Source organism: Malus sylvestris, chromosome 15 (genome assembly GCF_916048215.2).
Source record: "Malus sylvestris chromosome 15, drMalSylv7.2, whole genome shotgun sequence".
NCBI classification, from domain to species: domain Eukaryota; kingdom Viridiplantae; phylum Streptophyta; class Magnoliopsida; order Rosales; family Rosaceae; genus Malus; species Malus sylvestris.
In genome coordinates, this window is record NC_062274.1 from 26537566 (window position 1) to 26681744 (window position 144179).

Sequence of the window (144179 nt, forward strand, 5' to 3'; positions counted from 1 at the left end):
ATCAAACCTGGTTGCAAGCCTTTTCGACAACCTCCTCGACGATTTTTTACCGAACTACAGCTCGGCATAAAAGATGAAATTGTTTGACTTTTAAATGTCGGGTTTATCCGAACTGCTCGATAAGTCAAATGGTTGGCCAATATCGTACCAGTGCTAAAGAAAAATGGGGCCTTACGCATTTGCTTTGATTTTTGAAATTTGAATCTGGCAACACCCAAGGATGCATATCCCATGCCAATTTCAGATTTGCTAATCGACGCCGTGGCTAATCATGACATGCTATCATTCATGGATGGACATGCCGGTTATAACCAGATATTTATTACCGAGGCCGATGTTTATAAAACTGGTTTCCGCTGCCTGGGGGCACTTGGAACCTACGAGTGGGTAGTCATGCCATTCGGTCTAAAAAACGCTAGTGCCACATATCAACGCGCGATGAACACTATTTTTCATGACTTGATCGACACAACCATAGAAGTGTATATTGATGACGTCATGGTCAAATCGAAAAGTCGCCGAATGCATATTGATGATCTTCGACAAGTTTTCCTTCGCATGCGTTGACATAACCTTAAGATGAACCCAGCCAAATGTGCATTTGGTGAGTCGGCCGGTAATTTCTTAGGTTTTCTTGTCCACCATCGCGGCATCAGGGTAGACGCGAACAAAGCTCATGCGATTATTGATGCACCACCCCCAACGACCAAAAAACAACTCTAGTCCTTGCTCGGGAAAATAAATTTTCTTCGCTGCTTCATAGCAAATTCTACTGGTAAAATGACGGCATTCTCTACGCTTTTGAAACTTAAGGACTCAGATAAGTTTGAGTTGCGTGAAGAACATCGAGCGACTTTCACGTAAATCAAGGTTGCTCTTATAACTCCGCTCGTCCTCGTACCACCTCGACATGATAAACCCCTTATGCTTTACATTTCAGCGGTCGAAGAATCCATCGGTTGCCTCATTGCACAAGATACTGATGGTGAGCGAAAACAAGTTATTTTCTATCTCAGCCGAAACCTCAATACTCCAGAGATCAATTATTCACCTATCGAGAAGCTTTGCTTGGCTTTGTTTTTCTTCGCATAAAAAATTTGGCACTATATGCTCCCATCCGTTACTTAGGTCATCGCCCAGACGGATGTCATTTGATGTATGCTTACTCGGCCAATAGTCAAAGGCCGAATCGGGAAATGGACACTGGCGCTATCTGAGTTTAGTCTGCAGTACGTCCCACCAAAAGCCATCAAAGGACAAGCACTTGCTGATTTCTTAGCCCAACACCCCTCTCCACATGGGTTCGGGGGCAACGACGATGAAATCAGAATGGTGGGAACACGTGACAATTATTGGACGATGTATTTTAATGGTTCTAGTACGTCGACATCGGTCGGCGTGAGGGTCATAATTCAGTCTCCACACCAACACTGTTGGTTCTTTTCCCTCAATTTGGATTTCGATTGTACCAACAATTAGGCCGAATACGAAGCCCTTGTTATCGGCCTTAGCGTGCTTTATGATTTGTGCGTCGCTCGTGCCTTCGTCTTCGGTGATTCAGAGCTTGTGATTAACCAACTCAATGGAACTTTTCGGTGCATGAGTTGCACTCTGGCACCCTATCACATGGTTGCCAGTTACTTAGTCGAGTCATTCGACGGTATCATGTTCAATCATATTTCCCGTGTTCGGAACACCATCGCAGACGATCTCGCTTAAATAGCCTCCGAAGCACAACTCCTGAGGGGCGAGTTTGGCCGAATGATACCCATTTTATGGCAATCGTATCCGACTTTGGTTAATCAACAAGTCCTCTAACGCGACCAAGTCATCCGTACACGAGTAATGTCCTTACCTTCGTTGTTGACGGGAGGATCCTATAGATGTTTACATTGTCGAGCCACTACTAAACGAATGGAGAAGGCCAATTATGCAATACCTTGATAATCCCAGAGACAAACACGACCGAAAGACAAGGGTCCATGCCACAAACTACGTCTCGTACCAGAATGAGTTGTATTGAAAGGGCGAGGAAGGTTTATTGCTGTTATGCCTCGGCCCGTAAGAAGCCGCCTAAGCAATCACAGAGGTACACGAAGGAATTTACGGAGCCTATCAATCAGGACGCAAGATGCGTTGGCTACTTCGCCGGCACGGTTACTTCTGGCCAAGCATATTGAAATATTGTATTGAGTATGTGCGAGGGTACGTCCAATGTCAAGTTCATGGACTTATCCAAAGAGCTCCGGCCGAATTACTTCATTCGGTGACCAAACCTTGGCCGTTCAAAGGATGGGCAATAGACGTAATCGGTAAAATTACGCCATCTTCTGGAGCAACGAAACGTGCATGGATACTTGTGGCAACTGATTATTTCACTAAAATGGGTGGAAGCAAAATTATACGCCGAATTAACATCCAAGGAGGTTTGCGATTTTATGGAGGAACATATTGTGACCAGATTTGGCGTACCAGAAACGATCATAACTGATAATGGCACAATCTTCAAAGCTAAAAGGTTCAAAAAGCATACGGCAAGCTTAAAAATTCAGCTTGAGCGGTCCACACCATACTATCCACAAGCGAATGGACAAGCTGAAGCAAGTAATAAGGTTTTGATCGACATTCTCGAAAAAATGATAAAAGAAAGACCTAGCATGTGGCATTTAAAATTGAATGAAGCCTTATGGACATACCGGACATCATCCCGGTCAGCAACGGGGATTACCCCATATGCGTTAACTTATGGACATGACGCGATGTTACCGGTTGAGCTAAGTGTAAATTCTTTACGCGTGATCGAGCAGAGTAGTTTGTCCAATGCCGAATACAACTAGGCCATGTTACAAGAGTTAGAAGATTTGGAAGAAGATCGGCTTGACGCTTACAATCTTCTAGTGGCACAAAAGAAAATTACCGAGCGAGCTTATAATCAAAGAGTCAAATAAAAAACGTTCGGCGAGGGGGAGTTAGTTTGGCAAACTGTGCTACCCGTGGGAATTAAAGACCCCAGGTTCAGCAAATGGTCGCCGAATTGGGAAGGACCGTTTGTTGTCCATAAGGTCCTTGGCAAGGGGGCATATCATCTTAGAGATCGAACCGATATTATTCACAAGTTGCCAATCAATGGAAAGTTCTTAAAAAAATACTACCCAGTCACATAGGAGATGCAAGAATAAAAGCTTGTTTCATTTCATTGATAAGTCGGTTTACAATCAAATAATTCTAGGGTGATGAAGGAAGAAGAGTTCCAAGAAGGGCCTTCAGCTCCTACCACCTCACCTCACCCATTATGACCTCGGCTTGCCGGTTCTTCTTGTCCATCTTTAGCTGCTCGACTCTCTTCGTGTTCGCCGCGTATTTGGTTAAACAAGATTTTCTGCCTGGCTCAAAGTCCCTCGTAAGATCAAAAGTAATGGCCGACCTTCGTTTTGCCAGTTCGGCCATTTAACAGTCAAGGTAGGCCAGGGCCTCCTTTTTCATCTTTAAAGTGTCAATCTCAAAGAGCGTTCTCGAAAATACTGAAGGATTCCCAAACTCGCACCAAGGCGAATGACGCCTAAACGATAGCTTCGGCGCTCAATTGACCATCACTTCCGAGGTTGTTTAGGCATGCACCCAACAAATCAAGACCTATATGCTCAAGGACTTGTGAAGCTGAGAGAGACAAAACTTCTTGCAACCGAACAAGAATAGCTGATTCGGCAGGTTTAGTCGTAACTGCCGAAGGACTAGCCGCTCCAGAAGTGCTTGAAAGAAGAGCATCGAACTCGACTTCCCATGAAGGCTGCACATGAAAACAGTTTAAGCGCAAGGAAAATCACAAAAAGAATATAGCAAGAAGGTTTCTGTTTTAAACCTGCCGATAGGAGACTTCGGCCATGTCTTCGGGTTCATTGCTTGAACTTAAAGAACTTAATGGCCAAGCCCAATGTTTCAGACTGCTTCTTAATTCACGTGGCCGATGAAGGTTATCTACGTTCGATGGCCACTAAGGTGGCCAGGAAATATAGATAACACCTTTCGGCGTATAAAATTTTTGGTGAAATGAATAACTGGGCACCTGACCATTTAATATTTTCTTGGTTCAGACATGTTATAACAAATTGACAATAAAAAGTAATCGAGTCTTACAAAAGTCGAGGTCACTTCTTGAGGAGGGATGCCGAGGTCTTGGTCCTGAGGGTGAATTGGAGTTTCTGAAGTCGCTTCAGGCTCGACCATAGGGGTTTTTTTCGCGATCGGCTGCCGGAGGATCAACCTGATCGGCTGCCTCAACCACGAGGGAAGGATCAACGGAAGGAGATTGGGTTGGTTGAGAACGACTCGCCAGCGGAGTCTCGTCACTATCATCATCCTAAAACAAAAGTGTTAATAATTGTTTGTTACTTAATAAGCAAAGGGATTTGACAGCATAATCATACCTCTTCTAAGATGACGACTGAATGTTTTGGATTCTTGGAGAGATCCTTCCCAATCGAAGGAGTCGTATCCCCTAGAACGGGTACTCCTGTTGACCCTGGAGCTGCAGGAAAGTCAACTAAGGGTGCAGCAACCGGCTCAACCACTACCCCGGGGACCTCAAGTGTTGGTTGAGCTTAGGTTGTCGGGTCGGCCGGAGAAGGCCAATTATCCGTCGAAGTCTGAGCAACGGGAGTGGGAGGAGAGGCACTCAGGGCGGTCGTCCTAGTGGTGTGGCTGGAGATAACATGAATCTCCCGAGCTCCATTCTTCACCAATTTCTTGATGTGTTTCGGGGGACGGGGAGTTTCACATGTCCTCCTGGTGACCGGTTGAAGTCGTTTGCTCTGTAGGTTTTATGCGGTGGTTTTGGTCTTCTTGGAGGAATAGGCCAAATTTTTCTTGACCACAGCCAGGGCGACCACGTCTGCTTGTTTTAGTACCCGACCACCTAAGAAAGTGATGTCCCGTTAGTAGAATTACTCAAATGTCTAAAAGAAAAAATATAGGTGGAGACAAGGGTATACCTTGAGGTGCTTCTTTAGATTAAGGGGCGGAGGGTTGCTTGGGTTGGTCACCAAAAATTTTGTTGACTATTTCTTCAACCGAAGTGCCAAAAAATTCATGCGTATATTCTTCCCACCAGTCGCTGAAGATATCAGTGCCGAGAGATTCATGAGAATTTGGTCGAAGATGAAATTTCCTACATCGTTCCTGAAGTTCTTTCTCGGCGTCTCTATACTCATTTTCTGAAGAACCAGAGACGCGCCCTCGGGTCAGAAGGGAGCGAGAAGAAAGTAAAGGCAATGGGCAACCTTGGAGGTAACCGAGCTGCCGGGCAACAAAGTGGGGGTGATAAACTTCCCAACTCGCCCGATGAGCATCACAACCGAGGGGAAGGTGGCGAGTTAACACGAACGACCCCTAGTTTTGATGAAAAACGACATCCTCGTTGTCACTCCAAGTTGATGTGGGAAGCCTGGTGGAGCAAGGATATTCTTGACGACGACATATCAAAAATTCATCATCAGAAACGACATCCAGGGCGAAGAGGTGTTTGAAGACTTCTTCAACTTGGTGAGGGGGCACTGGTCGGGAGGCCAATTGAAGGCTGAGTGCTATAGTAGACTGGAAGTCGGAGACTTATGGCCGAAGGGTGGATAAATAAACCTGCAGCCAGAGTTGGAACACCCAGAGGGGTCCATTCTGGTGCGGGTCGATCTTGTTGAGGGTTGTCTCTGCCAAGCAACGAAGAAGGTTGGCGAGGATGGCGGGGCTGAGCGCTAGAAAATGGCCACTAGCCAGGGCTTCCGCTACCGGCATGTTCTTAACCAAGCATTTATTTGACTTGGTACAACAAATGAATTTGTTATACCAGTAAAACAGGAAGGCCTCGTGTTCCCCCTTCCGAAGACTCGCATTTCCTCGACCAGCAAAATGGAGGATAAGGGTGTTATAGTTCAGAAAATTCTTATGCAATTTCTGAACATCAACTTTGAAAGGCTCTTGACCTTCTTGGCTCAACGTCTCGACGACCCAATCGTCAAATAACACCTTGAGGTCAAGGTTAGAGGGGCATCCAATAAGGGTAACGTCGACCGGGATGCCGGAAAGAGAACTCTCAATGATAGCCGAGATGTCAAGGATGGTAGGAGTTATAGGATCGAATGGATGGACCATGGTGTTGGTGGCTGAGCACCAGAGGCTAAGAGCTACCATGAGGAGCTCTTTATCCATTGTAATCTCCATAGCCTAGAACTTGATAGCGTCGTAAATACTAAGAGTTTTCCACTCTTTACTGAAGAACTTTTCCATTCGAATAACCCATGCCACCCAGTTCGCATTAGGCGAAGGCCAGGATCCTTGGGGTTTTGTTTGGCACCACTTCAACCAATCAAACCTTGCAACAAACCTGTCAAACAGTATTTTTTGAACAGGTTGGTGATGGATAACAGCACCGTATCCTTGAAAAGTGGGCCCAGAACTTGGTGAGTAGTGTTTGACTTACCCTCGAAACGCAGAATCTTGATAGCATGCTGATCGATGAAATCCTTGCACTTGTTACAATCAGAAGAGAGTTGTGAGACAAAAGAGGCCATTGAGGAAATGTTAGAAATTTCTGAGATGAAAGTGTCAGAATCCCTGGTTTTATGAAGGTTTAAAAAAAAAACAGAACGGCAAGAAAATTTCAAAGGTTTGAGAGAGCGTAAGGTACGAATGGAAAAGATCCAAGTATTTATAAGCATTTGGGAACGGAAGGCTAAACGGTTGATTTTCAAAATCAAGGGTAAAATCAAGCGGGAGGGATACTAATCATTATATAGGTTCAGAAAACCAAGGCGAGAGGATCGAGGTCTTCATGGATTAAGGACGCACGATGACGTGTTACGGCGGTTTTAATGCAAGAGAGACGTTTTGGCGGTCGCATGTTTTCGAGGATCATGATTAAAGGCTGCTAGGGTAACCAGGGGTTTGACACGTGGCAGGATGATTTGGAGATCGAAATCGTGGGATTACATTTCATAAGTGTGCATAGGGGCAGTTCCTGAGAGTCGGTTTCACTTCTTCAAGGTCGAGGCTCGAACCAAGAAGTATAGGTCATCGACCTCAGAAGCGAGGGGGCAATGTTTGGGCCCAAAAATATTGTTTTGGGCCGAGTTAGATCTTTGTTGGCCCAGTGTTGGATAGGCCGGGTTTAGATTCCCTCTCGGCCCAGAAGTCGTGTACAAATGTCACTGGGAGATATTTAGCCCATGGGCTGTGCGGTCGAAGTTGGCCATATCCTATCAGAAATTGGGAATGTGGACGAATCCTGTTATGAGAAGGAATTTCGACAGGGTGATGATGCTGAGATTAAATACAGTCTGATAACGTGTTATGTTCAAAGTCCTAGTAGGAATAGGATTGGCCGAGATAAGGTTGGATCATGAGAAAGAGTTCTAATCTGAGAGTGATTGGGATTCAATACAGGTTGGCTACTATAAATAGTAGTGGTTGTGCAACAACAAAGCTGTTCCAATTCAACACACAACTGCCCTGCGCAAATTCTCTTAACAACCTTGAGATTTTTTCTTTTCTCTTTTCGCCGACACACCTTCAGTTTGGATAAATAGCACTGTGAAGGCAACCAGTGATATCTTCAGTTGGCATAAACAACATTGTCGCCGTAGAATCAGCCGATCTTGCAGCATCTTCAGTTGGCATAAACAGCACTGCGTCGAGGGCAACTGGTTATCTATCCAAGTCTCGGTCGAGAAGGATTTCTGAATCTTTATTGGTCGAGGTCATCTCATCAGCCTTTTCGACGAAGTGAGGTGTTACAGTTTACTGGGCTCGGCACATTGCACGTTGAGTTATTTTATGATTGGATACTCTCAAGTGGGATTTAGAGTTCGGCATTTCGACAGTCGAACCACGTTTACTGTTAAGACTTATATGCGCTTTGAGTATTTGTGCCCTTACACTTTGGTGTCGATTCGGCGTGAGTTTACTCTGATGAATACCATCACCGTGACCAAATCCGACGACGATGATTTGTGAACTTTGTAAGAATAGTAGCCTTGTTTTCAGGTTCGAGAACCCAAGAGGCCGAAATGTGTTCCTTCCTCGGTCGCAATTGCAAGACGAAGTCAGGCGAGTGCTCAACGTAACGTCAACACATTTTACTTATCAGCCGAGCTCGGCCATCGAGTTGGCACGCCCCGCATTCAACCGAATGACGTAGTTAGCTCATAGATTACTCGGTCTGCATGCCACGTAGGCTTGGTAGTTTTTAGGGTCAACATAAACTTATGCTAATTTACAGCTAACTCTTTAGGCTTCCATCATGTTGTCGATGTTATGCAGCTCTTCTTCTGTCAAATTATTCCAATACTGTTCATCGCCTTCTACTAGCTCCACATCTCTTTCTCTATCTTCTTTCACCTTGTAATATATTTCTGCTGTTTCTTCTTTGAAAATTTGGGGCTTCCAATAAGGCTGAGGACTAATTCTTGTCTTGCTGTAAATATACATCTCTTCTTCTTCTGCTACTAGTACCATGTCATACCTAAAATCTTCAAACTCATCTAAAGCAAACATTTGGATACCTCTAAATTTTAAACTTTCTTTGTATGAAGGAGTCCACCTATGTGAGGAGATAGGGGATAGTCTAAAGGACTCTTCATTAATCATGGCTATATGCCTAGCTTTCTCCTTATGCATATGTACATACCAGTACTAATAATAAAGCTTATGCAAATTTCTTTCTACCTTTCCAGATAATCTTCTGCTACTTTTATAAGTTTTTCAGGAAATGATTCTAGTTGGGAAATACGGTTAATGAATATTTTATCAAGATAACCAAACTCAAATAGTAAGGCAGGGGTAACTTCTACCACATTATGCTTTTTCTGATGCTCATAACTAAAATGCCATGATTTAAAGTCTCTCATGTTAATCCTGGTCACAGCTATGCTAACCTCTGGTTTACAAATACAATTTTCTGTACTATCACAAAGACATGGTGGATACATCTTTGTAATAATATTCATCCCTGGTTTTGGATCAAAGATGGACTCATACAAAGCACATTGTAATTGTAATTGCAATTCCTTCATGGACTGTGATGCTCTGTTCATGATCTCATTTTGCATATCTGGTGGCATTATTCTTAATTTTGCTCTTGAAATTTCTTCTAATAAAACATCATCTAATATTAAGTCTGAAGATATATTCCTAAGAAAACTTTCATATTTTTCTTGTTCTTCTTTGTCACTCAGAACCTGATGCTGCTCATTATTTTGATGTTGCTCCATTTCAACGTCTTCTTCTAAGAGCTCAATCTTAATTTCTTCTATGAGCTCAATAACCTTTTTTCCTTTATTCTTATGTTGATTAATTTCTAAACCTATTTTCAATTCTCTTTTCAAGGTGTCACTTGCCTTTTGTTGCATTCTAAGAGATTGGAGTTCTTGGTTCATTTTGGTAAACTTACCAAGTAATGACTTTTAGTACCTAGAGATGACTTGAAGGTTGTGCTTAAAAGAATGAATATGCTGCTGGTTTTGGTGGAAATTAAAATTAAAGCTATGAAACTCTTGTTCCAAGGCTCTAATTAATTTTTCATGACCTAACCTCATGCTTAGCTGGTTGATTTGGATATTCCAAAAATTATCTAAGAGAACTTGCTGCCTATCAGAAAGCCCTGGTACCCTTGACCTATATCTCAGAGTTGGATTTCTGATTCCTTTAACAATATTGCCATTAAAGTTGAACGTAGGTACTGGTGGTGATGCTGGTCTGCTCATGCTATTTTGAAATCCACTTAATGGTGGAGGTTGATGGTGCATCATCATGCCATTGAAAGAAACTCTTCTGCCTTACAGCCTTGTGTTATTTGCTGATGATGGTGATATTCCATACCTATTCAACAAATTAATCTTGATAAAATATCAACTAATGTATTGTCATTACCTTTTATATGTTCAAAAATTGGTTTAAAACCATTTCCTGTAATTGAATCAATAAAATTAACCCATCTTCGGGTTGCCTGTTTATTAGCATGTATCTTGTTATAATGAGAAACTATATTTTGACAATCTGTTCTAATTGTAAATACTTCATTATGTAAAAATAAAGAAAATGCTGCAAGTGAATTAATTATCCCTAAAATTTCTAAACTGTTGATGGTAATCTTGATTGTACATCACTAAACTTTCCTGAAGAATATCTACAAACTTGTTTGTTAGACTTTGGAGACTCCCTATGCTTTTTCTGGTATAATATACTTGCCCATCCTAATAATGAAGCATCTGTTTCAACTATCTTGTAACTACCATCTAATGGTAATGTTAATGGCTTAAGTTTAGTAATTTCTTCTTCTATTTTTTGAGCTAATTTAATATCTTCACTATTAAAATATTTTTGTCCTGTTTTGCTAGTTTTACTATTTAATATTGCTATTTTTCTTCCTAAATTAGGGATAAAATTTCTTGCATAATTTAGCAATTCTAAAAATGCTTGTAACTGTTTCTTATCTTCTAATTCGTCTGGAAATTCTAACACCTTTTTAGCTATATGATCTTGTAATTGTATTGTACCTGACTTGATATACATTCCTAAAAATTCTATATCTTGCTTTTCTAATGCTATTTTATTTTTGCTAATCACAATTCCATTATTGATAAATTCTTGTAATACTATCTCTAAATGCTTCCTATGTTCATTTTTATTTTTACTATGTACTAAAATATCATCTACATAAACACTACAAAAATTATCATATTTCTTGAAAATTTGGTCCATCTTTCTTTGAAAGATCGATGGAGCATTTTTAAGTCCAAATGGCATAACGAACCACTCAAAATGTCCTTCTGGACAAGTAAAAGTTGTCCACTCAATTGATTCTTCTGCTAATCTTATTTGCCAAAAACCTGGTTTACAATCAAATTTGCTAAAATATTTACTCTCTTGGATTTTATTTATAAGCTCATTCTTATTTGGTAATTTATAACTATCTTCATATGTATTATCATTTAATCTCTTGTAATTATAAACTATTCTAGTCTTACCTCTCTTTAGTTCTGAATATTTTCTTACAATAAATGATGCTGATCTATATCTAGACTTAGAGGGTATTACTTTTAAATTTAACAACTCTTTTATTTGCTGCTCAAACTCTTGTTTATCTATTATACTACAACGCATATCAACCGTCTTAATGGTTGAATCTAAGTTAATTATATCTAATTTTGCTAGTATTTTATTTTTACTCCAATGTAACTGTGGGTCTTCTCCTATAATCATAGTTTGTTCTGCTAATTGTAACAACTCTTCTAAACTCTTTGGTCTATCTAACTGTAATATTTCAATACAGGTTCCTTCTTCTAAAATCAGGTATTCATGTTCAAATATCTCTTCATCAAACTCTTCTATGTTATTATGCTCATAATTTTCTTTTTAGTTTTCTAAATGATAACTATCTTGGCCACTAGGTTTTTCTATACTTGTGTTTTTTTATGCTTCTACAGTATAACTTTGGTCAGTTATTGTAATGCCTCTTTTGAAAAATGTTATGTTAGGGTTCATAAATAAAAAACCTTGCAAACTTTTCAAAAAGTTTAAACCTAAAATAAATGGATACGATCCTAATGGTGAAACAAATGTTAATGGTAAATTAAATTGTTGTTTTTCTACTTTAATAAACTCATTATTTATACAGTGTGTTAAGTAAACTGGTCTCTCATCAAATTGTGTTATTCTTACTGGTTTTGCTAATTTTTGTCTATATTTTTCTCGTACTAGCTCTTCTCTTATGACACTCTTTGTACTCTCTATATCTATCATACCTATCGTTTGTATCTTATGTTCTTTTGCTAATTCTAATTCGCAATTTATGGTAATTAAAGAACTATTTTTTGGTTTTTCTACACTATGAACAATATTTCTTAATATTTTAGTATTTTCTTGTGATTCTACTAAATTAACTTCTAATAACCTATTATTATAACATTTTTCACATAATATTGAATATGTATTATAGTATTTATTTGCAACTAATTTACTACACTTATGACATTTTTCTGGCCAACCTAAATTGATGTATTTGTATTCTTCTTCATGCTGTTCTTCTATGAATGCACACATATACTCTTCTAGATCACTATTTGTGTTACTTGAATCTTCTGAGTCTGAATCTATCATGTTAATACTCTCTATACTATAAATACTCTCATTATCACTTAAATTATCTAAACTGTATATTGATTGAATATCTTTATCTTCTTCTAACTTAAACAACTCCATCAAATGTATTTTTTTCTTTCGACTGTTTACCTAATTTTGGACATTTAGGTCTAATATGTCTAGCTTCTCCACATAAATAACATTTACAATTACTCTTATCTTTTGGTGCTTTATATTTTCTAATCCAAGGTCTGCCACTTCTTTTTCTAAATTGTTTTGGAATATATTTTCTTTTCTTATATGTTCTTGAAGGTCTTATGCTGAAATTCTTATGCTGTTTGTAGGGTTTATATGACTTATATATATATATTTTTTGTATATTTTCTTATGCTTTTTTCTTATGGCAACCATACTGTTGTGGTAAATCTATATTTTTACAACACATGTAAAATTGTTTCCTAATTTGTCTCTTTGCTTTTATTTGACTACACTCTTGTTTGAGTATATCATATACATGTTGAACTCTAGGTCCTATAGCAATATCATTTTTCTTCAGATGCTTTTGCCATTCATTCCAAGTCTTTTCACCTATTGGTCCTTTTATTTTTGTCATCTAAGTATCTAATAAAGTAATATCACTAATTCTACCTGTTCTTCCTAAATACTTAAAGAAATATGTGATATACTCAGCTATATACTGTAAATCGCAAATTTGTAATTGTTCTAAATTTCTAATTGCTCTTATTTGTTCTTGTTTGCTTCCGTCATCTAGCCTATTATGATCTAAAAACTCTTGTTTAATCAAAGTAACAAAATCATCAATATTAAAATGTGGTTTAGCTGCCTGATGCTGTTCTGGATTTTGAACTTTCCATGACTGGAAATAATAAAAAACTAAACCATCCAAAGTATGCTTAAAGCAATCTAACATATTTTGTGAATTACTAAAATTTAACATTAATGCTGCATGTACGCATCTTTTTTCCCATCTCTCAATCGTTCTTTCCCAATCTTGTAGATCTACATTATCTAAATGTAATATATTACCAGCTATATTAATTTATTCTAACCCTCTCAAATATGGAATCCTATTTTTTCTAGGTTTTATCATACTTTCTTCCATATAGTCTACTTTTGCTTTTTCATTATATTGTTCATTTGTTGGTCTCAAAAATTGTTGATCAGTTCTACTTGCGTGTCCTGGATTTTCTACTCCTGATGTACTACTTTCTTCTGTTGGATTACATTCTGCTTTCAATTCTAATAAATTATTATATTCTTTTGATCCTAAAATGTGCTCTACTCCTATTTCTAAGATTAAAATTTTCATTTCTTTGTCTGAAATTTTATGTAGTCCTAAATCATATGTCTTATATTTTTCCAAATATTGTTCTTCATCTAAATGATCAATATCTTCTATAAGTTTATCTACAATATGATTAAAATTTTGTTCAACTAAATTAATATCTAAATTATCAAAAGCCATATGCATACTCTCATTTTCGATTTCACTCTCATCCTCTTCTATTTTTTTCTAGTTGCTTATAATTACTAAACCTAATTGTTGCTTGACATGTATTAGTATCATATATTTGTACTTTATCTGGTTGTCTATTTGGTGCTACTTGTAAATTAGGCAATGTCCACCGAGTTCCTTCTAAAAAGCTATTATCTACGGGTTTTGCTTCTATCATATTTACATGTTTACTGGCAAATGTTTGAACTAAATTTTGAAACTCTAAATTAAACTTATGATTATATCTATCAGACACTTTACCTATATACATTAAGCTAATACACAAATTTTTATACTCTCCTTTCATATTATATTTTTTTGTTCTTATGCTCACTTTAATATATTTACTAAATTCATTAATCGTCATAACATAATTTGGAATACAACCTATGACTGCTAAGTTTGAACTTAAGTTTACTTCAGTTATTGCTATTGTTGCTTGTTGGTGATTATCTCATCTATTATCATATATGTATACTAAAGCTTTTGTACCTACTTGTGCTCTGGTTAATCCTGTTATTCCAATTAATATTGTTCCTATATGAATCTGACTAAAATGTGATTTTCTCAAATGAGTAACTGCTTCTTTACTAATTAGATTAAGTGTGACTTCTTTATCAATACAGTTAACTTCATGTTGACTGATGCTGCTTATAATTCTACTTCTGTTTTCAAATAAACCTAATTGATACAAGTTATATTTATTTCTCTGTGTTCTCTCAAAACCTCTTCGAATAAATTCTTGTGCTTCTTCTTCATTTGGATAAATATCTATTGCTCTAACTACTTCTTTTCCTTTTTTCCTAAAGAGTTCCATTTTCTATTATCAAAAGGATTTAGCTTAGGTCTTCTATTATTATTTGCACTCAATAATGTTTCCCTGTTTTGGACCAGAAGTCTAATTAAACAAACACACTAAAGAAGGAAAAGAAAACTTACTTAAGACTTGGAGATTACTTGAATATGTACACTTGAACTTTTATTGATATATGGAATGTTTACAGAGATAGTTGTTTACAAGAAAGTGATTACAAAGAAGTGTTTACAATGATGCTATGAAGACTACGCATGCTTGAGTGTATGAAGTGAGTATGGTGTTTTCAGATGTTGAGAGAGGTGTGTTCTGTATGGGAGGAAAGGCTCCCTTATATACAAAATCTAATTCTTCAAAGACAAAATAACATTTCATCTATTTACAATTTTTTGAATAGTGACAGTACACTGTTTCTGAAAACTGTCAACACTGTTTCTGAAAGCTGGCTATCTTGTCTTTGCTTGAATGTCATGTGAATTTATGTTATCTTGGTTGCTGCAGTGTTTGCCACATTTTCTTTTGCATGTGAATCTGTATTGTCTTGGTTGTTTCAATGTTTGCCACATATTCTTTTGCATGCAAATGTTTTCTGAAAATGTCAATCTCTTTTTTCTTCTTTTGGATGTATCCACATGAACTTTGCAGAAAGCTGATCCAATCTTGTACATATGTGTGAAGGGTAGGATCGGCATTTTTGAAAAAAATATGTCCTGATGATTAAAAGTAAAGTTTTGAGGGTGTTTTGGTTAGTTTTTCAAAAAATAAATGGTATTATGACATTGATTTGGAGAGTTGGATTAAGAGAGATGTTGTGAGTGGTTGACAGTCTGGACAGTAGACACTACTAGAATTATGCTTATAGGACACCATTTTTTGCACACCATTTGAAATCGGTGGCCATAGATATAAAGCACTCACTCTTAGCATTTTTTGGTGTCTTTACAATGGGATGCCACTGATATGGGTGGCTTTCAACATTGAGACACCAATGATTGGTGTCTGTTAAATAGTTTTATTTCTTAAAATTACTTTTCTTCTACTTGTTTATTTTATTATTTATTTTGTAGGCACCGATCGAAATGGTGTTGGTTAATTTTTTTGTTTTCAAAGCTGGGATATATATTGCAATTTTTTTTTTGTTTTGAACGTTGCGATATATATTGCAATGGGAGAACACTCATCCTAAGAAGAAAACCTACGGATGCAAGTGAAATACAAAAGGGAGACAGAGGCCAAAACCTATAGAAGAACAGAGCCTATGACCTTAATCGCATCTCTCAGCCATTATTGCATCAGTGATAAAGTCGGGTGGTTCCGCGAACCAGTCGCACTCGCAGAATGCGGACAGGGCGTAGTGGCCAAGGGAAGGTGAGCGGCCTCGTTTAGTTGGCGACGGGTGTGATCAGCGGAAGCTCCACTCCTGGTGGAAGGCTGGTTATCTGCTTCTCAAACTTTGCCCTTTCAATTTCTCAACATATTAAGCTCCTCGGTTCGCCATTTATTTTTAGTTGGGTTTCATACAATCAATTTGGGGCTGCAAGACATTGAATTGATTTTGGGGAGTAAAAACAGGTAATTTTGTGTTTCTTATATTTAATATTCAAAATTTTTTGGATCAAACTTTTCAATTTGTTTATTAAGTATTCGATTCTTGGGAGTTTTTAGAAGTTAGGTTTGAAGTGCTTCTTCTATCTGTTCAAGTTGGATCAAACTGCAAACCATACAAGGTTTAAGCTTATAATTGTTCTTGCAAATACAAGCTAGGTGTTCATTTCTTGTTATATAAATATGTAAATTCCTTTACTGTCTCCACGAAAGCACGAGTTAGGCAAATCGCAACTACGTTTTGGAATTTGATAATTTAGGTGTTTTTTCCTTCTTGTTTTTTGAATGACTAATAATGTCGCAAGAAGGTAGGTGGAATTTGAAATTTTAGGTGTTCTTGGATGTTTTTTTTTTCTTTTTCAAACTACTATCCTTTAAGCTTGTAGAAACTAAGGGATATAAGTAGAAATATATATATGTAAAGTTCCACTCTTGGTTAAGCTTATGCTATAAGGATATCACATTTTGTTCTTATGTTCTATAAACACTGTAAACAAAATAAGGGACTTGGGTAGAGAAAGTCTGGCTTATATTAACAAGGCTGTGAACGAACTTGCATATGATATTTTGTGTGTTTTTAAGTTTTGGTATGATTTTTAGCTGATACCTACTACTACTGCATGAAAACTAACAGTTAAGCTAGATTCCATGATTTGTTATGTGGTCTAAAGCTTCAAAACAATGTTATTATTAGTGGATGAGGAAGTGACATGACCTCTGTTGGACAACTCCATGTTGTTTACCTACGTGCATTCATTTTGTCTCATCAATATATATAAATAGGAGATTTCCCCTCATTACAACATTTGCACCGCTATCCAAGAGTGATGGATTAACATTCAATAATCATAGGGGGTTTTTGACACGTCTTTGCTAAAGAGCTCTGTCTTTCTTCATTCAAGTAATATGCTAAACTCGCTCACCTTCTATACATTACATTAGTAGGGTAGGAGTTGATCATTTTGTCGTCAACCATTTTGGAAGCTTGAGATTGAATTCAAATGGGTAGATATATCTTTCTTGAAGTCGTGCCTCTTAATCAAATGGTGCAAATAAAAAAAATTGAGGTTTTGAATGGTTGTTTAACCATTCTAGAATGAAACACTTAAACCTCTATAGATAGAGACAAATTTGGAAGGACACACGATTAACATTCCTACAAATACTATACAAATGCTGTATACGAAACAAACTTATTACCTCTACCTTTTTTATTGAGAAACCAAAGTAGTAAAGAACAATTTTCTATAAATTCTCTTCTTGGTATAAACTTGAGTGTTTCTTGTTATTTTTTGTGTGTTCGGGATTTGCTTTAGGAGTGTGCAAAAGTTGGACCTCTGATGAATTATATGAACTTGTTACTATCCCTTGTACCCTGTGTTCTATGTACAAGCCTCATACATACAATGTCACTTATAAAATCGATTGAATTTTTGTTTTCCTATTACAAATTATTTGTCCGTACAATATCTACTCTCCCTTGCAGTTGGAAATTGTAAATTTTTGCCTCTTTATTCGCATACTATATTTACTTAATTTGTTTCAGTTACATATTTTACTTGACTTCTTAATCATTAGGCACCTTATTGTTCAAATTCAGGAAACTATTTATTATATTCAATCACAATGGACAAAAGTTGGGCCACTTTGAATCCGTTTACAGAGGATTATAGAACAGGGCTAGCAAAATTTATCTCAAACTCATTCCAAGTTTCTTCTCATGATGACAACATCAAATGTTCATGTGCTAAATATTTGAATAGGTTATGGTTGAGTAACAATGAAGTTGAAGCACATCTAACTGTTGAAGGTATGGACCGTTCATACTTGGAAGGCTCATGGGTATTGCATGGGGAGACATTTGGTAACCCTCTTCCAAATAGCCAAGATGCACAACAAATTGCTATTGTTAATATTCCTCATTGTGAACTAGGCCCCTCGCTTGAAGATATTTTCTCGGGTCCCAGTGTAATGGGTGGCAGGCCTATTAGTAATCACAGTGGTCAAGAAGCTCTAATACCTACATATGCATGTAAGTTTGAAGTGATGGTGCAAGACGCCAACACGAAATTATATCCGGGTTGTGGTATGAAGAAAATGGATTTCCTAATACGAGTATTTCAAAACAAGTGCTTATATGGGTGCAGTGAAAGTGCAGTGCAAGCTAATCTTCAGCTTTTGAAACATATACTCCCAAATGGTCATTCTTTACCGAAGGTGAAAAGTAAAAAGGGATTGCTGAAAAATTTCATGTTGCCTCACCAAAAGATCCATGCATGTGAAAATGATTGCATGCTGTATTGGAAACATAACAGTGGTTTAAATGTTTGTCATACGTGTGGTGTGTCCAAATATACAACCGAGGTAGATGACACAGTGCGAAACAGTAAAAAGAGAATACCTCGGAAGGTGTTAACATATTTTCCTATTACACCTCGCTTGCAAAGGCTTTACATGTCTCGTCACACTAGTAAAGACATGTGTCGGCTTGGTTTTTCTCGCCCCGAGGATGGCTTCTTAAGACATCCAGCTGATTCCTTTGCATGGAAGCAATTAGATATGAAATTTCCAACATTTGGTGGCAAAATACGCAATGTACGTCTTGGGTTGGCAAGTGATGGATTCAACCCTTTTGGAAAATGTAGCACCGACTATAGCACCTGGCCAATATTGTTGACTATATACAATTTACCACCTTGGTGGTGTATGAAATCACCGTTCATATTGATGGCTTTGTTAATACCGGGAAAAGAATCTCCAGGAAATGATAATGATATATACCTTGAACCATTAATAGACGAGCTGAAGGTATTGTGGACCTCAGGGGTTCCCACTTATGATACGTTTAGGCAATAGACCTTCACCTTACGAGCAGTTATTTTATGGACTATTAGCGACTTCCCCGGCTATGGGAACTTGTCCGGTTGGAGCACACATGGGAAATTAGCATGTCCTCCTTGTAACTACAAGACTGAGTTGACATATCTAAAAAATAGTAGGAGTATTGTTATATGGTTCACCGTCGTTTCTTGCCCATGTCATATGTTTTTGTTGACAAAGGAAAACCTTTAACCTCTCTGATGAAAGAGAGCAAGCACCTTCATCATGATCGGATGGGAATGCCTTCGGCAGTTGTTCATTTTATGGTTCAAATATGGTAAGACCCCATGACAAGAGGTTAGAGATAAAAGACCACCGCCTATACCAACAATTGGGCCATGGAAGAAACATATTATTTTCTTCAAATTGTCGTATTCAGAACATCTTGTCCTTCGACACTGCCTTGATGTCATGCATATTGAAAAAAATGTCACTAAAAGTTTGGTTGCAACTATGCTGGGTATTGTTGGGAAAAGCAAGGATAACTTGAATGCAAGGTTGGACCTAGAATTGATGGGCATGAAATCGGAGTTGCAGAGAAAATTTGTGAATGGAAAGCCAAAGATGCTTCCTGGTGCATATACTATGAAACCATTGGAGAATGAATTGTTTTGCAAGGTTTTAGCCTAAACAAAAGTGCCTGACAATTACTCGTCAAATATTTCACGGCTTGTGCATGTAAAGGAAAAGATTGTAAGGGGACTTAAAAGGATTAGCATGTTTTAATGCAGCAATTCCTTCCAATTGCCATACGCAAAAGCCTCCCAGCTGGGACAGCACATATATTATTGGAACTAAGTGCATTCTTTAGACATTTGTGTACGAAAAAAGGGTCTGTGGAAGGATTTCACAAACTTACACCCAAAATAGTTATGATCATGTGCCAATTGGAAAGGATATTACCCTTTGCATTCTTTGTCGTCAGTCTTCACCTCACAATACATCTTGCCGAGGAAGCTGCACATGCAGGTCCAGTACACTACAGATGGATGTACCTAATTGAGAGGTATTCTTTAACTTTTAATATGTTTCCATTGGTATTACATTTGTGCATCATACAATTTATAACCGAGTTTGTAGTATTTAAATTAGGTACATGCTAACCTTGAAGAAGTATGTTCGAAATAAAAATCGACCTGAGGGAAGCATGACCCAAGGATATTTGGCTGAAGAGTGCTTGTCTTTTTGTGCGATGTACTTGGAAGGCGTGGAGACACGTTTGAACCATCCAAGCCAAAATGTAGATAGAATACGTCCTGATTATGAGGTTGACATTGACATATTTTATGCCACAGGGCATTCACTTGGTATGCGGGAAAATTATCATCTTGACAACCACAATTGGGAGATTGCACTATCGTATGTTTTAGCCAATTGTGATAAGTCAATGGCATATAGGAGATAATTAAACTTAAATGCTATAAACTGTAGTTGAATGGCCTTAAATTCTGAAACTCAACTTGTGGTTATACAGAGTGACATTGGCATTATTTTCACATACAGAAGTTATGTGGAGAATGCTCAAAGAACTCGAGGGAGGCGTGCAACCATGCTACAAGCAGAGAAAGAAGCTATTAAATCCTTCCCATATTGGTTTGAAAAACATTTTAGTACAGAATAAGTTGATTATGCATATAATGGTTTCCTATTTATCTTCCTATTATGAACTATGCATATGAACCTATGTGTAAATTGTGTAGGTTAATCAATTGCAACAATTAGGTGATCCAAGGGCAACTGACGACCTGGTGGCGCTTGCTAATGGACCTAGTAAGTGGTGTCAGAGATATAAGATTTTTGTATGTAATGGGTTCAGGTTCAAAGTAAGAGGCATATAATCTAATGGGAAATACCAAAACTATAGTGTTTTCTTACAGTCTGATGTTCCAAGTTATGCTAGCCCATGTGACTGGAACCTTGTTATTGGTTTGGTAGACTACTATGGGGTTCTGACTGATGTATTTGAAATCAAGTACCATATGGAACGCACAGTGGTATATTCAAGTGCAACTAGTTTGATGACACTTCCAGAAATACTAGTCAGGGAGTAAAAACAGATAGATATGGCTTTAGATTGGTTAACTTCAATAAGATTTCGTCTCTGAGTGACCCTTTCATTCTCACATCACAAGCACTACAAGTAAATGTATAAGACCCAATAGATATTGAATGGCACGTTGCAATCAAAACGAGACCACGTGATTTCTTTGATATGTCCTCAACACATGATCATGATCCGTGCGATAAATAAGATATGGAACATGCAACTGGTGATAATGATGAGGTTTGAGTTAGAAGCGATGTAGATGCCCAAGACTTCGAAGAATGCCTATAAAAGCATCTCACTTTTGATTAAGGTAATAGTTATAAGAAGTATGACTGGAGGTGCACTAGAGCATGGGTTGATCCTAATTCAGATCACTATAGTATGTTGAAGCCTTCTGGATATAGCATTGCTGCTTGTTCTTTTTTATCTCGCACTCAATAATTCAATAGTAAGAATATAATTGAGGTATGAAATGAATTGTGAATTAACCAGTTATATTGTCATGATATTTAATTAGCGCAACTATAGCTGAATATATATAAATTAAACCAGTACACATTTTTATAATTGCAAAATACACAGAGTAGTCTTACAAGATTTTGATTCCATAAACCATCCATCCAAAAACAAAAATAACAGAGTAGTCTATATAGTTACCAACTGCTTAGGTTCAAAATATAAACATCCATATCTTTTATGGTGGTATAAACTGAGAAGCAATGTTTACATAGAGCAAAAAAGAAGAGATTTTTTTTTCTTTTGTAAAGGTTGATATCTTGCCTGCACTGGACATATGTGAATACTAATACCATAATAAAACATCCATTCCCACCTAGGTTCAACTATTCTTACCATAAACGTCATTAGATGGTGATTTTGCACTTTGAACTCAAATAGGGATGGCTTCCTGTTTTGCTTTACATGTAGCACGATTCATCCAATCACAATGTTCTTGACCACCCACATATTCGCATGCAGCACACTCCTTAAGAGCCTTGTAACTTTTTTGAGGATGATGAGTTCTCGCAGTACTGGTACAATCAGAATCAGAATCGAAGTGTATAACATTGCAAATCTTAATAGGATCAAAGTGGTATGAATCATCCGGGAAAAAAGATGATATTATTTTCACTGTGTCACCACTAATGGAAGGTTGCTTTCCACTAGTCATTAATTTCTCAGTATCACCACTGATGCAAGGTTGCTTTCCACTGCTACCATGCTTCACGTAGTTGATTTCGTTGGACCAGGGCAGAATCACGTTCACACCGAAACCTGGAAGATCAGATGGAAAGTGCTCATCTTTCAACATCACATTTTTCACTGCCTCATCATAATGAGGACAATAAATATTGATCAAGGGATTGGGTGATTGAGGAGGGTAAACGGGCATGTTTAAGGCATGCGAAAAATCGTTCCATTCACCCCAAGCAGCAGTTATCTTTGCAGGGGATTCGAACTGCTGATTGGCACCTGACTGCAGTGTAGGATTTTACTCGCACTCGACTTCGACATGAAAGTTAGCCTTTAGGTAACTCCAAAAATCAAGATCTTCATGATTGGCAGTGAGTATAGGGACAAGGTTTTCCCAGGTGGGAACCAGGGTTGCAGTGTTATTGGTTGAGGTAGGCATCATGGGATCAATTACTTCATGATCAACCGCAGGAACATGAGGTTCACTTATGTTACAGAACAACTATTTGTGAGCGTTGGGGAATAAAGGGGACATTGGTGATTACGCGTGATTTTGAAGTTTTTGAAACTGCTGGAAGTCCAAAAAACTCTTCATGGTTGATATTTATAATTGAGATTAGAATGGAGGGCATGGCACTTGTAAGTTCACACCCACTTAGTGTAAAAAAAAATATTAATTAGGGTGTCAACAAGTAATAGTCTTGGGATTCTCCTTACAACAAGTAAAGTTCACACCCACAATGCATATGCCAATCACATCAACCATGATTTCCAAATCTGCCAACTCACCGATTGCCAAATTATTTAATAGGTTGCCAATTTTTTTATTTGGTAATAGCAACACCTGGCCAATTTGTGTGGCTAGGGGCTTACCTCCATAAGGGTATATCAATTAACTTATGGTTTTACTAGGGATTTCTTGGCGGGAGGACTTCCTGCTCACCTTGACTATCTGCTGGAATTTGAATGTTGGATTTCAAAAAGGAAACGTGTATGGTGTAATAGATATCACTTTATTCACTTTGCTTGTTTAATTGCATCAAGCTATCAACATAAACAAGAAAATATCTTGAGGGCACAGAGGTTTCATTGAAGCCATTTCAGGAGGTATCTACTACTCTTCTCTTCTTACCAGAAAATTAACTGAGGTACTAAATAGAAATGCTTTTGTTTACAAATGTTAATTTAACACACTTGTCTTGTGTTTACATGAAAGGTAATTACTTCGGTACTGTGGGTCAACAACAATAACTCACTTGCATCAATGTCGACGATGGCTTCAAAACTCAACCACCGGCATTCAACCTAATGGAACATGACCACATAGATCATTTCATGGTTCCAAATAATGTCGAAGGCGTCGTGGATGAACGTCAACGTATGACCCGTAGAACATAGGCTCCTAGGGGAATAAATAGGTCACGATGGGCACCAAATGGTACTAAGGAACTGATGAAATTTAATGAGAAAGGGCAACTGGTAGAGCCTCCTCATACTGTTGCTAGATTTTCTAGGTTCCTAGGAATGCTATCTCAAGAACCATTATATTTTCCAATTAACATAGTTGATTGGAGGCATTTCTACAAGGCTTCAAACATGGATCGTGCTTGGTAGAGGATTAATGTAAATCAATAGAAGAGGCATTAATGGTTGGTTGGTATTCCTATATATATAGCTCGCTATGTCATTGTCTTTTAGTTTTAACCCTCGAATAAAAAAACCCACAAAATGCCATCAGTGGAAGGCTTTTATTTACTTTGTCAACAAGCAAGTTGAAACCATAAGTTTTTAATTATGGTTAATTCATTCCAAACCCACTTTGACCTCAACTGCTGTTATCCATACACAAGTTTAACTCTTCATTGGTTGTGTCAATTATTTTTCAGTTGGTCACTCAGAAAGGAGCACTAGAATAAATTACGGTTCATTGTGATATATTTGAAATAAGACGCACCAATTGCTTAAAAAGAGGCTCCATATACAATTAGAATAGGGTCCCCAACACATTATGCACCACTAAAAGGCAGCATCCATGCAGATTGGTGATGTGCAAGATGGCTTCTTTTAACTTTGTCTTCTTTAATTTTAATTTGTTATACTAGAAAAATATTTGAAACCTACTAGAGGGGTATTACAAAGTAACTGTACAAATTCATATTTCATATATTAAATGATGGTGCATAATAACAACATCATATATGTGTATATGGGCAGGGGACTCTTGATTGGACATATGCTTTAACAATAGAATTGGAGCAAAACATTCGGCGCGTTTATGAGATGAAGTTGAATGATAGATGGAAGAAGTACAAGGCAAACCTCGAGAAGGTATACTATACTCCATGCCTGCACTCACTATTAGCGGAGAGGTTCCATTGTCATGATGGACGTGTCAACCAAGGCCAATGGAAATTGTTAGTGCAACTATAGGATACCTTAGATGCTTATGTACCACACACAATCAACAAATGTTCTTCCTTTTTTATACACCATATATGCTTCATTTAGTTATGACATAATATGGATGATAAATGTATGGATTGTATGTATTAGAAATTAGTATGAATTTCCTTTCACGTAGCCCTACTAATGCATGCTAAACTTGACATATGCAGAGGTGTGCTACATCATGTAGAAAGAATAGAAAGATCCTACAAATAGATCACACGACTAGAACCAAGACTTTTGTGCATATCAGACACAAACATGTAAGGCTCTTCAAGGTGTTTTGTGTTATGGTAAATTAAGTACATGTTAGTGCAAATGGAATAAAGGTGCCAGTTGATGTCAAGATATGAAATAATGTGGAAATTAGTTGTTTGACAGTTTATGTTAACAGAAACGAGTAAATGAAAGCAAACCGGACTGCATTACATTCTTTACGCTGACATATACACGGAAGAATGGGGAACCTGTGGATGCTCGGTTAGCTGCAATAATTGTAAGTATGCCATCAATTACCAGTTGTTACTATTTATATGTAGGTATTAGACGATATGGGGTGACTGATGCTGCATATGACTGATGCTGCATATGGTTTTAGGGTTATTAAACGATATGGAGTGACTGATGTTGTATTAGACGATATGGGGTGACTGATGCTACATATATCGTCTAATAGTTGGCAAGATATATAAAAGGTTTGTGGATTATGAACAATCAGGTGTTTTAGATTAATTGCTATTTAATGTTGGTGAAACAAAGAGCATAAGCTAACGATAGCTTGCATTAGTGAATACAGTGAAGTAATGAAATAGATTCCCATGCATATGAGTTTATTGGTATACACTATAGCCTGAAGAACAGAACAGAACAATCACTCATAGTACACGTATTATTGAGAAATATGGTTGGAATATCTTTGATTTAGAAGGCTTGCAAATGTATATAAAGTGCATATACATTAGTAATTGGCAAGTACTTATAGGATGATTTCAATACAAAGCTGAAACTGTATGAGGATAGGAATGAGATCATAATTGATGAGGTTCGCCATATTATGTATGCTGATGTATTAGGGCCTGAGAGAAACAACTGTGTAAAAGGGTTTGGGATAGGGGTTATGTGGTTTGATAACTGAGAAAAATGGAATTTGTAGAGAGGTTGAAGCAATTAGAGCATCATATGAGGAGCAAATAAAAGCTGCTAATATTGAAATTGAGAGACTTAGGATGGAGGCAGGTAAGAGAGAGGAAAGGCAAAGGTTTAAGTAAGCAAATATGGTTGCACAATTAAGGAAAGAGTATACCGATTCAATGATGGCACACAACAAACGGGTGGACTTGGAAGTGGAGAACATGAAGCGTGAAATGAGGGCTGAAATTATGTCTGCACTGAGGATGACTACTGATAGAGGCATGGTGGAACCAAATGGAGTTGATGTGACTCAAGTTTGTGTCAATAGAATTGAACAAGGAACTGGTTTGAAGATCCAAGCAAGTGGAGAAGTTGAAGATGACGGTTTTGTTGTGCTACAAAATATTGGCACAGATGATAAGATTGGGTATCTTCCATGCACAGTGAATGTCACTGGTATTAGTAAGTGAAAAGTTAACTGTGATCCTTTTTGTGAATTTTGCTTGATGTATATAGTACAAATGCCATAGGGAAGACATAAAACCAATTGGGCAGATTTTGTTAGTTATCAGTTTGCTATTGGTGGATGTGCATAGGTACATAGGTGTTATAAAATGTAACGTCATCACCCTTGGGTACTTGGTTGTGTTGGACAACATCGTTAAATGTAATATGCTTTCTTATGTAGCGCAAACCTTGTTATTGATAAATCTATTGGATATAAAGTGTGGTTGGTTGGAAATGTGAATCTTTTTGCAAATTTAAATTTCATGTGACTTTTATATTAAGAAGCTGAGTTTTAATATAGTACAGAGCTATTACTAAAATGCATGTAATACAATTCGAACCTACTGGCCATTTGGAATGTTATAGATTCACACCATTGTTGGTGCCTATACTTTAAAAGCCACTGATCCTAATAGAGACATATAGGATTGGTGTGTGTATGAGTATGAAAGGCACCAATGTTAGTCTCAAATCTAGCCACTAATAAGAGGGACAATGAGATATTTTGAATTTTAGAAATAATTATAAAACCATAAAAAAGTTGTACTATTCACATACACACCAATGCAATATTGGTAGCCATTGCTACAATAAAGTCCTCTACATAAGACAAGTTCCCTAGTTTAGTGGCTGCTTAGTGCCCATTGAGGTTTGCTACCAATGAGAGTGTCCACAAATGACAAAAGACACCAATGAAAAGAGTGGCTTTTAGCCAAATTTCTAGTAGTGAGAAGAAGAAAGGAGAGTCAGACCATGCATTATTGAATTTGGAGACGTTTTTAGGAGGATGTGATTGATTTACCAATTACATTCAAAATCTAATGACATGTTTGTTTACGTAAGAGTGTGATTGTTGTACTCTTTTGTGTTCATCAATTAATCATTGGGTATCAGAGCTACAAAAAAAAAAAGACCTAGTCGCTCCTCCTCTTTTTTCTCACGCGGAAGCCCCTTTTTCCTTGATTTTCGTTGCCGACTCCTACCTTTGGTTGGGGTCGGCCAACAACCCCTTATCCCCTCTTTTTTCTTCTTTTCTTTTGTTTGTGTCCTACCTTTCACAACTTTTGGTTGTCAGTTTTTAGGGTCACAATCTCGGCTGTCCTTGCCATTTTCCCGGTGTTTCTTACTAATTTTTTTTCTATGGCTTCCCTGTTTTGTTGCCTCCCCTCTCTTCTCCTTCTCCTTGTTCCCCTTGCTTCTCTTTCTATTTCCATTTCTACAGCTTTTTTCCCTCCACTACTACAAAATTAGCTTAATGTGTCGGATATTGGTGGCGGTTTTATATTATTACTATCGGATAAAATATTTCCAACAACATCTTTAAAAGTGTCAGATAAAAAAGTACTACTGTCACTTATATCCGACATTAGTGCACTACTTTCTGACAAGAATAATGAAGTGGGCCGTTAACTTCACTAGATTTATTTTTAAAATATTTTTAACCAATTATGGCAGATATATCTGACATGAGTAAGTAATGTGTCAGATTATATTATCTGACACAAATATTTTCAATTTTTTTATACTAACGTTGGCAGTTATATCCCACTCAATTATTATTTTATTTTATAAATCTTGCCAAATTTGGAGATCGAATTTTGGGCTGGATATTTCCCACCATTCTTTACATTGAAAAGTGTGTTGTCGGTTCTATCAATTCTAACCGACAGTACTACCAATTCTACATAATAAAACCCATCTCTTTTCCTTGCACCGCTACCTTCTCCCTTGCCCAATTTCTTCTCCTTCCCACTGCATTCCTTCTCCTCTCATCCGTCTTTCCTTCTTCTTCTCTTCTCCCATTCTTCTCTCTCCTTTTCCCTTTCTTCTTTTCTCCTATTCTCGTTCATTTCCCCCTTCTTTTTTCCGGCTTCTCTTTCTTCTTTTCTCCTATTTCTTCTTTTCATTTCATCTTCGTACCATGCTCTTTTTATCCACTTCATCCAGTTCCTCCATCACTCTCTCCATGACAGTCGTCGATCTCATCTCCCCATCTTCTCTCACTAGTACGACAAGACATGATTTATGCCAAACACCAGAAATGTCTCGCTTTCCTGCTCCTGTTTTCTATTGTGTGTAAGGGATTTTGCTTATCCGAGGTAATTAGTCAGGGATTTTGTTTCAACTTTTTCAAGTTAACTAAAAATTTGTAGTTCCCTGATTTTATTATGGTTTTGTAGTTTTTGTTCAATTCAATCTATTTTTATGACTAATTTGCTAATTATCAAATTTCTCATACATTGTTCTACTTAAACCACATTTATTTTATCTAATTTGTTAATATTTAGTGATGTTTTTGGCATCAATTGTTGTTGAAATTTTGTTAATTCTTGTTTTCTCATGTGATGGACTGTTGTTCTGCAGTGAAGAGCACAGAAAGAAGAAGAGGAAAAGAGAAGCGGGGAAAGGGGAAAAGAGAAAGGTAGCACCGACAGAAAAAGGGGAAGAAAAGAAGATGGGAAAAAGGAAAAATCATCATTATGTTTTCTTTATTTTGTTGTATAAACACTTTGTATAATGAGATATATTGTTGAAGAACATTACCAATGGAAGCATTTATGTCACATATGAATTTTAATATATTTTTTAAATGAGCATGGGTGTCGGATAAAAGAGCATTTTTGTTTATTTTTTATTTTTAGTCAAAACATAAATTTGGTTTATATACATTTTTTTTTTTTTATTATGTCGGTTATATGTGACAGCATTGTCTTTATATCCGACGAGATTTCTCAACAATTAATGTCGCCTACAATCGATAGGAGTATGAAGGAAATATTTGTGAAAACTAGTTTATTTGAGCAACATCTATGCATGCTATTAACAATTAAAAGGCGGAATCATGCTTGTATGCACTCAAAAACAAAACTTAACCCATGAAATTCAAAGCCTAGTAGTTATGGTGAACCAAGACTCAACTCAAGAACAAAGTGAGTTAAGAAATATTACCTTTGTTGATTCATCTTTGCATAAGCAAGGGCTAATCACCCAAGAGATAGGGCCTTCATTTCTTACTTCTTAGCTCCATGAATTTCTTGGATGAGGATGGTAGAATGAATTCTCCAAGTTCCCAAAATAGAGAACCTCTAAGTCTCCACACCAAGGAGAGACTAGAATAAGAGATGAGTAACCTTGGAGGAGGTAAGATTGCTAGCTAATCTCCTCCAAGGGGTTGGCCTCCTAGAGAGAAAGGGAGAGACTTGTTCTATCCAATTTCCTCTAAAAGAACCCTAAATAAATTTTGGCTATAAAGTTCTTTATATAGTCACTTCACTTAAGTGACAAAAAGAACCAAAACCCTATTTCATCAATATGTCCGACCTTCTATGGTCTTTGGGCTGTTTGGACCCTCTTGAATCTTTATTCATTAAGTTGTCATAAAACTTAAGTCAATGGCCTTGACATTCGAAGCCCATTGGGCCTTGAGGCCCAAAACTAACCCGAGGTCTAAAACGAACTTATTTGTTTGATTAATTAACATATTAATTAATCCTAGTCATAAACAATTAAACCATTTAATTGTTCTTACTCAACTCCGTTGTTTCTTCAATCTCTACATTACACGGTGTACAATCCATTAGGTTCCTTTTAGCGAGGCAGTGGGCGATTATTACTCTTAACGATCGATTGTCAATTGAAACAACATTTCGATTCTCCCTTTGATAAAGATTACCAGGGCTTCTACAGACCATGAGTGACACCTAGCAGTATGTCATGGCTACCCAAGCTAATCAGAAGAGGTGGAGAACCTATTCAATTTAGGATTACAATGCAATACAGTCTTTCTCTAATACAATACTCTTGACCATATTGTTTGGTTTGATAGTTTATTCATGTCTACTATCCAATGTGATTCTTTTACTTATATGATTACCTTAAATGTGATTTGGAATGACTTCCTAAATCTCACTCATACTCTGGCCAGAGATTCTTAATCATATCATAGAGTATTCTCCCTCAAACGGTTTGAAGGTTAGAGATCCCTTGTTGTGCATTCACTTGCCTCCATGGCTGAGTGGCTTAACCCCAACTATGTCATAGACACCATCTGATGAAGCGACTTTGATATAGTCAAAGATCAAGGACCTAACTACAAGACAACTATAATGCCTCAAGTCAAATGACTACTTTGCATTATGCTAACCATGAGTTCTCACGTGACATGAGTATGATAACTCCTTGTTGATCGTGTTCAATGGACACATTCTCTATTGAGCACCTACATGCTTGTCTTGGTGTTAGTCGCACCAATAACTCGAGACCAGTCACTCTCCCTAAGATAAGACATAGCACGTTTTGTCAATGCCCAATTAGCAATCCTATGATCAGGAACGTTTAGGATATGTATACGAAATAAAATGGTCTCATGAATCTAACTTCTTTAGATCACATTCTCCCAATTGCATATTCCTTGGACTTATTGTTTAAGCATGTAACATTTATATAAGACGGCTTAAAATAATAATCTTTGCCCGTTAATTAAACTAGATTAGTTTAACATGTGAAATGTTCGTAAAGTATCATCATATGATTGGTTTTAGGGCACATTTCCAACAGAGTATTAATGTCACTTGTATCCGACATTATTTTCTTGGTGAATGAGTCTTGTCCGACAACAAAAGCCTTTTCGTGACGTAAGTAATGTTGCCGGTTCTTTTATCCACCACTACATGAATTTATGTCGGATTTTTTGCTAACATCTGACAAAAATAGGCTTTTCTTGTCTTTTTTTATAAAGACACTACTGAGGACTTTTGTAGTAGTGCTCACTTTCTTCTCCACCTTTTTCCCTTGCGTACACCTCCATCTCCGACCCCTTTTTCACCTCTCCTTAACCCTTACCAAAAATTAAATCTTTGAGTTGTGGACTTGATTTCGGATGTAGATCTCTACCCCTACTGCCTCCTGCTTTACTGGCATGTCAGAAATTTTGGGCAAAGTGTTCTACGGCCTTCGGTGTTTTACACATTCCCTTGGCCCTCTCCACCCCCATGTTATGTCAACTCCGTTCATTTCCTGCAGGCTTGGTGGGTGGTGGTACAAATTTAGATAGCTTGGTAAATTGCACAACTTTGAGATCTGATTTTTGTTGTCGATTTTCTCTATTTTTTGGGTTTTTTTAGTTGTGCTTGACTCTTCGTGGATCCTCCTTCATTCCGGTTCCTACATGGCTGTCTTTCCAATGATTGCTGGCAAGAGTTCGGTGGTGGCAAGCTAGGTTTCTAGGATGGTTTTAGGTTTTATTTGTTATTGTCGTGTGTTTTCAGTTTCAAGCTTCTGTTGTTGTGTTATTGGGCCTCCCACTGTTTGTCTTGGGCCTTTAGTTGGCTTTGTAATTTGTTTTAAGTTAATGAAGTTAAGCTCTTGTCCAAAAAATAATAATAATCATTGGGTATTTATAATTTATCACAGTAGAAAAAATTCATTACTATCTTGTTGGTGTTGTCAAAAGAAAGAAGGTTCATGTGGGAATGTCAAATTCAGAAATTTTATGTACTGGACAGATATATACTGACACATGTGTTACGATTCTCACTCGTCAAATTCATGTCGAGTAATACTTAGTTATGGAAACTACTACTCAATCTTTATAGTCGATTTTATAAAGGTACATACTTATAATCACAATCGATTATATTATATTATTTTGTAAAAGAAAAATTAAAACTGTTTGTACCATACTTGATCAATCCCGAAACTACTGAGCACCGGTCAACGTTATACCGTCAAGGACCCAGAAGAGTTTCCCTCCAACCAGGAGGCCAATCACAGCGCAACACGTGTCGACATCAGAAGCCAATCACAGCGCGACATGTGTCAACATCGGAAACCAATCACAAAACGACACGTGTCAATGTCAGAATGAAACTAGAAACTCTCTTCTATAAATAGAGATCATTCTCTCACAATATTGCCTAATGTCATTTGTACTAAATCATTCACTTGTACTCACTAAATGAGAGCTTGAATCTATGTACTTATGTAAACCCTTCACAATTAATGAGAACTCCTCTACTCCGTGGACGTAGCCAATCTAGGTGAACCACGTACATCTTGTGTTTGCTTTCTTGTCTCTATCCATTTACATACTTATCCATACTAATGACCGGAGCAATCTAGCGAAGGTCACAAACTTAACATTTTCTGTTGTACCAAAGTCCTCACTGATTTTGTGCATCAACAAAAACTAAACTCGTTTAGCGAATCAACTATAGCAAATAGATCAAAGATTTGTTTAGTAAATCAACTGCAGTATTTTGTATGAGAAAAATGAACTTGAAATTTAAAAAAAAAATTCAGAATTTATAAATTGACATGTACCAATTCCCTTGTTTGGATTCATAAAACATAAAGATTTAGAATTTTTGCAAGGAAAAAATTTGGAATTTGTAACCTCCAATTCCCAAGTGAATAGTTTTATTTTCAAATTTTTATGAGTAAGAGTAAAAAAAATAATAAAAAAAAAATTCAACATTTGGTGACCACCACACGACATGTCACAACTGCTGCCACCACCCAACATCATCATGACCATCACAACTATTGCCACCATTGCCCACCATCGTCACCACCACCACCCACCATCATCACCACCATCTCCTCCACCACTACTATCACATTTCCTAACTACTATCTCTCATATATTAATGATTCTATACACTCATCAAATTTCGTACTTAAATTATATTGTTTTTTTAAGTTAAACAAAAAAGAAATTCACAAATTCTAACAAAATTTCGTTGTTTCAATTTTTATTATTGTGGAATTCCTTATAATTTTAAATTATGTTTTTAATGTGATTTACAAATTTCGATTATAAGAAATGAACTTCGGTGCATTGACATCAAGAATTTTTATTGCAAATTTTTCCATTTGTAATCCATGCTAGGGGTGGGTTCAAAAAACCGAAAACCCAAAAAAAAAAAGGATCGAAACCAAAAAACTGAAAACCGAAAATAAACTGACCACAAAAAGGAAAATTGAGCCAAACCAAATTCCTTTACACTTAAAATGATGTTGTTTTAAACCTAAGTCCAAGTATTTAAAGTGAACTTAGGAGGGAACTTAACTAATGATCAAACAAAAAACAAATGGAAAATGGATTTACCTCAACTTCGTTGGGCTTTGAATAAACAAATAGGAAAAAACACCATCAAGAGTCCAATAGGAATTCCAATCCTAAAACCAAGAATTCTCAATAATTTGCTCACAAATCCCATATTCTAAAACCTCCCAAAAGCTTAAAGAACCCACATGCAGTAATGGCAACAACAACTAAACCACTGGAAACTTTCCCAGCAAAAAAGACATGGCTACAACGATGGATTCTAAGAAGAGAATGTGCTGATTAGAAGCGTTTCAAATATTCTCCACAACTCAAACCACCAAAAGAAAAAAAATGTATATGGACTAGTTCAAAACATCCAATGTTTTAACAAAGCTACAAGTCTAAACATAGACTATGAAATGACCTAATTGCCCATTGTCATTGTTGTTATATCTTGTATATGTTATATCTAGTGGCGGAGCCAGGAATTTAAGACAATGGAGTCAAAAAATAGCTTTCAAAAATTGATCATACTTTCATTTATAATTGTCCACAACATGTTCTCATATTTTGGAAACATCGTATTACAACATCATTATCAATAGAATCAAATACCTCTTTCTTAATGTACACAACCAAACTATCATACAACTGTTGATCAGTCATCCTATTATGATGTGGATTCTTCACAATTTTCATCATCGAAAAAACTCTTTCAACTAAAGCAGTCGCAACAAGTAAAATCAATGCTAATTTCACTAGCAAGTACACCAAGGGATACTGTCTATCCCTCTTTATCTACACCAACTTTTGTGCAATGCTACTAATTCCTTTGAACGCAGAAATTTCATTATTTGCATATCAAAAATATAATTCTTTAGTTCATCTTCAAGAAGTGTGAGCTCCAAATCAAAAAAATCTTTTGGATAAAATTGAGTAAGATGAACTAACTTTTCAATGTCAAAAGCTGAGAATAAGTTATTTGGGCTTAAGCATGCAACACAAAGAAACAATTAAGTACTTGCCTCATTAAAACGATTGCTCAACTCTTGAAGCTGCTTATCAATAACATCAATAAAGAGATCAACATGGTAGTGATGAAGGTTTGTCAAATTTTCAACTCTATGCCATGACCTCCCTCTAGCTATAAAGATATCAGGAATATCAATATCATGCTTGCTACAAAAAGAAGAAACTTTATCAAGCCAAGCATCCCATCCATTATCCCTAATTGCTTGTAGTTGTTGCTTACAAGCTTTGACTAAAGCCATAACACTCGTTATATCAAGATCTATCTTTTGCAATGTTTGTGACAACACATTTGTGATTCCCAATATTTCTTTCATCAAAAAGAGACTAGAGACAAAATCAAAAGATTGCAAAAGATTCAACAAAATATCCCCTTCACCTCTTTGATCAAGACTTACTCCATCATCTACAATCATCTTAAGCACTTCAATTACAGAAGAGAACATTTTAATCAAGCTTACCAAGGTACCATAGTGTGAGCCCCGACTTGTATCACTTGCACGTTTAAGACTAGTTTCTTGGTTCAAACCTTGCCCACTTGGAAGCTCATAATTTTGAATAGCTTCCATTTGGCTTGTTGTCTTTCTCTAACCAAGCAGAAAAAAAAGAGCCAATTTGAATATGATTTTTTGCCACGACTACAAGAGTAAGTTGAAGTTGATGTGCAAAGCAATGAATATAAAATGCACTTTCATTTTCTTTCAAATAAGTGTCTTTAAGACCATTAAACTCACCTTGCGTATTGCTAGCCCCATCATAACCTTGTCCACGCAATCTAGATATGCTTAATCCGTTTATAGAGAATAATTGATCAATTGCATCTTTAAGTGAAAAAACAGTGGTATTAGGAACATGCTTTATGCTCACAAATCTTTCAACTACTTGTCCATTGGTATTCACATAGCAAAGTACAACTATCATTTGCTCCTTGACTAATATATCATGCAATTCATCAACCAAAACAGAAAAGAAAGTATCATCACCAATATCAAACATGATAGCATTGGTGGTTTCACATGCTGCTACATACACAATATCTGTTTGAATATCATGTGATGTTAACTTGAGATTTTGAGGAGCATTTTTAAACATCACATCTTTAATACCCACATTATGATCTGCAAGAAACTTCAAAAGCTCAAGAAAATTACCCTTATTGCTTGAATCTTCACTTTTATCATGACCACGAAAAGCAAGACCTTGTCATAATAAAAAGCGAATGCAATCAAGTGATGCATTCAAACGAGTGCGATAACCAATACATGCTTGATCCGACTACTTATGGACAATTGTTTGACTATGTTGATTCTGATTCATTAAAGCTTCACAATGAAGTAAAGCTTGGTTGTGAGCACTATTAGGGCCTCCAACATGAACTCGAAGTTGACATTTTTTCTTCAAATTATGAAAACCTTTGCTAGTAAAATTGTCATTACCTGCTTGGTCTGGAATCTCTAGCTTAAAGAGATAACAACGTCGACAGAAAACAATATTTTTGATATGTTATACTCCAACCAAGTAGGAAAGTCATCGAACCATTTCAGATTGAAACGGCATTGTACTTCTGCAAATGACGTATATGGAAATTGATGGGTTCGAGGTTGAACCAATTCCCTTTGTAAAAAAAGCTCTTCAGACTTGATCTCTAATAGTTGGATCATATTCTAATATCCAAAGTTGAAGCCCAGGATCTCCTGGAAGATGTGCCAGTATACTTTCTATGTTATTTTCATTTGAGCTTTTAGGAATATCCGTTGTAAAGGGTGAAAGGTTATCTTTGGTTGATTTTCTCTTAAAATACCTCTCCATAATTGTTTTAAATAATACCAAAAAGAGTCAACAACATAATATAAATTTGATCAAATTAACAATAATTGACTCAATCAAACTATTTGCAATAAAACACACTATTCGACAATTTTTGTCTTCAGTGGTTGAGGCTTGGTGTAACATCCCACATCGTCTAGAGGAGTGGATCCTCTAAGCCTTATATGTATATTCTCATCTCTATCTAGCACGAGGCATTTTGGGAGCTCACTGGCTTCGGGTTCCATCGGAACTCCGAAGTTAAGCGAGTAGTGCGTGAGATCAGTCCCATGATGGGTGATCCACTGGGAAATTCTCGTGTGAGTTCCCAGAAACAAAACCGTGAGGGCGTAGTCGGAACCCAAAACGGACAATATCGTGCTACGGTGGTGGAGCGGGCCCGGAAGTGATCCGCCCCGGACCAGAATGTGACACTTGGCTAATGGAATTAACTAATGGAAAATTATGTCCAATGCCCAATGAAATTTGGAATTAACTAATGAAAAATTAGGGATTATATAATTAACTAATGAAATTTGGAATAAACAAATCATGAGCATATTTGCATATGCACTAAAACAATATACAATTCGACTAAATTATACTACGTTCAACAACTTTTTTCATGCCCAATGTTATAAATGGATACGAGGATGATACTCTGCCCTTCTCAGACCTAATTCTAAACTGGAATTGAATGAAAAACTGGAATAACTCTCAAACCTAATCCTTATTTTATTCATAACTGAAATTGAATGAAACCCTAAAAACCACAATAAATCTAAGATAACAAAATTGTCAATGATTGGAAATTTGGAGTGGAGGGTACCTGATTAAACTTGACGAATAGAGCAACTTAAAGTTTGAATGGATATGGCGCCAGTGGTATGGTGGAGTCGCGCACGTAGAGAGAAGGCCTCAAATGTGTTATGGTGGAGCAGTTGTTCAATGTTAAAATAGAAAAATTATTAATTAAATTTTTTTTTTAATTTTCTTATGTTTTGTTGCTACTTGGCTGAAGAGGTTACATGCGGGATAACTTGTTCCATGTTGGGTGACCCAACTTGGGTCAATATTTGTTGGCCATTGTGGCCTACGCAACCATTGGCTCCGCTAGTGGCTACATCTTCAAGGCCCCATAAACCCTCAAAGCGTATATATGGATTGACCAACTAAAGTTCAAAGAAAAGGATCAGTACCACTTCTAAAAAGGGTTTTATTTTCCATCACGGGCTGACATCCTATGCTTTCATAACTCCAATATGGTGTTCTCAATTACAAAGGAGATAAGATCAAAGTTGGTTTGCTTTATTATTACAGAGGAGATAAGATAAAAGCTAGTTTGCTTTTATGACTATCAGGACTCATGAGGAATGTTATGATCAATTGTTTAGGTGTGTGACATTGATAAAATAAAAGAACTGAAACCCAACCGAAAAAAACAAAAAACCAAACAAAAACCAAACCGAACCGAATGAAACCGTATCCATTTATAATATTCAACTTTCTGGCCACGTGTCAAGACCTAAATTCAACTCCCCTAAGAATGAGCAAGAAACGACACGCACCAACTTCCGTAGACTGCCTCCGGACTCCGAAACCGCACCTTCACTGTTCCCCGCCTTCCAGCTCCACCATTTCCAAAGTTCCCCCACTATTAATCCAAAATTAAATTAAAAAATATACTAGAAAATGGCTTCTCATAGCGCCAAAGACGACGTTCTGCTTCGCCGTCGTCCAATTCTTCTGCTATTACTTCAACAGAACCCAAGGCGCAATCGGAGTGGTGGAGCTCAGTGGTTCAGTAGCAGAACCGAGTCAGCTCGGACCGAGTTCGGCTCAGAAAACGCGTACGATGTCCTAGGTGTCTCCGAAACCAGCTCATTTGCCGAAATCAAAGCGTCTTTCCACAAATTGGCCAAGCAAACGCATCCGGACCTCGCCGAGTCGAAGACCGATTCCGATGCTTCTCGCCGATTCGTGCAAATCCTCGCCGCCTATGAGGTTTGTATCTTCGCTGCTCCAATTATCTGAGCTTAATTATACATATAATCGCATTGTTATTGCAATTAAACTTTGGATTAATTATCATATATAATCGCATTGTTTTGCATTCAAAAGAAAGAAGTCGGTCTTAAATTTTGAAATTGGATTACTGAAAAATGGGTGGATTATTGCAAGTAAATCAAATTAAACTTGCTATATTCTTCTCTCCCCCAAGAGCAAATGTGCAGGAACGCGTAAAGATTAAAGTATCCAAATTAAACTTGCTTTCATAAACAGCTTGTGCCGTAGTCTTAAAGCAAGGGAATACTGAAGGAAAATATAGCGAATACTCTTAGCTTGCCCCGTACAAGCATTACGTGTTCTTCTTTGAATTAGATTCTATGAGCAATAGTCCAGAAAGGAATTTATAAATTACCAGGAAAACACAGGTATTCTAATCTGACTGTATAACTGGTAATGGATTGCAGATTCTTTCGGATTGCGAAAAGAGGGCCCATTACGACATGGACCTGTTATCTCAGAGAAAGCTTGTGCAGAAACATTCTGAGCATGTCATGACATTCAGCATGTATAAGGGTCATCTAAGTACATATAAGAAGATGGAAGTTGTTGAATGGTTGAAGTGGTATAGACTAGCTATAAATGATGTTTTGTCGGAGAGGAGGGTGGTGGTTGGTACAGGTTATTTTGATGTTCTTGAGAGAGATTTCTATTCAGCCATACATGCGGCTTACTATGGCCCTCTGATAGAGTCTATGGAGCTTCTTCCGGACTGCTTCGAAGCTGAAGAGAGGTCTGTGTATGAAACTCCAGAGGTGCTGCATTTGGTATCGGGGCGTGACCTTTTTGGGATGGTCCGGCTGGGCAATAAAATTCCAGAACTGTCATATTACAACAATATGAAATTGAATTATTCCACATCTGCGGGTTTGGGAATTTGTCGTTCTGTTGAGGACTTTAGCCTCAGCGAGAACTCTGGTGGCATTGATGATGTTGGAAACGCAAATACAGAAACCTGGGATATCAAAAATGACCCACCAGATGCATATAAGGATTTAGAATTGCATCTATGTGGAAGGGTGGTTGCTACAGCCACCAGAGTCCCTCCAAAAAACAACCGTGATGGGAAACAGAATGAAGAGTCTGATCGCATTCATGTTTTTCTCAGCTGTAATGAAAATCCTGTGCATACCAACAAAGGGTTTTCTCAAGATTCATTTTTAGGTGGTGCCGTTGGATCAAGGATTCTGTTGGGTACAATAACAGGATTAGGGACTAGCTCTGAAGAAGGGTCCTGCTTTGTCTACAATAGCAGTGGTTCCAAAACCCATGTGATTATGAAGCATAGAACATTGCTGGTTCGTAAACCTGGTTTCTTCAAGTTATTTTGCTTGTCTTTCATCCTTATTGATAAAATTTCTTGCTTAAAGTTGATGTATATATTTTTCAATATTACACTTTCTAATTTTCCATACTTGATTAGAGGGTGATTCTGCAGATTTCAGATCCTGCATGATTTAAGAAGTTTCTAATATATTCTAGTGGTGCATAATCTAAGATGTACATGCACCAAGTCATTAACATATGGTTGCCAATGGTTCTTTAAACTAAAATGGGTTTCGTTGTACTGATGATTAACCTTTTTGTACTGGGTAAGGCATACTGGGAATCTTTTCTTTCAAGACATTTCATTTTGCCTGCATGCATATTATATTCCAACATGAACAGATTTTGATTCAACAGGGCTTCTTTTTGTACATACGTATACCATTGCATGAAGCATCTTGTTAAGAACCATTATTGCTCACCATATATGCCTGCCTGGTATTAGTTATTGTTATATATCTATTTATGATTGTAAATATATCTGGATAAGAGGTGCTTATAATATATATTATATATAGACTATATTGTTGGATTAGTATTATTCATGTATTTATTTTTGTAATTTTTACAGGTGAAACACTTGTATTGGTATGAATTGGGAGAAAAGGTTTCTGTTTGTGAGTGCAGATGCAGTAGAGCTCGGTTGCCACCAAGCAAGTAAGCTGTGACATCTGTATGAAAGAACATTCTGATACTTTATTTTCAAGTCAATGTGCCTCCATATTTTTTCTTTCTTGCAAGAATTTGATATGGTTTTGTCATGCGCAATTTTATTGTTTGTTCATTGTCATAGTCAAGGACTTGAACAAAGTTATAAATCTACTTCTGTGTTCTCCAGTGAGTCTGTTTTACATATCAACCCAACAATTTATTGGTAAAATTATCATTTTTGTCCTATTTATGTCATGTGAGATGAGTCCAGCATATCAATAAATTGTTTTCTTAACTTGTATGAACAGATTTTGGCTGTTTGAGCCTCGCTGTGGCATGCATGACATAGGCGGTTGGTATATTGAAACATTTGGTAGAGATAAGAAAGGCCGCATGTTGCCATCTCAACGGTATTGGGATGGCTTTGATGCTGGAAAACAATTTGAAAAGTAAGTAATGTCATATGCGATCTTGAGCTCTATTTCATAATTCACAATTTTTCTTAAATCTAGTGTATAACTAATTTACTAAACAGAATAGGGATTGATGCTCAACTTGTATTGAAGCAGGTCAACTTATACTTTAAATTTAGTGCAAAGTGAAATTTAAACATTTATTTTCTAATTTGTGAATGGTTTTTTTTTTTTTTTTAAATTTTATGTTGGCGTGTGTCTAGTAAAAAAGCCACCATTCTGAACAATGCTGTTGTCTTTCATTTTTATAATTGAATTTGTTCAGGGGGATCGTTAGGATATTATCCCTCCATTAGTTCATTATGACTTTACTTGGTCTTCTCATACATTTAGAAATGCACTTACCATCCTCTTGTGGTGTGTGTAGGAGACTCCATCCTGCGATGTATCTTCTTTCTCTTGCATATAGAACTTTAGATCTTGAAGATGCACAAAGAAGGAAAAATACATTCAAGGATGTCGTGGACAGACGACTTTTTAAAATTCTCAATTGGTGCAAAAGACTTATTTAGGAGGTATACTAGTCGGGGAATTACGCATTGGGTGTTCCTCCAAGTATTCAACAGTGCTTTGCTCTAATCTGGCGTCAGAAAGCTTAGACAGCAGCAATAAGTACAAAACCGATGGTTCTATATCCTGCTATCAGTTTTTACCATGAACATATATTGAAGGGCATTTGTCTTGACTTTGCAGAGCTTGTCTGGGAGGGATACCATTCGAGCCTAACTTATACTATGATATGGCATAGCTATTTGTATCCATGATCACAAATGGCTCTTGGCATATTGTTGAAGGCTACAGCTCATAACCAGTGCTAGAAAGTTGTTTGCAGGGGATACTGTTTATGGACTTACACAGTTACACTAACTTGGTTGATCTATCTTTGGGGGTAGAATGCTTGAGTTCTGACATCAGAGGCTCTGCTTCTTATTTCTCAAAAATGCCACTGGTCAAGGTTGTTTGGACGCCAAGTATGACTGGCACTTATTTTCCAGATATCATTTCTCTGCCCTGTTTTTTGGTGTTGATGGAGACGAGTTCACATACTGCTATCAAGTTTTGCAAGATTATCATTTAGATATTTGTGGAAGCGTGTCTGTCTAGTTGTTTCCGCAGCTGTTGTTCTGATTCCTGAAGCCGTTCTCAAGAATTCCTGTTTTAGGCGAGAAGAGCATGCATTACATACATCTCAACTTCATGAGTCCAGTGACTGAAGAGTTATGGTATTTAATGTGCCTCACATAGCAAATGATATATATATATATGTATGTATGTATGTATATAGTACATTTTTCTTTTTTTCGTTCCCTGTTCTTTGGTTTATCATGGATATTTACCATGACAACTGCCGCTTCTTTGGAAAGTTGATCATCTTTTCCTCTCCATTAATGGCAGTACAGTACAGAGAAGTAGTAAAGGAAACTTAATTGCTCAATTTTTGTCACATCACCTATTGTAAATATGTTCCACATTGTTTCATTCTCTCGTGCTTTCTTTATGTCTGTTTTCTGATCATTTTTCTCCTAAAATAAAGTAATACCTGTAGATTCTGTTGTTATATGTTACAAATTACAAAGCATAGTTTATCAGCATTTGTTCAATGACATTCACAAAATCTGTTTTATAAAATGAAGTAGTGACTAAGAGGCATTCCACCGTCTCCACCGTCTCATGCTAACCTTCCCCCCACCCCCCATCTATTTGCTGGTGCTATTGGATTTTCCTTGGATGGACATGGCATTTCCATGCAGACCACTACTTTGTTTGTAAAACAATTTTGTAGAATATTGAATTGCATATGAATTATGATTTTATCTTTTGCCTTCAACCCATCACTTAAGCAGATCCTCCCATTTGCAGTATTGTCCACCTGCTAATGCACGATAAAACCGATCTCTGCAGTAGACTGGTCTTCCGTCAGCAGCCTCAGCAGCGGCTGCTGCTAGATCATCATTGGCCTTCACATCCGTAGGCAGTTTAAGTAACTCCTCTTTACTGCATGATCAAGCAACATTTAGCGAACAAAGTATCAAAAGCAATCTGTATATAATAGATCAGAGTGAAACCTTATATTGAACTTTGAGCTGATTTTTGAGGCGGAAACATCTGACGAGTTTTGTTTCGTGCCAAATGTGGTGCGAACAAAGTCTTCCACTGGTGTAGCAAAGATAAACAGCAGCACTCCTGTAACAAGTAATGCCCCTGTTCCAACTAGAGTCTGTTTCAGCAATTTGATAACTGGTTTGACCTGCACCATAAATTTTCAAATACAAATTTCATTATCATCCTTTTCTAGGTTATGTTTTGATAGTTTGCACTTATTTCAAGTTCTTGTTGCTAGTACCTTGTAAGATCCCAAGAGTCTGTCACGAGCCAAGACCTGCAAGGAAAATAGTGAGCTGTTAGTTTTAAGTAACCATATCTTGCGCAAGGATGGTTCCTGTATTATTCTGTATGAGTAGCAGAGTGAGGGTGAAGGATGATCGTATGCCCTTCTTCCTTACCATATTCATTTTGCTTGTTAACTCAACCTGGACAATTCGTAGAATAAACTGATCTTGATTGATGGTTTCTGAAAGTTCTTAACTATGGGTGACTCTTTACTTATTCGTTTTTCTGGATCACAAATTAAGATCAGATGCTTTACTTAGGTCTGCTCGCTATCATTTATTCAGCGGTTGGCACTTGGCAGTGAGGTGAAATGGCCACCATAGCAACGCAGTACCTGAATTACGGCAGAAGAGGTATTGTGGAAGTGCTTACCCTGTATTTCCAGTTCAGCATACTCTTACAAGGTGCTCTCTGTTACATGATGTTTATTTCTCAGTAATCAAATGATGAAATTGATTGGGATGATGCTCCATTGATGCTTTCTGCCTAAATTATGGGTTGGCATGGGCATAGATAGTTCCGATCTGCTTTTTCCCTTTTTGTTGAATTGGAATCTGTTTGATTGAGTCTTCTCTTTTCATTCTTATTATGCACTAGACGCCATTTATGAAATGTTTAAATTGCTTGATGACCAAGTTTTCATATCTTCAAATTTGCATCTTCAATGACCCTACTTAAGTTAATGCAAAGTATAATATTTATGACCATAATTGCATATGCAAATATACGCCACACGATCGACACAGTCCGACTTTCTGAAACTTTATTCGAGTATTAACTATTAAGCTCTAGTGATAAGCCACAGGATACATTTTTCAAAGCATAAATCATATTTTTTTTTTTTCAAGGTTTTGATGTATAGGCAATATTAACGTTAAACCTTATGTGATCAGTTGATTTCTTTGAATTTTCTGATTAGCCTTCTTCAGTTGAATACTTGAGTAAGATATGTGGATTAGACTTGGAAGGTTAACCTTTTCCAGAGGGATTTCATCCTTGTTTCTCAACTGAGAAAGGATTAGGTTAAAATACTAACCTCAGGGGGCTTTACCCACATTTGTCCGTCATACCAGCCACTCTCTTCGTAAGGTATGACTGCTGATAGTAGCCTATCACCAACATAACTCCATCCCTGCAGTACGGTAATTATATGATTTATTTGCTTTAAAGATTCTACAATGAGAGAGGTTCTGCCAAACAAATATTAAGTATGAAAATTGCTTAGATGTAAAGTTCATTCTGTTAAAAGATAAACTTGTTCTTCATTCTTATTGCTTACCATACTACTGTTTAATTTATCCATATGAAGTTTCAAGCCTTGCATTTGTTTTCGCGCAATCCATACATACCCGGGAACCTGTAGCAAACTATGTTCTATGGTATTTGGGACTGGTAGCAAATAATTGATGGTTGTAATGTTCTACCAGTAGAATTTAATCCATGGTTGCCAGTAATACAACAAACCATGTGTCTGTCTTATCTAGTATTAAGTTTTGGCTGTGAGGTTTAATTAGTACTCAATGCAAAACTTTTACTCATGCACTGTAGCCGCAATTGTAAGATGAAGTAAGCTGAAAACCGTACCAGATAAATTCTTAAGACAATCAACGATACAACAAAAAGAGTTCCAGTTCCAGCAGCTAGCGCAAATCTTAGAGGGTCCTGCAAGGTTGGAACAGATAAAGTAAGGTTGGAACAGGTTAAGTAAAGACAAATGAATTACCTCTTGCTGGGCTTACGTCTTCCTATTTAACTTGTTTAGTAGCATGTCAGGGATTCTGTGTGTGATTTTTACGACTATTTGAGTATATTCTTAGGCATGGAAGCACAGAGAACATTCTCTTTTAGTTTCCAGAAACCTTGTTGGTGCCGAGACAACAATCTTTTTTGCTTTTACACTACTATACATATGATATTGGCCTATCTGTTCATCATATCCACATATATTTTCTGATGTTGACTTTCAAATGCGCAATATCTGTATCTTACCCTTGATGGATTAAAGCTTGCAGCAGCAATAGGCAATCCTAGAGTTGTGAAAGTTACCAACCACAAACCTCCGAGTCGAAGTAAAAAGGGCCCAGGTCCCAGTTCGCCCCACGAGTACAAGGCTCCGTCCTTCAGAGACGAGTACTCATTCACCTATCATGGAATCAAATAACTGTAAGTACGGATTTTTTATGGCATATTGCATGCAAGACATGATGTGTGGGAATCTATTTGATTTTTCTTCTTTTTTGTTCCTCATTTATTTTCTTTGTTGCTCATTGAGTGGGGTGCATAAGAAGGGATTGCTCTGAATTTCCCGCAAAACTTCTCCCAACCCTTTTGGGATTCACTTACCCACTTGCTTTGATTCAATCCCATGACTTGAAGTGCGGGTAGAAGCTACTCGGCTATAAGACCCACAAATTTGTTTGGACGGCATATTCTCATTAGTCATTGGTCATACTTATTCTTCTTAGTTATGTCATCCTTTTATATTTTCTGATTTACGCAAGAAAAACTAAAATCTGAATAGTTTTCCTCAAGTAGTGAATTGAAGTTATTACCGACTGAATTCTTGTTCAGCGAATAAGCTCATCGAATTTTCTGTTGAACAATGAAGGACTGAGACTACTGCAAAATTAGACAGAGAGATTGAAAACATACCGGCCTTTGCTCAAAAGGAACCTCAATTTCTGACCCCGGATCCCAACTCTGCCCGCGGAAGCCACTCGTTTCCCCGCCTGCCCCATCTTTCAAGGCCTTGATAGAAACCCCCTTGGGCAGCCTTCTAGAACTACGGTATTGGATGAGCCATGAGGTGGAGCTGCTACCAACCGTCACTAACTTGACTTTTGGAGGACTAAAGAGCAGAGAGCAATACACTTGCGCTCGGAGCATCTATTTCCTTAAAATCGAACCGAACCGAGCGCAGCCGAGGGGTATCCTAAATTTCTTGGTTCAACTGGCAAGAAACCGGGGGAGGAGATGAGTGTTTTTCAGGGATGGTTGTGTTTTTTCAGGGACCATGCATTATTTACGTGGAGGAAAACAACTGATTCGGAAAATCATATTTGTAATTTACTGCGAAGAGGAGGGCTTGTTTGGACAATGACCCAAAGCCAGGTAGGCAAAACGTGTGATAGTACTTGTATACTTCCATTGGAAGGGGGGACCCACACAATTGGACATGTGTGCAAGCCTCTCCTTTGTGTGTGTACTTTTGGACCGTCGATCATGTAGGCCTGTAAATAGGATTATCCAAATGTTAGGGACTTTAAAAAGTAATTTTGTTCTTGTCTGTAAACAGTGTGTTGGCGACGTTGATTGTGCAAATGAAATGTGAACACCTTCGGCCTTCCACGCAGTGTCGTGTGTATTCCTAATGCTATCATGGGACGGCATCAGGGTGCACTGTTTTGTGCGCATTCCTCGTGCTTTCATGGGACGGTGTAAGACCTTGTAGCTCATGAGGTTAAAAGGTTAAAGGGTATTGGCCCTTGTCCTGAGAACACAGTTCGAGTTCATATAATAAACGAGCCAAACTTGAGCTTTGCTATGTCTGGCTTGTAAGTTTGTGAGCAGAATGTTTATAACTTTGCTTTAGATGAATGATATTTTTCTTGATAATTTTAAGACAACTAAATACACAAAATGTGTATCGAAATAATGAAGTCATCCATCCAACCAGCAACCAGGGATCTAGCCCCAAATCAAGGAATATGACCTTGGGAGGAGGCATGGCCCATATCTTGGTGGGAGGCTCACAAAATGGTGGGAGAGACACCGGAAAGGGATAAGAGGATGAAGCGCTCAAAACCACCCATCAGGAGGGGGAGGGGGACGACGGTGCGGATGCAAGGGGAGGGGAGGGAAGAGAAGACTAATAGATTAACAAACACTTCAACATGTTGTCCCGAAGCTGATTTGAGAATATTAGCTTTGTCAAAGAAAAATATCACTAGAGCGTAGTTTAATAGTAACATTTTGATTATGATTACATTGAGCCGTTGAGACTTGACTCCATTGAACTGTTGAGACTGGACTCCACAAGAAAGTGGAAAACTGAACAGTGAAACCGCGTAGCCAAAAAGAAGAAGATGCTCCACGCCACATTGCCTACCAATTTTGTCAGAAAGAGACGCACAATTCTGTATTCCTAGTCACCATTGGATTCCAATTTCCAAATCTCCAAAATTCCGAACTTTTCGTGTGCTGATAACACGGCTGAATATATAAGTGTAATAATACAATTAATTAAATTTTTTTTTTACATGCTTCCAGCTAATTATATTTTTACTGAATCATATTCCTGTCGTATTGAAAAAATTTCTGCAAATCCCACATCTTAAAAATTTAGCACCCCCAGTAATTTTGTAAATAATTCAAATCACAAAATCCCAGTCTTTCTCAACACCAACCTCCGCGGTGCCGTGCGTGCAATTAGAATCAAAAGAAGGCGGGTTGCTTACTCTACAAGCTCGACTGTGACCCTGCAATTAGTCAGTATTTGAGTGACTGTTAACACGGAAGAGACCAGATAAAAGCCACCAATCACCACCGCCATTGCCAATTCGCCAGCAGCAGCATTGGAAGGGAAGGGAAGTGAAATTACCGATGAGACCCAAAAGTGGGAAAGGGAATTGGAGCTCCAAGTTCAAGTTCAAGGGCATACTCGGGTTGCCCACCACTTTGATCTTCTGCTCCTTCTTCTTCCTTGCTGGCTTCTTTGGCTCCTCCCTCCTCTCCCAGGTAAAATTTCCCCGTTTCCTCTATTGGGTTTTTTATTTTGATCAACAACTTTAATGGGGTTTTTCAATTTTTCAAAATTGACTAGATTATTTTTGAATTTTTTGGCAGCATGTGAGTGGTGGTGGTAATAGGCTGAGAGCGAGACTGTTGGAGACAGAGTACAATTCGATGCCTTATGGCAAGACCGGTGACGATTCTTTAACTTCCATTCCCTTCCAGGTTTCTATTGCTTTTTAATGTTTTTTGCTTGGATTGTTATGAACAGTTTGATCAATTTAGGGTTGTAATCAAAGATTGAATTTTGATTAGCTGACAAGAAATGGGGGCATATGAACTGCTTATAGGTTTTGAGTTGGTATCCGCGAGCATTATATTTTCCTAATTTTGCAACTGCGGAGCAATGCGAAAGCATAATCGGTTTGGCAAAACCACGCCTTAAACCATCGATTTTGGCTTTGCGAGAAGGAGAGACAGAGGAAAGCACAAAGGATATACGAACAAGGTACATTTTCAACATTTGTTGTGGTGAATCAGCAAACCCTTTTCAGGATTTGCACTATTAGTACTGGTTATGCATCCCATTTTTATTGTTGATTGTTGATATAAGCTTAGAAAAAAATAGCATTTAATGTGATTCGGGTTCACATGTAAGTAGTTTTTGTAAAGATGAGCAGTTATAGATGCTACATATCATATGCTTACATGGTATTTTGAAGCAGTTCGGGTGTGTTTCTTTCCGCTTCTGATGATAAATCCGGGACTTTGGATGTGATTGAGGAAAAGATTGCAAGGGCTACAATGCTTCCCAGGACACATGGAGAGGTACTGTTTAGTTATAGTTTTTGAGCTTGTGATTATCATCCTCGTCATTTCTTTATCTATATCTATACAAAGATCATAATGGCTTGTCATGTTTCGTTGTAAGCAATACTTATGGAACTTTTTCAGTCATGTCCAAGCTGACAGCATGAAGTTAAATATCGTACATTGTGTTGCCAAATTATATTCCTTGAACTTGTAATATAATTGTTCTGCAAGCGCAAACTGGGTTAAGAAGGGTTGTTGCAAAATAATCCTGTTAGATTAGATGAGAAGACTTTACATTTACATACTAATTATTTTTATGGATTTTTGGTTCTGTTCCTCACATGTCTATGTTTTTCTGTTACGTGCCCACCACCCAATAGAAACATAGATAAATGAAATCGGTGCAGTGTTGCTGAAAGTCGCTGACCCTTTTGTTGAATTAGTTAACCTTTTATTTCAGGCCAGTTTGTAAAATTGTCTGAGCTGAGGATATCATCATGTTTCAGGCATTTAACATCTTGCGCTATGAGATCGGGCAGAAGTATAATTCTCATTATGATGCATTCCACCCTGATCAATATGGTCCTCAGAAGAGCCAAAGGGTACATCTTCAGCATAATACATGCATTTTCAATTGGCCTTTGTTGGTTTCATGATCATAATGTTTGTGGTTGTGTATTACCGATACACTAGCACTCCCACGTCTAGACAGATAAAACTAGGCAAAGATAAACCTCAATGTTTTATTTGCTGCATTTGCACAACTACTACAGTTGGGATGGAAAGCACAGTAGGTCACTTTGAAACATATCGGTGTATGCTACCTGGATAAATTGGATTAGCTAGTTCGAAACCAAACAGATGTGATGGTTTTCATGTCTTAAGTCACAAAAAGATGTTCTATGACAAGTTCTTGAATTTTCTCAAATAATATCGTTACCAAGCTAGAGATTTGATAGAATTGTACTGTTTATTTACCAAAAGCTCTGAAAGAGTCATATTTGAACTTGTGCAGGTTGCATCATTCTTGTTGTATTTAAGTGATGTTCAGGAAGGCGGTGAAACCATGTTTCCTTACGAGGTAAGGTCAAGACCTCTGTGCTTCTCTTTGCCTTTTTGGTTTGTTCATTATTGATCATCCTGCATTTGATCTGCAGAATGGCTCAAACACGGATGGAACCTATGATTTTCGGGAATGTGTTGGTTTGAAAGTGAAGCCACGCAAAGGGGATGGACTTCTGTTTTATTCATTGCTTCCAAATGGTACAATTGATATGGTTAGTGTTGTTTTGCTTCCCATTGTCACTATTATTACCATCATTTCCAGAATCATCGATGAAAAACAGAAAGAAAAAACGTTTTCCTCAGCTTGTCTCGTGAAATTTATCCCGACTGCTGTATATCATTCTGTCCGAGAGAAATTATTCATTTATTTTGTCGGTGTCTTTATGCAATACGTTGTGCACCAAATCGGTAACAGTTAAACGTTCCTATACAATTTCTGTTTAATCATCCGTTCTAATTTCGTAATTGGCTTGATGCCTCTGCAGTTAGCATTACACGGGAGCTGTCCTGTAATCGAAGGGGAAAAATGGGTAGCTACAAAGTGGATCAGGGATCAAGAACAGGAGGATTAGTTGCTAATATATTGTTGCATAATGCTCAAATTTTATCTTCACTTGAGCATTAAGCACACAACAAAGGCCGGCGGCAGGGGTCTTTCGTGTTATAGATCGGAATCTTGAGAAATTTTCCGTCGTGTTGACATCTTGTATCTCATCTAGCAACCGAATTAAATAAATCATGTGTAGCAGGTAAAAATAGCATGTATTTTCAGTTGTCCATGCAATAACAGCAAGTACAATTTTGGCTGAAGTATAATGTCAATTATGTCACTTCGGGGCATAAATATTACAATCTACATAACAAAAAATGAAAAAATAGATCTTCGGAATGAGGATGGCAGAGATTTGCAGCTCTCAGCTACTGTCGATTTATAAATCCCTAAACCGCAACGGTGCCGATAATAAACTTGTAAAATCTACTAGTAAACATGTAAATCCCTTGCTCTTCTCCTGACTAACCAGCAGACGTGCCCTGAAAGTTGAGCGTGCGAGATGGATTTGGCAACTTGAATCGAACTGAGTGACAAGGAACCGATAATTGATTTCCGCCTTGCAGTCAGTCAGTTGATCCCTAAGGAGTATACAAGACCATATCAATCTAATCTTTCACACTTTCTTTCAATATTTATATTCTTCTATAGTGGCATACCTCAGTGCAGATTCAAAGCCACATAATTTTTTCTTTAAACACACTCATTGTGCTAGTCAGGGACTGAGCAATTGATGATCAGGATTCTCCAACTCAGCCGATAAGCTCGGTGATGATTAGGTAAAAACATCACAATTTATGCCAGTTGTGATATGGTTGCTTCCCCCATCGCTTCAAGACATGCATGCAACCAGCTGCTGTGAATAGCCCAAGGGCAGCAAAAGCAATGATTGTTGAATTACCAATGTTATGGTAATATTTCCCCTGCATCAATACCACCGTAGCAATAAAAGTCAGTGGATGAATGCCAAATCAATAATCTCCATGATGGAAATCACCACTCAAATGAACCTTCTATTACGGTGGCTGCGGGAGATGCTTAATTATATGTTTTCTTTTTCTATGTCGAAGTGATTCTAGGAAGAAACACTTACTTGCACCAGAAAAAGCAGAATTGCTGCATTTGCAGGTGCTTGAGAAAGGCTTATCATCCCTCCACGGAGTGCATTAGGGACATACCTGTGAACAAACAAGTAAAAGCACAAAAACTATGTAATAAAAATCCATGCAACAAAAATTGAGAGAAGAGATATCAGCTACTAGAAAGAAAGTGCACTTGTTTAATTTACATGGTCCTCAATCTGGCAACTGAAGGCAAAACCACCCCGAGACCAGCGTGAAATATGCAAAACAGTGTCACTAAAACTCCAATTTCCTGCATATCGGCGTTTAAAAGTTTAAACTTCTGAACAAGCAGCATCAAACAGGAGTGATATTATATTTCTCAAATATTCCAAAACAGAAACATCTTTACCTGATAATCATAAGCTGTTATGGACAATACAAGCCCCAGCATGATGAATGCATATACTAGGCAATCCTCAGTTCTAAGGGATGACAGTCCACTATTCAGCCACGGAAATACTGTGCTTCCAAGCATTCTTGAGCCCAGAAAACATGGATATATCAACCCAAGGTGCACTTCTCGTCCATCAGCCTAAAATCATGTTGTTATTAAAATTATAGGAAGAAAATGAAATCCTCAAGTCTCAAGAGATATCCAAGGTCCAAAACTTCAAATACATCTTTTAAATTAACCCAGATGGAAGAAACCAAGAAAGAATTGTTTATTCAATTTATGGAGTAAAGAAAATAATCTCATTAGTGCAAAGTTCAAAGTCCTTCAGATATTAAGCATGGTTACTTTCACTTCTATTAAATAGTTTAATTTTAATTATAGATAACCATACCACTATTGTAGGGGCCCATAGTATCCAGAAGACTGCTATAGAGAAGTGAAGACAAGCTTGTGCCCATGCCAAAAGCCATATTCTTTTATCTGGCAATCGTACAAAGTCACAACAGTAAGAATAAACCTCAACTTCATAGCTAAAGCTTACGCCTATAGTTCACACCATGACATGTAAAGCATATGCAGAAGAGCAGCTAAATACTTTTATGAGAACCCATCACATAATCAAACCTCTAACTGGCAAATAATCAGTTACGAGAAACAGGGAACTTTATAAAACAAAACTTCCAGATAAACAGTGTGAAAATGCTCTACAAGTACTCATCCCATCAAAGGAAAGATGACATCAGTGACTTAACTATTCAAGACGGTATAAAAATGGTGAAACAAAAACAAGAAGTATCAACGGAGGGGCAAGTATATACAGCTGAGTGTCAATGGAGGCAAACATAAACAACGAAAGAAATAAAGTGCAATGCAAATAGGAGTTTGGTCCCCATGAATAGAGTTTTGCACAAATAGAAAGCATCTAACTTTGACAAATCTTAAATGATTATACATTCAGTCTCAATCAACCTCATTTAATAACTGATTAATTTTCATAATGAATGTATCGAAGCAGTATAATTTGTTTTTGAGTATATTTAGTAGACGGAAGTTTATAAACAAAATGGAATCTTACCACCAAAAATATATGCAGAGAAAGATGCCCTATACTCCTTAAGAGCTACTTTTTGTGGGGTTTGTGTCCATCCTCTCAGGAGACAGACTAAGCCAAGTATTGCCAAGAAGACGGCTGTAATAGAATGAGAAGCCATGTTTTTCTCCAAATTATCACCAATGAGCCAATTTGAAAGCACCTGGCTTCCAATAAGAGATGCAGCCTCAAAGAAACTCATTAACCAGAACGTCTCACTCAACATATCTTGCCTGTGCCCTTGCTGCAAACACAAAGCCTACATATTAACCATTTCATTTCCTCGACTAATTGCTGCACACAAATCAAATCTGAAAGACGACATTTCTTAACAACCTCTTCGTGTTGAACTACCATCCACGTCTCAAAACTGAATGAAAAAATAGAAGCTGTGAGAGACAAGCAAATTCTCGCCACCAAAATGCTCGGGTGATCAGTAATTCTCTTCCACAAGCCAAGAAAGAGATGTAGAATGCAAAAGAGGATGCAAACTTTCTTTGGACCTCTACAGAAATTACAAAACAACAACAAAGGGAAATTGATTAGGGTTTAAAATTGGGCATCCGAATAAAAAACAAGAAACAGGACTGACAATTTTAGCTAAAAATCAACACTCACATTAAATCCGAAAGCACGCCTAAGAAAGAACCAACAATGAGAGATGCTGCAAATCCAACACAGAGAGAAAACAGCATTTGCTTTCTGCTCAAACCGTAGTAAGCTAATTCGAACTCTCCAAATACAGACCACACTCCTTCCATACCTGGCGTCATCAAAGTACAAAAGTATCCGATCAGTGATTGAAATTTAATAGCTAAATTACTAAGTTAGATTATTAAAATGCGATTTTCAGTTTGAGCAATGACAAAATGGAAGTATAAAAATATAAATTTCTACGTAAGTTGAGTTCAACTTTCTCGGCAACCAAACAAATCTGAATTTAAACAGAGAAGATCCATCTGGAAGTGGAAGGGAATAATAAACGACGTCGTTAGGAGTACGGACCCGAGGCGAGAGAATAGATGAGAAGGCAGTTGCGCTGGAAGCGCAGAGAGGAAGCGGTGGGGGAGATTCCATGGTCGAAGAGCGACGGAGCTTTGCCGGAGCTGCTGCTGCTGCCGCTGCTAGAAGCATAAGGGAAGACGATGATGGAGAAGAGAGAGGCCAGGAAGATGAATATGTATACGCCGGGATTCGGTTCCCAAACGGAGCTCTCAATCACCACCGCCATTGATTCCGATTCGGAGCTTCTTGGAATCGATCAGAGCGAAAAGCTTCGGATCTCGGAGATTGGAGGAGGCATTGGTGCGGATTGGGAGTTGAGAGATCTGTCAATGGATTATGGAATTTGGGGAGGATTTTTGAAACTTCAAGGTTCGTACATGGAGATGGGCTCTCTCTATGCCTGTTAACTGTAAAAGGAGCGGAGCTTGTGACTGAGTAGTACAACTGTAGAGGAAGCTGGACGCGTCGTCGTTTCGAGAGGAAGTTCCGCTACCCGGGCTCTTCTGTTCATTACGATTGTTCTTTCCTCTTTCTCTTCTTTTTTTTTTTTTTTTTTTTTTGAGCATATGATATTATTTATATTAAAAGAGTGGGGGGAGTGGATTCTGTTCATTACGATTGTTCTTTCCTCTTTCTCTCCTTTTTTTTTTTTTTTTTTTTGAGCATATGATATTATTTATATTAAAAGAGTGGGGAAGTGGATTAAACCTCACAATAAGCCAGTAATAATATAGTTCAAATTCGCCTTTAGCGATAATTGAATTGAAGACCTCTCACTTATAAGTTAAAATTAATACTATTAGATTGTAGTGCTAAGTGGTTGCTTTTTATTTTTTTTAAACAAAGAACAAAAATATATGTTTGTTTGTGAAACCTCTATCGAAATTTGAATCTAATTCTTCTCACTTGACGGGTGCATTGTATTAAAATTTAAATGGAGTTGATTTTTTTAAGTGGTAGACTTTCACGGATTTAGTAGACTTGTAATGATGTACTTTTATGAAAAAGAAAAGAGTTACACGATAGACTTTGTAGAATTCTAGAGAGTTTCATGCTAGAATTTTCTAGAACTATGTGGATTATCATGAAATTTATAATCACCATTCATAAATAAGCAATATTATTTTTAAGTTTCATTATTGAATTGGTGATCATGACTATGACAAAGTAGTCTTATACGATGGTGGTGGAAATGTCACGTGATGATTGTCTTGGTGGGGTGGTGTTGAGGTGTAAGAGGAGTAGAGATGGGGGGGGGGGGTGATGATGATGGTGGTAGGGGTGGTGATCATGGTGATGGTAGTGTAGGCGGTGGTTATGGTAGGAGTAGCAATGATGCTCATGGCAATGACAATGGTGGCAACGACGGTTACAGTGGTGGTGGCGGGTGTAGAGAAGATGGTCATAATAAGGTGGTGGTGGCAACATGGCGATGGAAGTGGTGTGAGTATATATGACAAAGAAAATGAATTCTATCAACATCTTAGGGGGAGAGATTGGATTTTCTATGACACTCTTTATGTAATCGGCGGTGAAGACGATCTTTATGTGAGGGACGACTTGGAGATTGAGAGATGAACATTGTGATTTGAAAGAACAATAGCAAGTGAATGGATATGTTATGGATTCACAAGAATAGAGGTGGGAGATTGGGATGGCTGTGTTAGGGGAGTTAGTTCATATAATTAGTTACTTGGTACCAAGTGGTATAAGTACGGAATGAGACATACGAGGTTTGGGTGTTTTGTTATTCGAATTAACGGGTATAGATGAAGAGTATGCATTGTTATCGATAATGATTTGATATCTGATTATGTATGATATTATGACACTTAATTTAGTTTGGACAATTTATCGTGGTAATGTTATGTCCCTACTGAGCTATTGAAGCTCACCCCTTATTGTTATCCAGGTTTACAAACTAAACAGTTGAATGGGTAGATGTTTTGAAAGTGAATTAGATATGAGGCTAGAGGGTATATTTATTTATTTAAGCCTTGTAAAGAATTCTTGAGTTTTTTTTGTTTATGAGAAATTTTATAGTTTTCACCCAGTTTTAGCTTCAATTTTGTTTATTTTATTTTCAGCTTGTGTTCCGAATTCGAGTTCGATTTTTCCACCAACTCTGATGCGGGGCATGACTATGTTCACAAATATAGTTAAAGTTGCCGAACATGGTGTAGAAGATCCTGAACCTAGTACTGAATTGCATACCCTTGTCTTCAGGTTCTAGAATCTTAGGCTGAGAGTGTTCCTTCTTTGGTCAAAGTTGCTCGGTACAGAAGTCATCAGCATGTTTCGTAACTGCATCACCACAGTCATTTCATTCGCCTAACTGAGTTTGGTTGGGAATTGGAACGCCCGCATCAACATGAGGACATAGTTTGCTCAATGGTTATTCAGTCTACATATCACACATGTCTTGTAACTTCTAGGGTCAACATTGAGTCAACCAAAGTCCATCAAACTCCACATACAATAACCAATTTATAAGTGAAGAAAAATATTACTGAACCGTATTACTAAGTAACATGTTTTAACACAAAAAACTAAGTGACACGTGACAGTTATCATTTGGGTACCATATTTGTCTTGTAAGTATGTCGTTAATAATTGACAGTGTGACAACATCATGCTTCATAGAAGGTATAGTCTCAAGGACTAGTACAAAAACATGTGAATTACAATTAAAAAAAAATTAATGCTAGAAAGATCAAACTATTAAATTGAATTTACAAATCAAATAATGTGTCATCAATAGAAAATAAACACGTTAATCAATACTTAAATAATAATCAAATCATCAATAACCACATTATTTGGTTTACAAAATTTAGTTTAAAATTTTGATCTCTTTAGTATTATACTTAAAAATTCTGTTACCTTCAACATAAAGAGAAAATCATTTAATATTTTGATTCAACAATCTCTAATCGAAGCACATAAATGATATATAAAAATAAGTTGTAAATCAATGTTATCTAGAATAGTATGAACAAGGAAATTTGCCCGCGCTACGCTGCGGGTTATGAATCTTTAAGCTTAATCCAAAATTTACCATAGGTATGAACAATAATTTTATGTATATTTGACGCAAAGTTCAACATGATGTTGCAACACATATATTATTGTACACAAATCAACACATTCATTGTAAAACATTTTATAAATTCATAGAACAACTACAACAAAGAGGGTAAAATAAGTTTTTCCGTTACATGACATTCTATTTACTTTTCATCAAAGCACATTTACAATCCAAAGGGGAAATTGCTAAGTTACATTTACATACACTTCCAAAAGTCGCCCACATTGATTAGTCGTTCATTTTACACGTGTATTTTACTAACTCTATGTTAAAAGTTCTATGTACAACCAAAAAACACAGATCTGAACGACTAAAAGGATGGAGCTTCAAGTCCCAAATATATACAATTTCAAAAATTGCCCACATGGTTCTATTTTTCATGTTGCTTCTCTGTTCTTGGGCAGCTGGGCTCATCAAAAAAATCTTCCATTTGTTCTGTATTGTTACAGAGAACTTCAGTCATCTTTGCACTTATTCTTGCTGTAGATTGAAATTAAATTCTTTGCATAAGAAATATGATAAAAAGAAAAATTAACCTACAAAAATGTAATCCAGTGTGAGAATTGTAAGCAAACCCCTTTCATAAATTAAACTTAACAATGACTGATAGTTTGATATTGGTTAAGGGAGATAGTCAAACTAATGTGCTCGCTACTTTGCTCTTTTAAGTTTGAATGGATCAGAATTATTATCTTTGTAGAAAAAGAACTATACGAACCAAATCTTTTAGAAGCTTTATCAAAATAAACAAAAATACAGAAGAATAAATTCTTATTTTCCTTTTATGGGAAGAGCCAAATGTTTCAGTAGTTAATTGTTAATATTTGTTGTGACCTTTGTGTGAATTCCAAGTTCAGTAGTTACTTTTGGAATAAATGGACAAAAAGGAAAATTAACAAATTCTGCCTATTCAGGTTCAACTCTAAACAAATATAAACTTAAGCATTTGGACTTTTTCTTATGTTTTCACTAAGTTGGGAACCTAATAACAAAATTTCATCCCAATAAGAACCAATTCTTTAAGAAGCTTTATCAGAATAAACAAAAATAAAGAAGAATAAATTCTTATTTTCCTTTTCTGGGAAGAGCCAAATGTTTCAGTATTTGTTAATTGTTAAAATTTGTTGTGACCTTTGTGTGAATTAACCCAAAATTCAACACACATAAATAGAAATAAAAATTCAGAAACCTTTCCCAATAATTGAAAAGAGTAGGTTTTACGTTCAGAAGTCAAGCCTACAAAGATAAACATGTTCATTAACTTCATTAATATCCTCCATTTATGACAACCCTATCAAAACCTCACAAAACCATAATATTCCTGGACACCAATCCCACCCACCATTGAAACAATTTGACCAAACCCAAATCAAACTAACCAAATTTTAGCCAACAACTGATCAAAATAACATCGCACAAACCCCAAAAGTTGCACCAATTCCACACATAAGTGTAAACTTGTACGGCAAGCCTATCCAGGTTCAACTCTAAACAAATATAAACTTAAGCATTTGAGCTTTTTCTTATGCTAAGTTGGGAACCTAATAACAAAATTTCATTCCAATAGTCCTAACCACAAAGTAAAACCGTACTTCTGGGACCTAACTAATAGTTAAAGCATTCATAACAAATAGATGTAACGTATCGGGTTTTGGAAGCAGCAAACACTATTTCAGATTTGCTTGGAGACACTTTGTTCCTGAGAGATTTAATGGGAAAATCTTCAATGTTTGAAGCGTTTCGTTCATCTATTTCTTCGGTAATTTCAGTTTCCCTTAAATCCATATAAACAGAAGAGGGATTAATACATTAGTAAATATCAGGTTATTTGAAAATATAGATACAAATGAAATAGTTACTGTGAAAACTTTTACCTTTTTTGTTTTTTTCTATTCTCAGAGCTGAAGAGACTCTTCCGAATTGAACTTTTTGTAGATGATGTGACAATAGTGGGTAAAATGGTGGAAGAGATATGTTTTAACTCTTTATCAAAAAGTGGTGGGGTAGATGAAAAATTCTGGGTTGTCGTATCTTCCTCCTCAAATTCAGCCAATGATTCATAAGAAGCTTTGGAACTTGATTGAACAGCTTGTATTTTGTCGTCGAAAATCGCTTGGATCAAAAGATCATTTCTGTTGAAATCATTTTTCAAATTTCCAAATCGAAGTTGAAAAATTTTGATCTGCCCTTGACATTGGAGAATTGCATATGGTAGCTCTTGTTGATCAGTAAACCCTTTTTCGACAACTAAATCATAACATGAAGTTCCAAATAAACGTTCAGTCGGTTTACCAATGATGATAGCATTGGTCTCATCGCTGGCGTCTTCGAGGATTAAACTTACTTTGAACCTAAGTATATGAAGAACAATATTTCAGTACAAAGATTATGAAATTAGTTGTAAACATTTGGTTTACCAAATTAGGGTACTTAAATATTATGAAATTAGTTATAAACATTTGGCTTACCAGGGAAGGGGAATTTGAACATTGTGCTTTATACAAATTAGCATGTCATTATTTTCATCCTTTCTAAGTTGTTTGTAGCAGCATGGACATGCTTTGTACCACCAGCCAGCATGCGTGTCAAAACGTGTAACAGCTGCTCTACATAAGACTGAAGTGTTCTGAAATATATGTACAGACAGTAATTAATATATGGATCTCTAAGAATGATATATACTTAACTAATGTGTCATATATCATATGAGGAATATAATTTATTTAACAATAAACGATGCGTATTAGTATCACAGCAGGTGCACATATCTGATTTCTAAAACATTGAGAAAAGTTTGTTTACCTTATACAAATCTGGATCCAAAATATTCAAATCCTGAACATACATTTTTTCAGCGTTTTCTAATTGTTCTGATCCCATTAATTGCCTTGCTGATGTTGACAACATTTTTACAGAATGAGCCGGACCAACAAAGCTGCATATATTTTTGTATTCAAATAAAATCGAATAAGAATCTAAACCATGAAGGGATACTAAGCATTTATCAATTGAAAAAGAAAATTTCACATATTATACCATCAGAAATTTGCAAGAATAATTTTCATACTTCTATAGATTTATTGCATCACCATGTAATGCATATACAAACATGGCTTGTGTTTCTAAAGTGTGGTCTCTCAAAAGTTTGTCCAAATGTATATGCAAATGTTGTTATGGCAGACTAAAATGAACACGTTCTTATGAGAGATTTTTTTTACGAATAAGGGGAAAAAAATCATGAATTTTAATAAAACAAAATATTTTGACCTTAAAGGGAGACAAATTCCACCTCATCTACTGTACAGCAACAACAACAATGAGTTGTATACATCATTTTTTAAACAATTCTAATCAACTTGATAAACCTTTCCAGGTTTGCATATAGCTTGCATAAGTTTACAATATTACAAAAACAGGTATGCTAGTTTGTAATGTACAATTTTAGGTAGTTGTAGCAAATTATTTAATCAAACTTACACTCAAAAAAGCTAGATCATAGCCTTTTTAATTATAGAAACATGTAAACTAAAAGAAATATAAAAACATTGTATTCCCAGATGTGTTTAATTGAAATAACAGTTTCATATTTATATGTATACCATTAGTAAACAGGTATATCCATATTTTTTCTCTCATACTCAATTTCAACATGAAAAAAATATTTTCAACAATTTGAAATTTAGGAACTGACATTGCTTTGTAAGGTGCTGCCTTAGGAATGTCTGGATTGATGAAAATCATTGTGGAAATACTGATGTTCGGCACAATATTTTCTGGTTGTTTATAGATGAGGAATTAAATCATTATTTTATATAATAAAAATGAACAATTGAACATAGAACTAAAAAATTTCATACCTCTGAATTGTCTAACTTTAAGGCTTGTAAAAACACCCAAAACTGTTGGTGTCAAGTGTTCCAGAGCTTTGAAATCAAAAGTCTTTGCAGTGTCACCCCACAACGTCAGGTTAACATCTTCTTTCCTAAGTGAATGAATATTACAAAAAAATTAGTGCAACAATTTTGAGAAATTCAAATGTCTCGACAATTATTTACCTGATATTTTGCAACTTAACTTCACATATTTTCTCCATTCTCTCATTATTGATCATTCTGTCCTCCAAAGGCTTTACTGCAGTGATGCGTCCCAGAACGTCTCAAAATTTATCCAAAAAGTGTAGTCAGATCTCAAAATGCTTGAAAAATATTGACAAAATGATACTAAATTGATGTTAAATTTTTTTATTATATATATATATATATATATGATTACCTGTGAGAATATCATATTGATCGATGCAAGAAGACAATTGGGAATAATCAAGTAAGTAAAACCGATGTGAGGGAATGTTTGGATGAACACTTGGCAACTCTTCAAAATTTGTTCTTGTATTGAAGCACACTTGCGCCTCATGGGGGACAATTTTGTAGGATAGTTTACAACGATTGGTAGAAAAGCGAGTGATCTCATAAACATGATTAGCTTTAATTTTTGGAGCAACATTCTCATAATCAATTTCTTTTGCAGAGGCTTGAATTGCATCTTTCTACATGATTACAAATAAATTTAAAAAATTAGGTAGATAAACATGCACAGTACATCATTTGAATTCAAAAAATATAATCTGATAAAATGATATACATCAGAGCAAAAGTTTGAAATCATAACCACAATTTAAAATTGAAAACCTAAAAAAACAAAATACTTACCATTTCGTCAACCAATATACATTGGAGACCACCAAACGCATTATCCTTTTCTATAACCTTAGGTCTCCAAATTCTGCATACACGGACTATGATCTTCTTATTAAACTGAAAAGGTGATAAACTTCGGATAGGATCTATCATCATTCCGCTACAAAACTGCAAGTCAATTTACATGACATTAGATGTCAGTCGCTCGGGGCGCTTGTTTTATAATCTTGATCCCCTTTAAAATAAGAGTGGTATACATTATTTATCAATGCAGACATCTAAAATAATAATAAGCAGAAAGAATGAAATAGGGAAATTGAGGACGAAATTGAGCATGAAATAAGCAGAAAGAATGAAACAGCTAAGTTCTAAAATGATAATACTTGCACAATAAATGAAATAGCAGAACGAATAAGCAAGCTATAATTTCAAGGACTACTAAAAGCAAACAGTCACTGTCCCATCGGACTTGTGCCTTATTGAATATAAAATACTATTCATAACATACTCAATTTGTTTTGTTCACATTTTTCTCTATTCATTACATATATGATCTGGTTTTGGTGTGTGTAGTTTCACAATAATCTAGTTTTTGAGATATTTTTTTCATGTAAAACATCATGCTTTCTTGACGTCCAAAACATATAGACTGAGGCAGGATCAAACCAACTAATTGACAAAAATTAATCTATCATCATTTAGAAGCACATACTCAAATTAACATCTGAGCGCAAATCAATCCAGTTGGACTTGATCATCCGAGGACTTCAAATCCTGCTGTTCAGATATAATCCATTTGTTAAGAGTTGTATGTATATCTATTATATGAAACCAGAAATGATAAATTAAGGACTTTTACTCTGTAATCTATAGTATAACTAATTAGCTTGGAAAGATGGAGAAGAAGGTGAATGCTACTGTGTTTTGTTTTCTAGTGAAAGCTAGCTAGCTGCTTCATCTGCAATTGACTGTAATCAGTGAGATTGATGCACCAAGACTAAAGCAAATAATATGGTCAAAATAATACGATATCGAAAAGATGAATTAAGAACAACTTCAATAAAGAAACTAATTGATTCAAAACATAAAATTCTTACAAACCAACACAAACCATACATTTGATTCCCAAACAGAACCCATAATCTAAAATCGAAAAAATGGTAAGGAATATTGCGGATTACCGTCGACTTGCTCGAACGCCTTCACCAAGGATTACCGTCCACTTGGTCGATTGCCTTCACCAAGCTCGCGTGATCGTACAGATCATCCTGTAAAGTATAAAAAAAAACAACACACACACACACATGAAACCAAAAATAATTTCAGGGAAATTGATTGATAATCAAATTTATTTGAAGAGATGAAGAGGTAACCTACTTTACTACAATTTACCTCTACCAAGTTAAATGGATTATACTTATCCAGCCATCTTGCCCGCTCTGATGGAGCAATCTTTCTTCAATTAATCTACCTTCGTTGGGCAACTATGACTGAGTTTTGGGTTGTGGATTTAAGATTTCTCTTTTGGGGAAAGGAGGAGGATTCTAGGTTGGGGAAAGCAAGGAGCAGGGATAAAAAGGAGGGTGCCCAAAAACAGCAAAACGATTTATAGGGTTTGATAGAGGAGCCTGCAGCCAGTTGAAGGAAGATTGAAGCGGTGGAAAGGAAGCAACGAAACCGTGAGAGAAAAAAATTTAAAAGGGAATGAAACTGTGAGAGCAAGATTGAAGCGGTGGAAAGGATGAACAATGAGTCGAAGAAACAGAGGGAAGAAGTTGGGAAAACCCACGCGTCCCATTTTGTTCTCTGTTTGACAGCAAAGCAAATGTTCTTTGTTTGACAACAAGCAAAAGGGGCAAAGTTGGAATAAAAGAAAAATGGGCGAGGGCAAAATCGGAAATTCACTGTACTATGAACAGTGTTTCAGGTGTTTTTCTCTTTTAGTATATATATAATTTCCAAACATAAGTCATACAATTGAGATTTTGAATTTTTTAAAAAGAGATATAAATTCGTGAATTTCCAAATATAAGGATCGTGCCGGTCACGTGCCGTTGGTGGCAAAGCAATTATAGCTCACTAGCCAACTACCGTGACGGAAAGAAACTCATGGAAAAGTAATTCGGCCCGCACCCAATAATTGCTCCCCCTTTCTGCCTAAGAGGCACAGAGCTCAATTGCCAAATTAGGGTTTCCAGCTCCTCACCCTTTCTTTCGATTTACCACACGCCATGGGAGGAGGCAACGGTCAGAAGGCCAAGATGGCGCGCGAGAAGAACTTGGAGAAGCAGAAGGCTGCCGGCAAAGGTAAATATTTCATCTTCTTTTTTCCCCTTTTTTCACAGATGTAAATTACCCTTTTCATTTGATACAGAAATTTAAAAAAATACAAAATTTTCATTTGGAATTAGGTTTTAATTGCTTGCAAGCTTATTTGGGGATGATTATGTGTAAAATTTCACTGAAAATTGTCCATTGTGAGAAAACAGAAGCAAAAGAAAATTCAAGTGTTATGTTTAGTAGCTCCAATTGGGGATTATGGTTAGATCTAGTTGTTGGTCTAATACAATTGGGTAAATTGTTTGATTTGCACAGGAAGTCAGCTTAAAACAAACGAGAAAGCCATGTCTATCCAGGTAATTGCTTCAACTAATTGGTTTGGTGATGATATGATTCATAGTTAATTCAGAAAACCATTTGTCATGTCTTTTGGTATTAGTCGCGATCGGTTTATAATGTGTGCTTTCGTTCCTACTTGTTTAAATGGAATGTAATTGCAAGTGGGTTATCAGGGAATGTTAAATTTGTTTTCTTCCTCTTTTTGGGGTACTTTGTGATAAAATCGGCTCCTTGTGTGACCGGTAGAAAGATAAATTCAGTTACTTTGTCGAAAGTTTGAGGTGATAGTGATTATCATGTATTGGTCAAGATGACTTTGCATATAATTTATGAGAGCCTTTCAGTTTCAACCTACATCCGAGAGATTTTTCTTTTGGGGTGGGAAGATTGTGTTTCAGTCACAAATGAAGTCTGTGCCATCAGTTTGCATGTGCAGCGGTCTCAAGAGTATGTTATTATATAATGTCGATTGTTGGTAGTTATTGATGAAGACCTGGTCGATCAATATATTTGAGTTTTGGGGCTAAGACAGTTAACATATAGTACAATTAATTGTTGGTTGATCGATGTAATCAAATCTAATTGCTCCTCAGGTGAGCTAATGCATTTTCTACTTCATCTGCTTTAATATGACGATGATTATATGTTGAATGCAGTGTAAGGTGTGCATGCAAGCATTTATGTGCACCACATCGGAAGTGAAGTGCAGGGAACATGCTGAGGCAAAGCATCCCAAGTCTGATGTCTACGCTTGTTTCCCTCATCTCAAGAAATGAAAGAACATTTGATAAGAAGTCGCAGGGACAGATTATGAATGTCGTGGCCCTCTATATTAAAGCGTGGAATGAATTTACCAAGAGTATCTAGAATGATAGCTATTTAATACTTGCTTGTGGAGTTGTTTGTGTGTGTGTGTGTGTGTGAGAGGGAGAGAGAAAGAGATATATCTCCTTGTTGAACGGAAACTCGGTCTTGAATGATCATGGATGTTGGTGGTATAACTCTTGAAAAGAGCTGTGTTTCATGGAATCTTGGTGTTCATCGTGTTCTGCTTTCTGTCTTGATAGTCAAATTCCTGCCTATACCGAAAATTCCCATTTTATACAGGCTTCAGAAAGTTGATTTGTCGTTAAATTGCTTTCGCTAGTTAATTTGTCACGCTGGACACTGGAAATGCTGGATTAGCATTCCAGGTTTTATCAAGTTTTTATTTGGTAAACAGGAGCAGGCACTGTAGGAGTGATCTTTATATGAATTCAATATAGGGATCTTTAATAGTGGCTGGCCGATGGGGGTAGTGGCGGATACACCACATGTGATGGTGGTGGGGCTGCTAGAGTGACGGTGAAGGCAGTGACGTCGATGGTCTTTGTTCATGAAATGAATCGAAACAAGAAAATTGATAAATATCAAATATTCTAAGCGGTCGAAATGTCGAGGTTATTTTCTCCATCGAATATAGAATAAAGGATCGGGGGTGAGAAACATCGCTGAAAATAGTGGCATAATGTTGGCAATGGCATTGCTTGGCGAATGAGGGTATGCATTGGTTTATAGAATTAAGCAGAAATATTGAAAGAAAACTTGTTTAAATGACCATGAAAACATACAATCAGTTTTAAACATACAACAGTTGACAATGGCAAACCACAGTGATGATTTTCAGATAAATAACACTCCCAATTCCAAATAGCAATGGACCTCTAGTCTATGTAATCGGACTAATCGAGCAATTACGTCCGCATCCTGCTGCTTTCGGCTGCCCTCACTTGCGAGAAATATGGATGGCCCTGCAGGATTTACCACCGTCAGCTACTTTTTATCATCCACAAAATGATGGTAAAAGCTATCGAGATGTCAATAAAATGAAAGGAAAATGAGGAATGAACTGTGTTGCCCTCATTCAGCCTGACTACAAACAACTAAATGCTAAATTGTGAAAGCAGGGTAGATTTACCATTGCCTCTTTTGCAGTTAGTCTGTCTTGATGATCATACCGAAGAAGTTTATCCAGAAAATCGATGGCCTGCATATCAATTACCTTTGAGTTGACATTTGTATAATACAAAAGGAATAAAAAACCGTTTTGGCATGTTTAAATGACATATAATGTGAATAACTAAAGAGCTTTTAGTGTAAATAATTCCAAGAAAAATAGAGCAAGTGACCTCTGGAGAAACTAGATGTTGATTATCTGCATTAATAAACTTAGACCAGGGCTTCCTGCTGTGCCTGCAGTAGTGTAGCAACGCATCAATACATGTATAGAGATACTAATTTTACATTATTTATTACTTGGCAGGGTTACATTTGCATTTGTAACCCACACCACCTTTTTTTTTCGTTTTATAAGTTACACTGCAACACTTTCAAGCGGAAGATGGAACCATTGCAGTCGCATGCTAAAGATATTTCCACAAAGAATTCACAGAATTGACCTATTATTTTATTATCATCCCTTAGAAGAGAATTTTGCTCAACGTACCTCCCAACCAGAGCATCAAGTTGAGGATCAAGCTCTAAATGATACTTGCTCAGATATGCATTCAGCTCATCAGTCCCAAGTACCTAGAAATACATATGAAGTACTACAATTCATTAGAAAGGACGTTACACCAAACGATACTGGTTAGACCATATATAATGTACACATTAAGTCATTAGGCCATATGTGTATGAGCGTGAGTCCATGCATGTTCGTAAGCGCTAATGTGAAACTACATTAGATTATATAACACTGTAGTGCAAGTAGTTGTGTATAAACATAAACCAACATAAACCACTAATTTGATTTTTTTCAGGAATTCCAACAGTAGCTATAACGTGCATACAGAACAAGTTATGCCATCTAAACAAGTACATTACCTTGGCAATTTTGACCAGCTGGTCATGGTTGTCATGACCATAAAAGAAAGGTTCCTTGCGAAATATCTACACAAAAACAAGTAATGACGAGCAAAAAGACCTGATTATATGATTTTCTAAACACAAGCACATTCTGGAGTTCAAGTAACAAATCTTATCAGAATACAGTAACTGTAATTCTCACCATTCCCGCAAACATACAGCCAAGGCTCCACATGTCCAAAGAATAGTCATAATCTTGCAGGTCAACTAGAAGTTCAGGGCCCTTAAAATATCTAGAAAAAACAAGGAAAGACATTTCAATCATCTCACAAAGATGAATATATAAACTGAAGGATGTGGGAAAAAAAAAAAAAAAAAAAAAAAACCCTCAAAAGGAACCCTCACAGAGTCGCAATGCTAAAATTATTAAAGAATGTGCAAGAAACAACCTACTTAAGAAAATTTTCATCCTAGCCACCTAACCTGATCATTACTAATTTAGATGACATATTTGTTCTACTCAAACAATTCATCTTTCAACATTCATTCATTAACATGCATGTTTTCTAAATGACCCACTACTAAGAATTGGCATTAGTCCTATATTACCAATTTACCATAAATTATTACCTGGATGCTACGCGGACATTGTATTCCTTGCCAGGGTGGTAAAATTCAGCAAGACCCCAGTCTATCAAGCGAAGTTTGCGTAATTCATGGTCTATCATAACGTTGTGAGGCTTGACATCCCTATGCATTATTCCTTGTGAATGGCAGTAATCTAACGCCTGAAATGAAAAATAATTAACTTATAAACCAGAAAAAATGTTAACCCAGCATTCTTATTATACGTAATAACACATCGAAAAATTGATGGCAATGCCTTAGATTGAGTAATTAAGCTTGAGCTGACATTAAATTGCAAATTGTTGAAGCATGGTGTAAATTCTTTCCCACGAGTTAACATACCACCATTAAAAAAATGCATACATAACAACGGACCAAGAGCATATCAGAGTCAAATGACATACTAGTCATTGTGCAAACCATCACATGGACTGAAATTTAAAATCCCTGAGTAACTTGGAACAGAGCACACCAGAGAGCACTTTAAGGTCCATTATTAAAATGATTTGAAAGGAAGACTCAAGACTTAATAATAAAACTCAAAATGCCTACATCCGATGAATCATTTAAATCCTTGTGTGTTTTACTTTCTTCTTTCCATAAAAAATATACAAATACTATGTAATGATCCAATGACTCCAATCCAACAACTTAACTAACATAATATTAACTAATTCCCTGATTTTGAAATATGTCATCCCAAACGGCCCCAAAGAGATTAAAATCTCTCCTTCCTGAGAGAAAGCAATGACCATCCACGAAGGTACCAAAAAAAAAAAAAAACACGTTTAAAAGAATTTCTGGCAGAGTTAGAACAATCTCTTGCGGAAAGGGCATGGTCTCTCATTTCTAAATTAAACATCTTTCTCTCAAAATCTAGGCTCAATTCCCCTTCTCTCATATAACAAACCATGCCATGTTAAAAGTACAATAATTACCTTAAGAAGCTCATATATGTAGTAGCGTATGTCATAATCAGTCAGTGTGGGGTACAAAATTTTGAAATCTGTACTGTTCACAAACTCAAAAATCAGGCTTGGGGTTTTCGAATGCTGATCTCGAACAATATCAAGAAACTTGACAACATTTGGGCCCCCGCAAAGGTTCTGGAGAATTTTGATCTCTCTTTTAATCTGCACAAACACCACTACGAAGATGAAATGGTGTGCTAAATGTTACAACAAATGATCCACATATTTGATATAGTACACAACCGCGCCATTATGCACTTACAACAAATGCATATTAAAAAGTGCAGAATGGGGTTATTGGCAACTGAATCGAACAAAACACCAAAACCGAAAACCCGAATATCCTAAAAGGCAATTACTTTACCTTCTTTTTCTTAACAGGCTTGAGGATCTTGATTATACAGCGCTCGTTGGTATTGACATTTATACCTTCGAACACCTCGCTGTATTTCCCCCTTCCGACTTTTCGAACAACTTCATAATCATCTTGATCACTGGAAACAAAAGAAAAAAAAAACCCACAAAAAGTTGTATTAAAACAAAAAAAGGAGGGGGGGGGGGGTTAGGGTAGGGCACCCATCATTGCCACAGATAGCACAGTAAATACACAATCAATTCCCTAATTAATTATATATTAATCTAAATCAGCTAACTATTGCTTTGTATCTTAACTCCACTCCAAGCTTCAGAAATCCAAATAAAAAATCAACAGTTTTCTGATAAATCCGCATACGAAAGCTCCCGAATTGGATTGAAAATCTAGAAAATCAATAAAATTAGGGAGGTAAAAACAGTTACCCCCATTGGACGGTGAGGGACTCGTAGTCCCAGTACTCCTTAGGGCGGAGGACATTGACGTCGGCGTAGACGCGTGCTTTGGACATGGCTTCTGCTGCTGTCGCCGCTGCGGTGGGATTGCTCGAGGCCGAGATCTGGCGACGAGTGGATTGGGTGGCTGTGGGAGTCTGCGTCTCGAGGGGAGGGTTTGGAAGAGGGCAGGGGGTGCGCACGATAGGAGGGTGCGCGACCGGCGCACGCAAGGCAGCGAGGGTGCACACTAGCAGGAAGCGAAGGGGTATTGCTGGATTTGTGCGCATGTATCATGTGCTTGGAACGACGACAATAATAACGTCAAACGACGCCCAACGAAAAACCTGCGTATTGGGGGTTGGGTTGGTTGGTTCGTAATTTATGCAACTTTTCCGGTTAAATAGTCATTAGGGGGGAGTTGGGCTTGGCTGTAGTGCGGTGGAGTGGACAATATGTTGACGTGGAAAGTGCAGAGTGGCCATTGTTTAGCCGGAAGAAGATCCTCTCCGGATCCATTGTGGGCATCTAGATTCATATCCTTCCTATCCGTTTATCGTACATCGTACGATCAGTTTTTATCAGAAACTATTTGTATTTAATTTTAAATAAAAAAGTCAATTGATTTCTGACTTCATGATGCACGATGAATGACTAAGATACGAGAATCTATAGGATCTCCACAATTTGGATCTGGATGGGATCCATATCCTGTTTAGCCAACATGATCCTCTCTTTGTAAGGCTCCTAGAGATCTTTAAATTGTAAGGTCAGGTTTTGTTGGTATTGTTTGGTGTTCAATTTTAAGTAAAAATTTTAAAATGATTTTTGACCGCACGATATACGATGAACAGTTACAATTCACAGATCTCCGAGATCCACACAAAGAGAATCCGAATTCATTGTTTAGTGGTTTTGTTACTTTTTGCGGTAGTATTTTTGCTTACCACCATAAGTGTGTATGTTCACCATACACCTTATAATATGCCTTGTGTCCTTTCATTTAAGCGTAAATGTAGTTGTATTACTATTTGTATCATCTCAGGACTAAAGATAGGCCCTCCAATGCATGTGGGTCTCATTTTTATTATAGAGATGATACACATAATGATACAATTAAATGGTAAGAGTAGCATTTTTGTTCTTTTAATCATAGTTAATTTTTTTTCAATATTTTTAGAATTAGGTAAAAAACCATGTGACAGATGATGAGGTGCATGATGAGCATACACCATAGTTTATGGTGATTAGTGAAAATGCACTCTTTTAACTACATTAGATTATAGTCCAAGTAGTTTAACTGGATTTTCACTTTCGTTCGTATAATTTTGCTTTCTTCCATTGTAGTCCAATCCGTCAAATGGGATGGGCCAAAACTCTTTTCTTGTTGAGTTTTCAAATGAAAAGATGGGCATAATGAGCCAAAACTCGTTTGTAAGTTACCAAAACCAAAGTGATGGTTGATTATGTGTTAGGTTGTCTAATATTATATGTAAGGGGATAGTTACTAACTCCTTAAATTTCATCTACATTTTGATGAGGCACATGCTTATTTTTGGTTCGTTTGAAAATTTCTTTTAAATGACTAAAAACACCTTTAGAAAAAAAAAATATTTTTGAGTTTCAAAAATACTTGAAGTACTTTCTGCATGAAACACCAATTATGTGCTTATTACAGGATTCCATAATTAACTTGAATTTTACTATGAATTAATTTAAAATCATTTTATTTAAAAGTAATTTTATTAATTAAAAACACTTCCTAAACGAACCATTTATTTTTTTACTTGGTTCTCTCGTGATTGTAATCAAACAAAGCATCTTTTGTTAATGATATTCATGGTTGGGTGAGAGTAGACTTTTTTGGCTATCCATGTTATAATCTCCAACAACAACACAAAATGAGAAACTGTGACAAATAAAAACGAAAAACTAATGAATTAGACTGAAGTAAAAACATAACAAAATTAAAAGGACAAAATTTCAAGAAAAAACTACAAGAATGAAAGTGAAAATTGAGATAATTTTTCTCAATAATTCTCTCATGTGAAAAATCCTAAATTTCACAATGGAATTTTTAAATTTCTAAAAATTCCTTCTTTTATTCAGGCCATAATAGGGATAAGAAAATTGGACAAGATTATGAACAAAGTGAATGCTCTTAACCAATATAACGAATCTCGTCTCATTTTCGATTGTTAAGAGCAAAAGAAATAAGAAAGAAAGAGATGGACTCCAGAAAGAACAGCAAAAACGTGCTCTAGTCACATATGAGAGTGAAAATAAATGATAAAACTAATTTAATAAAAACTATTACATCTTTATATTACATCAGTGTTGTTAGATATCACAATCACATATGGTTCCATGCAAGTATTTCCTATTAGAATACAAAAATGAAGAAGTTGAGCGAGCGGAAAAAGAACGCTTTCTGGCAATGCGTAAAGATTTGAATATGAATCCTTCATCCTCACACAGTCACAGCTTTAGGTTGGGTTTGCTCAAAATCGAAAACCTCAAACATGAGGCGTCTTACATCTGGCTTCCCGTATATTGTGTATGCGAGACCATGAATGGCTTGTTGAACAGCGGTTGTGGCTGGATTTCTTAATCTTCGGTTGTGCTCATATGCATCCTGAACTTGGTCGGAGAAGATGATAAACTGGTGGAGACGCTTCTCTCTCAAATATCTCCCGCAGAATTTGTTCATGAGAACACGGCGATGTCTCTCTGCTAACCACTTTCCAGGAGCATCTAAATGTTTCATCAGCAACCTTTCCGCCATCACAAGGTCCTAGACAAGATATAAACACACAACCACCCAAATTCAACATATATATTTAGTATGGGGAAAGAAATATATGGGGTCTCCTACACAATGTAGGACAAATAAATTTGCATTTACAGTGTAACTTATTACCTGGATCTTTTGGCCAACATATTCTAAACGCTCGTAACAAAATCGAGGATGCTCAAATTTGTGCTTCGATGGATGCAAGAAAGAAAGCTGTATGCAAATAAGAAAGCAAACAATACATCAAGATGCGGGGCCTGAACAGACTATAAACATTAACAAATACGAGTAAGTACATCGAATAGAGTGACATAACGGACACCTATCCAGATTTGGTGGATCTAAAATCTTGGAATAGGATAATCCGCCCTAGTAAACTTTGAGTGTGACAGAGAAAATACTAGTTAGACATCTGGTGGTGACAGATCATTTTGGCATGTTGCCTTTGTCTTCTCTTATTTTATTTTTAACTTTTTTTCAGATTACTCACAATGTTATATTACGATTAGTTTAAATAAAATTGCATACTACATGCAAATGCACATATAGAGATGGAGGACAGTGAGGGAAACACCTGTAGCCCAAGTCCAAGTTCGATGTTCCTAGCTGCAGTAATGTCTGGAATTCTATCAGTCATTGCTAAGGGATATCCCAATGTCCGCATGACTTTAGGTCGGCTCTCATAATCCCATATATTTCCTCTGAACCGATGCATACCTGGTGGAACACAAGCCCTGAAGAGCCTTGGATGTGCAAAAAGCGCATCTTCTGGGGGCTGTACAGGGAAAACACATTATTTGCTGGAACTTACTTGAGAAGATACAAAATCAAAACTATTTCCGTAAAATATGGCAACCAAATTGTATGTGAAAACTTATATAGTCATTCTAATATATAACATGAATAATTTATCCAAAAAGATGCAATATAAATCCCAATATTAGAAGATTAACAGGGATTTAACATATGTTCAAAACAAGCCTCAAGAGTCAGGTTAAACCTAGTGCCCTTTGACAACCCTTAAATTATTTAGTCTTTATATTCAGTACCCATCACGCTTGGGAGCAGCCTCTCCATAAATGGGGGTAAGGCTAGCCGACATTCACCTCTCCCAGACCCTGCGTAAAGCGGGAGCCTTGTGCACTGGGTACGACCTATATTCAGTACCCATCACGGTTTTGCAAACTGTGTACATATAAACTGATATTCTTTTAATAAAACTCGTTGATCTTCTAAAGATCCCAGAGCAACTTTTGGAGCGTTTATTATTTTGTTAGGATGCATAAACAACAGAAACAATGCACAGAAAAAACTTGCCCTGTAAGCCGCAACATCCTGCCAGCTGAGTTTGTTGCCTTCAAATTCTACAGAAACATAATCTACGTCTTCAAGTTGTCTCCGTAATTTTGGCTGGCAGTTTTCATCTTCTGGGTCCATGCCAAATACTTCGAAAAGAACACGATATACTTCTGGCATACCAAAACACAAATATATTGCCCCAAACAAAGCCCAGAATACAGACCTGCCCAAAATACACAATAAATTTGAAGCTCAAATGCATTTTCTCATCAACTATGAGTTTTCAAGGCACAGAAGAATCTATACAATTACATGATAAAAAGTAAATAGAAATTATTTATGTAGTGCCAAAGAAACTATGGTCTGGTTCTGCAAGGTGAGATCTACAAGAGCAGCAAGAGATAACTTGCAATCACTATGAGATACATATAAACGTATAGTGTGTCCGTGTGTGTATATATATATATTTTTATATAAATAAGGAATGTAATTCGTCACTAAAATCAGCTAAAAACTTGTACTTAATATGTAGATACACCCTAAGTTGAGGCTAGGAAAGGGCCACACACTTATTATGTCTTCAACTTCCATTCTTAATCCCAAAAAATGATTTTCAGCATTAGCTATAGAACTTAGGTAATAGAGAAAGGCCAAAAGCACAGAACTTTGCTTCCATACAAGCCAACCTCAAACCCTACATCTCCATTCTATCCCTTCATGATATAAAATTATAAATGCGATATGATCCATCATCAACACTGAGGTTAGTCAATATAACCTAATCCCCACATATGCATCAGGGTACCAAGAAATGAAGAATTCTTATCATAGGCATGCATCAGTAGCCTTTAACAAAGGTCCATTCATCAGTATTGAAGTCTTCACTGAGTTTGCTCGTATGGTTCTTTTGAAATTTTCTCTGAGTTGGATCAGGCTTAGTTCTAGTTTAGCTACTTGTATCGTTTTGCCAATGTGGTATTGCTTCTTTAATTTAGTATAAATCCCAGTTTAAACCATCTCATAGATCGTCTCAATAGTTAAAAGAATTCATGGCAATATCTAGTGATACAAACTCCCATTTCATGAGAAGATTACTGCAATCATCTCCTTCCATTGTTTGAAATCCACCTAAATTTCTGAACTTCAAATACGAGTTATATTCAACTAACCACCATTGATTTCAAGTATCCAAGAAAAAAGGATCATTGAACTTACTTCACAGGTGGCTCTCGGTCCTTCCTCTGCAACTTATCCATGTCATCAAAAGGAAACACCAGATTCTGCAAGCTAGCAGCTCTAATCCACCTGGGCAAGTTCCTCTTCCCAATCAACCCAAACACCCTCTCCCTCATTGGACCCGGCGACTCCCTCGGATACCTCTGCAGGAAAAACTCAGCCAAACCCAATTCCAGCACATACTGCCCCAAAAACCACAGCCTAGAATGCGCGGACCGGACGTGCCGGGCATTGGTCCTCTCACAGGAGGGATGCTGAAACGCCATGTACAGCAAAGTGTCGAATTGCTTTGCTGGGTTATCGTCCTCGAACCTATCCGAAGGCTCCAGCGGGTACCCAAGAGCTTGCTTGGCCTCCAGCAAGTACTCCTCTATCCACGCCTTGTCGGCATTGTTGAGCCGCGAAGAGGGCAAGCAGGAACTGAGTAAAGGGAACGACTTTAGCGATAATTGTGGGCTGTTCAGAAACCTCTGCGCTAATCTCTTGTCGTCCAACGGCGGCCGGAGTATGAACCGCTTCGGCGGCACCTTCTTCTTCGGAGAAGTCGCCCTTTTGCGCTCCGAGAGCTCTTTGAGGAGCCGCTGGGGGCTGTTTTGGGGGAGCTCCTGTTGTGGGTCGACGGCGACGGCGACGACGTGGAGATTTTTCGATCTTCGGTTTGGGAATTTGGGGGTTTTGAGGCGGATTTGGGTTGGGAACTGCGAGAAGGATGAGGAGAAGGAGTAGTTATGGTAAGCGGATAGGTTGGAGACTTGTGTGAAGGAAGAAGAGAGCTCCATGAGTGAGGTGGGTTTTTTCTTAGGAGGATGATAAGGGGGTGATGAGGGTTAAGAGATTAGGTCCGCCATGGATGGAGGGTTTTTGAAGGTGTTTGTGCAGGGTTTTGGGAAAATGGAAGATGGATAAGGTGGAGGAAGCGTGGCGCGAGTGTTGGCTTCTATTTGTTCTGCTCGTTAAGATATTTTTTTGTTGATGGTGGAGACTAGGGGTGGGTTCAAAAAACCGAAAACCGAAAAAAACCGAAAACCAAACCGAACCGAAACCGAAAAAACCGAACCGAACAAAAAAACCGAACCGAATTGAAAAAACCGAACCGAACCGAATTCTTTTGGTTCGGTTCGGTTTTAGTGATCTAGAAACCGAACCAAACCGAACCGAACTGAATTAATTAAATTAATTTTTTTATTTAATTATTTGTTTTGGATATTATTTTCTAAACCCAATTTGTAAGTTAAAATATGCTAAACCCAATGTGTTGCCAAACTTTAAGCTCAAAATATTAAAAAAAAGTCCTATAAAAACTTTAAACCCTAACCTATTATTTATCCCCCATATAAGGTTCCGGAGCCAAACCTCATCCTGAAGTACCTACATCCATCTCCATAGCACTGTCTACTTTTGTCTCAGCTTTCTTTTCCAAATCTACTCTCATATAACATGTAACATAATCTATAAACATTTATTTCGGGTAGATTACTTAGGGAATTTGTGATGGAAAAGAATCCAACACACACTAAATAAATCCACCCACGCATTTCTTTTACTAATCAAGTTGTCAACATGCAGTTACAAGCAAACAACCCTGATCTTTGAACAACATCATACAATTTAACTTTTCTAAGTCATTTGTACGATTTTTGTGTTGTGATGTTGTTAGTTTGGACTTTGGAAGACTTGATTGATGATTTTAGTTCAACTTTAAATGTTTATTTTCATTGTCTTTGATTATAGTTAGAATGCTTGTGTTATGATTGTGTTGGATACGTTAAAATTTAAAATTTCAATGTTTTTCATTTTTTGAAAGAAAAAAAAAACAAAAAACCGAAACCGAACCGAAACCGAACCGAAAAAAACCGAACCGAAAAAAAACCGAACCGAAAAAAACCGAAAAAAAAATGAACCGAACCGAACCGAACCGAAATTTCGGTTTGGTTTCGGTTTTGGCAAAAAACCGAACCGAATTAAACCGAACCCACCCCTAGTGGAGACATTTTTTTGGCTAGGGAAATGGTGTCGTATAGCTATTTCCGGTGTCGTATATACTAGTTCATAATGTTGTATTGTATACTCCCTAACTTACTGTTTCTAGGTGGGGTGGATGTGGTATGACCTAGTAATTTCTTACAAGATACAAAAATAACAGGCTTTGAGGTTAACATCGTAACTAATTAGGTTGTTATCAAGTTACTTGTTAAGTATTCATTAATAACGAGTCATTAACATGTTTACATGTAGGCAGTGCGCGTATGCATTGAGGGGCAGAGGTGTCAGCTGACCCCCCGAACTTCGATAAACGTCCATAGATACATTGGTGCTGACCCTCCGAACTTCGGTGAATGTTCATGGATACATTGGGTGGGTGCTGCCTTTTTGAAAATTAGAGTTGGCTTCATACAAGCCCTCCAATTGTTTGATAAAATGTCTGAAAAAACTGAATGAAATGGTGATCTCAGTGAATAACAAAGGATCATCATTCTTGGACAAACATATTAATGGGATGCAATGATATCAAACATTGTTAGTGTGTTCAAGATAAGTGTGTTTCTTTGTTAAGCATTCATATGAAAGCAGCCTTGGAACATGTTAATTACCCTCGCAAATGAAGCATTAAAAGGTGTGCAGTATGCCTTTTCAAATTACTTCAGACCTACCAAGACTCGATGAAATGACGATATGCATGCTATTTCTGGTAAAAAAAATTTGCGCTTTGTGTGCGCTATTCTTACTAACCCCCATAATATTATTTCTTAGATCCACCACTCCATGCAGGTAAACCGTGAGTAACCCATTAAGAAAAAACTATTTTGATAATTTTAAAGAAAAAATACTAAAAAAACTTATTGTAAAATACAATAGTCATAGTGTATATATATGAAATATGTATTATTGTATAGATATTCAAAATAAGTTAAAAAAAGTTTTATTTATTTATTTGCATTATAAGAGATTCTTATCATCATTACTGGGATAAATTTTATTTGATATGTTGTCTAAAGTTCAAATCATCATTACTTGGATTGTTAATATCACGTTCCAATATTTATAGTTAACTGAAATATGAGTTGATGCTATATAGTTTCTAGAGACAATATAAACTCTGAGCAATATTTTCACTAATGTAAAACTTTGAATATAATATCAATGATCCGAACCATTCATCTTCCTGCATCCAGGAAAAGATCATGTTTTCAAAAAAGAAAATATGAAGAAAAAAAACGAGTGTTTATGTATATAGTCTTTTAATATGTTCACACTTCAATATTAATTAATATTTATGTGATACTTGAAAGACAAATGTGTTTTTATGTTTTGAAGTAATATTAATGGGTCGAGTTTTGGTCGGGTCATATTACCTGTTTATTTTAACAAGTGTTACACGACACTACTTGTTAAGATATCGGATATGACACAAAATGACACAACATGGAAAACACGACACAAATGTCAGGTTTAGTTTGGACTGGTTTCTTTCTTAAGTTGTGTGATAAGTGATGTGATTTGAATCGGTTTAAATTAAAATGAGTAGAGAAATCAAACAAAACCAAACTAAGTAATTGGTAGTTTAGGTCTAAAGATCAACACATTTTAATTTATTGGTGGTTTAATTTTGTGTTAGTAATGTGCAATGAAACACAATTATTCTAAAGTTGAACAGTGAAACAAACCCAAACACATCAAGAACAAGGCCAAAGCATTTTGAAGGAAAAATGAGTCATAGGAGATATTTTGTTGTTCTTGTAGTAATTCGCATTTATACTCATGTAGCGCTTTCAACGGTTTTCAAAATAATTGATGGTGATGGATTGATTTTGAAAAAAAAAAAAAAATGCGTGACATGAGAACTTGAGGTGTGGAAACTAAAGCCTATATGTGGATGCAAATTTTTTCTTCATTGATTTTTGACAAAATTGCACCTACAAAACAAATAACACCTTTGGTCAAGGTCAAGAGCCTCACGCGCCCACGATGAATGGGGGGGGCTTTGGCTGAAGAACCTCTGATGCCAAAGTTAGAAAGAGAAAAGTGTTTGGGGAATTTTTGAGTGTTTAGCAAGAGTCAAGACCTAGGTTTTTAGAGGAAATGAGGTTGAATATATAGTGCATGGCCGGTCACTTTAGGAGAGAAGCTGACCGGCCTTTTGTGTATTTTTTGGATGTAATTGGTGGTTTAATTGGCCATTAATAGATTAATTAGATAATAAATCCATTAATTAGCCTATTAACATAATTTAAAAGAAATGTTTTGGGGGTTAACCTTGTGGAAAGGATTTGATGAGGATGAACGAAATAGGTTTAAAAATAAATATATATTTGGGCACTTTTGACTTGATTGTGGGATGTTTGTCCACTTAAGTGTAATTTTGTCCTTTTCGCCCAAAAATCCACGTGTCGCCTCTTGATTATTTTTGGCTCCATAAATGCCCCCACATCTGTTGGGCTACTCATAGGAAAATGCAGCAGGTGTAGAGATCTTCTTGCTTTAGGAAACATATGATTGTTTCCTATTTTGATGTTGATTCTCTCTTTAATAGGAAATTAGATCATTCTAGGAAAGGGAAATAAATTTCTCTCAAAGCCTATTTAAGTCCACCTTAAATGGGTTATTAAATCAACTTTGGAGAGCGATTTATTCTACCATACAAGAGAGAGAGAGCTTAGAGGATATTTGTTCCCCCATCCTCTAACAATCTTCTACATATTGCTCTTGCAAAGGATCGTCTTTCGTTGCTTTCTTTGTCTTCTCCGTGCCACACCAAGGTAAGAAAAAATTAATTTTCCTTGTCTTCTTCTTAGATAGTGCTGTCGCGGGGCAGCCGTCGGGGTGGTGTGGCATGTCAGCTGGCAGGGGCCAGGAGTCGGCTTGGCATGGGCTGAGGAGATGTTGTGGTAGGGATCACTGCTTGGGCTACTCGACTTGGCTAAAGCCAAGGGCAGTTTGTGCAGCTGGGGCCGCGGATTGAGGTGCTAGGGCGCAGTGCTAGACGAGCCACATGGCTTATGTCATTTGGGTTCTTGGACTTGATGGGGGCTAGGCCGGTGATTGAAAGAGATGTGGAGGTCGTGGGCCTCATGGGCTCCTAGAATGCTGGGCATGCAGGCTTCTTGCCTGCTGGTCTGAGAGAAAAAATGAGAAAAAAACCGTATGGGTTGAATTCCCTTACTGAGTACCATGAATAGCGTTGGCTGCTTAGTTTTCTTCGCCAGAAGAAATGAGGGTTACTTCCGAAAGAGAAGGTAAAGATGATCAAGGTAGATACTTTGGCTCGTTTGATCATTGTCGTGGAGCCTACTATGAATGAAGGTGGAAAGAAGAGATTTTCCCTGTCTGCTCAAGAGATGCCGGTTAAGAAAAAATTGAAAACTTTCTCCGCTGTTAGTGAAGGTCTGCCTACTATCAAGAGGCTTGTGATTGACATGACTTTTTCCAATGGGAAGAAAGATGAGGCTGCTATATCTAAGCCTGTGGCGCCAGCCATGTCGAGAATGGCTAATTTGATTGTTGATAGTATTGCTCAGTGTAGAGGTCTTGTCATGCCCCCAGTGTCAAAGTCTGTGCCAAAATGTCCATTGGGAGCAAAGTCCGGTTCTCCTTCAGAAATGCTTACTATTATGAAGAGCGATAAGGTGGACTTTGTTGCTAATGTGGCGCTAAGGCCTATTCTTTCTGCTGCTGAGACTGATTCGTCTGCTGGGAAGGAGGGGACTACTCGCGTGGGCAGCTGTGAGAAATCCACTAAGCCTGCTTCTAGGGAGGCTGCTGATATCTGTGTGCTCTTGAAACCAGATCTTCTTAAAGACATGGACGCTTGTGCTAAGTTTGTTGATGGCGTTTAGAAAGGTTTGTTTGCCCAAGTTCCTTTGCGAAGCATACGACCCAACATAGAATGACTGCTCTACTTGCTATGATGTAGATATAGTAAGGTTGCTACGAAGGTGGTGAAGACTATGGCATCTGAAGCTTATTCCTTTGCCGATGAGATCAAGACGTTGGATTCTGAGCTCGTTGCTTTGAAGGGGTCTAATATTTTTGCCCCCACTTCTTTGCAGCTTGAGACCACTCGCCAAGATATTGTTGACTTGAAGACTAAGCTTGACGCGATCTAAGTTAAGTATGAAAGTGCATAGAAGGAGATTGGATGTTACATACCTCAGATTCAAGATCTTGAGTTTGCAGTTTCTGAGCTTCATTTCGTTGTTTATGCAAATGATTAAGAGTTGATTGCTTATTATAATTAAGTGATCCACTTCAAGAGAATCGTTGATAGGCTTGAAGCCCAAGTGTTGGAACTTCAAGGTGTACTGAAGATCAATGAAAGTCTAAAGAAGGAAGTGGATGAGCTGCAGCACGTCCGTGTTGGTCTGCTCGAGGAGAATGAGTAGTTGAAATGTGAGAAGGATGGGCTCAAGGTTTTGAGACATTCTCTATTTCTCTAGAAGACTTACTTGATTTTACTTTTGAGGCTTCCATTGGTGAAGTAGTTGAAAAAGTTGGTGCCCAAGCTAGGGCAGCCAAGGGTGAAGCGCTGGATGATGCTGTTACTAAGAGCGTCGCGACTGCTGAAGGTGTGGTGACTAAGTAGTCGTGGGATGTCTAAGCTGCTGAAGTGTAGTTTTCTAGGTAGCCTTTAGGATTTTCTTTATTTTTCCTTGTAGCTATTGTTTTGCTTGAACTTCTTCGGTCTTTGCTAGTTGTTTATAAACATCATTCATTCATTTTTCTTCATCTTCACTTCTTTTGTTCATGCCCTAACCTTTAGACTTTATAGACCAGTGGGAGGCGTGCTACTTTTCTATAGGCAGACATGCCCGCGTAGTCTATGTAGATGTAGGTGTTAGTGTAGAACTTTGTAAAGTTGTTAGCCATAGGGTTGGCAGCCAGATGCCCTACTTACAGAAGCAGACAAGTCCGCGTTACCACTAAGCTGTTAACCTTGGCTTTCTCTAATTCCATAGATTTTGTAGCAAGTATCACAACACTTTAGGACTTGGTGTAGGTTGTTCCACGCTTGGTAGAGGTGAAGCTTATCGACTACGTAGCATGTCGACAGTGGATAAAGCTTCGTATATACACGCTAGCTTGTTTAACCTTTCACAAGAATGTGAGGTTGTATAAGTCTAGCGTGGTTTTATTGCTCGAAGGGCAAGCCGTAAGCAGTTTTCCGGAAATCGTAGGCTACCTTAGTGCACTCGGTAGCAACTTTAGGATTCTAGGGCAGCTGTCTGTAGGGCGTACTGCGTAATGTGCCCCTTCTATCTCTAGGGCTTGATTTCCCACGGATTATGCCAAAAGACCCAAAATCCTTCAGTTAGCTAAGCCTTGAAAAAGACCATTGTGGCTACTTCTAGGAATCCCGGCGTAAGCCATCGTGCATCTAGTTATACTAGGGCAGCCAGGCTTATCCACGTCTGGATATTTGGAGTGTAGAGTTTATCCACCCATCTTGGAAAGGTGACCCATGTGGGTGTCGGGGAATTGATTTATCCTCTTGCACTGGAGAGTAATTAGTTTACCCTCTCACACTGAAGAGCATGGTTGGTCCTTCGGGGGCGCAATTCCTACAATGAGTCCATAAGAAGGGCACGGTCTTCTTTTGAAGTGCATAAGTGATCAGTTGTTGTAAGCATGCAGCTGAGCCAAGTTGTGATTACTTTTGAATTCCTTATTGAAAAACGAGTGAAACGAACGAGAACTTAGCTGTAAGGTAGAAACTGCATAACAACTAGATAGTCCTTGACTTGTGAGGTGGTGCTCGTTGAGCTGCTTGAGTCTTTAGGCTTTGATGTAGCGGAAGGTCACACATGGTACTTCCTCAGATTGTAGGCGCTCCATTGCTTTTCGATCTTTTTATCGTTTCATGGTGGCGAGGGTGTAATTACTCTTACCGCCTACTCTGCTGATCTTGTACGGACCTTCCCAGATAGGATCCATCTTTTTGGAGCCTTCTTCATGGGCAGTGATGAAGGATTTTCTTAGGACTAGATCTTCGGGCTGGAATTTCTAGATCTTGGCCCTTTTGTTATAGTTGGAAATGAGCTGTTGCTGGTAAGCTGTGATGCAGGTAATGGTCTGCTCGAGCTTCTCATCTGCTAGATCTAAGTTTATGGCCATCTATGTACTGTTCTGCTCAATGCTTGGTAGTAGAGCGGTGATACTTGGCTTGATGACATTGGGATGAATGATTGCTTCTGAGCCAAATACCAAAAAGAAAGGAGTCTCACCGGTTGCTCGTCTTTTGGTGGTGTGATATGCCCATAGACATCCGGGGAGTTCGTTTGGCCATTTTCCCTTCTTGTTGCTGAGGGATTTCTTGAGGCAGTCGAAGATCATCTTGTTAGATGCTTCGACCTGCCTACTGCCTTGAGGATATCTTGGCATGGACATATGCTGCTTTATGCCATACTTTTGGAAGAACTTTGCCACATCTTGGCTCACGAATTACGTGCTGTTGTCGGTGATGATGGACCGGGGTATGACAAATCGACAAATGATATTCCTCAATATAAAGTGCTCTATGTCCGTCTGAGTCGTGGTCGTCTTAGGCTTTACTTCTACCCATTTGGTGAAACAATCGGTTGCCATGATCATCATGCTTCTGCCCTTAGTAGCAGGTGGCATAAGTCATACCAGGTCAATTGCCCATTGTATGAACGGCTAAAGATTCGTCTGCAAGTGTAGCTCGCTAGCAGGCAGTGATGGTACCGGGTTGTAGAGTTGGCAATGGTCGCACTTTTGTACTAACTCCTTAGTATATCGGTGCATGGTAGACCAGCAATAGCCTGCGTTAAGAGCCTTCTGTGCTAAGGATTGACCTCCAGAGTGATTTCCACAAATGCCTTCATGGATTGAGCTTAGAACCTTCAAGTCATCGAGAGGCGCTAGGCAGCGGAGATGTGGTCTGTGACACCTCAGCTGCTGGCTTCGCCCCTATGTTTTGCTCATCTAGATACTCCACTGGAATAAAGCATTTGAGTTGGTGGTCGATGGCGGAGCCTAGGTCGGCTAGTGCATCTATGTGAACGTTGTCTGCTTGTGGAACTTGAGTGAGGGTGTAAGTCTGAAATGCCTCAATCAGTTTGACTAGTGATTAGCTGGGAAATCAGAATGAATTGCGAGCTTTTTCACCACCAAGTCTTTTGCCATTCGGATGCCTGCTAGTAGGGTCTCGTATTCTGCTTCATTGTTGGATGTTTTAAAGCTTAGAGTGATTGCCTACTCAGACATTGAACCGTCTGGGTGACAAGGACTACACTTGCTTTCGAACCTTTGTAGTTGGATGTACTGTGGACATGCAAATGCCAGAAGTCTCAATTGGGTGGAGTAGACGCGGCTAGGGCATGGTCGGCTACTTCCAGGGTGTCATTGGGCCGTTTTGTTGGATCGTGAATATGGGGTAGGGAGTTATGAAGCTGGGGCCATGTTACACATAGCAGGAGATGCTCAACTGCCGGTATTGCGCCACTCTAGAATTGAATTATGGAGCAAGGGTTAGCTGAGGCCATGTGACACGTAACAGGAAGTGGTGCTCAACTGCAGGTACATATTGTTCTTATGTAGAATCTTTTAGGGCGACGAGGAGAAAACTTGCTTCCGAGTGTGTCATTCCAGTGTTCGTTTTCCCTTGTCGTGTTTTTTGGGTCAAGTTATTACGTTCGTCAGAAAACTTTGCATTCGTCAAGGTCTACGTCTTTATCATCGTGCGTCTGGATTAGGCAGAATAGTGTGGCATGAGGATGACTGCATGCATTTGAAGGTAAAACTTGAGCTTCCAGGTTGCAACAACTATCGCTAAAGTTAGCTTTTGAATTTCTGATAGCATCGAGAAGAACTTTTGAACTGTGGAATACAGGTAGTCAGGCCCTCAGCTCTTCTCGCATGATGGTAGAGCTTATTGCTACTTTAGATACCGTTTAACATACGAATAAGTCCCCCGCTGCTTCCAGTTTGGATAGTAGGGATGTGATGTTGGGTACTTCTTCAAGTCCTTGAATGTGCATTGGCGAGCCTTGTCCCAAAGTGCATGCTTCTTTGCCAGAGTGAAAGAGTCTGCCAGAGTCAAATTTTCTTTCATGATCAATTTTTTGAATAGCGGGTGGTATGCTAGAAGTCATTTTTGGAAGACTGCTCTAGCTATCGAGTCGTTGATAGGAACATATTTATGCACCTTAGTTTAGCTTGTTCTTGTGCATTTATAGTGTTATTCTTTAGTAAAGTAGTCTTTTAAGCTAGTTTTATGTGTTTTCAGGTTCTAAGGGCAAAGTATGCAAAATGATGCATTTTGGAGCCTTTTGGAGCATATGAGAGCTTGGAATGGACATCATATGCTTGAAGCCAAGAGGATGGACAAAATTGAAAAGTTGAAGATGATGTTTCCTACTTGAACAAGGTTTCCTAGTCGAAGTAGGAAAACACCTAATTAAAGATGAAATCCTAATCAACAAAGGATTCCTAATTGAAGAAGGATTCCTAATCAACGAGGGATTCCTAGTTGAAGATGGATTCCTAGAAGAATGAAGATTCCTACTCAAACAAGGTTTCCTACTCGAAGTAGGAAAGTTAAATCCAAATGGCATCAAGTTGCAGCTACAAAGAAGATTTCTAAGTCCAAGAAGGAAAGGTTTCCAAGATGAAGTAGGAGAAGAATTCCAAGTCAAGAGAGGATTGAGACATGTTTTCCTAATGCTAGAAGGACTCCTAAGTGTTGTAGGACACAAATGAGAAGTTTCTAGAAAGTTTCCATCCTTGCCGTGGGTTTCATGCAATTCCTATCAGTTTTGGGGCTTTCTAGAAGCCCTATCCTTAATCCCTACTTTGGTGCCGCACCCTAGCTTCTAGATACCCTAATTCCTTGCCTTGCAAGGCATTCTAGAAACCTTATCACCTTATCCCATTGCTGCCGCACCCTTATCCCTTTTCCTTGCAAAATCTGATTGTTTAGACCTATTTCCTTGTGGATTTGGGTTATCCAAGTCCATATCTGATTACCCTAGGGTTTTAAGTGCCTATATATACTCATATTAACCCCTAAATCAGAGCACCACTCACCACAATTCACAATTCACTCCAGAAATTCGTCCAACCCTCTCCACACTCTTGCCACAGCCACCAAACACCTTTCTCCCTAGTTTTTAACCTTTGCCGTACCATCCCCATCCCCTAAACACTACTACATCCATCCATCACCATGCATCCCTACACCTAAGGTCCTAAACCTGTCCCTAGACCCTTTGCCGCACCAAGGAGGAGGAGAAGGAAGCTTGGAAGTTCATGCAATTCAAGTTCGCGTCGCTGGAATTTTTAGGTGTTTCTTTTCCTTTGATTTCAATGTTTAAATTCAATTCTCTTTGTTTTGTGCGTATGAGGAACTAAACCCCCCTTGGCTAGGGGGGGATTCGAAATACATGTTTATGCTTGCGTTATGATCTGATTACTTCTCATTGTGTTTCATAAGTTGTGAATTCAATTTACTTATCTATGTGAATTACATTGATTTGTGTGTGTTGGTTGAGAGTGCACGCTTAATTATCATGCATAAATTGAATGCTAGGATATAAGGAAATTTCACCTAATCGTTATGGAATTATATTCACAAGTAGTAAAGGTTGATGATCTCAATCGCGTTAAGTAAATTCTTGGCATAAGTTTCATGCAATCATAGTAACAAGTGCTTCGTCAATGCTTATGGTTTTCATAGAACTTAATGATTCTTGCTTGTATCTCTATTATGCAATCATGTAGGGGACTTGTGGGGAATGTTTTGGGTTGTCGTATGCAATCATCCAATTCAATAACGTTAGGAAAATCTGAAGGTTAATTTAAGCGGACCTAATTAACTTGGGGCATTGAGAATTCATGGTTTATTGAAAAGCAGTTGGAAATCGTTTTGTATGCAAGTATAACATGTGTGGAGATGAACCCTTTAGCTAGCCTTCCATTCACCCATTTAAATCAAATTCGTTTTTACAATATGTTCTAATTTACAAAGTTTGTTTTGTTTTTAAATTCATCCAAAACCAATCCCCCTTTGTTTTAAAGTGTCAAAATTAGTTAGTAAGTGTTTAGTTTGTGTTTTTAAGTGTCTTAGGTCAAGTTAAAACCAATTTTCGTCCAAGTTTGTGTCTAGTGTTCAAAACTGCCCAGATTGTGTTTTTAAGGCAGTTTTGAGTGTTTTGGTGCTATTTTGAGTCTTTTGGTTTGTTTTGGTGTTTTAAAGTTTAGTTTTGCATTCTTTGAGTCTAGTTTAGTATTTTAAACTTGTTTTTACGTATTTGAGTCAATTCCAAGTGATTTTGCAATCCCTCCTAATCCCCGGTCTAGAACGATCCCTACTTACATACATTGCTACAATTGATAAAAAGAGGGTTTAATTTGTGTGCTAGTTAATTTTCACATCAAATTTTGGCGCCGTTGCCGGGGATTAGCAACTTTGCTAATCCCTTGGATTGTTATTTTCGTTTTTCTTATTAGATCAGATTCTTATGTTATTTTGTTTCTTGTTTTAGGTACTTGTTTATGACTCGGAGTTCTAATCCGGTTCAAGAACATATTTTAGACTTTGACGACGATTTTGAGCATGAGTTGAGACGAAAGAGGAAGAACCCGGAACCTAGTGAATCAAGTGCAAGTTCCGAGTCCGTTTATGAAATTGAAGAGGAAGTGGAAGACATGGCAGCGGACAACCGAACGATCAAGGAGCTTTCCGCTTCGGGATTGGATAATGCCGCACCTCTATGTATTCAATACCCTAGGGCAGCTCCGGACAAAACTGCCGAGTTCGAATTGAAGTCAAGCTTGTTACATCACATTCCGAAGTACCATGGGCTATCCATGGAAGATCCAAACAAGCACTTGAAGGAGTTTGAAGTCGTTTGCTCAAGCATGACTCCGGTAAACGTGGACTGGAGTATATTGAAGATGAAGGCTTTCCCCTTTTCTCTTATGGAAAAGGCGAAAGATTGGTTATATGAATTAGCTCCCGGAACGGTCACATCTTGGGAGAGCAGGAAATGGGCTTTCTTAGAGAAGTTTTTTCCAACCTCTCGAGTCATTCTCCTACGAAAAAGGATAAGTGGAATTCAACAAGAAGAAGGTGAGTCTTTTCCTACATATTATGAACGTTTTAAATCTCTTGTTGCTTCTTGTCCACAACATCAAATGAAGGAGGAGCTTCTTCTACAATACTTCTACGAGGGACTTCTACCAATCAAACGACAAATGCTAGATGCCTCGGCGGGAGGAGCATTGGTGGACAAGACCCCCACGGCAGCAAAGACCTTGATTGCAAATCGAGCATTGAACGCTCAACAATAAGAAGGTGTTGGACAAAGAGGCACTCCACGGCAACACCAAGTGAATGAGGTAAGTGCCATAACCGAACTTCAAAATCAAATGGCTAACCTTACTACTTTGCTTTCTCAGGTTGTGGAAGGGCCAAAAGTTCAAAATGTAAGTGCGTGTGGCGTATGTTCCATGCAAGGACACCCTACGGACAAATGCCCACAATTGATCGAGAACGGAGGGTGGGAGACCCTCAATGCCGTTGGTTTTGGGCAGCAATACCAACAAAGGAATGATCCATTTTCTAACACCTACAATCCCGGTTGGTGTGATCATCCAAATTTCAAATGGCGAGAACCCCAACAAGGCCAACAACAAAGCACATTTAGGCAACAACCCCCGGGTTTCTATCAAAAGCCATTTGCACCAACTCAACCCCAAGCACAACCCACCCAAAAATCAGGTTCGTCTATTGATAATGATCAAAAATTTAATTTACTAACTTCTATGGCACAGGGAATGCAAAATAGGGACAAAAAGGTGGACAAGTTGGAGAAACAAGTAGGGCAAATTGCCGAGTTCATGGGGCAGTTTCGAGAGCAAGGCAGGTTGCCTAGCTCAACCATTGCAAATCCGAAATGAGGCTTTGAATCTGCCAAGGCAATCATGTTAAGAAGTGGGAAACAAGTAGGAACAGCCCCACCACCATCCAAATCAGCCCCAAACAAGGTGGAAGAAGTAATAATTGAAGAGGAGGAACATGGGTTGGCCACGGCAAGGAAAGAGGTTCCTTTGCCGCAAGTCTCTATGGCTCCTAAGCCATCCAATCTGCCAAATAAAGGTACAACCATGTCCAATTCCATTCCTACTAATGGTTTCCCTTTGAATGTCCCCTTTCCTAGTAGGTTCAAGCAAACAAAGAAAGAAGAAGCTGAAAAGGACATTCTAGAGACGTTCCGGAAAGTGCAAGTCAATATACCTCTCCTTGACGCAATTAAGCAAGTGCCAAGGTATGCCAAGTTTTTGAAGGAACTCTGTACAACAAGAAGGAGAATTTCGAACAAAGAGGTTGTCCAGGTAAGTGAGAATGTTTCCGCTGTTTTGCAAAGAAAATTACCCCCTAAATGCAAAGATCCGGGTAGTTTTACAATTCCATGTGTTATAGGCAATACCAAATTTGAACATGCTATGTTAGATCTAGGAGCCTCAATTAACGTCATGCCATACTCAATTTATGCATCAATGAACTTAGGAGAACTTAAAAACGATGGTGTTATAATTCAATTAGCCGATCGTTCTAATGCATATCCGAAATGAGTTTTGGAGGATGTTTTGGTGCAGGTGGATAACTTGATCTTTCCAGCGGATTTCTATGTTTTAGAGATGGAGGACTCACCAAATGTCACCCCATTGCCGATTTTACTTGGGAGGCCTTTCATGAAAACAGCCTGCACCAAGATCGATGTGTTCAAAGGGACGTTAACAATGGAATTCGATGGGGAGATTATTAACTTTAACATTTCTGAAGCTATGAAATTTCCTAAAGATGATCATTCTTGCTTTTCTATTGACGTATTGGATGAATTGGCGCAGGATTATCTTGATATGTTGGATGACGATCCCCTCGAAACAACAATTGCACAAGGAATTGGAATGACACCCAATCTTGCCGTACCTAAGGATGAACATGCCGAGCTTGTGGCTGCCTTGGAATCATTGCCACAACATAATGGTACGCTTCTAAATCCAATTCCAATTCCTGGTTCCACTAATACGTTGTTACCTTCTGTGATTCAGGCCCCCGTTCTTGAGCTTAAACCATTGCCGGATCATTTAAAGTATGTATTTCTGGGAGATGAAGAGACGTTGCCCGTCATTGTCTCTTCATCACTCACGGCATTAGAGGAGGAAAAATTGATTCGGGTGTTGAAAGAACACAAAACAGCCATTGGATGGACATTGGCCGATATTAAGGGGATTAGCCCTACAACATGCATGCATCGCATATTTCTTGAGGAGGGGGCCAAACTAACTCGAGAGGCTCAACGCCGACTCAACCCTCAAATGATGGAAGTTGTGAAAAAGGAGATTATAAAGCTTCTCGATTGTGGAGTGATCTATCCAATCTCGGATAGCCGTTGGGTCTCACCGGTACAGGTTGTTCCAAAGAAGTCATGAGTCACTGTGGTGAAGAATGCCAAGGATGAGCTTGTACCAACTCGTATCCAAACAGGTTGGAGAGTGTGCATTGACTATAGGAAGCTCAACAACACCACAAGGAAGGACCACTTTCCATTGCCATTCATTGACCAAATGCTTGAAAGGTTAGCCGGTCATTCTTTTTATTGTTTTCTTGACGGTTATTCGGGATATAATCAAATTGTCATAGCTCCGGAAGACCAAGAAAAGACCACCTTCACGTGCCCATTTGGTACTTTTGCTTACCGCCGCATGCCATTCGGTTTATGCAATGCACCGGCCACGTTCCAACGATGCATGGTAAGTATTTTTTCAGATTTTATTGAGAAGATTATTGAGGTATTCATGGATGATTTTAGTGTCTTTGGCGATTCGTTTGATGGTTGCTTGGAAAATCTCACATTAATCTTAAAACGATGCATGGAAACTAACCTTGTTTTAAATTGGGAAAAGTGTCACTTTATGGTAAAACAAGGCATAGTTTTAGGGCATATTGTTTCTGCAAGGGGAATTGAGGTTGATAAATCGAAAATAGATCTTGTACGCTACTTACCCTCTCCGACTTCGGTTAGAGAGGTTCTTTCGTTTCTGGGACATGCAGGATTTTATAGGCGATTCATCAAGGATTTTTCAAGGATTTCCACACCCCTTTGCCGACTTCTCCAAAAGGAGGTGCCTTTCGAGTTCAACGAGGAGTGTGAAAAGGCGTTCAAACACCTTAAAGAGATGCTAACTTCGGCCCCCATCATTCGGCCACCAGATTGGAGCATTCCCTTTGAGCTTATGTGCGATGCATCTGATTATGCTCTAGGCGCTGTTTTGGGACAAAGGAAGGACAAACAGCCACATGTCATATATTATGCCTCTCGGACCTTGAACGATGCTCAATTGAACTACTCCACAACGGAAAAAGAACTCTTTGCCGTTGTTTTTTCTTTAGATAAGTTTCGTTCTTATTTACTTGGTACTAAAGTAATAATTTACACTGATCATGCAGCGTTGAAGTACTTGCTCACGAAGAAGGAGGCTAAACCAAGGCTTATTCGATGGATGCTTCTTCTCCAAGAGTTCGATATCGAAATCCGAGACAAGAAAGGCAGTGAGAACGTTGTGGCTGATCACTTGAGCCGTTTGGTGCATGAAGAAGATGTCGTCCCTATTCCAGAGACATTCCCGGATGAGCAATTGATGTCCATAAAGGTTAGTGAGCCTTGGTATGCCGATTTAGTGAACTTTTTAGTGTCAAAACGTATTCCAAGTGAGTTCACTAGGCACCAACGTGATAAACTTAGGCATGATGCACGGTTTTATGTGTGGGATGATCCGTACTTATGGAAATTTTGCCCCGATCAGATTATACGTCGTTGTGTGCACGATTCTGAATGTCATTCAATTTTGAGTTTTTGTCATACATATGCATGTGGAGGGCACTTTGGCACACAACGCATAGCCCTCAAGGTGTTACAATGTGGTTTCTATTGGCAGAGTATTTTTAAAGATGCTATAACTTTTTGCTTAACATGTGATAAATGCCAACGAATGGGTGGTATTAGTGCAAGGGACCAAATGCCGCAGGTTTCTATCCTAAATGTTGAAATTTTTGATGTTTGGGGTATTGATTTTATGGGTCCCTTCCCTTCATCGTATGGTTTCATGTATATTTTGCTTGCGGTTGATTATGTGTCGAAATGGGTGGAAGCCAAGGCCACCCGGACTAATGATTCTAAAGTGGTTGCAGATTTTATTAGAACTAACATTTTTGCAAGGTTCGGAATGCCACGAGTGATCATTAGTGATGGAGGGTCACACTTTTGCAATCGGACCATTGAAGCATTATTGAGGAAATACAGTGTCACCCATAAGGTTTCTACACCGTACCATCCTCAAACGAATGGCCAAGCCGAGGTTTCCAATCGAGAGATCAAGCAAATACTTGAGAAGATCGTTGGGCCAACACGGAAGGATTGGAGCTTACGGTTAGATGATGCACTTTGGGCGTATCGTACGGCGTACAAAACCCCCATTGGGATGTCCCCCTTCCGACTTGTCTATGGCAAGGCGTGCCATCTTCCCGTTGAATTGGAGCACAAAACACTTTGGGCCATCAAGAAGTTTAACATGAACCTCGATGAAGCGGGAAGTCAAAGGAGATTGCAATTGAATGAGCTTGATGAGATACGGCACGAGGCGTACGATAATGCAAGCATTTATAAGCAAAAGACCAAAGCTTTCCATGACAACATGATCCGTGGGAAATCATTATCAATTGGGCAGAAAGTGTTATTGTTCAATTCCCGTTTACGTTTGTTTCCCGGTAAGTTACGTGCTAAGTGGATTGGACCGTTTGTTATTACTAATGTTTTTGTTCATGGTGCAGTCCAAATCCAAAGCTTGAAAACGGGACAAGAATTCAAGGTGAACGGGCATCGTTTGAAGCCCTATTATGACACCTTTGTGGAGCATGCCGTGGATGACATGCCCTTGGATGCCGTGGGCCCTAGTAAGGAGTGAATGAGGTCTTCGTCCGGCTGTACGACGTTAAAGCAAGCGCTACTTGGGAGGCAACCCATGCATTCAACAAAGGAGGACATAGAGAGCACTCAAATTCCAGATTTGCGTTCCTAAACTCTTCTCTTTGTTGTTAAATTCGTTTCTGCTATGTTAGGTTGTTTAGATGTTGTTTTGTTTGTTTGTTTGTTATTTGTGTGAGTCTATGCTTGAAACATTGAGGACAATGTTTGATTTAAGTGTGGGGGGGGGGGGTAACCAAAGTGTTTTGATGCAAATTCGTAGGGTTTTGTCACCCATAATTTCAAATGTTGTTTCTTGCTGTTTTTAAGCCTTTTAAGCTGTTTTGGTGTGTTTTAATGTGTTTTGAGTCAAAAATCCGAAAATCCCATAAAAATTTGAAAAATTTGTTTTAAAAACCCAAAAAAGAGTCGTTTTTGTGTGTTTGTTTGTGTCTTAGGGTACCTTCCAACACAATGATGAGGATTCGGTTTGTAATTGCATGATTGTTAAAGAGAGTTATAAACATGGATAAAAGTTTGATTTACTCTTTGGTTTATGCTTGGTTGTGGTTATAACTTATGAATTCACCTGTAATCATAAAGAAAAAAAATTAGTTTTTGTAACATGCTTGAAGGAAGGAACTCAAACAAACGCTACAACCTTGTGAGACTTGAGCCTAAACGTTTATTTAGAGATTTAAAATCTGTGCATTCTTTGTTTTCTAAAGTCGTTGCATGATCTCATTATTCTTTGCTTGGTTACTACTTAGAAGGCATTTCATCACTTAGAACCAAACACTAGAACTCATGCCCATTTCATTCAAAACATGTCATTGATTTGCATAACACATATTCAAGATTAAGTTGTGTAGTGTCCACCATGGCCAAAAAGCCGTATATCCCTATTCCATTATGTTTTGTAGGTTTTAACCCCGTTGAGCCTTGTTTAGCCTATGTTCTTTGTTAACCACATTAGCCTTACCTAGCCTAGATTAGGACCATCCACACCCTTGTTCTTAAAACGTAGTAAAGCATAACGCAAGAAGAATTCCTTTTGATCAATGTGTGCGGGAAACAAGTGTGGGGGAAGGATTAGTGATATGGGGATGTGCCAAAGTCTTGAAGGAGGCATGGCGAAGAAGAGGAAAAAATGAGAAAAGAAAGAAAAAAAATTCGTGAAAAATAGAAAAAAAAAAAAAAAAAGAAAAGTTGTGAAAAACATGCAAAATAGTTGAAAGGCATGTGAAAAAGAGTTCCAAAGTGTTGTTTGTTGAAGAAAGGGTCCAAAGAGTTGCATTCGGCCCTAATTGATTGTTTGAGTCTTCCCTTCTGTTTTGAAATTGATTTCGGCATGCTAAAGTGAATTCTAAGTTTCGATTTCCATACTTTGCTTACTATTGTTTTAAAGAACGTTTGTTTTCCATATCCGTTTTTGTTAGCCAATACCTTAAGCCCCGTTACAACCCTTGACTTTAATCTTGAGTGTTGTGTATTTCAATTTGTGGAGTTTGAAATTGGTTTGAGCATATGGTGTCATTGGTTCTCGCATCTAAGTAGTAGCATTCCATTCATGAGATCATATTTATAAACATGTTATTAACTCCAGAAATTGCTTTCTTTGTTATACATATATGTGAGCATTCGTTTTCATATTTACATCAATCTTCTCACATATAACTAGTATAGGGTGTGTAGTCAGAAAATCTGAGTGAAAATTGAGTGCATATCTAGTAAGGAATTGAGCAAATTCTCTAAGGCATGTTACTACATTCAAAATCAAGTTTTAATTGGTTAAATGTGAACGAGTACGTGGTGACTATGATTAAGTATGTGCTTAAGCGTAAGGATGATTAAAATCTGTGGGAATAATGATCTTTAACATGTCATGTGCATTGGAAATCCCTGAGGCGATTGTTGGAAGGTTTAGGTTGTGTTTTACTTGTTTTATTTCGTGTTGTTTACTTTGTTTCATTTTGTTTTGCTCGAGGACTAGCAAAAGCTAAGTGTGGGGGAATTTGATAGGAGCATATTTATGCGCCTTAGTTTAGCTTGTTCTTGTGCATTTATAGTGTTTTTCTTTAGTAAAGTAGTCTTTTAAACTAGTTTTATGTGTTTTCAGGTTCTAAGGGCAAAGTATGCAAAATGATGCATTTTGGAGCCTTTTGGATCATATGAGAGCTTGGAATGGACATCATATGCTTGAAGCCAAGATGATGGACGAAATTGAAAAGTTGAAGATGATGTTTCCTACTTGAACAAGGTTTCCTAGTCGAAGTAAGAAAGCACCTAATTAAAGATGAAATCCTAATCAACAAAGGATTCCTAATTGAAGAAGGATTCCTAATCAACGAGGGATTCCTAGTTGAAGATGGATTCCTAGAAGAATGAAGATTCCTACTCAAACAAGGTTTCCTACTCGAAGTAGGAAAGTTAAATCCAAATGGCATCAAGTTGCAGCTACAAAGAAGATTTCCAAGTCCAAGAAGGAAAGGTTTCCAAGATGAAGTAGGAGAAGAATTCCAAGTCAAGAGAGGATTGAGACATGTTTTCCTAATGCTAGAAGGACTCCTAAGTGTTGTAGGACACAAATGAGAAGTTTCTAGAAAGTTTCCATCCTTGCTGTGGGTTTCATGCAATTCCTATCAGTTTTGGGGCTTTCTAGAAGCCCTATCCTTAATCCCTACTTTGGTGCCGCACCCTAGCTTCTAGATACCTTAATTCCTTGCCTTGCAAGGCATTCTAGAAACCTTATCACCTTATCCCATTGCTGCCGCACCCTTATCCCTTTTCCTTGCAAAATCTGATTGTTTAGACCTATTTCCTTGTGGATTTGGGTTATCCAAGTCCATATCTGATTACCCTAGGGTTTTAAGTGCCTATATATACTCATATTAACCCCTAAATCAGAGCACCACTCACCACAATTCACAATTCACTCCAGAAATTCGTCCAACCCTCTCCACACTCTTGCCGCAGCCACCAAACACCTTTCTCCCTAGTTTTTAACCTTTGCCGTACCATCCCCATCCCCTAAACACTACTACATCCATCCATCACCATGCATCCCTACACCTAAGGTCCTAAACCTGTCCCTAGACCCTTTGCCGCACCAAGGAGGAGGAGAAGGAAGCTTGGAAGTTCATGCAATTCAAGTTCGCGTCGCTGGAATTTTTAGGTGTTTCTTTTCCTTTGATTTCAATGTTTAAATTCAATTCTCTTTGTTTTTTGCGTATGAGGAACTAAACCCCCCTTGGCTAGGGGGGATTCGAAATACATGTTTATGCTTGCGTTATGATCTGATTACTTCTCATTGCGTTTCATAAGTTGTGAATTCAATTTACTTATCTATGTGAATTACATTGATTTGTGTGTGTTGGTTGAGAGTGCACGCTTAATTATCATGCATAAATTGAATGCTAGGATATAAGGAAATTTCACCTAATCGTTATGGAATTATATTCACAAGTAGTAAAGGTTGATGATCTCAATCGCGTTAAGTAAATTCTTGGCATAAGTTTCATGCAATCATAGTAACAAGTGCTTCGTCAATGCTTATGGTTTTCATAGAACTTAATGATTCTTGCTTGTATCTCTATTATGCAATCATGTAGGGGACTTGTGGGGAATGTTTTGGGTTGTCGTATGCAATCATCCAATTCAATAACGTTAGGAAAATCTGAAGGTTAATTTAAGCGGACCTAATTAACTTGGGGCATTGAGAATTCATGGTTTATTGAAAAGCAATTGGAAATCGTTTTGTATGCAAGTATAACATGTGTGGAGATGAACCCTTTAGCTAGCCTTCCATTCACCCATTTAAATCAAATTCGTTTTTACAATCTGTTCTAATTTACAAAGTTTGTTTTGTTTTTAAATTCATCCAAAACCAATCCCCCTTTGTTTTAAAGTGTCAAAATTAGTTAGTAAGTGTTTAGTTTGTGTTTTTAAGTGTCTTAGGTCAAGTTAAAACCAATTTTCGTCCAAGTTTGTGTCTAGTATTCAAAACTGCCCAGATTGTGTTTTTAAGGTAGTTTTGAGTGTTTTGGTGCTGTTTTGAGTCTTTTGGTTTGTTTTGGTGTTTTAAAGTTTAGTTTTGCATTCTTTGAGTCTAGTTTAGTATTTTAAACTTGTTTTTACGTATTTGAGTCAATTCCAAGTGATTTTGCAATCCCTCATAATCCCCGGTCTAGAACGATCCTTACTTACATACATTGCTACAATTGATAAAAAGAGGGTTTAATTTGAGTGCTTGTTAATTTTCACATCAGTCGTTGCATCCGACTATCCTTGCCTTCTCTACTTTGAACCTCTTCACATAGCCACGAAGTGATTTCTTTGGGTTCTTTTTGACGTTGAACAAATGGTCAGACTTCTTTTTGATCAAGTGATAGGATAAATATTCTTTGGTGAAAACCAAAGAAAGTTCTTCGAAACTCCGGATAGATTGTGGCGGCAGGGTGTAGAACCAATCTTGCGCTTCACCTTGTAGAGTGGTGGTGAATATCTTGCACATGAGATTGTCATTGTTTCGATAGAGGATCATTACGCTTTGGTAGTGCTTTAAGTGTCTTTCCGAGTCTTTATCCCCTTTGAAAATGTGAAATGTGGCATGCTGAACTGGCGTGGAGGCTCTGTCTGCTCGATCTCGTCCATGAAGGGTGACCTGCTTATGTTGGTCATGTTCCGTCGTAATGCCTCGTCGGTGACCTTGTTGCTTTGGAAATTATGCAATCGTTTAGTCAATAGTCTCTTTACTTCTTCTTGAATTTACCTTTGTTGGGGGTAGCGGAGCTCTCGGTTGCCCCTAGCCGTGACTTGCTGGTTTAGGCTGCTCTTCCATGTGTTTGGCTCATTTATGCTGCGGATGCGGTGCATGTGGTGTGTTCATAACAGGCGAGTGAGTTCTTTGCATATTGCCAGTTAAACTTGAGCCGGATTGAGTGATTGCTTATCTCCGTCCGTTGTGCTGCTTACTCCGATGTGAGGTGGATGATGGTTCTTGCTGGCTTAGCCGCGAATGAACACTTCTCTTGGAAGGCTGCTCATGTTGACTATCGAGTGTAACCCCAATCGTGAATGTATGTTAGTCTGTGGGCCTAGTCGAGAATGCACGCTCCCCTGCGCGCTAAGATGGGAGTATACGCTATCTTGAGGCCCAATCGGGAGTATACACTGCCCGAACGCTCGGTTTGTGGCTGGTCGAGTGGCTGCTTGCCAAGACACTGCAGAGAGGTTCTTTGTCTGCCTTTATCCTACTTCGGGACACCTCGTCTGGGGCATGTTGGATCTCGGTACGCTGCAAGAGCTAGTTCACCAAAGTCGTCTGCTATGTGAGGGCGTTCGTCAACTCTATGACTTGTCGAGACAAGTGTTGTTCTCCATTTGGGTTGGAATAGCTTGAAAAGAATGCGTTTCCTTGAGCAGTAGAAGTGTGGTAGACTCTGGGCGTGAGATTTGAGTTGGGAAATGTCAAATCCATAGAAAAATATGATGAAAATGCTCCCGGTTTGATTGTTGGTTTGAAAATTTAAAGCCAGGACGGTTGAACTAATCTTGGATCGATTTGGGCTGCTTGGAAGGCCATGGAGCAGGTTGGGCCACAGAAGCAGGTTGGGCCATGAGAGTGGGCTGCTCGGCGAGAGCAGGCTGGTCCACAAGAGTGGGATGCTCGGCGAGAGCAAGCTGGGCCAAGAGAGTAGGCTGCTTGGCGGGAGCAAGTTGGTCCACAGGAGTGGGCTGCTCGATGGGAATAGACTGGGCAACGAGAGTGGGCTTCTTGGCAGGAGTAGGCTGGGCCGCGGGAATAGGCTGCTCGACGTGTGGCGCATGTAGGTGTGAGGCTAAGGCTCAGCTTGGCAACGCGTTGGGCTTGGGCCGTGACTTTGGTGTCGTGGGCCTTGGATGGCACGGCTCGTGTCGTGGTGGTGATACCATGGACCTTGTCGCAGGTGGCCACTGTAGTGGTTATCGTGGTGGAAACTCGTGGTGGTGGTGCCACTCCACTTATTGTCACATTTAGCCTCATGGATTGCCGCGGTCCTATCTCTTGAATATTGGAATTTTCACTTGTTGAATTTTCTAAATTTCTAGCCATTGTACTTCTCTTTTACGTTTTATCGAAGAATTTTTGCAAATAGAAAATTCTAATAATAAAAACGTACAAAAAATCTACAAATGGACAAGAAAATAGAAAAACCTTGGATGCGAGAGTCTTCTACGAGTGTGGGACTCAGCTCTCAATGGAAGCACCAATTTGTGGATGCAAATTTCTTCCTCTTTGATCTTGGATAAAATTGCACCTACAAAACAAATAACACCTTTGGTCAAGGCTAAGAGCCTTACGCACCCATAAGGGGGCTTTAGCCGAAGAACCTCCGATGCCAAAGTTAGAATTTTGAGAGAAAAGGGTTTGGGGAGTTTTTGAGTGTTTAGCAAGTGTCAAGACCTAGGTTTTTAGAGGAAATGAGGTTGAATATATAGTTGTTTGGACCCAAATTTACACCATCGGCCCGTGCAATCAAGGCCGTTGAGTAAGCATAGCTCTCAATCGTTGGATGGAAAAGTGGAGATAATTTTTGTCATTATTAAAGGATAATATAATGATTTTTATCATAATAATTACCTTTTAATATGCATTATCCTAGCATCCTAGCTTTTCATCAACCAGATAAATATGATGTGAATTATATCCCAAGCGAGCAGTACAATTCGAGTTGATTTGGGATATCTGACGGTACATGGAAGCTAAAAATGAATTTGAAATGCATTCAGATAAGGTCAGGATGCATGCCACAATAAAGGTGATGGCTTTGGGTGATGATGAGATAAGCCTATAAAAGCTAGGTTTGTAATGATGACATAGGAAACCTAGGTGGGCTATGGTGATGGAAGTGATCAAATGGTTTTAAAAGGCTTCTGATGAAGGTTTTTTCTTTTATGAGATCAGAAGCCTAGGTGGCCTAGGGGGAATTTGAGTTGTAATTAAACTCTGCAACGTTATCTGACCGTGCAAAACAAGTACGTCAGTCCTATAAATACAGATGCAATGGCAACGGAAAGAGCCCCTCCAATTCAACACATAAATTGCCCTGCGCAAACTCTCTCAACAACCTTTGAGATTTTTATTTTCTTTTTCCACCAACACATCTTCAGTTTGGATAAATAGCACTGTGAAGGCAACCGATGATATCTTTAGTTTGGATAAACAACATTATTGCCATAGAACCAGCCGACCGCGGAACACTTTCAATTTGGATAAACAACACTATCGCCGTAGAACCAGCCGACCGCGGAACACTTTCAGTTTAGATATATAGCACCGTGACGAGACCGACTGGTTATCTATCCAAGTCTCGGTTAAGAAAGACTTTCGGGTCTTTATTGGCAGAGGTTATCTCAATAGCCTTTTTGGCAAGGTGATGTGTTACAGTCTACTAGGGCTCGGCACATTGAATGCCGAGTTGTTTTATGATTGGATACTCACAAGTAAGCTTCAGGGTTCAACATTATGACGGCTGAACCACATTTACCATCAAGACATATATTTGTTTTGAGTATCTGTGCCCCTATACTTTGGTGTCGATTCGGCGTGCTTATACCATTACAAATATAATCACTTTGATAAAATCCGGCGCTGACGATTTGTGAACTTCGTAGAACTAGTAGCCTTGTCTTCAGGCTCTAGAAACCGAAGGCTGAGAGTGTTCCTTCCTCGGCCGCAATTGCAAGATCAAGAAGTCAGCAGTGCACCCAACGCAACATTAACATATTTTACTCCTCAGCCAAGCTCGGCTGACGAGTTGGCATGCCCTGTATCAACTGAATGACGTAATTAGCTCACTAGTTACTCGGTTTGCGCACCACGTAGGCTTGGTAGTTTTTGGGATCAACAATAGTGCATGGCCGGTCCCTTTGGAAAAAAAGGTGACCGGCCTTTTATGTATTTTTTGGGTGTAATTGGTGGTTTAATTGGCCATTAATAGATTAATTAGGTAATAAATCCATTAATTAACCTATTAACATAATTTAAAAGAAATGTTTTGGGGGTTACCTTGTGGAGAGGATTTGATAAGGATGGATGAAATAGTTTTACCTATTTGGGCACTTTTGACTTGATTATGGGATGTAGAAAACTCAGGGTTGGTAGTAAGGCAAAGGATCTAGAAAACTCAGGGTTTAAACTTTGGTATTCGGGCACAAATAGAACGAGAAACGGTGTTGGCATCATCGTGGACAACACCTTGGTACAAGATGTTGTAGATATCAAGAGGGTAGGAGATAGAATCATGGCAATCAAGATTGTAATAGGACAAGAACTTATCAATGTGATTAGTGCGTACGCACCTCAAGTAGGGTTGGATACGAGTTCGAAGGAGAAATTTTGGGAAGATCTTGGAGACTTGGTGCAAGGAATTGCTCAGACGGAGAAGTTATTTATAGGAGGAGATTTAAATGGACACGTGGGCAGGGAGACAGGCAACTATGGAGGTTTTCATGGTGGCCATGGTTTTGGGGAGAGAAACGAGAATGGGGAAGCTATCTTGGATTTTGCAATGGCATATGATCTCTTCTTAGCCAACACCTTCTTTAAGAAGAGAGAAGAACATGTGATCACCTACAAGAGTGGGTCGTCAAAAACACAAATAGATTTTCTTCTAATGAGGAAAGGGGATCGTATAACTTGTAAGGATTGCAAAGTTATACCAGGAGAGAGCGTGGCTAATCAACATCGCTTGTTGGTGATGGATGTACATATCAAAAGAGTAAGACAAAAGAACAAGACTTGGAAGTGCCCAAGAACTAGATGGTGGAATCTAAAAGAAGAAAAACAAGCCATTTTCAAAGAGAAGGTAATCACCCAATGTGTGTGGGATAGAGAGGGGGAAGCTAGCCAAATGTGGGATTCCATGGCTAGTTGTATCCGAAAAGTAGCAAAAGAGGTATTAGGAGAGTCCAAGGGCTTTGCCCCACACCAAAAGGAATCTTGGTGGTGGAATGAGGAGGTACAAACAAAGGTGAAGGCTAAGAAGGAATGTTGTAAAGCCTTATACAAGGAGAGGACCGATGAAAATGGTGAAAGGTATAGAAAAGCGAAGCAAGAGGCGAAGAAAGCTGTCAGAGAAGCTAAGTTAGCGGCTTACGACGATATGTATAAACGACTAGATACCAAAGAAGGAGAGTTGGATATCTATAAACTAGCTAGAGCAAGGGAAAAGAAGACAAGGGACCTAAACCAAGTGAGGTGCATCAAGGATGAGGATGGAAAGGTTCTTGCTACAGAGAACGCGGTTAAAGACAGATGGAGAGGTTATTTTCATAATCTTTTCAATGAAGGACATGAAAGGAGTGCTTCTTTAGGGGAGTTGAGTAACTCAGAAGAGTGTAGAAACTACTCCTTTTATCGTCGAATCCGGAAGGAAGAAGTGGTTGTAGCTTTGAAGAAGATGAAGCATAGAAAAGCAATAGGCCCAGACGATATACCAATTGAAGTGTGGAAAGTTTTGGGAGAGACAGGTATAACATGGCTCACTGACCTTTTCAATAGGATTTTGAAAACGAAGAAGATGCCAAATGAGTGGCGAACGAGCACTTTGGTGCCTATCTACAAGAATAAGGGCGACGTACAAAATTGCATGAACTATAGGGGTATTAAGCTAATGAGTCATACAATGAAGCTCTGGGAGAGAGTCATTGAGCATAGATTGAGGCAAGAGACACGGGTTTCGGACAACCAATTCGGGTTCATGCCAGGGCGCTCAACCATGGAGGCAATCTATCTCTTACGAAGATTGATGGAAAGATATAGAGATGGGAAAAAGGATTTACACATGGTCTTTATAGATTTGGAAAAAGCGTATGATAGGGTCCCAAGAGACATTCTTTGGAGGATTTTAGAGAAGAAAGGAGTACGAGTAGCATATATCCAAGCTATAAAGGATATGTATGAAGGAGCAAAGACTGCCGTAAGAACTCATGAAGGACAAACCGAAAGCTTTCCCATAACTGTAGGATTACATCAAGGCTCATCCTTAAGTCCTTACCTTTTTGCGTTGGTAATGGATGAGTTAACAGGACATATTCAAGATGATATTCCTTGGTGTATGCTTTTCGCAGACGATATAGTGTTGATAGATGAAACTCAGGAAGGGGTAAATGCAAAGCTTAACCTTTGGAGAGAAGTGTTGGAATCTAAAGGTCTTCGCCTAAGCCGATCAAAGACAGAATATATGGAGTGCAAGTTCAGTGCAAATGGAGGCCAAAACGAGTTAGGGGTGAGGATCGGAGATCAAGAAATACCAAAGAGCGACCGTTTTCGTTACCTAGGATCTATCTTGCAAAAGAACGGAGAATTAGATGGAGATCTCAACCATAGAATACAAGCTGGATGGATGAAGTGGAAGAGTGCATCCGGCGTGTTGTGTGACCGCCGTATGCCACTGAAGCTCAAGGGAAAATTTTATAGGACGGCAATAAGGCCGGCGATGCTGTATGGCACAGAATGTTGGGCGGTGAAACATCAACACGTACACAAAATGGGTGTAGCGGAGATGAGGATGCTTCGTTGGATGTGTGGGCACACGAGAAAGGATAAGATTAGGAATGAGGATATCCGGGGTAAAGTAGGAGTAGCCGAAATTGAAGGAAAGATGAGAGAAAATCGGTTACGGTGGTTTGGACATGTGCAAAGAAGGCCTACTGACGCTCCGATTAGAAGATGCGACTATGGGACAGAGGTTCAGGGCCGAAGGGGTAGAGGAAGACCTAGGAAAACTTTGGAAGAGACTCTAAGAAAAGACTTAGAGTACTTGGATCTAACGAAGGACATGACACAGGATCGAGCACAATGGCGTTCTAAGATTCATATAGCCGATCCCACTCAGTGACTTGGATTTTCCAAGTCTCCAACCAAGAAGTTTTCCTCACTCGGGAAATTAAGGGAACACTACCCCAACCTACATGCTCCACTCAGAAAGCTTCAACATACAAGCTTCAACAAAAGAAAATTCAAAGAACTTAGCGAAGAAGGCTTTGGTGTATTTAACACAATACGTTGAAATGAAGGAAAGCTTATTTATTGATATCCCCGATAAGCTACAAATATGTACATATACATGAGTCAAAATAAACACACAAGAGGGAGCCTTCACAAAGGTTGCTTAGGAGAAGTCTCAGCAGTCGGTAGAGCCCCAGAAAGAGAAGGCACCGGAGGGGGATCATTTGGAGCCTCAGTACTGGACAGAACCCTAGGAGGAGGAGGCATCAGAGGTTGATCATTTGGAGCTTCATTACGCGGTACAGCCCCAGAAGACGAAGGCAATAAATGCCTTTGGAACAAACCCACAAATCTCTGAAGATCAAGTAAAACCTGACCATCAGTTTCCTTCATCTGGTCAAGCTTCCTCTTCATGTTTGTAGCATAGTCATGTGCGAGCCGGTGCAACTGTTTATTCTCATGCTTGAGCCCTCTAATCTCCTGTTTGAGACTCATCACTTCAGCCGCCAATGATTCAACTTGGCGGGTTCGAGCAAATAGGCGTTGGGCCATATTAGACACAGAACCTGCACACTGAACACTGAGAGCCAGCGAATCCTTAACAGCTAACTCATCAGACCGTTTGGAAAGTAGTCTGTTATCTTTGGGAGTGAGAAGGTTCCTAGCCACCACCGCAGCGGTCATATCATTCTTCATCACGGAATCCCCAACGGTAAGAGGACCAGTTGGGGAGACGAAGGATGGGCGCCATATGTTGTCTGGAGAAGGCGGGGCTGCCTCTTCAACAAGGTTCAAGTCAAAACGACGGTCGGAGGGGCCAGACATTTTCAAAGGTGTTGAAGAGAGAAGAGGTCGGACAAATCAAGATATTAGAAGTGCAAGAATGAAGCTTCTACTGGTGGAGATTCAAGTGTGCTTTGGAACTTAATGCCAGCCTCTATAAAAATCTGCACTCGACGGAGCTTCAGAAATCAAAGAGGCGCCTGCTCAGAAATCGAAGAGGCGTTTGCTTTCTCAAAAGTTGGGCTGCTTAGAGATCACGAGGGTTGATCTCAGAAATCGAAGAGCCGTTTGCTTTCTCAAAAGTTGGGCTGCTCAAAGACCACGAAGGCCGATCTCAGAAATCGAAGAGGCGCTCGCTTTCTCAAAAGCTGGGCTCCCTAGAGACCACGAGGGCCGATCTCAGAAATCGAAGAGGCACCTACTTTTCCAGCCTTGTCAGCACCTGTCACACGCACACTCAGCTTTGCGGAAATTATGGGCATTCTGTCAAAGACTTCTGGGGAAATAGAAAACACATGAATCTTACTGTTCAATCACCCACTTCCCACACGCAACAATAGCTCATGGGTACCACAGATAACTTTGCCAAAGTTCTCTGCCAAAGTTGAGCACGTGAAGCTTGCAGCTCCCACTACATCGCTCTGACCAAGAAGGGTAAAAGAATAGCAAAGAAACAGCACTAACAAAGTTTAGACCCATAAATTTTGAAGGTCTAGCTACCATATTATTACCCACAAGGGTAAAGGAACAGTACCACTGCTGGATAATTGGAAAGTCCATGTATGTCAACCTCTGTGCTTCGTGGCAAGGTAGACTAGCAAACATGCCCAACCTTTACTCACATTCGAGAAAACACTCCCAATAAGATTGCTTGCTCCAAAATCGAAGAGGCACCGTCCTCCGAATCTAAAGAGCCAGACTCCCAACATGACTACTTTCTTAAAAATCGAAGAGATGGTAAAGGAACAGTACCATTGCTGGATAATTGGAAAGTCCCTGTGTGTCAACCTCTGTGCTTCGTGGCAAGGTAGACTAGCAAACATGCCCAACCTTTACTCACATTCGAGAAAACACTCCCAACAAGATTGCTTGCTCCAAAATCGAAGAGGCACCACCCTCCGAATCTCGAGAGCCACTCTCCCAACATGATTACTTTCTCAAAAATCGAAGAGACACTGCTCCCCGAATCTCGAGAGCCAGACCCCCAGCATGATTGCTTTCTCAAAAATCGGTGAGGCACCGTTCTCTGAATCAATCGAAGAGGCGCTCGCTTTCTCAAAAGCTGGGCTGCTCAGAGACCACGAGGGCCGATCTCAGAAATCGAAGAGGCACCTACTTTTCTAGCCTTGTCAGCACCTGTCACACGCACACTCAGCTTTGCAGAAATTATGGGCATTTTGTCGAAGACTTCTGGTGAAGTAGAAAGCACATGAATCTTACTGTTCAATCACCCACTTCCCACACGCAACAATAACTCATGGGTACCACAGATCACTTTGCCAAAGTTCTCTGCCAAAGTTGAGCACGTGAAGCTTGCAGCTCCCACTACATCGCTCTGATCAAGAAAGGTAAAAGAATAGCAAAGAAACAGCACTAACAAAGTTTAGACACATAAATTTTGAAGGTCTAGCTACCATATTATTACCCACAAGGGTAAAGGAACAGTACCACTGCTGGATAATTGGAAAGTCCCTGTGTGTCAACCTCTGTGCTTCGTGGCAAGGTAGACTAGCAAACATGCCCAACCTTTACTCACATTCGAGAAAACAGTCCCAACAAGATTGCTTGCTCCAAAATCGAAGAGGCACCGTCCTCCGAATCTCGAGAGCCAGACTCCCAACATGACTACTTTCTCAAAATCGAAGAGAGGGTAAAGGAACAGTACCATTGCTGGATAATTGGAAAGTCCCTGTGTGTCAACATTTGTGCTTCGTGGCAAGGTAGACTAGCAAACATGTCCAACCTTTACTCACATTCGAGACAACACTCCCAACAAGATTGCTTGCTCCAAAATCGAAGAGGCACCGCCTTCCGAATCTCGAGAGCCAGACTCCCAACATGATTACTTCCTCAAAAATCGAAGAGACACTGCTCTCCGAATCTCGAGAGTCAGACCCCCAGCATGATTGCTTTCTCAAAAATCGAAGAGGCATCGTTCTCCGAATCTCGAGAGCCAGATACCACAGACCACTTTTTCAAAGTGCTCTGACAGAGTTAAAACATGTGAAACTGGCAGCTCCCACTACCGTGCAATGACCAAGCAGGGTAAAGGAATAGCATTACTACTTGTTGTTAGGGAGACTCCTATATATGTCGACCTCCATCCCCAACGGACAGGCAGACCTGCAAAAATGCTCAACCCTTCATCATATCTGAGAGGGCACTCCCAACAAAGCCTTTCGAAATATTCAGCTTTCTTTCCCCCCGATAATACCTCTGCAAACAAGCTATACTAGAGCAAGAATATCTCATATCATCAGGGTTAAAAGCAAGAGTATCCCATATCATGCATTTTCCCTGTTTTTTCTTTTGGCCTTGTTTTTACCTGCAAGACAAGGAGAAAGAGAGCAATCAGTCAGTACTTGGAATCAAGCTTCCAGCCAGGAACTGACTGCCTGGAACCCCTTACCTGATTACTTACCTGGCATTGCTCTCGAGTACTCATCTTCATCATCTTATGTTTCCAGGGAAGATTCCGCATCTGCTTGAGGAACAGATAGGGCAAGTGCGAAGGATACAAGGAAGCATGTGGAGACAAGCGTAACAGCACACGTGCCGATACATCCATTACTCTGTCAAAAGCAAAAGTATCCCATATCAGCAGGGTGGAACGTACTCTAGATTTGATGGACTTGTTTTGACCCTCAAATTCTTCAGTCGGCCTTATACTCTGGAGGAAACCAGAAAACCCTCCAGCTCAGTTCAAGAATAAGCCTGTGGAAAGTTACTTCTTCAAAAGCAAAAGTATCTCATATCATCTCTTCTCATTTTTCTTCTCTTTATCCTTCATGCTGCTGCAAGATGGGGAGAAGGTGAACAATCAGTCGGAGCTCTGATTGCTTACCTTGTCTGTCACCTCTTTCAGCAGACCCCCTAGCTCGGCGACTTGGGGGACTCCTACTACATGGTTTGTATCGCGCTTGACCAAGCCTGAAACTACAAGTAAGCTTCAAGTGAAATTGATACATTACCTTGTGCATCTCCACCAGTTAAAGATACCACCCCTGGATGGAGGAAGAGTACTTCCAGAGAAGATGCCACATCTACCTATGAGACAGATAAGGCAAGTCAAGACGACACCACACTCCGATACTTAGAAGTTTCGTGATTACGAGATCATTATCCCACAATATTTCCTAATGTCATTTGTACTAAATCATTCACTCGTACTCACTAAAGGAGAGCTTGAACCTATGTACTTGTGTAAACCCTTCACAATTAATGAGAACTCTTCTATTCCGTGGGCGTAGCCAATCTGGGTGAACCACGTACATCTTGTGTTTGCTTTCCTATCTCTATCCATTTATATACTTATCCACACTAATGACCGGAGCAATCTAGCGAAGATCACAAAAAGCGACCGTTTTCGTTACCTAGGATCTATCTTGCAAGAGAACGGAGAATTAGATGGAGATCTCAACCATAGAATACGAGCTGGATGGAAAGAGTGCATCCGGCGTGTTGTGTGACCGTCGTAGGCCACTGAAGCTCAAGGGAAAATTTTATAGGACGGTAATAAGGCCAGCGATGTTGTATGGCAGAGAATGTTGGGTGGTGAAGCATCAACACGTACACAAAATGGGTGTAGCGGAGATGAGGATGCTTCGTGGGATGTGTGGGCACACGAGAAAGGATAAGATTGGGAATGAGGATATCCGAGGTAAAGTAGGAGTAGCCGAAATTGTAGGAAAGATGAGAGAAAATCGGCTCTGGTGATTTGGACATGTGCAAAGAAGGCCGACTGACGCTCCGGTTCGAAGATGTGACTACGGGACAGAGGTTCAGGGCCGAAGGGGTAGAGGAAGACCTAGGAAAACTTTGGAAGAGACTCTAAGAAAAGACTTAGAGTACTTGGATCTAACGGAGGGCATGACACAAAACCGAGCGCAATGGCGTTCTAGGATTCATATAGCCGACCCCACTTAGTGGGAAAAGGCTTTGTTGTTGTTGTTGTTGTTGTTGGACAATGAATTTGATACCTGGTTGATATTAATTGTCTTTTTAAAAAAAGTGTGGTATTGTTGTAAACTTTCCTAGTATAAGTGTGATTGTGTAAATCCTAGATTAGATTTGATTCTAGTTATTCTTTCCTATATGAACTTGTATTCCTTGGGGATGAAGGATTTCTTCTCCCTCTTATTACTATAAATAAAGGCACTACGTAGGAGGGAATAACACACACATTCCCCTACGATTCTACAAACACATCTCTCCTCTCTCTCTTCCCTTGTTGCCGGCCCTTTCCCCTTAGTCAGATAAAATGGGCTACAACACGTTATCAGCACGCTCCTATCGCTGCGATTAGGAATTTGACGAAGTGATTTTCTGTATCAAACTAGTTCATCCATATCATCAAGCAATCAGGTTCTTCCAAAACAATGGTTTTTGTGGAGCCTAAAATAATCTCAAATATTCTAGAGGCGACACGTGAACTTTTATTCAAGAAGGACAAGATTGCCCTCAATAAATGGGCATGTTTCTCAGATACTCCCACGCGCAGCTCACATCCATGGAGGTCTCAGCAGCTGAATACGACTACCCACAGCTCACCTGCCTTTGGCAATGAATTAAAGATAAGGATTAATTACCTAAATCCTATCTTTAATACATTTCTCATTGAAGATTGACTCTAATAAGTAATCCTAATTTAAATCAATTAGGGATAATTACCCCATTATCTCAAGATATTATTTCCTATTAAATATCTTGAGAATATTTAGAGAATATCTCTCCATTAAACACTATATGGCAGGCCTTAACCCTATAAATACCCCATATTCTACCAAATTTTCAGAGCTTTTGTAACCCTAAAAAGCCTAAACACTTTACCCTCTTAGAGAAACTAACTTAGGCATCGGAGATCCGTTGACCTAACCTCTCCACCTCGTGGCCGCGTGAGGCTTAGGTCTCTGATCAAAGGTGTTGATTATTTTGTAGGTGCATTTTTGTCAAGATTGAAGACGGCAAAAATTTGCATCAACAGTTTTTATCTCGATATTTTTGCAGCCTTGATAGCATGAATATTCACCATAATGCATGACCTAACTTTACTTTTTTTGAATTTTAGATTCTACATAAATTGTGTATGATTATATTCATAATTGTTGAATTATGTGAATTTGATATTACCATGAATTGCATCAAATAACTGCTCAAGCATTAAAATATATAATATGCATTGAATTGAATTGAAAAGAAAAAAAAACGCAAAAGAAATCGAAAAAGGCAACCTGGGTTCTTTGAACCCATGACCTTGAGCCATTTGACCAAGCTCGTAGCTCGCCTTCCACGATGTTTCCACCATTGCTGGTTGGCCTGCAACCAATCATCTCCTATGGGTCATCGTGTTTCGACGACTTGCAGTTCGTCCCTAAAACCGATTGACCGAGATTCCTTTGAATCTTGTCGAAATTTTTCTAATTTTTCGATTTGTATTTCTAGGGCTTTGGCAGAACGTTGAGATTTCTCAATCCCTGTTCATATTTGTGGTCTCCATTGACCTATGAACTTGTGTCGAGCATCGTTATCCCAAAGCACGGCCGCCTGAAGCGATGGCGTTGACTTTCTTCCTCGGCGAACGCACCCAGCTACGGTTGGGGTGTATTTGGATTTAACTCAAGCCCTATTGGGCTTTGTCTCTTGGCCTACTTCATTTTTCTTCTTTGGGCTCGCCTGTAGCGGCCCACTTCTTTCACCCGTCCCAACTCTCAACACCAGCCCATGTGGCTTTGGTGTCCCCGTGTTCCCACCACATCGGATCCCAGCTCCGCTGGAGTATCCGTATTCCGTCGTGTTACGTCACACATGATCAGCCCCCAGTCTGCGCCTTTGTTTTGGGCCCAGCTCCTTTTGCAGCCCACTATTTTATTTTGGCATGATCCCTCTAAGCCTATCCCAGCCCATTCTTGGGATTGGGCTGCATGGCTCCAATTTGCTCAGCCCACTCGTGGGTTTTGGCCTATGTTTTTAGGCCCCAAGTTTCAATTGTTTATTAATGTTAGACAATTTAGGTTTTATATTTTTTCACCCACACTTTAAATTTGGCCTGAAGTCCAAATAATTAATTCAATTATAATTCTAAACCTGAAGTTCTATTTGCATATTTTCTTGTTGCATATTTCTATGTATATATTTGTTTTGTCTGTAGGAACATATGAACCTGAAGTTCATAATTATTTCGAAACCTGAAGTTTCTAAAAACATGCCTTATTTGAAAACTTTCCTTAAAAACATCACCCATGAAAACCCGAAGCTTTTTCATGCAAATTTTAACCAATACATGTCTATTAGAACCTGAATGTTTTACTTCTATGTGAATGGATTGATTTTTTTTTTCTCCATTGCACTAATCACATCTTGTCCTTTATTTTGTTATAGGAACATGTCGAATTTGAACAAACTCGACTTCACCGCTTTGGAGGTCTTTGGAAGGAACTACCTCAAGTGGGTCCAAGATGTGAAGCTTCACATCACTGCAAAGAATTTGTGTCTCGCCATTAAAGATGAGACAGACAACCTTGTTAGCAAAGTCGAGAAAGCCACTACTATGATCAACATCTGAAGACATGTTCATGACGCACTGCAATTGAGTATCTTGTTAAGGAAGATCCACGAGCACTATGGGTCGCTTTGGCTGATCGCTTTGATCACCAGAAGGATATCTTCTTACTTGAAGTAAGACTTGACTGGTAATATTTGCACTTCCAAGACTTTAAGTCTATGTATGAATATAATTCTGAAGTTTGTCGAATCCGATCATTTCTCAAGTTTTGTAACAAAACTTTGACCGAAGAGGATCTCCTGAAGAAGATCTATTTGACCTTCTCTGCTACTAATATTGTCCTGCAGCAACAATATAGAGCTCATAAGTTCACTAAGTTCTCGGATTTGATCTTTGTTTTACTTTTCATTGAAAATCAGAATCAATTGTTGATCAACAATCATTAAGCTCGACCTATTGGGGCGACTGCTGTGCCTGAAGCACACTATAACACAAACCAATTCCCGAAACGCCAAAAGAGGCCTGGTAGAGGCGGCCAGAAGCCACCCCATCAAGGTCAACAGAGTCAAGGCCTATCTAAAGGAGGAAATAAAGCCCCGAAGCGCCCAAACCTCGCTTCCAAGACCCTAAACTTCAAGAATAAGGGTAAAGCACCTGAAACTATGGGTGCAGATATGTGCTATCACTATGGTTTAAAAGACCATCGGTCCCGTGTTTGCTGAGCTGCCCAGAAGGTTGTAGCTGAATATCATTCTCGTCGTAAAAAGTTTGAATCCAACTTTGCGCAAGTGGACGAACTGGAGAGTACCAAAATGGAGGTTCTGACTTTCAGATTGATACCACACCTATGGAAGATTAGAATCTTAGACATAAACTAATTTTTTTTAGTTGAAATAAGACCATGGGGCCGAATTCCATAGTAGTGGCCGAACCCCCTTATGTTTTTTGGTTAATTTTGAACAATTTTCCTTTATGTTTGGATTATTTGTTGGTGATTTATTTTTTGAATATTAAGTTTTAATTAATCTCCATCCTTGATACTTAAATTATTTTGAATGAATATTTGTTTTATGAACTTTTATGCATGTGACCAATTCAAATTAATTTTCATTCTAGGTATGACTAGTGGGGAAGTTAGTTGTCTGGCAGATAGTGCAACCATGCACACCGTTTTGCATGAACGCATCTATTTCACTAACTTCGTACCTAAGAATGCACCTCTAATAACCCTCTCAGGCCCATCCAAATTGATCGAATGATACAGTAAGGCATGTATAATGTTGTCCAATGGTACAATTTTGACCATTGATGAGACACTCTATTCTCTGCGTTCTGGAAGAACATTGTTAAGCTTTAAGGACATTAAAGATAACAATTACCACGCTGAAACCCACGTAGAAAATAGGGTTGAATTTCTATGCATAACTTCCTACGAATATGGCTAGAAGCGTATTCTAGAGAAGATGGAGCATATCCCAAGTGGTCTGTATAATATGACTATACGCCCTATAGAAAGCCACTATGTGGCTGGCCCTACCTCTGGGACCGCGCATGAAATTACACTTTGGCATGATCGTTTGGGACATCCTGGATGAATAGCGATACGTCGTATCCTCAAATCATCACACATGCATCCATTAACCCGAAGTTTAGGTTTGATTCAAGGAATCGCATTTCAAACATGTTTTATGGGAATACTTATTACTAAGCCTTCTTATGACAAGATTCGTTTAAATCCTCCCATTTTTTCTACAACGGATTCAGGGGGACATTTATGGACTGATTCACCCTCTATGCAGACCATTTAGATATTTTATGGTTTTGGTTGATGCTTCCACACGTGTGCTTGTTGTCCATATGGAACGCTACATTCTCCAAACTGTTGGCTCAGGTTATCAAGCTCAGGGATCACCACCTTGATTATTCGATCAAATCTATTCGTTTGGATAATGCTGAAGTTGAAGATCCAGTACCCCATTCACACCCAGAATGGCCTGGCAGAGGTATTCATTAAGCGCTTACAAATGATTACTCGATCGTTGGTCATACGTATCAAGCTTCCGATCGCTGCTTGGGGCCATGTAATATTGCACGTTGATGTGAAAATTATCTTAACACACAAATTTAACCCTCTTTTGACAACTGTAGTATAAGTATAAGTAGGGATCGTTCTGGACCGGGGATTAGGAGGGCTTGCTAATAACCTCTAAACTGACTCAAAAACATAAAACTAAACTTAAAAATACTTAACAAGACTCACATGACTCAAAGCAAACTTAAAATACTCAAAACAGATTAAAACAACTAAATAAACTTAAACTAGACACTAGGAATGACTTTGGACGAAAATTGACTTTTACTTGAATCAAAACATTTAAAAACACAAATTAAAACAGATTTTAACTAATTAGACACACTAAAGTAAAGGGGGATTGAGTTTTGGACAAAGTTGAAACAAGCAAACAAGTATGAAAAACTAGACAGATTGTAAAACAAATTTGAGAAATAAGATGATGGATGGGATAGCTAGAGGCTTTTTCTCCACACATGACATGTATGCAAATAACTTGATTTCCAGTTACTACTTCATTGAATTATGAACGACAATGCTCCAAATTAACCGTGACATCACTAGTTAACTCTCAGATTTTCCTTGTTTTATTGAATTGGATGACATCATTTGACAACCCAAAACATTCTTCTAAAGTTCCCTACATGACATCATAATAGAGATACAATTAAAGATCATTACGTTTAATGAAAATCATAAGCATTGACAAAGCACTTGCAACCATAACATCATGTTACTCATGCTAGAATTAAACTTAACGCAATCGTTTATAAGCGGCCTCCACTACTTATGAATATATGTTTGTAACGATTATGTGAAACTTTCTTATATTCTAGCATCGGATTTATGCATGCCAATTAAGTGTCGACCCTTAATCAACAAATACAAATAAGTTATCAATCAAATAGTTAAGCCAATTGCATTTACGATTCAAGAGTTCATAACTGGAATTTATCAAATCATATTACACACATAATCATGGCTTTGAAATCACCCCTGGCCAAGAGGGGTTTAGCCACTCATATTCACAACAAAACAAAAGAAAATGAATTTAAACATTGGAAACAAAAGGAAGAAAACACCTAAACGCTCCAACGATCCAAGTTGGACAACAAGCACGTCCAAACACTTTCCTTCCCTTCCTTTGCTACGGCACAAGGTGTTGGTAAGCGTTTGAAGGTTTGTTTGTATAAAGGAATGGATGTGAAGGTGAATGGATGTGTTTGGATGAAGGTTGTATTGAATGCGGCAAAGAGTGGAGAATTGTGTAGATGATGTGTGTGTGTGTTTTGGATTGATATATCTCCATGGTGAAGGGTGGATGGATGTATTTATAGGCTAGGGAAAAGATGTAGTGGGTGGTGGTAATGAGTGGATGTAGTGGTAGGTGAATGTGTTGAGTGGTTGAAATGAGTGGATGTAGTGGTAGGTGAATGTGTTGGGTGGTTGTAATGAGTGGATGTGTTAGGTGAAATGAGTGGATGTAGTGGTAGGTGAATGGATGTGCTGGGTGAAATGAGTGGATGTAGTGGTAGGTGAATGTGTTGGGTGGTTGTAATGAGTGGATGTGTTGGGTGAAATGAGTGGATGTAGTGGTAGGTGAATGTGTTGGGTGAAATGAGTGTGCTAAAATGGCTATTTATAGGGAGAGGATGATGCACAAACTTCAAATTTCGTCCATTCCTTTTGCTTCAAGCATATGCTATCCATTCTATGCCCAAAAATGCTCCAAAATGCACTTCTTTGCCACAGTAACCCTTTGGACCTACAAACACACGAAAATAGCTTAAAATACTAAAATAACTACGAACTAACAACATAAATGCCAAGAAACAAGCTAACTAAGTCGCATAAATATGCTCCTATCACACGTAACCATGTTGGTCCGCCTGAGGTCGGTTACGACCCAACCATATAACGCATTTTAGTTGGTTATCAGATATGAACCCGACATATCGCATCTATGCATTTTTGGTTGTGCGGTCTATGTGCCGATTTCGCCGTCCTTACGTATAAAAAATAGGGCCTCAACGAAAGATGAGAATCTATGTCGGATATTAGATCTCTAGAGCATAGCTCAAAGCATGCCAGATGCTTGCATCAATCTAGAGTGAGTGACAAGATCACATATTCCAACTGCGAATGTGCCTGCAAAGATGGATGTACCAAATGTATGACAGACTTCCCTCATGGAGGCCCGGGACGCCAACTTTGGTGATCCACGTACATTAGCGGCTAGCCAATCATCTGCCTCAACATAAAAGCGTGGCAGACCTCTTAGTTCAAAGGATTCACACTTTTGGAAGAGGAAACCCACGACACATGCTTCTGAAGAGCCTACCGTGAATCCAACATTCGCTTACTCATTCTATCCAACTCATGAAGAAATTTTAGATTACAGAAGTGTCCTTGAATAGATGAATCTTCATCCCGAGAATCGTGAGATTTCGATCTATTATGCTAGCTTAGATGATGTACGGTGTACAAATGCGATGATTGTTGATGATGCATTAGCATATGCAGTAGTTATCGTCGATGATGCATTAGCATATCCAGTAGCTACTAAGATTATGTTAAGCGATGACATTGAACATGTTTCGTAGATGAATGTCGACGTAGAACCGATTGATCAAATTGGAAACAAGCAATTTAAGTCGAACTCGATACACTTGCGAAACGTAAGGTGTTTGGACCTGTAGCTTCTACTCCTCCACATGTGAAGCCCGTTGGCTATAAGTGGGTTTTCGTTCGGAAACATAAGGTGTTTGGACCTGTAGCTTCTACTCCTCCACTTGCGAAAATGTCTATTACAAAGCTCGTCTTATTGTGCAAGGCTTCTCGCAACGTCCCGGGATTGACTATGACGAAACTTATTCACCCGTTATGGATGTGATTACTTTTCTCTATGGGGATCTTGATATGAAAATTTATATGAAAGTATCCAAAGGACTTACATTGACCAAACCCTAGAACATGCTCTCAATTCCCTGAGGTGTTCACTCTACGGTTTGGAGCAATCCAGAAGAATAAGGTATAACCGTCTAAGTGAGTATTTGACTAATCAGAGATATGTGAACAACGAACTATGCCCTTGTGTGTTCATTAAGAAGTCACATTCCGGTTTGCGATAGTTGCTGACACGCCTGACCCTGATATTCTCTCAAACACCAAGGTAGGCACGTGCTGGCTGACACCCGAAGGTGACGAAGCCATATTAGAATGCATGAGAACAAGAAATATAAATAATAGTTATGAATTAAATTACAATGATTATGCAAATGAGGAACGTGTTCAGAACATATAACTAATTACAACACTAAAAGGAATAATATAACATTTAATGAACAACGGAGTGGGTCCTACACCGAGAGGACTCGAAGATGCCGATGCGGGAGTGCCTTGACGCCGGGATTGTACATCTCGATTATAAGTCATAAGGGGATGCAAAACAAACATGAGTGGACCAAGTTGATATATATAATACTAAAAAAAGTTATTCAACATACTACTTCATTCTAACCCCAAAACGTAATCCAAAAGGTTTATGGACTCACCTAGGCCGAGTGTTCACCAGGAGGAGACTACACGATGGTACAACCTCGGTATATGTGATACGGGGAGGGTTGAGTGCTTTTCCTTTGCTCCAGGATCTGTGGAGCTCACGGGTCCAAAGGGTGAAGGTGGGGAGTGGTGATTGTCTATACGTGTGTGTGTGTGTGTGTGTGTGTTGTCTCTCAGGGAGGGAAGGGGAGAGTTGCAGAGAGAGTTTTGGGGAGAGAGAGAGAGTAAGGGTTGGAGAGGTAGGTTCGAGAGTGAGAAAGAAAAGGGGAGAAAGAGGAATGGGCCAGGGGATAACATGCAGAGGTGGGCCCCCTTAGGCACACCTATTAAGGCCCTAAAATAATACTTAAACAAAAGAAATCTAACCCAAGGTGAACATTTAGGAACGTACCCTTATTCCAAAAACCTGAAAATAAAACATCGGGATGGGTTGTTACAATCTACCCCCGTTAAATAAAATTTCGTCCTGAAATTTGAAATAACTTGTTACATTGAAATACTCAAAAACAGGGAGAAAGAATATATATATATATATATATATACACACACACACACACACACACCAAATGGGGTGGAACTAATGGTAATAATAATGATGAGGACAATTATACCAAGGGCAATGATGATTAAGGTTGAATGAACTGTTAATTGCATTATGTGGAACTTGAGGTGGAGGATAACCAGGATTAAATATACCATGGAACTAGCTGTTATAAATGAATAAGAAGAATTGAACAAATGATTGATCGGTGTTTACCTTGAACTAGGGGTATTCAATGAATTGACTGTGAGTAAGAATTTTATGCCATTCAAAATCAGTTGTTATGAAAATATTCTTCATAATGAAAATAATGAATTCAAAGTAATGATGCAAATATAATTTGAAAATAAGTTTTATTGCAAAACTTACACTGGAACTTACAATTGATTTATTGACGATTGAGTCAGCAAATAAGAAAATGACTGATGATAAGGATATTGGTGCATGCAGGCATCATTAACATTCTAAAATTAAAAGTGTTTACAAGTTTGATTTCTTTGGGTACAGTGAGAACTCAAAGAAACTTTTGATTGACAAATTGTGGAAATTCCAAACTTGAAACCTTCTCATCCGTAGTCCACATCTTAAAGATTTGGAAAAGATCTTGGAAGACTTGCTTTCACTATTGATGAATGATGACTTGCTTTCACTATTGATGAACAGTGAAATTTGTTGGAATAATTGTTGCTTTTAGTGTGGAAGATTATTTACTGCCATTACTGCGGAAGCACGGGATGGATGAATGAATGAATGACTTCAAACTTTGTCAGAACAATTGGTGAGAATAATTTCTGAATGTTTCACATGGCAAATGACTGTGTTCACATGATGATTGAGGTTTTCACATGGCTTTAAGCAAATGGGTCCTGGGAATCCTGGTAGTCGGCCCACTTAGCTGACTGTGTTTTTTGGCTTGATGAGTTGGATGGTTGCTGTGAGGATGCGTTTGAAGATTCGGAGTCTGCGGCTTCTTCTTTAGTATGGAGCATTGCTGCTTTTGCAAGTAATTGTTGTGCTAAATCTTCAAGCTGAGTGACTTTATTTTTCTTTAAGCTTGACGATTTGGTAAACTTGACTGTTCCTTTGAGGGATGAAGATGGACTAATGTTTGATAATGATTGTTCCGGGATGATCGGCAGTGATGGCTGTGTTGGTTGTGCCGAAATGACTGGGAGTGGAGTAATGGGAAATTTGGTGAGGACTTGACTATTGGTCTTTTGATGGCTGAATTTATCCCACCACTTGACTGATCTGGCTCTGTAAACTTCACCTGTTTCAACTTCATAATTCCACTTCATGATCCATGAGACTTTGTGCTTGGCCATGAATATTGGGAGAAGTGTAATTCTGTAAATTTTTTGTTGGAAACTGGCAGAAAGAACCTGCATAAGTTCTTCTGGTAGGAGACTGGCTATTGGGTCGTGAGTTGACCACCATTTTGGGAACCATGCAGGAAAATTCAATATGAAATTCTTGTCAAAATTAATGAACCATGAATGACTAAAATCTTCTGTTTGATGGAGAAAGATGTTAGTTCATGCATCGATGTAATCAAAATAATTGTAATGGTTGTTGGGAATATGGATATATTGGGTATGAAGAGGTTTGGTTTTGTAAAAGGGGATTTCCCATTCTGATTTGATTAAAAACCTTCCAATGTAAAGGGAATGGTAGAGGATTTTATTTTCATGAGTTTTGCTGTAGAGAGGTTTGATTGAAATAGACTCAGTTTCACTGAGGATGGTTTGATAGTATTTCAGTGTTTTATGTGGTTCTGTAGGATGATAATGGAAATTAGGTGGAAAAACTATTTTGGCTAATTTATCTGGTGCTTGTTCTTGATTGAGATTGAAAAGGATACTGAAAAGATATTCATTGAGATTTTTCTTGACATATAGTGATGTTTTGGTATAACTGATTGGTTGGGATGATGATGATTGGTATGTTGGGGTTGAATAAGGATCATATTGACTGCCTAATGCTGTTTGATAATTGGGATGTGGTGATTGGTAGTTTAGCCTAAGGTTTCCTATTATGGAACCTGAATGAGTGAATCGGTTGGTAATGGCTAAGGCCGATGAAGAGTCTAGGTTTGATTCTTGTTTGACTGGTGGTGGTAGTATAGTGGCTGGAAGCCTCATCTGATCAGGTCTTCTTGCTGTTATTCTTCCCTTGCAGAAATTCTCTGGTTAGGAAATCAGGGATGCAATTTTGACTACCTTTGATGTATTTGATTTCAAAATCAAAGATACTTAATATAGCTTGCCATCGTTCAAAAATCTGTTTTTATGTAATGTTTTGAATATCTTTTTGTAAAACATGTTTTGCAGATTTGCAATCGACTCTGACTAAAAACTTATGATTTAATAAATCATCTTGAAATTTACTAACACATAGTACTATGGATAATATTTCTTTCTTAATAGTACTATAATTACTTTGTGCTGGATTCCATACTTCTGAATGAAAACAAACAATTTGTTCAGGAGATTCAAAAGAAATTGACTGTTTGAGAATACCTCAATAACCAATTTTAGAGGCATCAGTTTCAACAATTTTGAAGGAATTAGGAGTTGGAATGCCAAGACAGGGCAAAGTCTTAACATTTGATTTGATTTGTTTGACTATGGAAGTATGAGTATTGGACCATGATGAGGTATTTTCTTTTAGACGATCAAACAAGGGTTTGCATTGTTGTATAAGATGTAGATAAAATTCTGAAACATAATTTAAAGATCCTAGAAATCTTTGTAATTGGGTTTTGTCAGTGATTTAATCTGGAAACTTATCTACGAATTGAATTACTTTGTCTATTGGTTGAATGGTTGACTGGTGGATATTGTATCCTAAAAACCTAATTTTGGTTGCTGAGACAACTAATCCATTTGACTTAATTATCCTAGCAAACATGTTTAAGTGTTTTCAATGCTCATCTATTGATTTGGAATAAATGAGAACATCGTCAATATAAACATTTGAGAAATGACTGTATTGATTAAATATTTCGTTCATGATATTCTAAAACTCACTGGGTGCATTCTTAAGACCGAATGACGTTACATTCTATTCATAATGACCAAAAAGAGTGACCAATGCTGTTTTGTATTTATCATCCTCATGAATTTGGATATGCCAAAATTCAGACTTCATGTCGAATTTTGAGAAGATTACAGCTTGACTAAGTCTCTTAGTTAAATCTCTTTTGTTAGGAATTTGATATTGTATCCATTCCAAGGCTTCATTAAGAGGTTTGTAATTAATGACTAACCTAGGAGTTCTTCTTTCTAATTCAGCATTTTTTTTAACATAAAAAACAGGACAAGACTAGGGTGATTTGCTTATTCTAATGATTCCTTTATTGAGAAGTTATTTGATTTCTTTTTTGAAGAATTCCCCTCTTGACTCATTTGGATTGGTCTAACTTTTGTTGGTATTTTCTTTTTATTAAATTCCTTATTGTAAGGACGTTTAACAATGTGTTGTTTTCTGTGCCAAAAGGCATTGGGAATATCCAAACAAATTTCATTAACAAGTTTCTTTTGAAAATTGTAAATGCTTTGTAACAAAGATGTGTTTGTTAATTGTTTTTCAATTCTTTTGTAATTAATTTCTTCTTTTAAGAAATTAATTTGTTGTGATTTTCTCGTAACTAAATTGATGGTTTTTGAGATGCTATCTTTTTGTAATTGTCTTAATTTTTTAGATCTGTTTTCGTGTAGAACTCACATGTAATTTTTTGTCCTAACATTCTGGTGGTTATACGATAATGGTGTACCTTAAAAGAATATAGGAGAGCTATGAAGGGGTGACCTAGAATGACTAGGTCTGAAATATTTTTTTTTGAAAACAAATGGAGTTTTAAAGCAAACATTATTTTGACAAACATGGGCTTTTGGGATTTCATATTTTAATTGCATCAGTGACTAATTTGTAGCACTAAGAATTTATGTTGATTTATGAAAATACTTAGTGGGAATTAAACCTTCTTGAATACAATTCAAGTCTGCACTTGAGTCAATTAAGACAATTGTTTCTAATTGAAAGTCTACAATTATTATTTTTATTTTAGAATACCATTTATGGATCTTAATTTTTTGTAGTAATCCTAAAACCAGATGTTTTTTTAGGTTTTCTATGGATTTAGATTCTGACTCTTGGTCGGAGGAAGAACTATTGTGTTCTTCATCATTATTGCCAATGAGTGCTTGTGTTTGGATACTACTGAGATGTGACCGAATTTCTCTATTTTCTGATTTTAAGGACTTAATTTCTTCCTTAATTTTATTGACTTCTCTTTGTAAATCTATGACTGTAATTTCTTTCTTAGCCTTATTAAACCTTTCTAGGCTTGTGCTAAAATAGATTTTTGGGCCACTTGGGATTGACTAGTTCTGGTTTCTTCAGGGGAGACTAGCTTCTTAAGTTTCTTTAAATAAAATGACTTTAATTCAGGGTCATCTACTTTGCTGATTAATTCGATAAGAAGATCTTGTTCTTCTTGTTTGTTGAGGACTGGAATCTTTTTACAACAAGTATCTGTGCATCCTATTTTAATGTCGGGGGATGAAAGACTACTAGAGGAATTATTGGAAGAAGATGTGAACACGGAAATTCCTGCGATGAATGAGACAAGAACAACGTGTACACAAAAAGATTTTGGTGGTAATGGATTTGTAGGGTTACAATCTCTTTATAACTTGATCATCTGATTCGATCTCCGTAAGGTGTTGATTTATGGATATTTTGTTAATCCAAGGACCGTTAAGGCTTGATCTTGGATGAACGGTTGGAAGTTTCTTCAAGGGCTTTTAGGCTTGATCTTGAAGGTTGACGAATGAACATATCTTTAAGGGCCTTTTGGGCTTGATCTTGAAGAACTGTTGTGTGGATTTCTTCAAGGGCTTTTGGACTTAATCTTGAAGGTTGACGGATGAACATATTTTCAAGGGCTTTTGGGTTTGATCTTGAAGAATGATTGTGCGGATTTGTTGATGTTGTTGATCCAAAGGGCCGTTGGGGCTTGATCTTAGGATGAACGGATGATTAACGATGAACACTTTCTTCAAGGGCTATCGAGGCTTGATCTTGAATTGGTGGAAGTTCTTCAAGGGCCGTTGGGGCTTGATCTTGAAGGAGGATTTGACGAAGAATGAAGAGGGCTTTCTTGATCATTCGGGATTTGCTTGAGAGCTTTAGAGTTTCAAAGCTTCAAGGATTTTGGATGTGTGGGGAGTATTCTCTTCCATTTTGGGAGTAGAGAAATGTATTTGTGAATTTTAGGATGATTGATACCTTGATGGAGAAGCCTATTTATAGGCTTTGAGAATGAATCACCACCACAAAATATTCTTTTCTTTTCCAAGCACCATTGCCTAATTTTCCCACTTAATGCAATATTGAAATTGAAGTGGTGTAACTTATGGCCTAATTTCCCACTTAATACCATTTTAAACTTGAAGTTGTGTAACTTATGGCCTAATTTTCCACTTAATACCATTTTAAACTTGAAGTGGTCTAACTTATGGCCTAATTTCCGACTTAATACCATTTTAAACTTTCCACTTAATACCATTTTAAACTTGAAGTGGTCTAACTTATGGCCTAATTTCCCACTTAATACCATTTTAAACTTGAAATGTGCATGCTTTGTCATTGCCCAAATGACAAAAACTTGCTTTGATCCGTAATGGATTGAAGTGTGCTTACCTTGTCATTGCCCAAAATGAGAAGAAAAACTTGTTTTGACCCTTAATGAATTGAAGTGTGCTTGCCTTGTCATTGCCCAAAATGAGAAGAAAAACTTGTTTAATCCTTCAAGGGTATTTCTTCTTATTTTGTTGAGTCACACACCATGTGTACAATTTGTACAACACGTGGCATATGCCATGTATGCCCTGACACGTTAAAACTTTAATGCGTTGGTGAGCATTTGTTTTCACCGAAATTTCGATGTCTACAGAAGACAAATTAAAACTTAAATCATCTTTTGATTGACTATGGTCTGTGTCTTTTAATTCTAAGACCTGGATCAACTGGATTTTCTCTTCCTCAGAGATTTTCAATTGGTTAATTGTTTTCTTGACTCTACATTTATTTGCATAATGACCAAATTTGCCACACTTGTAGCAGTTTCCTTTTTGTTCTTGGTTTTTGGAGTTGAATTTTCTTAAGGGTTTCCTCTTCCATTTATTGGACCTGAGTTTCTCGTAAAATTTATTTGTTTCAAAATTTTTATTTTTAGATTTGTTATATTTGGGATGTCTCCTACTTGAGTACTTATTTGGGTACCTATTATAGGTTGTTGATTTTTTCTTTTTGTTGGATAGAGCAATAGGAGGTAATCCGTATTGTTCACAAAATGTTCCTAATTCGTATTTGACTATTAACTTGTTTTGTAATTTTCATATCATTACACATTTTCAGTCCTTCTTTCTGAATAATATTAATAATATTTCCATAAGTAAGGGTATGATATGGTATGATACATTCTTCATTAACTAAAAAATTTCTAATTTTATGGGCAAATTGATTTGGTAATCCGTAAATGAATTTTTCTTTCCAAAATGGTTGATTACTATGCTCTCTAAGCATGACTCTAGACATGAAAACATCTTTGTACCATCTAAAATCACTTAGGGTTGGACATCTTAAGTTACTAAGTTGGTCATGTATTATGGAGGTGACATTTCTGGGTGTCCCTATGAAATGTTCTATAATGGTGAAATGTAATGTGTTGACTGCATCTGGGACTCCTCGTCCTATATTCTCATCAAAGATGGGTGTTCCATCTTCGTCTCTTTTGACTGCATTTTTAATTTCATTTCTTGATTCTTCAGTGAGATGTTTTTCCCACCAGGGAGCATTCCTGTAAATCCAGTGACCAAAAGGTCGACAACTTGTGTTTGACTTAGGTTATGATTGGTAATATAACTATTATCAACCATGGAGATGTGTTGTAATTTATTCAAAAGTTCTTATTTTGATAATCCATCTATGTTCCATTCATTGAGTTTATCAGCTGAGATTGAGAATTGATTTTGGATGTTTCTTTCTTCAAATTGAATATCCAGAGGTGTTGGCCTTGGATACCAATTTTTGGTAAGAATTGTTGGATTGACTTGTTTGTTCGTGATTCGCTTTACTTCAAGATTTTGAAAAGCTTCTTCTACTTTTCTGATGGAATTTGTTTCACTCTCGTCTTTTGAATCCCATATTGCAGAAGTTGTTTCTGGTTGAGATTCATTTGGATGTTGTAAAACATTGGCTGTTTTTTCTTATTTTAATTCTTGTAACATTTGATCTATTTTTTGACTTGTGGAAATTGTTTTTAAAGCTATTGTGCTAGAGGAAGACTCTGGGAAGTTGACTAAGGGTTTTTCCCTAATTGTTGGTTTTGGTTGAGAAAGTTTATCTATTTTGTCCAATTGTTTTCCTATGGTGTGGGGACTTTGGTTTGTGAAATTGTTTTGTTCGATGACTGGCTTGACTCCTGCATCTTATTTTGGAAGTTTGAAAGGAATGCCTGGTACTTGTGTTTTTATAGTTGTAATTAAAATTGTTTCTTATGGAGGGTGACTAGAAGAGACTATGGTTTTGTCTTCTTTAACCCAATTTTCTTTGGTGATGACTTCTAACTTCTTTTCAGACTCGTAATATTTCTCAACGAAATCAAAGAAAAATATTTCAAACCTATGCTTTTTTCATGAAATTAGTCCATTTATTGTAAATGTCAAATTTTTGTTCTTTTGTATATTTATTTCGAAAAATATTCCTTCTGGGAATATTTTCTGTTGCTTCGATGTCAGTATTAAGTTTCTTCCATCGAATTTTGAATGGTTTGTTCAATATGAGTAATTGGTGGTTGATTTGACTTGTTTCGAAGTCGGATTCTGTTGGAGAGGTTTGTTCTCCTTGGTTTTGAGTGTTAGGTTGGTATTGTGGGTGAGTTACCTAAGAGGTTGTTTCTAATGATTTTAATTTTATGTTGATCAAGTCATTAATTAATTCTTGCTGGGTGACTGATGAGCTAGTTTCTACTGCTTTTAATTTTCTATTGACTAAGGAATTTATTAAATCTTGATCTCGACCCACTATATCGGCTGATGTGGATCCAAAAAAAGAATTCCTACTTGGTTCTAAAGATTTATGTGACTGGGCTAACTCGTGTAAGTGGACACTAGATTTTCTAGCTAGACGGTCAAAGTTGATTTTAACTGTTCCGTCAAAATATTGTTCTGTGTTTTCCAGGTTGACTAAACTATTTTGGATACTAACTGGCCTACTTTCATTAACCAGACACCAATCTGAAGGCAAACTGATATCTGACCACCTAATGGTTTAAGGTATTTTGATGTTGGCGTTTTCTTGATTAGTTTGGATTAGGAGTGTATGGTCTCTAAGACTTTTGACTAAGGCTTGGAAATTCATGTTTGTTCATGTGACTTTGTAGTAAACTTTAAAAATTACGCTAATCGTTAGACTCCTTTAAGGACTTGGTACCCTGAAGTTTTGATGTTTAATGTGAGTGCTTTCAGCATGTAAGGGTATGAAAGACTTATTGTGAGATCTGGGAGACAATCAAAATGAATTGGTCCATTGTAAAGATTTAACTCAATCATTCCAAGAATGCTATCACTAAAGTCAGTGAATCTTGCATCTTGGAGACATAACAAAATAGAGGTATTAAGGCCTCTTCTTGTTAAGGGCTTGACTGCTATTTGGACTATACCTATGTGAATGTAATTGTAACCATTTTTCTATGAGTTTTGATTTGTTCTGGTGTGAATAATTGACAAGTTTCATGTTCTTTACTAAGAGGATAAGCTTTTTCAACTGTTTTGACGTGGTGTTTACTTCTAAAAAAGGCTACTGACCATTTTTTCTTGTAAATGTTTTTACTAGAAACCTTGGGGATATTCCAATCTCCAAAGTCGACACTGTCATCCGTTTGAAATTCTAATTTTTGTTCTTCATTTACTATGTTTGGAATTCTACTTAAATTGGATCTGGAGCTAGTGCTGGCAGTTGAATTAGATCAAAATAATATACTCATATTGCTTAATATGCAGGTTTTCAATATATATATATATATAAACACACACACACACACACACACACACACACACACACACACACACACACACACACACACACACACACACACACACACATGTAACGAAGAAATCAAGTTAGAGCGGTTGCACAAAAGGGAAAATGCCACACCGTCGCGATCGGGTTGCAATGATTCCATCTTTCATGCCTCCAGGCTCATACTTTCTTTCCCCATCAGTGTAAAAGTAGAAACATACTTTATAAAGATATAAAGTTGAAAATGTATAATCACATAAGGTAAAAGAAAAATGTACGTAATATATGATAACGTCAAAATATATATGTAATAACATAATGGTCTAAAAGTTCGTACTGAAGTTAACACTGAAAGTGGAAAAGACTCAACCAAATATTTGTAACGTTAGAAAACAAATATATAACTATAATAAGGAATTTAAAATACTTGTACTGAAAATCCAAAACTGAAAATGATAGTGGGTCTCGCCCAAGCATACGTAATGTCACGTACTTCGAGAAAAATGTCTTTGGGTGGAGCCTCAACAATAGCAAGTCCGTAACAATTGCCGTAGATGGGTTTTCCTACCCACTTGCTTATCGAATCTAACAAATAAGTTCTCGTTACAATAGTCGGTCGCCCGCAATATTGACCACACATTTATTGTCTCGATAAGCAAGCAGTAATTTCCCAAGGGTGCACAAATTCCCATATCGTAATTTCGATCTTCTGAATACCATTTTGCCTAGCAACGTGAGAGTGTACAAAGATCGTCTGATTCTCGCCTTGACCATGCTGTCGTACCATTCCAGAATGCACCAAACAGATATGCTAGAAGTGTCTCGACATCCATGTACTCACAAACAAAAAGATCCTGGAGTGAATCAGTGGAAAGATGCATTGAGGCGAACACATCTCATCATCTTGCTACAATTCATAGGTATCATATCGTTGGAAAATGTCTACCAGAGTACTATATGATGTTTATGAATTGTAGCAACATAATAAGAGGTGACTATTCATTTATCCGTGAAGATAGTGATTGGTGATGCAATCCGCTGACCACCCGTACTACTACCTTCAACAATCCCTTACTAAAAGATGGCTCAAACCTCACACCCACGTGGAATTCTTCCTGGTAAGTCTGGTAAGCTTGTGAAAAGGTTAAGCTCCGAACGTTCCTGTCCAAATCGATATGAATTGGGCGCACACTTCCGCCGAATCGATCGATTGTGAATTCCTCACTGATTGAGCAAGAAACCATGTCGAGAAGGCTACAAGGACACTCAAGAATTTGAGGGTCAAAACAAGTCCACCAAATTCTAGAGTACAAGACCAAGGATATTTCGCATTTCATGACACCTTGTGAGGATTTCCAATTTCCAACGATCGCAACCTTTTTGGAAATTGATGAAAATAACGTATGCTACCGAAAAGTCTCCCAAGAAAAGTATTTAGATGCTAACAAAGAACCCATTTGAAAAATGTAACTTAGGATTCAAGAGAAGTGGCTACCATGTTAATAGTAGGCCCAAAAGCTTGAGCCAAACAAGTAAAAAAATGAGAAGTCACCTTCCCCAATAAGCAGTATCTCTTGGGAGCCGTTGTAGTGCCCAAACCACCTCTCCATTTTTGCTTAGTAGCAGATTTCTAGTCAAACAAGGTCATTGTTGGTGGAAAGAAGAATGATTCGCAAATGATCAACTTAAAAAACCCAATGAGAGCACACACCATTCGAGAGAAGTGTAAATTCTACATGTGCTTAAGCCACAAGACGAGTGAACATAACGAGTCCTCCCAAGGAAGTCTTTAATCTAAATGAAGTCAAAGCTTGATGAATTTGGGGTGAAACTAACAGTCGATGGTTAGGGAACTTGACTCCGTCGTTGGAGTAAGCAAGTGGATTATCGATCAAATAATCGTAGAGAATTGTTTTAAAGATCCACATAAATTTCCTCAGCAGGAACGAGTCCAACACCGTTGATTCGTTCCCACCAACTACCACTTACTAAACATTGTCATAACTAGTGTTTACTCACTCTCTCCAACACGTACTTGGAAAGTTTCAAGCAAATTCCACAATGATATGACTCTGTCCGTCATTCCTAGGGAACGCATGTTGCAGAGTGACATCATCGTCTCAGGTCTCCAGTTGGTCTTAACCAATTCATACCGATGAGGCACAATCTCGACACATGATTTCTTCTTCTTCAATATGATATGACTATTCATGTAGTATGAAGGTTTCACAACCGTGTCGAAAGATAACAAGTCCGGAAGTTGTGACATCCAAATGACGTCATGACCGACATACGACTACAGTAACAGAAGATCTTAAGTATGCTTTGATACCAAACTGACACACTCGACCTTGATATTCTCTTAAACACCAGGGTAGGCACGTGCTGGCTGACACCTGAAGGTGACGACGCCATATTAGAATGCATGAGAACAAGAAATATAAATAACAGTTATGAATTAAATTACAATGATTATGCAAATGAGGAACGTGTTCAGAGCATACAACTAATTAGAACACTAAATGGAATAATATAACATTTAATGAACGAAGGAGTGGGTCCTACATCGAGAGGACTGGAAGATGCCGATGCGGGAGTGCTTTGACGCTGGGATTGTACGCGTTCTAAGTCATGAGGAGGCGCAAAATAAACATGAGTGGACCAAGTTGATATATATAATAATAAAATAGTTATTCAACATACTACTTCATTCTAACCCCAAAACGTAACTCAAGAGATTCATGGACTCACCCAGGCCGAATGTTCGCCAGAAATGAGACTGCATAGTGGTGCAGCCCCGGTGCACATGATACGGGGAGGGTTGAGTGCTCTTCCTTTGCTATAGGATTTATGGAGCTCATGAGTCCAAATGGTGAATATGAGGAATGGTGATTGTCTATGTATGTGTGTGTGTGTCTGTGTTGTCTCTTTGGGAGGGAAGGGGAGAGTTGCAAAGATAGATTTGGGGGGAGAGAGAGAGAGAGTAAGGGTTGAGTGATGCGAATTTTTAATTAACACACAAATTAAACCCTCTTGTATCAATTGTAGTAAAGAATGTAAGTATGGATCGTTTTGGCCCGGGGATTAGGAGGGCTTGCTAATAACCTCTAAACTGACTTAAAAACATATAAACAAAGTTAAAAACACTAAACTAGACTCAAAGAATTCAAAACAAACTCAAAGAACTCAAAACAAGCTAAAAACACTCAAATCTACCTAAAAACACAAACTGGGCAGATTTGGACTCTAAACACACTTTTGGATGAATTTTGGTTTCAACTTGATTTGAAATACTTAAAAGCACAAACTAAATTAGTTTCCAACTAATATGACTCAACAAGGTAAATGGGGTTTTAGTTTTGATGAATTTGAAAACAAAACAAGTAAATTAAAGAACTAATGAAATCTGCACGAATTTGAGTAAATTGAATGGATGGAAGGCTAGCTAGGAGGTTCTTCTCCACACATGACACACTTGCAAACAAAACGATTTCCAGTTGCTTTTCAATAAACTATGAATTCTCAACGCCCCAAATTAACTGTGAATTGCACTAATTAACCCTTAGATTTTCCTAATTTCATTTAATTGGATGATTGCATACAACAACCCAAAGTATTCCCCACAGGTTCCCTACATGAATTGCATAATAGAGATACAAGCAAGAATCATTAAGTTCTATGAAAATCATAAGCATTGACGAGACACTTGTAACTATGAATGGCATGAAACTTATGCCAAGAATTTACTTAACACGGTTGTGACGAGCAACCTTCACTACTTGTGAATATAAGTTCATAACGATTAGGTGAAACTCCCTTATATCCTAGCATCAGATTTATGCATGAAAATTAAGCGTGCACTCTCAACCAACATACACAAATCAGTTTTAATTCAAATGGATTAAATTTAAATCACAACTTATGAATCACAACTGAAAGTAATGAAATCATATTGCAAGCATGAACATGGTTTCGAATTCCCCCTAGCTAAAGGGGGTTTAGTTCCTCATACTCACAAAGCAAAGATAAACAATTTTAGACATTGAAAACAAAAGAATGAAAACACCTAAAAACGCTCCAACAATCCAAGCTTGAAACGCCAAGACCTTCGTTTTCACCACCTTGTTGCAGCACAAGTGTCTAGGATGTGTATGGATATATGGAAAGGTTAGGAATGTATTTAGGATTGGTGAATGTCTCGGCCAAGGGAAGATGACAATGTATACTTTGTGTTTTGGGATATGTTGGATGAATGTGTATGTGAATGTGGTTGAATGTATGGTGAATAGGGAATGGCTGGATGAATAATAGAGGTCACGGCAAAGGAAATGAAAGTGTTTGTGGGATGTCAAAATTATGGATCAAGATGATTCTCTTAGGAATGGGAATGGTGGATGCATTTATAGGCTAGTATGAGGACCACTCCATTTCCTTTGCATGTGCAGTTTGCATGGGTGTGTGCTGTCCATGTTTCCTTCTACATTTGCACACACATGCACTCATCATTTCAGCCATAAATCACTACATTTTCTGCCCATGCCGTGTGTCTTTCTTTCCCTTTGCATGTATTTGTTCCATGTTCTTGTGGCAGAAATGTTAAGTAATGATAAAGGGTTGCTGCTGCACAAGTGTGAAGGATGGTGCTCAAGGCCTATTTGCATGTGTCATTGCTGTCATGTTATCATTATTTCCACTTCTTCATTCTTCATTTTCTGATTTCCTGCTACCCATGTGCCTTCATTCTACATTTCCTGCTGCCCATGTGCCTTCATTCTATGTTTCCTGCTGCCCATGCCGTGCCTTTCCATGCTGTCTCTCCTTTATTTTTCCAAACTGTCCATGTAGAGTGTGTGTATGCCCTCCAACCTATGCAGTTTGCATGTGTGTAGCTGTCCATGTTTCTCTTTTGCATGTGCTGTGCCTTCTCTTTCTAGCTGTGCATTTCCACTTGCTCCAAAGCCAAATGAGTGCAATCATAACCCCATTTGCTGCTGAGTGTTGATGACAAAGCAAAACACAAAACAAGTGCCTTTACTTTCTCATTTTATTAGCCAAATCTGCTTAGCCCTTTTCTGATTTCAGTGTTACAATGCCCATAACTTCTTCTAGAAAAAGGATATTAATAATCTATAAATTGTTCTAGAAAATAGACATCCGTAGCTTTCCAAGCATATAAGGCTCATTCTCTCATTCATTCTGAGATGGTTGTAACATACTTCCAAAGTCAGCTAATCTGCACAGGCAATTTTGACGAATTTGTTACTTAATATCTCACTTGTGCTACTTTTCTTTTCTTTGCTTGATAAATCACACAAAACACAAAAACATAGTAAATAGCTCAAAAATATAAGGAACTAACTAAGAAAAGACAAGTGAATTTTATGTAAAATATATATAAATATGAGCTTATCAAATACCCCCATACTTAGCTTTTGCTAGTCCTTTAGCAAAATAAAGAAAACAAAACACAACCTAAACCTTCCAACGTTTGCCTCAGAGATTTCCAACGTTTGCCTCAGGAACTAACTAAGAAAAGACAAGTTAAAACGATGTTTTGAATGTAGTAACATGCCTTAGAGAATTTGCTCAATTCCTTACAAGATATGCACTCAATTTTCACTCAGATTTTCTGACTACACACCCTACACTAGGTACATGTGAGAAGATTGATGTAAACATGAAAACTAGTACTCACATATATGTATAACAAGAAAGCATTTTCTGGTATTAATAAGCATGTTTAGATATGATCTCATGAATGGAATGCTACTACTTAGATGCGAGAACCAGTGACACCATATGCTTATACCAAATTCAAACTCCACAAATTGAAACACATAACACTCAAGATAGAAGTCAAGGGTTGTAACGGGGCTTGGGGGTAATGGCTAACAAAGAAAGGATAGGGATAATAAACATTTTGAAAGCAATAGCAAGCAAAGTAATGAAATAGACGCTTGAAATTCACTCCATAATGCAAAAATTAACTTTTAAACACAACGGGAAGATTCAAGCAACACTTAGGGCTCTTTTTCACAACTTTCTTCTTTTCATTCTATTTTCCACGAATGTTTTTTTTTTCTTTTTCTTTTCTACCCGTGCCTTATTAAGGACTTTGGCACACACACACACACAAGAATCACTTCCCCCACACTTGTTTTTCTGCAAAAGTTCAACAAAAGGAATTCCTTCTAAATTATGTTTTACTATGCTTCAAGAACAAGGGTATGGATGGTCCTAATCTAGGCTAGGTGAGGATAGTGTGGGTTAACAAAGAACATAGGCTACACAAGGCTCAACGAGGTTAAACTTAAACACATAATAAAATAGGGCACGACAATTTGGCTGTGGTGGTCACTACACAACTTCATCTTGAATATGTATTATGCAAATCAATAACATGCTTTGAATGAAATAGGCATGAATTCTAGCATTTGGAACTAACTGATGAAACGCCTTCTAAGTAGCAACCAAGCAAAGAATAATGAGATCATGCAACGACTTTAGAAAACAATGATGCACAGATTATTAACTCTCCAAATAAACATTTAGGCTCAAGTCTCACAAGGTTGTAGCGTACATTTGAGTTCCTTCTTTCAAGCATGTTACAAATTTGATTTTTCCTTTATGATTGCATGTGAATTCATAAATTATAACCACAACCAAGCATACACCAAAGAGTAAATCAAATTTTCATCCATGTTTATAACTCTCTTTAATAGTCATGCAATTAAAAACCAAATCCTCATCATTGTGTTGGAAGGTACCCTAAGGCACAAATAAACATACAAAAACAACTCTTTTTGGGTTTTTCAAAACAATTTTTAAAATTTTTATGATATTTTCGGATTTTTATGTCAAAACACACTAAAACACTCCAAAACAGCTTAAAAACACTTAAAACAGCAAGGAACAACACTAGAAGTAATGGGTGATAAACTCCTACGAATTTCATGCAAAACAATGGTTACCCCCCCCCCACACTTAGATCAAACATTGTTCTCAACGTTTCAAGCATAAACTCACACAAAAACAAGCAACCAAACAAACAACGAATAAACATGACAAGTATAGCAAAGTAAAAACTAGACAGAGTAAAGTTTAAGAACGCAAATCTGGTTTTGGAGATAGGTGATCTTGTTGTCTTTCCACAGCTTTGATCTCGAACTGGTTTGGAATTCTGAACGAGAGTTCCTTGGTTTCAAATCAGACTCATTCTGCCGGTTGATTTGATTGTGCAGTCTGCATTCTTCTCTGCTTGTTTCTTCTGCACGGCAGGCAGACACGATGTAGAGGTGATGGTCTGTTTCTTTCTTCAATTTTTCCAAGTGCCCACCTCTTGCTTTCTTTCTCCTTGTCCTTAGCTGAGGATGAATTAGTACCTTGTCTCCATATGCTTCGAGGTATCATTTTCACTTCCCTTATCTGTTCCCCAAGCAGATGTGGTAGACGAAGAAGAAGCATAAGATGTTGAAGATGAGTACTCGAGAGCAGGGCTAGGTAAGCAATCAGGAATGGGTTCCAGGCAGTCGGTTCCAGATCAGAAGATTGATACCAAGTGCTTGCTGATTGCTCTTTTTCTCCTTGTCCCGCAGATGAAAACAACGACAAGGAGAAAGACAGGGAGAAAACATGATATGAGATACTCTTGCTTTCAACCTTCATGATATGAAATACTTTTGCTTTGGATGAGTTGTTTGCAGAGGTACCCCAAGGAATAAGGAACATTGAGTGACTCGAGAGGCTTCGTTAGGAAGGCATTCTCGGAGATGACGGAAGGTTATGTATGTTTGCCTTGTTATGGAGGGTGAAGGTCGACTTTTATAGGAAATAATACCCGGTATTATTCTTTCACTCTTGTCGGCAACCGTTGGATGATTGAACAGTAAACTTCACGTGCTTTCTACTTCACCAGAAATCTTCGACAGATTGCCCATAATTTCTGCAAGGTTGAGTGTGCATGTGACAGATGCTGACACGTTTGGATAAAGCAGATGCCTCTTCAATATCTGGAATCGGCGCTTCGACAAACTGCCCGTGATTTTCGCAAAGCTGAGCGTGCATGTGAGAGATGCTGACACGTCTGGAAAAACAGATAGCTCTTCGATTTCTGAGCTCCGTCGACTGCAGAGGTTGCATGTGATGGGTGGGGATAAATCTGGAACAGAGGATGACCCGTGGTTTCTGAGCAAGCCCAACTTTTGAGAAAGCTAGCACCTCTTCGATTTTTGAATTGGCCTCTTTGAATTTTGAGCTCGCCTCTTCGATATCTGAAATCCCGTCGAGCGTTGATTTTTATAGAGGCACGCAGTTCATTTCAAAGCATACTTGAATTTGTGCGTGTAGAAACTCCCTTCTTGCACTTCTAATATCTTGACTTGTTCGACCTCTTCTTTCTTCAACACCTTTGAAAATGTCTGGCCCTTCAGACCGTCGTTTTGACTTGAACCTTGGTGAAGAGGCTACCATGCTTTCTCCAGACAACATATAGCGCACATCCTTCTTATCCCCTACTGGTCCTCTTACCGTTGGGGATTCGGTGATGAAGAATGACATGACTGCTGCGGTGGTGGTCCGGAACCTTGTCACTCCTAAAGATAACAGACTGTTTTCCAAACAGTTTGATGAGTTGGCTGTTAAGGATTCTCTGGCTCTCAGTGTGCAGTGTGCCGGTTCTGTGTCCAATATGGCCCAACGCTTATTTGCTCGAACCCGTCAAGTTGAATCGTTGGCGGTTGAAGTGATGAGTCTCAAATAGGAGATTAGAGGGCTCAAGCATGAGAATAAACAGTTGTACAAGCTCGCACACAACTATGCCACAAACATGAAGAGGAAAATTGACCAAATGCAGGAATCTGATGATCAGATTTTACTTGATCATCAGAAGTTTGTGGGTTTGTTCCAACAGCATTTACCTTCGTCTTCTGGGGCTGTACCGCGTAGTGAAGCTCCAAATGATCAACCTCTGATACCTCCTCCTTTTGTGGCTCTGCCGACTGCTAAGGCTCTGCCGACTACTGAGACTTCTTCTAAGCAGCCTTTATGAAAGCTCCCTTTTGTATTTATCTGCTTAATCTTCCTTTTTTTTTTATGAATGTAAAAATACCTTTCATAACTGTCAGTGTTTCAAAAATAAACCCACACCAAAAACAATTAAATAAGCAACAAATAAAAATGACAATCATGGCAAAATAAAACTACAGAAAATGGAAGGTTTTTAGAAACGCAAAACTGATTGTAGAGCAATTCAAAAATCTTCCTTATTTGAATAAATGGGTTGCCTCCCAAGAAGTGCTTGCTTTAACGTCTTCCAGTCAGACGATACCTCCATTTAAGCTTGTACAAGGCCCACGACATGGAAGCATAGATTGAATAAGTGCATAGATGCATAGATTGAATAAGGCATGATATTTATAGATGCACCTAAGTCTAACATGGTTGATTCAAAACGAGTATTACCAATTACACAAGGAATGGTAAAACTTCCCAAATCCTTGCATTTAGTGGGCAGTTTACGTTGCAAAACAACTGAGACATTTTCACTTACCTTGACAACCTCCTTGCTCGAAATTCTCTTCTTAGTTGTGCAAAGTTCTTTTAAAAACTTGGCATACCTTGGAACTTGCTTAATTGCATCCAAAAGTGGTATATTAACTTGAACTTTTCTAAACGTTTCCAAAATATCCTTTTCAGCCTCCTCCTTCTTTGATTGCATAAACCTACGAGGAAATGGTACATTTGGAGGAACAACGTTAGAATTAATCAAAATTGGAACTTCCTTACCTTTGTTGGCCGCATTGGATGGTTTAGGAGCTTTTGGGGCCTACGGCAAAGGAATTTCCACCCTTTCCGTGGGGGTGCTTTGCTCCTCCTCTTCAATTATCAACTCTTCAACCTCATTGGAACGTGAATTGGATGGTTGGGGATCAGATCCAACTTGTTTTCCACTTCGCAAACTTATGGCTTTTGCAGATTCGAATCCTTCATTCGGGTTGACAACGGTTGAACTAGGCAACTTACCTTGCTCTCTGAACTGTCCTACAAACTCCGCAATCTGCCCAATTTGCTTCTCCATTTGGTCCACCTTTTTTTCTTGGTTTTGCATTGCTTTGGCTTGATTTTCTTGCCCCTGAGACAAATTGGTGAGTAACTTAAGAAGTGTCTCATTATCTAAAGATGTACTTGAGGTATTTTGGGCAGGTTGTTGTGGGGTTTGTGTTAGTGTGTATTGCTTGGTATAGAAGCTCGGAGGTTGCTGCCTAAAGCCTCCTTGTTGTTGGAGTTGTTGGGGCTCCCTCCACCTGAAATTTGGATGGTCTCTCCAACCTGGATTGTACGTATTAGAATATGGATCGTTCCTTGGCTGGTTTTAGCCTTGAAATCCAATTGCATTGGCACTTTCCCATCCACCATTTTCAATCAATTGCGGGCACATTTCAGAGGCATGTCCTTGGATAGAACACATACCATATACACTTGGTTCTTTCATCCTCATTCCTTCGGCCATCTGAGACACAATGGAAGTAAGATTAGCTAATTGCGATTGAATGTCGGATGTGAAACTTACCTCATTCACTTGCTGCCGTGGGGTGTCCCTTTGACCAATGCCTTCATATTGTTGAGCATTCAATGCTCGGTTAGCAATTAAGGTCTTGGCAGCCATGGGTGTTTTGTCCACCAAAGCTCATCCCGCTGAGGCGTCTAGCATTTAGCGTTCAATTGGTAGAAGCCCTTCGTAGAAATATTGAAGAAGAAACTTCTCCTTCATCTGGTGCTGTGGACATGAAGAAGCAACAAGGGTTTTAAAACGCTCATAGTAAGTGGGAAAGGATTCACCTTGGTTTTGCTGAATGCCACTAATCCTTTTGCGTAGTAGAATGACTCGAGAGGTTGGGAAAAACTTCTCCAAAAATGCCCATTTCATACTCTCCCATGATGTGACAGTTCCGAAGGCTAGCTCATACAACCAATATTTAGCCTTTTCTAAGAGAGAAAAGGGAAAAGCCTTCATTTTCAGAATGCTCCCATCAACGTTCACAGGGGTCATGCTCGAGCAAACAACCTCAAACTCCTTCAAGTGTTTATTAGGATCTTCCATGGACATCCCATGGAACTTAGGAATGTGATGCAACAAACTTGATTTCAATTCGAACTGGGGTATTGGATGCATAGGGGAGTGGCATTGTCTAATCCCGAAGTGGAAAGCTCCTTGATTATTCGATTGTCCACTGCCATGTTTGGATCTTCCTCTACAACTTGTGTCATGGGCTCCTCTTGCTTTTCTACTTTGTCTTTTCCAAGATCTGGTGCAGGTGGAAATGGTTGGGATTCTTGTTGATTCCTTGCTCGTCTTAAAGTTCGTTCAAAATCGTCGTCAAAATTACAGATGTGCTTATGAATAGGTTGAGAACTTTGAGTCATAAACCACCTAAAACAAGAAAACAAGTAAAGTCATCAACTAGGACAAAAACACATGAAAATAAACAAAAAGAAATAACAAGGGATTAGCAAAATTGCTAATCCCCGACAACGGCGCCAAAAATTTGATGCGAATTTTTACTTAACACACAAATTAAACCCTCTTGTATCAATTGTAGTAAAGAAAGTAGGGTTCGTTCTAGACCGGGGATTAGGAGGGCTTGCTAATAACCTCTAAACTGACTTAAAAACATATAAACAAAGTTAAAAACACTAAACTAGACTCAAAGAATTCAAAACAAACTCAAAGAACTCAAAACAAGCTAAAAACACTCAAATCTGCTTAAAAACACAAACTGGGTAAATTTGGACTCTAAACACACTTTTGGATGAATTTTGGTTTCAACTTGGTTCGAAATACTTAAAAGCACAAACTAAATTGGTTTCCTGCTGCCCATGTGCCTTCATTCTACATTTCCTGCTGCCCATGTGCCTTCATTCTATGTTTCATGCTGCCCATGCCGTGCCTTTCCATGCTGTCTCTCCTTTATTTTTCCAAACTGTCCATGTAGAGTGTGTGTATGCCCTCCAACCTGTGCAGTTTGCATTTGTGTAGCTGTCCATGTTTCTCTTTTGCATGTGTCGTGCCTTCTCTTTCTAGCTGTGCATTTCCACTTGCTCCAAAGCCAAATGAGTGCAATCATAACCCCATTTGCTGCTGAGTGTTGATGACAAAGCAAAACACAAAACAAGTGCCTTTACTTTCTCATTTTATTAGCCAAATCTGCTTAGCCCTTTTCTAAACCTTTCAGTGTTTCAATGCCCATAACTTCTTCTAGAAAAAGGATATTAACAATCTGTAAATTGCTCCAGAAAATAGACATCCGTAGCTTTCCAAACATATAAGGCTCATTCTCTCATTCATTCTGAGCTATTCATAACATGCTTCCAAAGTCAGCTAATCTGCACAGGCAGTTTTGACGAATTTGTTACTTAATATCTCACTTGTGCTACTTTTCTTTTCTTTGCTTGATAAATCACGCAAAACACAAAAACATAGTAAATAGCTCAAAAATATAAGGAACTAACTAAGAAAAGAGAAATGAATTTTATGTAAAATATATATAAATATGAGCTTATCATTGAGGGAGGTAGGTTCGATAGTGAGATAGAAAAGAGGAGAAAGAGGAGTGGGTCGGGGACAACATCTAAAGGTGGGCCCATTTGGGCACACTTATTAAGGCCATAAAATAATACTTTAAACAAAAGAAATCTAACCCAAGGGGAACATTTACGAACGTACCCTCATTCCAAAAACCCGAAAATAAAACATCGGGACAGGTTGTTACAGTTGCAGTATATGTCGATGACATAAACCTTATCGAAACTCCTGAAGAGCTCACAAGAATTTCCGCGCACCTAAAGTCAGAATTTGAGATGAAAGATCTAGGAAAGACTCAATACTGTCTCGGTCTCGAGATAAAGCACTGTTCAGATGGAATCTTAGTACATCAATCGAACTACACCTAGAAGGTGTTACGCTGCTTTAACGAGGACAAAGTGAAGCCTTCAAGTACTCTTATGGTTGTTAGATCGCTAGATGCAAAACGAGATCCATTACGTCCGAAGGAGGATGATGAAGAGATTTTGGAGCCTGAAGTTTCTTATCTAAGTGTTGTTGACCTTAAAAACTACCAAGCCTACGTGGCGCCCAGGCCAAGTAATCTATGAGCTAACTACGTCCTTCGATGAATGCGGGGCATGCCAACTCGTCGGTCGAGCTCGGTCGAGGAGTAAAATTTGTTGATGTTGCGTTGGGTGTGCGGCTGACTTCTGCGTCTTGCGATTGCGGCCGAGGAAGGAACACGTCTCGACCTCTTGGGTTCTCGAACCTGAAGACAAGGCTACTATTCTTACAAAGTTCAAGAATCGTCGTCGTCGGATTCGGTCATAGTTATAGTATTCGTCAGAGTAAACTCACGCCGAATCGACACCAAAGTGTAAGGGTAAAAATACTCAAAGCGGATATAAGTCTTAATAATGAATGTGGTTCGGCCGTCTGAATGCCGAACTCTAAATCCCACTTAAGAGTATCCAATCATAAAATAACTCGGCGTGCAATGCGCCAAGCTCAGTAAGCTGTAACACCTCACTTCGCCGAGAAGGCTAATGAGATGACCTCGATCAATAAGGATTCGGAAATCCTTCTTGACCGAGACTTGGATAGGTAACCAACGTCCTCGCCGCAGTGCTGTTGATGCCAACGGAAGATGCTGTGAGATCGGCTGATTTTACGGCAACAGAGTTATCTATGCTGACTGAAGATATCACCGGTTGCTTTCACAGTGCTGTTGATGCCAACAGAAGATATGTCAGCGAAAAGAGAAAATAAAAAATCTCAAAGTTGTTGAGAGAGTTTGCGCAGGGCAGTTGTGTGTTGAATTGGAGGTGCTTTGAATGTTGCCTGCGACTCTGTATTTATAGTGATGAATACGCACTGGTTGATAAGATGAGAAAGACTCCCAAACTATTAAAACTCATCTTATCTCATCGAATCCAAGATAACCTGATAACGTCCATCTAATCAACCACCAATTATATACATACATATATATAAAACAAAGTTTGCACCTTTCCAATGAGTTCGCAAATCTAATGTCGCCAATTATATATATATATATATATATATATATATATATATATATATATTGTTTTTTATGTATATGGTTGGTAGCCTTTGACACGGCATGCAGGCCATGTCCATCATCAATTCACTTCATCTGACAACATCCATAAACCTAGCCCTCTTAGGTCTCCTATCTCATCCTCACCTCATCAACAATAGCCATCATCATTCAGATCAAATGAATTTTAAATCCATTTTACTTGCAAGTGCTGTCAGACATCCCAAATCAATTCGAATTGTACTGCTTATCCGAGACATGACTCGCATTCTATTTATCTGGTTTAAGAAGACACCGAGATAATTCAAATTAAAAGATAATTATGATAAAAACCATAATATTATCTTTTAACAAAAATATCTTCACTTTTCCATCTGACAGTTGAGAACTATGCTTACTCAACGGCCTTGATTACAAGGACCGGTGGTGTAAAATTGGGTCCAAACATTGCCCCCCAGTTTCCTTGAGCTTCGGCCTGTAAGCCGAATGGTTAAGGAAATTAACTGGTTCATAGCCAACAACATCTCGTCGTATTGCCGAAACAAATTTTGTTCTCGGCATTAAAGTCACCTCTGTTCTGGCAATATCATAAAGCAGGGCCGAGGCCGAGAAGAATTGGGGTTGAGCAGGGCCGAGACCGAGAGTAATTGGGGCCGAGGTCAATAAAAATCTGCAGGCCTGCCTATATATACATGTAAACCAGATTGCCTGATTTGATTTGTCAGCCATGCAATCGGCATATAATGTGTGTGTGTGTGTGTATATATATATATATATAAACCTGCCTGATGTGACGCTGCTATACATATATATATATATATATATATATATATATATATACATATATCCCAATGTCAGCACCCATGTGATACTGCCATATATATATATTCAACCAATTCTGCTGAAAATGTCTACAACCATCAGGTCTAGGGTTTATGCTTAAAGCCTTTCTTCAACTGATTTGACCTTTCAAAGCCCCACACTTATATATATATATATATATATATATATATATATATATATATATATATATATATTTCCATGACGTGCATACATCAAGATGAGAAGCCTCCATTTCTTCAGCAAGATTTAACGCCTTTGCCCTTTTTTGAATTTGCCAATTCCTTTTTGGATCTAACCAACCTCGCTGAGCTCGGCAATAAAAGACTATGAATCTGCCAACACCTATACGGCCATCATAGCATTTTCCTGACTCTCAGCTTCGGCTTAGACAGCCGAATTATTATTATTATTATTATTATTATTTTATTCGACCAACTAATGCTGTTGCTGCCCTTTTTTTTTTTTTATGCATCGGCTTGCATAGCCGTATGTTTAAGAAAATAACATATATATATTGAACAAATGAAAAGAAAAGTGGCCGAACCATAGTTAGGAGGAGGCCAACGATGCTTTATTCCAAGACGAGACCTTGTAATAACAAAATCTTCAAATTGATTTCGCTTTAGGCTGAATAAAGAATTTTCTCCAAATATCTTTGACTCGGCGAAATATTTTTCATTTTTGGCTGCCGAATGTGTTGAACAATTATTATGCCCCCCAGACATAACAATTTCGTCAATTTCGGCTTTTAACTCGAACAACTTAGCCGAACGGGATTTTTCCATATCAGCTTTATCACCAATAATCATGTCAATTGGCGTAGTCTCGGCGTCTAAAACCATGTCTCCAATTACCATATCAATTGATGTGGTTTTATGGTCTGAAGCCATGTATCGGTCTTGTTCGTCATTGGAACACTCCTCTGACGAATCATTTTCCAAGTTGAGACGAATCATTTTCCAAGTTGATTTGTGACTCAGAGATTTGAACTTTTTCTTCTAGACCTACCACACTTTTAGTCTCGACCGAAAAAATAGGTGGCCTTTGTTCTTCGGCCAAATTAACAATTTTCTTAGGCTGAATATTGGTTGTGGCCGAAGTGGAAATTTCCCCCCCCGGCCTCTTGCCTTTCATAAATTTTTCCCAATCTCTCAAGAAGTTGTTTTTGCTTCTTTAATAGGCGATGACACTCATCCCTTGAAGCCTGATCGAGAAAGATTATGTGAACTTTGTAGTTTTAGCACTGGGTCCCACTGGGCGTGCCAAAATGTTGACCCTAAAAACTACCAAGCCTACGTGGCGTGCATGCCAAGTAATCTACGAGCTAACTACGTCATTCGGTGAATGCGAGGCGTGCCAACTTGTCGGCCGAACTCAGTTGAGGAGTAAAATTTGTTGATGTTGCGTTAGGTGCGCGAATTACTTATGCGTCTTGCGATTGCGGCCGATGAAGGAACACGTCTCGACCTCTTGGGTTCTCGAACCTGAAGACAAGGCTACAATTCTTACGAAGTTCACGAATCGTCGTCGTCGGATTCGGTCACAGTGATGGTATTCGTCAGAGTAAACTCACGCCGAATTGACACCAAAGTGTAATGGCACAAATACTCAAAGCGGATATAAGTCTTAATAGTGAACGTGGTTCAGCCGTCTGAATGCCGAACTCTAAATCCCACTTGAGAGTATCTAATCATAAAATAACTCAGCGTGCAATGCGCCGAGCTCAGTAAGCTGTAACACCTCACTTCGCCGAGAAGTCGAATGAGATGACCTCGATCAATAAGGATTCGGAAATCCTTCTCGACTGAGACTTAGATAGATAAACAACCATCCTCGCCGCAGTGCTGTTGATGCCAATGGAAGATGCTGCAAGATCGGCTAATTCTACGGCGACAGAGCTATCTATGCCGACTGAAGATATCACCGGTTACTTTCACAGTGCTGTTGATGCCAATGGAAGATGTGTCAGCGAAAAGAGAAAATAAAAAAATCTCAAAGTTGTTGAGAGAGTTTGCGCAGGGCAGTTGTGTGTTGAATTGAAGGTGCTTTGAATGTTGCCTGCGACTCTGTATTTATAGTGACGAACATCCATAAACCTAGCCCTCTTAGGTCTCCTATCTCATCCTCACCTCATCAACAATAGCCATCGTCATTCTGAGCAAATGAATTATAAATCCATTTTACTTCCAAGTGCTGTCAGACATCCCAAGTCAATTCGAATTGTACTGCTTTTCCGAGACATGACTCGCATTCTATTTATCTGGTTTAAGAAGACACCAAGATAATTCAAATTAAAAGATAATTATGATAAAAACCATAATATTATCTTTTAACAAAAATATCTTCACTTTTCCATTCGACAGTTGAGAACTATGCTTACTCAACGACCTTAATTACACGGACCGATGGTGTAAAATTGGGTCCAAACAAGTGCGATAGACACTTTATTGTACCTAGCTCAATGCACTAGACCCGACATCTCCTTCGTTGTTAATCTTTTGGCAAGATACAATAATGTAGCAACACGCAGACACTAGACTAGTGTTAAAGACATTTTCCGTTACCTTAAGGGTACTACGAATTTGGGCTTGTTCTATTCCTACGGATCCTCGAATAATGTTGTACCCCTTACTTCTCGAGTCGATTCTTGCCTTGTTGGTTATGTCGATGCAGGATACTT

At 38.3% G+C, this 144179-nt stretch overlaps 9 protein-coding genes across 12 annotated transcripts; 4 read left to right on the forward strand and 5 right to left on the reverse strand.

Moving 5' to 3' along the window:
- The first annotated feature begins 17687 nt into the window (after positions 1 to 17687).
- Positions 17688 to 18917, forward strand: LOC126602871 (uncharacterized). Its single transcript, XM_050269708.1, has one exon. It carries the CDS (start codon positions 17688 to 17690, stop codon positions 18915 to 18917), a length of 1230 nt encoding a protein of 409 aa, XP_050125665.1.
- Positions 18918 to 37703: 18786 nt separating this feature from the next.
- LOC126605394 (uncharacterized) lies at positions 37704 to 42100 on the forward strand. 2 transcript variants are annotated; one of them, XM_050272778.1, is made up of 5 exons: positions 37706 to 38152; positions 38623 to 39513; positions 40113 to 40198; positions 40501 to 40641; positions 41033 to 42100. In XM_050272778.1, the coding sequence occupies exons 1-5, from the start codon at positions 37841 to 37843 to the stop codon at positions 41175 to 41177; spliced, it is 1575 nt and encodes a 524-aa protein (XP_050128735.1). In that variant the 5' UTR covers positions 37706 to 37840; the 3' UTR covers positions 41178 to 42100. The 2 variants fall into 2 exon arrangements, with proteins under 2 accessions (XP_050128736.1, XP_050128735.1); XM_050272779.1 differs by lacking the exon at positions 40501 to 40641 and having other exon boundaries at positions 37704 to 38152.
- Positions 42076 to 46101, reverse strand: LOC126605398 (protein CONSERVED IN THE GREEN LINEAGE AND DIATOMS 27, chloroplastic-like). Its single transcript, XM_050272783.1, has 7 exons — positions 45709 to 46101; positions 45046 to 45198; positions 44641 to 44718; positions 44093 to 44188; positions 43010 to 43045; positions 42732 to 42913; positions 42076 to 42660 (listed from the first exon to the last, which is right to left on the reverse strand). Exons 1-7 carry the CDS (start codon positions 45940 to 45942, stop codon positions 42498 to 42500), a joined length of 942 nt encoding a protein of 313 aa, XP_050128740.1. The 5' UTR covers positions 45943 to 46101; the 3' UTR covers positions 42076 to 42497.
- A 1105-nt stretch (positions 46102 to 47206) lies between these two features.
- On the forward strand, positions 47207 to 50475 carry LOC126605400 (probable prolyl 4-hydroxylase 9). 2 transcript variants are annotated; one of them, XM_050272784.1, is made up of 8 exons: positions 47209 to 47793; positions 47902 to 48012; positions 48138 to 48295; positions 48513 to 48615; positions 49107 to 49202; positions 49616 to 49681; positions 49758 to 49877; positions 50151 to 50475. In XM_050272784.1, exons 1-8 carry the CDS (start codon positions 47659 to 47661, stop codon positions 50235 to 50237), a joined length of 876 nt encoding a protein of 291 aa, XP_050128741.1. In that variant the 5' UTR covers positions 47209 to 47658; the 3' UTR covers positions 50238 to 50475. The 2 variants fall into 2 exon arrangements, with proteins under 2 accessions (XP_050128742.1, XP_050128741.1); XM_050272785.1 differs by lacking the exon at positions 49107 to 49202 and having other exon boundaries at positions 47207 to 47793.
- On the reverse strand, positions 50409 to 54369 carry LOC126605395 (uncharacterized). 2 transcript variants are annotated; one of them, XR_007616938.1, is made up of 10 exons: positions 53829 to 54369; positions 53442 to 53586; positions 53160 to 53328; positions 52809 to 53067; positions 52125 to 52213; positions 51689 to 51871; positions 51504 to 51589; positions 51309 to 51393; positions 50875 to 51138; positions 50409 to 50796 (listed from the first exon to the last, which is right to left on the reverse strand). XR_007616938.1 is itself a non-coding variant. In XM_050272780.1 (9 exons), the coding sequence occupies exons 1-9, from the start codon at positions 54052 to 54054 to the stop codon at positions 51004 to 51006; spliced, it is 1377 nt and encodes a 458-aa protein (XP_050128737.1). In that variant the 5' UTR covers positions 54055 to 54369; the 3' UTR covers positions 50409 to 51003. The 2 variants fall into 2 exon arrangements, 1 of the variants encoding a protein (XP_050128737.1); XM_050272780.1 differs by having other exon boundaries at positions 50409 to 51138.
- Positions 54370 to 57129: 2760 nt separating this feature from the next.
- LOC126605397 (uncharacterized) lies at positions 57130 to 61028 on the reverse strand. Its single transcript, XM_050272782.1, has 8 exons — positions 60972 to 61028; positions 60774 to 60898; positions 60608 to 60689; positions 59719 to 59851; positions 59385 to 59542; positions 58791 to 59267; positions 58558 to 58690; positions 57130 to 57392 (listed from the first exon to the last, which is right to left on the reverse strand). The coding sequence occupies exons 1-8, from the start codon at positions 61025 to 61027 to the stop codon at positions 57372 to 57374; spliced, it is 1185 nt and encodes a 394-aa protein (XP_050128739.1). The 5' UTR covers position 61028; the 3' UTR covers positions 57130 to 57371.
- A 2676-nt stretch (positions 61029 to 63704) lies between these two features.
- LOC126605401 (uncharacterized protein At2g23090) lies at positions 63705 to 65261 on the forward strand. The gene is made up of 3 exons (XM_050272786.1): positions 63705 to 63920; positions 64209 to 64249; positions 64889 to 65261. The coding sequence occupies exons 1-3, from the start codon at positions 63845 to 63847 to the stop codon at positions 65006 to 65008; spliced, it is 237 nt and encodes a 78-aa protein (XP_050128743.1). The 5' UTR covers positions 63705 to 63844; the 3' UTR covers positions 65009 to 65261.
- A 543-nt stretch (positions 65262 to 65804) lies between these two features.
- Positions 65805 to 69806, reverse strand: LOC126605396 (casein kinase II subunit alpha-2-like). The gene is made up of 10 exons (XM_050272781.1): positions 69476 to 69806; positions 69042 to 69171; positions 68645 to 68839; positions 67710 to 67867; positions 67282 to 67372; positions 67098 to 67163; positions 66718 to 66800; positions 66401 to 66464; positions 66190 to 66258; positions 65805 to 66022 (listed from the first exon to the last, which is right to left on the reverse strand). Exons 1-10 carry the CDS (start codon positions 69772 to 69774, stop codon positions 65966 to 65968), a joined length of 1212 nt encoding a protein of 403 aa, XP_050128738.1. The 5' UTR covers positions 69775 to 69806; the 3' UTR covers positions 65805 to 65965.
- A 1949-nt stretch (positions 69807 to 71755) lies between these two features.
- On the reverse strand, positions 71756 to 75766 carry LOC126605393 (ribonuclease III domain-containing protein RNC1, chloroplastic). The gene is made up of 5 exons (XM_050272777.1): positions 74793 to 75766; positions 73596 to 73800; positions 72853 to 73053; positions 72405 to 72491; positions 71756 to 72278 (listed from the first exon to the last, which is right to left on the reverse strand). The coding sequence occupies exons 1-5, from the start codon at positions 75590 to 75592 to the stop codon at positions 71955 to 71957; spliced, it is 1617 nt and encodes a 538-aa protein (XP_050128734.1). The 5' UTR covers positions 75593 to 75766; the 3' UTR covers positions 71756 to 71954.
- Between the last annotated feature and the right edge of the window lie 68413 nt (positions 75767 to 144179).

Bases quoted from the DNA above. Each gene is read 5' to 3' on its own strand.
- LOC126602871 (XM_050269708.1), top strand. From the start codon at position 17,688: ATGGACAAAAGTTGGGCCACTTTGAATCCGTTTACAGAGGATTATAGA.
- LOC126605394 (XM_050272778.1), top strand. From the start codon at position 37,841: ATGGCTTCTCATAGCGCCAAAGACGACGTTCTGCTTCGCCGTCGTCCA. The intron at 38,153-38,622 runs GTTTGTATCTTC...AATGGATTGCAG, and splicing joins AAATCCTCGCCGCCTATGAG to ATTCTTTCGGATTGCGAAAA. The intron at 40,642-41,032 runs GTAAGTAATGTC...TGGTGTGTGTAG, and splicing joins GCTGGAAAACAATTTGAAAA to GAGACTCCATCCTGCGATGT.
- LOC126605398 (XM_050272783.1), bottom strand. From the start codon at position 45,942: ATGCTCCGAGCGCAAGTGTATTGCTCTCTGCTCTTTAGTCCTCCAAAA. The intron at 45,199-45,708 runs GTATGTTTTCAA...ATTCCATGATAG, and splicing joins TTCCTTTTGAGCAAAGGCCG to GTGAATGAGTACTCGTCTCT. The intron at 43,046-44,092 runs GTTAGTATTTTA...TTTTCCTTGCAG, and splicing joins TGTGGGTAAAGCCCCCTGAG to GTCTTGGCTCGTGACAGACT.
- LOC126605400 (XM_050272784.1), top strand. From the start codon at position 47,659: ATGAGACCCAAAAGTGGGAAAGGGAATTGGAGCTCCAAGTTCAAGTTC. The intron at 48,296-48,512 runs GTACATTTTCAA...ATTTTGAAGCAG, and splicing joins ACAAAGGATATACGAACAAG to TTCGGGTGTGTTTCTTTCCG. The intron at 49,203-49,615 runs GTACATCTTCAG...GAACTTGTGCAG, and splicing joins GTCCTCAGAAGAGCCAAAGG to GTTGCATCATTCTTGTTGTA.
- LOC126605395 (XM_050272780.1), bottom strand. From the start codon at position 54,054: ATGGCGGTGGTGATTGAGAGCTCCGTTTGGGAACCGAATCCCGGCGTA. The intron at 53,329-53,441 runs GTGAGTGTTGAT...TAATTTCTGTAG, and splicing joins GGCGTGCTTTCGGATTTAAT to AGGTCCAAAGAAAGTTTGCA. The intron at 51,139-51,308 runs GTAAGTGTTTCT...GTATTGATGCAG, and splicing joins TTCTGCTTTTTCTGGTGCAA to GGGAAATATTACCATAACAT.
- LOC126605397 (XM_050272782.1), bottom strand. From the start codon at position 61,027: ATGATCAATAATGAGAGAATGGAGAAAATATGTGAAGTTAAGTTGCAA. The intron at 59,852-60,607 runs GTCAGTTCCTAA...AAATATATGCAG, and splicing joins GCAGCACCTTACAAAGCAAT to CTTTGTTGGTCCGGCTCATT. The intron at 58,691-58,790 runs GTAAAAGTTTTC...TATGGATTTAAG, and splicing joins AATAGAAAAAAACAAAAAAG to GGAAACTGAAATTACCGAAG.
- LOC126605401 (XM_050272786.1), top strand. From the start codon at position 63,845: ATGGGAGGAGGCAACGGTCAGAAGGCCAAGATGGCGCGCGAGAAGAAC. The intron at 63,921-64,208 runs GTAAATATTTCA...TGATTTGCACAG, and splicing joins GCAGAAGGCTGCCGGCAAAG to GAAGTCAGCTTAAAACAAAC. The intron at 64,250-64,888 runs GTAATTGCTTCA...TGTTGAATGCAG, and splicing joins AGAAAGCCATGTCTATCCAG to TGTAAGGTGTGCATGCAAGC.
- LOC126605396 (XM_050272781.1), bottom strand. From the start codon at position 69,774: ATGCGCACAAATCCAGCAATACCCCTTCGCTTCCTGCTAGTGTGCACC. The intron at 69,172-69,475 runs GTAACTGTTTTT...TTTTGTTTCCAG, and splicing joins TCCCTCACCGTCCAATGGGG to TGATCAAGATGATTATGAAG. The intron at 66,023-66,189 runs GTAAATCTACCC...TAAATCCTGCAG, and splicing joins TAACTGCAAAAGAGGCAATG to GGCCATCCATATTTCTCGCA.
- LOC126605393 (XM_050272777.1), bottom strand. From the start codon at position 75,592: ATGGAGCTCTCTTCTTCCTTCACACAAGTCTCCAACCTATCCGCTTAC. The intron at 73,801-74,792 runs GTAAGTTCAATG...TATTTTGGGCAG, and splicing joins GACCGAGAGCCACCTGTGAA to GTCTGTATTCTGGGCTTTGT. The intron at 72,492-72,852 runs GTGTTTCCCTCA...ATTTGCATACAG, and splicing joins AACTTGGACTTGGGCTACAG to CTTTCTTTCTTGCATCCATC.